The following is a 109,435-nucleotide window of genomic DNA, read 5'->3' on the forward strand; positions in this document are numbered from 1 at the left end:
AAAGATGCTACAAAAAAAGAAAACTACAGACCAATATCACTGATGAATTTAGATGCAAAAATCCTCAACAAAATACTAGCCAACAGAATCCAACTACACATTAAAAGGATCATACACCATGATCAAGTGGGGTTTATCCCTGGAATGCAAGGATTCTTCAATATATGCAAATCAATCAATGTGATACACCATATTAACAAATTAAAGGATAAAAACCACATGATCATCTCAATAGATGCAGAAAAAGCTTTTAACAAAATTCAACACCCATTTATGATAAAAACTCTCCAGAAGGTGGGCATAGAGGGAACCTACCTCAACATAATAAAGCCCATATATGACAAACCCACAGCAAACATCATTCTCAACGGTGAAAAACTGGAAGCATTCCCTCTAAGATCAGGAACAAGACAAGGATGTCCACTCTCGCCACTACTATTCAACATAGTTTTGGAAGTCCTTGCCACAGCAATCAGAGAAGAAAAAGAAATCAAAGGAATCCAAATTGGAAAAGAAGTAAAACTGTCACTGTTCACAGATGACATGATATTATACATAGAAAATCCTAAAGATGCCACCAGAAAACTACTTGAGCTAATCAATGAATTTGGTAAAGTTGCAGGATACAAGAGCTAATCAATGAATTTGGTAAAGTTGCAGGATACAAAATTAACACACAGAAATTTCTTGCATTTCTATACACTAACAATGAAAGATCAGAAAGAGAAATTAAGGAAACAATCCCATTCACCATTGCAACAAAAAGAATAAAATACCTAGGAATAAACCTAACCAAGGAGGTAAAAGACCTGTACTCAGAGAGCTATAAGACACTAATGAAAGAAATCAAAGACGACACAAACAGATGGAGGGACATACCATGTTCTTGGATTGGAAGAATCAACACTGTGAAAATGACTATATTACCAAAAGCAATTTACAAATTCAATGCAATCCCAATCAAATTACCAATGGCATTTTTCACAGAACTAGAACAAGAAATTTTACAATTTGTATGGAAATGCAAAAGACCCTGAATAGCCAAAACAATCTTGAGACGGAAAGACGGAGTTGGTGGAATCAGGCTTCCCGACTTCAGGCTATACTACAAGGCTACAGTGATCAAGACAGTATGGTACTGGCACAAAAACAGAAATATAGATCAATGGAACAGGATAGAAAGCCCAGAGATAAACTACGGTCAACTAATCTATGACAAAGGAGGCAAGGATATACAGTGGAGAAAAGGCAGCCTCTTCAATAAGTGGTGCTGGGAAAACTGGACAGCTACATGGAAAAGAAGGAAATTACAACACTTCCTAACACCATACACAAAAATAAACTCAAAATGGATTAAAGACCTAAATGTAAGGCCAGACACTATAAAACTCCTAGAGGAAAACATAGGAGGAACACTCCTCAACATAAAGCACAACAAGATCTTTTTTGATCCACCCCCTAGAGTAATGGAAAGAAAAACAAAAATAAATAAGTGGGACCTAATGAAACGTCAAAGCTTCTGCACAGCAAAGGAAACTATGAGCAAGACGAAAAGACAACCCTCAGAATGGGAGAAAATATTTGCAAATGAATAAACAGACAAAGGATTAATCTCCAAAATATATAAACAGTTTATCCAGCTCAATATCAAAAAAACAAACAACCCAATCCAAAAATGGGCAGAAGACCTAAATAGGCATTTCTCCAAAGAAGACATACAGATGGCCAAGAGGCACATGAAAAGCTGCTCAACATCACTAATTATTAGAGAAATGCAAATCAAAACTACAATGAGGTATCACCTCACACCGGTGAGAATGGGCATCAGAAAATGTACAAACAGTAAATGCTGGAGAGGGTATGGAAAAAAAGGAACACTCTTGCACTGGTGGTGGGAATGTAAATTGATACAGCCACGATGGAGAACAGTATGGAGGTTCCTTGCAAAACTAAAAATAGAACTACCATATGACCCAGCAATCCCACTACTGGGCATATTTCCAGAGAACACCATAATTCAAAAGACACGTGCACTCCCATGTTCACTGCAGCACTATTTACAATAGCCAGGACATAGAAGCAACCTAAATGTCCATCAACAGATGAATGGATAAAAAAGATGTGGTACATGTATACAATGGAATATTACTCAGCTGTAAAAAGCAATGAAACTGGGACATTTGTAGAGACATGGATGGACCTAGAGACTGTCATACAGAGTGAAGTGAGTCAGAAAGAGAAAAACAAATATCGTATATTAACACATATATGTAGACTATAGAAAAATGGTACAAATCAACCTGTTTGCAAGGCAGAAATAGAGACCCAGACGTAGAGAACAAACATATGGACACCAAGTGGGGAAAGTGGGGAGGGTTGGGGGGGGAGTGAATTGGGAGACTGGGATACCAAATTGTACACTCTAAATATATGCAGTTTATTGTAAAAAATTAAAAATTAAAAAATAAATTAAAACATAAAAAAGACTTACTATGAGCTACAGTGTTGGCAAAAGATAGATGTATAGATTAATGGAACTTAATAGAAATCCAGAAATAGATCTAAACACATGGTTAATTAATTTTTTACAAAGGCACAAAGGTAATTCAAAAAACAGAAGGATAATCTTTTCAACAAATGGCTCTGGTAAAAGTGGATTATCTATAAGGAGAAAAGTGAACCTCAATCCTTACCTGACACTGTACATAAAAATTGACTTGAAATACATCTGAGATCTAAATGTAAATGCTGAAACGATAGAATTCCTAGAAAAGAGCGTAGGAAAAAATCTTTCTGACCTGGAGTGGGCAAAGAAGATTTCTTAGACACAAAACTAAAAGCACTAAATATAAAAGAAAACATTAATAAATTGGACTTCATCAAAATTAAAAGCATCCGCTCTTCAAAAACACCAACAAATGACTTGTATCCAGGATATATAAAGAACTCAAACAAATCACTAATAAAAACACAAACAACCCACATTTCTAACAGTTTCATTGAGATGTAATTCACATGCCATGCAATTCACCCATTTAAAATGTACAATTCAGTGGCTTTCAGCGTATGCACAAAGCTGTGCATCCATCCTCACAGTCAATTCTAGAGCATGTTTATTACCCCAAAAAGAAACCCTGCTCATCTTAGCTGTCCCCCACCCAGCCCCAACTTTACCACCCCACCCCCGACACACACACACCCTCTCTAGGCCTAGGCAACCACTAATCTACTTACTTTCCCTATAGATTTACACATTCCAGATATTTCATATAAAGAGCATCATACAATACGTGGCCTTCTGTGTCTGGCTTCTTTCACTTCGCATGTTTTCAAGGATCATCCATATTGCAACATGTGTTAGTATTTCATTCCTTTTGTTACAGAATAATATTCCATTGTATGGCTGCATCATATTTTATTTATCCATTCATCAATTGATGAACATTTGGGTGGTTTCTGCAACTCACTTTTTTAAAATGTGCAGAGACTTGAACAGACACTTCATTGAAGAAAATATACAAATGGTGCATAAGCACAAGAAAATGTGTTCAATATCATTAGTCATGAGGGAAATGCAAATTAAAATCACAGTGCAATACCTCTACATGCCCACTCAAATGGCTAAAATTTAAAAACACTGACAATTTCAAATGTGAGTGAGGATATCGACCAAATGGAGCTGTCAACCTGCCAGTGGGAAAGTAGAATGGTGCAACCACTTTGGAAGACAATTTAGCAGTTTTTAGTAAGGTTAAAGATATAGCAAGTCTCAGCAATTCTATTCCTGGGTATTTAAACAAGAGAAATGAAAACATGTCCACATGAAGAGTTGTACACAAATGTTCATCACACCTTTACTTGTAATAGCCAAAAACTAGAAACAACCCAAATGTCTATCAACCAATGAATGGATAAATGAACTGGTATATCCATGCTATGGAAGACTGAGTCACACATTATGAAAACATTATGTTAAGCAAAATAATTCAGGCAAAAAGAGTTCACACAATATCATTTTGTTTGAAATTCAAGAACTAACAATATGAATCTGTACTGAATGAAATCAGATCAATGGTTGTCTAGAGCTGGGAGTGGGGGTGGCATAGACTGGAAAGGAGCATAAGCAGTGAGTGGCGTGCTGGAAAGGGATCCTACTGGCTCACAAGAGCCTATTGTTAAATTTTTAAGAGTTTTGGGAGTCAGTTAAACACAGCCATTACTTTAGATTAAACTTGCAATTAAACAAATTACATGAAAAACGAAGATAACATATACTCAAATCTTCTTTCTTCCCAGTCATTTTACTATACTTTACTGTTATGTATGCTCTTGAAGTAATTTACAGCTATCATGTCTGTATGACTGAAAAGCTGTACAATGGTGTGCATTATACATGAAGATCCAATTCCACATTCAGTGATACAACATTGGCAGCTTGGAATCACCCATGGTAGGAGTATTGGAAATTGGCAAACGCTACAGATCATGCCTTGATTTATTTATTTTTTAATTGTCGAGACCAAAGAAAGTGATGGAAAAATGCTAATAATGCCAATTAAACTTAAAAGTGAGTAGTGTCCATATGATCCAGCAATCCCACTCCTGGGCATAGATCCAGAAAAGACGAAACTCTAAGTCAAAAAGATACATGCACCCCAATGTTCATAGCAGCATTATTTAAAATAGCCAAGACAGGCACTTGCCTGGTTTCACAGTGGTTAAGAATCCACCTGCCAATGCAGGGGACATGGGTTTGATCGCTGGTCCAGGAAGATCCCACATGTCATGGAGCAACTAAGTCCATGAGCCACAACTACTGAGCCTGTGCTCTAAAGTCCATGAGACACAACTACTGTACCTACATGCAGCAACTACTGAAGCCTGCGAGCCTAGAGCCCCTGCTCCACAACAAGAGAAGTCACTGCACTGAGAAGCCCGTGCACTGCAAATGAGTAGCCCCACAACCGGAGAAAGCCCACGTGCAGGAACGAAGACCCAATGCAGCCAAAAAACAAATTAAAAAAATATATCTATATGGAATCTAGAAAAATGGTATTGATGAACCTAGTGGCAGGGTAGGAATAGAGATGCAGATGTAGAGAACAGACTTGAGGACACCAGGGGGAGGGGAAGCTGAGAGGTAGTGAGAGAGTAGCATTGACATGTACACACTACCAAATGTAAAATAGATAGCTAGTGGGAAGCTACTACAGAGCACAGGGAGATCAGCTTGATGCTTTGTGAAGACCTAAAGGGGTGGGATAGGGAAGCTGGGAGGAAGGCTCAAGAGGGAGGGGATATGGGGATATATGCATACATGTGGCTGATTCACTTTGTTGTAGAGCAGAAACTGACACAATACTGCAAAAGTAATTACACTCCAATAAAGATAAAAAATAAAATAAAATAAAATGTTGTAAAAACAAAGATTTAAAATAATTAAAAATATATATTTAGATAAATAAAGTAAGTAAAATAGCCAAGACATGGAAGCAACCTAAATGCCCATCAACAGATGAATAGATAAAGATGTGGTACATGTATACAATGGAATATTACTCAGCCATAAAAAAAACAATAAAATGTCATTTGCAGCAACATAGATGGACCTAGAGATTATTATACTAAGTGAAGTAAGTCAAATAGAGAAAGACAAATATCATATGATATCACTTATATGTGGAATCTAAAAAATGATACAAATGAACTTATTTATGAAACAGACTCATGGAGATGGAAAACAAACTTATGGTTACCAAAGGGGTAAGGGTTGGGGTGGGGGGATAAATTAGGAATTTGGGATTAATAGATACACACTACTATATATAAAGTAGATAACCAACAGGACCTACTGTATAGCACAGGGAACAATATTCAATATCTTATAATAACCTATAATGGAAAAGAATCTGAAAAAGAATATATATGTATATATTGATAAATATATATGTATGTATATGTATAACTGAATCACTTTGCTATACACCTGAAACTAACACAATACTGTAAATCAACTATTCGTCAATAAAACAAAGTGAGTAGTATGTATAGCTGTTACATTATGACTAGCACAAAAAATTAAGAAAATATTCTTCTGGCATTCAAAAGTATTATCTGACTCAGCAAAGAAGTTACTTATGTCATTAACAAACAAGTGATGTTCCAACATATGTCTTGTTTCACTTTTGTCTTATTCCTCAAAGTAAATGAAAATAGCAAGCAACAGTTAGGTCAGAACTACACTAATTAATTGCAAACGTTGGTTGGCTACAGATACAAGAGTCTGGCAAAAATCAGTGAAAACATTTTGTGATCATCAGTTGACTGTATGGAATTTACAATAAAAAATACCATATAGTTTATTATTACTTGTAAATTTGTAATAAACATTCTCTATAGCAGCAAAATTTATAATACTTTTTAAATAATGCTCTTAATATGTTAAATTATTAATATGTTAAACAAATAGAACCAGCTCTTAAATATTTACCAGTATACTACTGGGCACAAGGGAATATTTTGGATGATGGAAATTATCTATATATTGATTGGAGACATGGTTTCATGGTGTATACATTTGTCAAAACTCATTAAACCATATACTTAAAATGTGTGCATTTTATGGTATGCAAATTATACCTCAATAAATTTGATTTTTAGAAAAACAATATAAAATTGAAGATTTTGATAAGCTAATGAAGACCTCTCTGAATTTCACAGTAGCTGGGCCTTGAAGAAACATTTGAGGATCATAACACAGTTTGTTCAGTTTTTTTTAACTTTACGCCCAGAGAAGACAAGTCAAGGGTGTCCTCTGAGCCCCCGCCGGCCACACCGCCTGCACACAGCCGTAACTCCAGGTCCTTCGTCTTCAGTCAGCACACCTTTTTCTGTCATCCTCTGAAAATATCCAAGAACTCACTTGTCTATTAAAATCATGTCTGAGATGAGCAGCTTTTGCAGTAATTATCAGCTAAGAGTAAAGGAAATGTGTGCTTTGTGCTTTTGAAAGCCTCTTTTATCTAAGTCTTTGATGAATTCCCCAAGAGCAGCCCTTCAGTCCCAGCCCTTTGTACAGGAGGTGAGCAGGAAGGACCCCATTCACATGGAGGCACACCTTGGCCACTGCACAGAGGGGAAAGTCAAGTCCAGAAGTTAAAGTAATTCATAGGAGGGAAAACTCATAGGTCTGGATGCTCTGTCTCCATGAAGCTAAATGTTCACAGTGTTTGGAAAAAGCCAGTCAGCCCACTGAAACTTTCATTTTATCATCCAGATAGACATTTCAGTCCCATAACCTCTGTCATACATGTATGTGTGTATATGATCACATACATATATACATAAACACATATATGATATATATCATATATGCAAGCTTTTATACCAAGATAAATTCTTGTAAAAAAAAGATAAATTGATTTTTGCCTATTATCTTTGTGAATTAGAATCCTACCATCATGGGACTTCCCTGGGGGTGCAGTGGTTAAGAATCCACCTGCCAGTGCAAGGGACACGGGTTCAATCCCTGGTCCAGGAAGGTCCCACATGCTGTGGAGCAACGAAGCCCATGAGCCACAACTACTGAGTCTGCGCTCTGGAGCCTGTGAGCCACAACTACTGAGCCCAAGTGTCCCAACTACTGAAGCCCATGTGCCTAGAGCCTGTGCTCCGCAACAAGAGAAGCCACCACAATGAGAAGCCCACGCACCACAATGAAGAGTAGCCCCTGCTTGCCACAACTAGAGAAAGCCTGCACGCAGCAATGAAGACTCAGTGCATCCAAAAATAAAGAAAATAATTTTTTTTTAAAATCCTACCATCAGTCCTTTTTTTTTTAAGGTTGGAATTGCTTTTATTGGGGTGAGTGCCGCAGGCCCACCATGCTCAGGTTAGTGTTCTGCCCTTAGAGGCAGCCAAAGCCTGGCGCCTCCACCTGCCACCAACCTGGGTTAGTAGAACATGCCAAGCTCAGTCAGAGGGTAGAGGCAGGGGTGGAAGCCACCAACCCCTACCATCAGTCTTATATTCAGCAGCCCAAGCTGAATAATTTGCTGTTTAATATCCGTTAATCAATCAGCATGTATACATAGAGTAGTGACTACATGTTTGTGACACCTTCCTGGAAAGATGGGCATTTATTGCTTTGGGTTTCTTTAATTGACTTGGGTAATCCCAGCTCACTGTTTCCATCATATTCCTCTTCTAGACCCAGCAGAGGAAATAGGTGTGAAATCATCACTGTATTGCTATTAATACATACTAGCCAGGACTATTTTGTTTGCTATATTTTAATAACCAGTTGATTTTTGGATTTTCACTCTTAAATGATTCTATCACAAAGAGACTCTTTACATGTTTAATTAATAACTTAATAAACCCTATATTAATTGTAAGCTTTGTTGATTTTACAGTAGTAGTTAATTGTAGTTAATGCACTATTATTTAAGGAATAAGGGATCAATTTCTCATGAATCAAAACAGGTTGACACACAACTAATCTATGACAAAGGAGGCAAGGATATACAATGGAGAAAAGGCAGCCTCTTCAATAAGTGGTGCTGGGAAAACTGGACAGCTACATGGAAAAGAAGGAAATTACAACACTTCCTAACACCATACACAAAAATAAACTCAAAATGGATTAAAGACCTAAATGTAAGGCCAGACACTATAAAACTCCTAGAGGAAAACATAAGAGGAACACTCCTCAACATAAAGCACAGCAAGATCTTTTTTGATCCACCCCCTAGAGTAATGGAAAGAAAAACAAAAATAAATAAGTGGGACCTAATGAAACTTCAAAGCTTTTGCACAGCAAAGGAAACTATGAGCAAGACGAAAAGACAACCCTCAGAATAGGAGAAAATATTTGTAAACGAATCAACAGACAAAGGATTAGTCTCCAAAACATATAAACAGTTTATCCAGCTTAATATCAAAAAAACAAACAATCTAATCCAAAAATGGGCAGAAGACCTAAATAGGCATTTCTCCAAAGAAGACATATGGATGGCCAAGAGGCACATGAAAAGCTGCTCAACATCACTAATGGTTAGAGAAATGCAAATCAAAATGACAAGGCATCACCTCACACTGGTGAGAATGGGCATCATCAGAAAATGTACAAATAGTAAATGTTGGAGAGGGTGTGGAGAAAAGGGAAAGCTCTTGCACTGGTGGTGGGAATGTAAATTGTATACAGCCACTATGGAGAACAGTATGGAGGTTCCTTGCAAAACTAAAAATAGAACTATCATATGACCCAGCAATCCCACTGCTGGGCATATTTCCAGAGAACACCATAATTCAAAAGGACACATGCACTCCAATGTTCATTGCAGCACTATTTACAATAGCCAGGACATGGAAGCAACCTAAATGTCCATCAACAGATGAATGGATAAAAAAGAAGTGGCACATATATACAAATGGAATATTACTCAGCTGTAAAAAGGAATGAAACTGGGACATTTGTAGAGACATGGATGGACCTAGAGACTGTCATACAGAGTGAAGTGAGCCAGAAAGAGAAAAACAAATATCACATATTAACACATACATGCGGAATATAGAAAAATGGTACAAATCAACCTGTTTGCAAGGCAGAAACAGAGACACAGATGTAGAGAACAAACATAAAATGGACACCAACTGGGGAAAGCAGGGAGGGTTGGGGGGGGGATGAATTGGGAGATTGGGATCGTCATATATACATTACTAATAAAAAAATACCAAATTGTACACTCTAAATATATGCAGTTTATTGTCTGTTAACTGTATCTCAATAAAAGTTCTTAAAAACAAAACAAAACCAAAAACAAACAAACAAACAAAAAAACAGGTTGACACAATCCCAGGAAGAAACAGCTGTGAGCAAATCGCAGAGAAGACAGTTCAGCCACTTACTCTGCCCTGTAGCATCCCACAGGAGAGATGTGGGGCTGCTGGCACAGAGTTTTGCTGCTTCTTACTATTCAAAATCAGTCCTTGGACTTCCCTGGCAGTCCAGTGGCTAGGACTCCACGCTTCCATTGCAGAGGCATGGGTTCAATCCCTGGGTCTGGGAGCTAAGATCCCCGCATGCCATGCGGTGTGGGGGAAAAAAAATCAGTTCTGGTCACGGTGCCCCATGGGCTCCCTGTACCAGGAAAGTCACTTAGGCCTCAGAGAAAGCCTGGGCATGTCAGGATAGCCCAGGGAGAAGGGTATGGCTGTGTGGATGGAGGTACGCACCTGGAGAGACCACTTAGAGCCACCCAGGAAAACACACTATCAAGGCACAGAGGCAGGGCTTAGGGCTGTCTAGGAACAAGGCTGTGCCTCAGGGCTTGTAATTGTTTCACGGCCCTGGCACTATCTGCTCACTCATTCCCATTGAAGGCTTCCAGATGGTTGGGTATTTATTCACAGTCCACACGGTCTCGCACACGAGGGCCACTGGCTCCCCGTGCCTGCCCCGTTTGCTACATCCACTCACCACCCTATTCCACCCAGAGGACTGTCACCCTAGCTGTGTGCTGGAGCCAGCTCCTACTGGCTTGCAAGAGTCAACTGTGAAACTTTCGGAAAATCTGCAAGCTAAACATAGTCATTATAAAAAATTAAATTATATCAGCTTACAATTAAATAAACTGTATTCAAACACAAAGGTAATATATACCCCAAACATCATTCCTAGTTGTTTTATTTTCTTATGGCTTACTGCCTTCTTTGCTCTTGAGGTTATTTACATCTGCTATATCTGGATGGTGGGAACACAATATGATGGTGTGCTACTGGACACCTCTTCCCAACGCAACTCTCCATTCAGGGACCTCACATTGGTAGCCTGAAACTGGCCACGAGGGGAGCATTTACACCATGGCAAGTGGCAAATGTGACAAACCAGGGTTTCTTTTCTTTGTTTGAAGAGCCCTTGTTACAACAGTCACGTTGGATACCGGCATATCCCCCACAGGACTGGAGCGGGCCGAGCAGCAGATAGGCTGGTGCGTGGTACAGAGCCTCCCAGTGGACGGTCTGAACAGACAGTGGGAATTAGTGAGACGTAACAAAGAGCGTGAGTCAAAAAGCTCTCCCAGAGCTCTGCAGAGCCGGAGCGCTCCAGGGGTCAAGAAAAATAAGGGGGACTTCCCTGGTGGTCCAGTGGCTAAGACTCCGAGCTCTCAGTGCAGGGGGCCCGCATTCGATCCCTGGTTAGGGAACTAGATCCCACATGTCTCGACTGAAAGATCCCGCATGCTGCAACTAAGAGTATACATGCTGCAACTAAAGATCCAGCAACTAAAAGATAGTGCATGCCGCATCTAAAGTATCTCGCATGCCACAACGAAGATCTCTGCCTGTGGCAACAAAGATCCCCCATGCTGCAACTAAGATGGGGGCGGGGGCAAATAATTACATAAATATAAGAGGAAGGAAGGAAGGGAAAGAAAAAGAAAAATGACGACTGAATGTCTCCCAGAGCCTGGGTAGGTGCAGAGGCGTGAAAGCCCCTCCCCCAAAGAACACCACACAGGAAGTTCTAGAGAAAAATCCCTGTGACTGAGGAACGGGTACCCCTAATCCTGCTCCCCCACATCCTCAGCAAAATCCCCAAACCCTGCTGATGTATCTCACCTGAAGGAAGCGGACTGAGGAGAAATGAGGCTGAGGAGGTTTGGGGTAGGTGCCCAATAAGGTTGCCCTTTGGCAGAAGCTCCCACCAGGTCAGGGAGGGGCTGGCTGAGTGCCTTCTCTTTCTTCTCTTGAGAGAGATTCAAGGGCGTCTTCCGAGCCTCCTACGGAGCCGGTGTATTTGTTTGCTGGGCCTGCCACAACACAAGTACCACAGACAGGGCAGCTTCAACAACAGGAATTTATTTTCTCACAGTTCCGAAAGCTAGAAGTCCGAATTCAAGGTGTTAACAGGGTTGGTTTCTTCTGAGGCCTCTCTCCCTGATTTGTAGGCGGTCATCCTCTCCGACTGTCTTCACAAGGTCTCCCTCTGTGTGTATCTGTGTCCTAATCTCTTCTTACAAGGACATCATTCATGTTGGGTTAGGGCCCATCCCAATGGCCTCATTCGACCTTAATCACCTCATTAAAGGACCCATCTCCAAATACATTCTGAGCACTGGGGGTTAGAATTTCAATATATGAATTTCTGGAGGACACACCCGGCTCATCACAGCCAGGAATATCTGAGGGGCTCTGAGGCAAGGGTGGGTCCTGGAAGGCTGACCAAGAGCAGCCCCAGGACAGAGGGACTGCGGGACTCTGTGCTCCTGAGGGAGCATCTCATCTGCCTTTGTTTCCCAAATGCCAAGCACTGGGCTGGGCACTTACAGTAGGGTTTCAAAAAAAAGTACCTTTTGAATGAGGGAATGAATGAATGAAGGAGCATGTTGCCAGAAAAGGCATCCCCTTCTCAGCAACTTCTTTACAAGCAGGTGAGTTTTATTTAAGGACAGGTAAGGTCCTTTGAGGTTGGCTCTCTTTGGACTAGGCAGGTGAGGGCTAGGACCAAGCTTCCTCTTGGCCCCCAAGTATTCAGCACCCGTCATCTGCATCAAGCCCCATCCCCAGACCCAGCAGGGCTCAGAACTCAGAGCTCGCCAATGACCCAAGGGCATGCACACAGCCAGGGAGGAAAAACATGTATCAGCACCAAACCATAGAGAAAAATGCAACATCAGGGCTACTACGTTTGATCAGGACTACTACACTTGATGAGACATATACGTCAACTAGTTTCCATACTCATATTGTCAGTTTTTTATTTGTACATTATTACGATGTGGGATAGGGGTGCATTTCTTTTTTTTTTTTTTTTTCTGATATTTTATGTAGTAGGGACTCCAAAAGTAAAAGCCTCTGGGGCCTGGGAAGCTCTTAGACTGGCCCTGTGCCTGTTAGCTTTCCAGCCAGGAGAAGGAAGTCCTAGTCGGGGTAACACAGCGGAGCCTTTCCCCTGACGCACAGAGACCATCCTCAGAAGGAAGCCGTCAACTCAGTAGATGGCCATGAAAACTTGAGCAGAGCTGCTTCTGAAGTCAAAGACTCCACAACTGGTTTTAGGTGAAAAGATGTTTTCTGAATGCTTCATGTTGGCCCCACTTTCTCACCAGGCACAGATGACAGCCATCGTCATAAAGGATACAGGACCTGAGTTTTCTTTCCTCCTAAGCGTGGTTTCAGAACTTGGTCAGTTGCTTTGGAAGGGAAATGAGGGAAAAGGCAAACGTGTTTCTTTTTCCCAGTGTGAGGAACAATGATGGTGTGTCTTAGCCCCTTGTGGGCCCTGACATCGGACATTGTGCCTTTAACAGTCAGCTGGAAAGGACTTTGAAAAAATGCCATTCTGTGTATTGTGTGCAACTGTATGTACAATAGGCCTGCCCTGAGCAGAGAAGCATCAATATCTATTACTTAGAAATAGATGAGAAGGCGCAACGGCAGCTGCTAGACAATCAGACGAATCACACTCTGTTGTGTTTCGAGCCTAACTTTCCTTCTGGCTCTCGCATCTCCTAATTGTCAGTGAGCTCCGTGATACCCTTCCGTGATAACCGATCAACTGCAGGATCATGGCTAATACAGTGATATAAAAGAGATTATTAAGACATACCCCTTAAGTGTGAGATAATATGCCATTCAACACACAGTACAAACATCTCAGAAGCCCACGCTCGCCGCCACGCTTGCTGTGGCTTTTCTCCCAGCGAATCCGGGCATATGTTACCACAATGCAGCAGGAATTTACAGCAACAGAAATGTACGAGGGAGATTAAAGTGTCATCTGTAAGGCCATACTGCGTGGCAGAAAAAAAAACCAAGTTATTGTATTTTCTGCTTTGTATTCTAATGAGAAACAATCTCTTTCAGTAGCGTGTGGGCTCCCTCTGCTGCTGACAGGAGATACCAGGACTCCACGCACTAAGGGATCCCTGGGCATCTGAGCTCAGCAGGTGGCCTGTCCTGGGAGGAGAAAGATGGGGTTGAACATTCAGAAGGACAGACTTGTCCTGTAGTCTCTGCCTCTGTGGGATACTGGGACTATCTGCGCTGCTACTGCAAGTGATGGAAAACACAAAGATAACCTGCCCACATCACCTGTGTCCATCCTGAACTACGTCACAGAAGTGATGCTGAGAGGCAGCCCCACCCCCAGCCCCGCAAAGTGGTGACCCTCCCCTCCCTCCCTCTCCCCCGTGCCCCTCCCCTCCCTCCCTCTCCCCTTGCCCCTCCCCCCTCTCCTCCTTGCCCCTCCCCCCTCTCCTCCTTGCCCCTCCCCCAGCCCTCCTCTCTTCCCTCCTCCTCTCCTTCTTCCTTCTCCTCCTCTCCCTCCTTCTCTCCTTCTTCCTCCTCCTCCCCTTCCTTCTCCTCCTCCTCTTCCTCTCCTTCTGTCTCTCCTCATTCTCTCCTCATCCTTCTCCTTTGCCCTCTCATTCTTCTTTCCTCTCTCTCTCTCCTTCTGGCACAACCACTGCCAGAAGTTCCTCCAGTTCCGTTTCAGACCCCTGCCAACCGTTTTGCTGCTGCTCTGGGTTCTGCCTTGTCCTAGCACAGCCAGCAGCTGATGCATGTGGCGCCAAGCAGACTGCATCACCCAGAAGGCTTAACACCTGCCTATCAGTCGCAACTCAACTCATCTCAAGACCCCTGGCCACATCCCACTCTCAGCCTCCCACCACCAGCCCAACTTCAAAAGTTGCTTCTTCTCAACAACAGGATGTTTTCATGTAGCAGCCACCCCAAGAGCAGAAACATTTTAGTGCCACAACTGATGTGTCCCTTTTGGCCAAACCAAAAAAATAAACCTGTAAATTCCAGCTGTTTCTGTTACCAACATAGGTATGGGAAGTTGGGGGGGGGGGGTCTTTCAAAGGTCATACTCTTTGAAACTAGGACCACACTTGCTCCTCTCAGAACCATCAACCATCCTAATCAAAACAGCTCATTTTCTGATAATCTGGTTATTTGCAGTAGTGTGGTTATTAGAACTTTGAGAAATCAGAGAATTTGGTCAGTATCTCAAATTCTCTGATCTCTCTCTTAAAGTTCTAATGGCCATACTAATTTACTGTCAATTAGCCGACAGAGATGCACGTGTGTGTGTTTGCAGACTTTCTGGTAATACTAGTGTTCTTTCACCAGCTATATGTTAGCTACTGGGTAGAGGGGCATGGGGATATTGCTAGTTCTCCAGGTGATATACGCATAATCACTACTCTCGTCTGCAGCCGACACAGAAAAATGTTCAATTACATTTCTAATGGTGTCCTCAGGAATACACATTTCTATTTCATATCACTAATTTCAACACTCAAAGCACTTATTCATTTGTTCCTTTCACGAAGAAGGCTCCACCGTCATCCAGATGAGAGAAGCCTGCCTGGCCAAGGCAGGTAGTGGAAGAGGAGGTGTGGAGGAGTCGGACCCTGGAGAGATTCTGAAGGAGACAACAGGATATTCAGGTGAGTTGGATGTGGGGTGAAACAGAAAGAGAGGGGTCACGGTGCGTCCAAGGCCTGTGGTGTACAGTTATGAGGGTGCCTGTTTGTTTACCTGGTTGCAAGGTGGGGCCATTTACCGAGATGGCAAACAATGCAGGGAGACAGGTTCTGAAGGTGAAGTCAGAATCTGTTTGGGGCGTGATGAATTTCAGATGCCCGGTGGGCAGATTGTTGTCCTGCGGTGAATTCCAAGGGAGGGTGGGGCTGGAGACAGAACTTGAAATTCACCTGTGTATAGACGGCACTGGATGCGACTGCCAGGGAGTGAATATAAAAAGCCTGGGACAGAGTCCTGGGGTCACTCATAGGTGAGGTCAGGAGGAGGAGTAATCCAAACCCTACAAAGGAAAAGCGAGAGGAACACCAGGAGGTCATGGGGCAAGTATTTCAAGGGGAAGCAAGAGATCAAAACTGCTGCCGATGGACTGGAATCACCGCAGTAACCCTGAGCACAGCAGTTTCAGAAAATCCTGCCTGGAATGCTTGAGGAGAAAGCGAGGAGTGAAGAAGCAGAGACAGCAAATACAAACTACTTTTTTCAGGAGTTTTGCTATAAAGCAGAGGAGAAAAATAGGGCTGTAGGGAAGGGGTTTGTAGCATCAAGGGAAATGTTTCGTTCTGTTTTGTTTTGTTTATTTTTAATTGTGATAAAACATACATAATATAAAATTTACCATCTTAACTATTTTTAAATGTCCAGTTCAGCAATATTAAGCACACACTGTCGTGCAACCAATCTCAGAATTCACCTTGCAAAACGTGAACCCTAGGACTTCCCTGGTGGTCCAGTGGTAAAGAATCCGCCTTTCAATGCAGGGGACGTGGGTTCAATCCCTGGTCGGGGAACTAAGATCCCGCATGCAGCGTGACAACTAAGCCCATGCACCACAACTACTAAACTCGAGTGCCTCAACTAGAGAGAAGCCCATGTGCTGCAACTAAGACCTGATGCAGCCAAAAATACAAATAAATAAATAAGTTTTTTTTAATGAGTAAGATGGTAATTTTTTTTAAGATGGTAAATTTAAAAACAAAAAACAAAAAAAACTTGAACGCTGTACTAATTAGATAACTCTGCATTCCCTTCTCCTCCCAGACCTTGGAAACCACCATTCTACTTTCTGTCTCTATGAATTTGACTACTCTGCTAAGATATTAGCAGACATTAATCTGCTAAGATTGCCATAACAAATTACCACAGGCTGGGTGGCTGAAAAAACAGAAATTTATTTTTTCACAGTCCTTAAGCCTACAAGTCCAAGATCAAGTACTGACAGGTTTGGTTTCTCCTGAGGTCTCTCTCCTGGGCTTGTAGATGGCCATCTTCTCACTGTGTCCTCACATGGCCTTTTCTCTGTGTGCATGCATCGCTGGTATCTCTTCTTATAAAGACACTAGCCATATTGGATTAGGGCCCCATCCATAATTACCTCTTTAAAGAACCTATCTCCAAATGTAGCCACACTGGGGGTTACGGTTTCAACACATGAATCTAGGGTGGACACAATTCAGTCCATAGCATCTAAGTGCTTCATATAAGTGAAATCACACAGTACTGTCTTTTTGTAACTGGCTTATTTCACTTAGCATAATGTCTTCAAGGTTCATCCATGTTGTAGCACCTGTTTCAATTTCCTTACTTTTTAAGGCTGAAGGTATTCCATTGTATGTCTATACCACATTTTGTTTATCCATTCATTCATCAGTGGGTGAATGGGTCGCTTCCACCTTATGGCTATTGTGAATAATGATGCTATGAACATGCGTATGCAAACATCTCTTCAGGACCCTGCTTTCACTTCCTTTGAGTATATACCCAGAAGTGTATTACTAGATCATATGGTAATTCTATGTTTAATTTTTTGAGGAACCAACATAGTACTTCCTATAGCAACTGCACCATTTTACATGCCTAACGACAGTGCACAAAGGTTCCAATTTTCCCACATCCTCCTCAACACTTGCTGTTGTCTGTTTTTTTTGACAGTAGTCATCCTAATGGGTATGAGGTGGTATCTCACTGTGGTTTTGTTTTTTTTAATTGAAGTATAGTTGATTTACAATGCTGTATTAGTTTCAGGTGTACATCAAAGTGATTCATATATATATATATACACACACATATATATAATACATACACACACTTTTTTAGATTTTTTTCCATTATAGGTTATTACAAGATACTGAATATAGTTCCCTGTCACTGTGGTTTTGATTTTCATTTCCCTGGTAACTAGTGATGTTGAGCATTTTTTCATGAGCTTATTGCCATTTGTATATCTTCTTTGTAGAAATGTCTATTCAAGTCCTTTGCCCATTTTGAATTGGGTTGTTTTGTTGTTGAATTGTAGGTGTTCTCTATACTCTAGATATCAACCCCTTATCAGATATATCACTTGAGAATATTTTCTCTCATTCTGTAGGTTGCCTTTTCATTGTATTGATAGTGTCCCTTGCTACATGGAAGTTTTTAATTTTGATGAAGGCCAACAGATCTATTTTTACTTTTGTTGCCTGTGCTTTTGGTGTCATATCCAGTAAATCATCACCAAATCCAATATCATTTTTAAAAAATTAAAAATTAAAAAAAATTTAAAATTAGAAAAAGCATTTTGACGTCCTAAGAGAGTAAAGAAGACATGTGGTCAATGGAACAGGAATTTAAAAGTCTCATTAATTGAGACAAAGGTTATTTAAACAAAACAGAAAATGCATATCTACTATGAACTCTTACAAGGTAAATAAGAGTGCAAAACTCTTATAAAAACTAGGAGAAATCTATAGAAACACAATAGTATAGTAACAACTTTAAATAATTCTTTAGTTTTTGATAGATCTGGTATATAAAAAAATTAACAGGTATATAGTGTCAAAGTTGTCTAAAACCAATAAAAAGTACATCTTTCCCAATCCCATAAAAAATTTTAAAAAATCAGTCACAAATAATGCTTTGAAAAATATCTCAGGAATTTTATACAAGCTCACATTCTCTGACTCTGATGCAATTTTTTTTAATTCAAGTGTTAAAAGTTTTTGAAATTCAAACACGTGAAATTTTACAATCTTCTGTAGTTCATTGTGCTATCCAACAAACACTTCCAGCTTTCCATTTTCCAGGCACAGGGCAGGATTGTACTTCTTTACCCCCTTTGATGTTAAGAATAGTCAAATGATTTTCTTTGGACAATGAAATATGAAGAGAAATTACGGGCATCATTTCTGGGTGGAAACAAAGGGACAGTGCACAATTCCTAGGTTATCTCTGCCATGGCAACTGGTAACATTGAGAGCAGCTGCTCTGTTAGCCTGGGTCTCAGAGTGGGGAGATCTGGAGCAGAGTCCCCAGCCAACCTTGGTGAGGAAGAAATAAACTTTTGCCGTTTTAAGCTATTAATATTTTAAAAGTTTTGTTACTACAGCATAGCCTTGCCCATCCAACTGAAACAGGCCTCCTAAATAATTTCTCAGTTAGAAAGACCAAAACTGCAAGCTGGAGATGAGAAAACAAGGGCTATTTTCAAAATGATGGACTGACCGCTCAGTTTTTCTCTTCTTCCCCCAAGACCCTACAAAAGTGATAGTAAGAGACTAAAATGGGAATATATCCACAATGACAAAGAGAACAGGAACTTGTCCATCAGTGGAAGAAAGCTTTAAAAAAAAATCTGTGAGACTATGTCAAGCTGATACAGAAGTGATGAGAGATGACACACCGTAGAGGAGGTTACTGATCTTCCCTACAGGATTCCAGAGAGGCATAAGACAAAGGATGCAAGTGAGACCAGGCCAAAAACACTGGGATTACTTGAAAGGCTCTGTTTTAAACAGTCCAGTTCTTAGCCCCCCGCCTTGTTCAGAATGCAGGGCCACGAAAGATCAACTCTGCAAATGAAACATCTGAGAGTTCTTCCATTTAATAACAAAGAAGAAGAAAAGGGAGGAGGAGGAGAAGGAGGAGGAAGAAGGAAGGAGAGAAGGAAGGAAGAGAGGAAGGAAGGAGGGAGGGAGGGAAATAAAGAGAGACAGATATGTGTATTAATTTGCTAAGGGCTGCCATAAAAAGTATCACAAACAGGAAAAAAAAAACAGCCTCAAAGGAAAGAGAACTAATTCAGGAAATAGAAGAGAATTAAAATTTTTTCTAATTATTATCATAACTATAGTCAGGAAATTATTGCATTCAAAACCAAAAACAAGATGCTAAGTAAATAGCACAATCAGAGAACAAGAAAGGGCTCTTATAAAATGAAAATATGATGCTGAAATAAATTGAATAGAAGGCTAGAAGAGAAAACAGAAGAAATCTTCTAGAAAGCAGACCAAAAACACTATGAGATGGGAGGCATGAAAGAAATGAGACTCGGAAGATCTTTACAGGAGGTCGAGTTTTACAAGCATTCCAGATAGAGAAAGATAGAAATTAGAGGGGAAACATTATCAAATGAATAATACAACAAAATAAATCTCCCAAAGGTTAAAGTTACAAGTTTTCAGATTGAAATTACCTACAAAGCAAAGAGCACAAGGACTTTTAAGAGACCCACATGTTTGCAAAATTTCTGAACACTGGGGAAAAAAAAGAAAATATTCTAAAAGCTTCCAGGAGGAAAAAAATACCACTTATGAAGGAACAAAATTCAAATTTTTTTTATCACCAACACCAAATGTTAGAAAACAGATGAGATGTACCTTCAAAGAGATTGACTACTAAACACAATTGAGTCATGGATTGACAAGAAAACAAACAGTTGTGGTGAAGTTTATTTGAACAATTAGAGACAAAAGTGGGTTGTATATCAATTAGATGATGTTATTTTATCTACATTAACTTATTGAGTTCAATAATTGTAGTTATGTATAAGAACATCTTTGTTCTTAGGATATATATACTTAGGGGTGAAGTGACATGACATCTGAGAGTGACATTCAAATGGTTCAAAAAAACTGTGCATGTGTGTGTGTGGGTGTGTGTGTGGGTGTGTGTGTGTGGATGCGTGCATACCACATGCGTGTAGACAGAAAGATACACCAAGTGTGGCAAAATCTTAATGATTAGTGGCTCCATGTGAAGGACATATAGGTGTTCTTTCCAGCATTCTTTCCATTGTTTTTTTTATAGATTTGATATATTTCAAAATGAAAAGTAAGGAATTTAAGAAAAACAACCAATATAACAAAGCTGTAAGGGAAAATAGCAAATAATTTTTAAATTTTTTAACTGAAAATAATTCAGAGGGAAAATTCTTTTGTCTAGAAGTTTATGATCAACCAAACAATTAAAGTATAATATTAAATATTCAGACATGCAAGAACATAAAAATTTTACCAACCAGCTCTTTTTCTTAGAAAATTACTTGAAGATGTGCTTCAACAAGATGAGGGGTTAAACCAAGAAAGAAAACAGGGAATCCAAAAAACAGGATACAACCTCAAATAGCAACAAAGGGAAATCCAGAACAATAGGAATGCAACAGACCTAGAGAGAAACCTGTCCAGATTAAAGAGGGAGGAGGAAGGACTTCATAAGACCGGTATCTGATAATAAAAATGGAATCTGTCAAAACACATGATATACTAGAGAATTTAGAAATGTTCAGTTTTCTTTGACAAAGAAAAACAAAGGTACCCCAATGTTCATTGCATCATTATACACAATAGCCAGGACATGGAAACAACCTGAGTGTCCATCAATGGATGGATAAAGAAAATGAGGCATAGGACCTCCCTGGTGGCACAGTGGTTAAGAATCCACCTGCCAATGCAGGGACATGGGTTCGATCCCTGGTCCGGGAAGATCCCACATGCCACAAAGCAACTAAGCCCGCGTGCCACAACCACTGAGCCTGTGCTCTAGAGTCCGGGAGCCACAGCTACTGAAGCCATGCACCTAGAGCTCATGCTCCGCCATAAGAGAAGCCACCGTGATGAGAACCCCCGCATCGCAACAAAGAGGAGCCCCCACTCACCCCAACTAGAGAAATCCCGCGCGCAGCATTGAAGACCCAACGCAGCCAAACATAAATATTTTTAAAAAAAGAAAGACAATGAGGCATACATATATACAAGAGAATATCATTCAGCCATAAGAAAGAAGGGAATCCTGCCATTTGTGACAACATGGTTAGACCTAGAGGGTATTATGCTACATGAAATAAGTCAGACAGAGAAAGACAAACACCATATGATTGCACTTATACGTGGAATCTAACACAAAACAAGTGAACTGAAAAGCAGTTATAGATAAAACCCAAACAGAGTCAAACAGATACAGAAAGCAAACAAGTGGTTGCAAGAGGAGAGCGGGGGTGGAGAGAGGAGTGAAATGGGTAAGGGAGATCAAGAGGTACAAACTTCCAGTTACAAAATAAATGAGTCACAGGACAAAATGTACAGCATAGGCAATACAGTCAATAATAATGTAATATCTTTGTATGGTGACAGATGATAACTAGACTTACCATGGTGATCATTTTGTAATGTTTAGAAATATTGAATCACTATGTAATGCACCAGGCACTAACACAGTGTAGGTCAATTATACTTCAAACAAACTCATAAAAAAAGAGATCAGATCTGTGGTTACCAGAGGCGGAGGAGGGGGGCTTGAGGGGAGGAGGAGTTAGATGAAGGTGGTCAAAAGTTACAAACTGCTGGTTATAGAATAAAGAAATACTAGGGATGTAATGTACAACATAATATAATTATATTATATTTTGCCGTATGTTAGATATGGAAGTTGTTAAGAGAGTAAACCCTAAAAGTTCTCATCACAAGGAAAAAAATTATTTTCCTTTTTCTTTCTTTTTTTTTATATCTATATGAGATGATGGATATTCTCTAAACTTACTGTGGTAATCAGTTCATGATGTATGTAAGTCAAATCATTATGCTGTACACCTTACACTCATACAGGGCTGTAGGTCAATTATATCTCAATAAAAAGGAAGGAAAAAAGACTTAATTATGATTACAGTTGGAATATCAATAAGATGTAGCACAGATAATAAACTGCACAGATAACAGAAGCTGAGAATATAGAAAAAATGGATATGAACTTACCAGAAGGTCAGAGATGCTGGTATCTTCATCTTTTAAAGCTGGGAGTCAAGAGACACTGTCTATACCTGATGGAATAAGAAAGAGAAGGTGTAAGTGTGTTGCTTAAAGACAGAACAATAAACAACTTTGGAACTGAAAATAGTAATATGTGTATTAGGAAACTAAGGAAGAAAAATAGGAATTGTGGATTGTGTCAAATCCTTACCCATCATGGAATGCGAAAATGCCTAAACTATATAAATGAACACATAACAGCATAGGTATATTATTTAAATATATAGCCTCTTAACTCATTTCCTGACTCTGCATTTGCCTTCTCCTCACTCCCAAGGTTTACAGTCCAGCCTCAATGGCTCTCTTTCAGTTTCTTAAACATGTCAGGCAGGCTCCTACTTCAGGGTCCTTGCATTTGTCTTCCTTCTGCCTGGAATTCTCTTCCATATGTCTCTGTGACTCTCTGGCTCTCCTCCTTCAGGTCTTCATTCAAAAGTCACCATCAACACTTCCCTGATCCACCACTCCCTATCCCCACTACCTGATTTTTTTTTCCTCTGTAGCACTTCACTTATCACATCTAATATACGTATTCTGTATTTTATTGCCATACTTATACTATACCGCACTCCACCAGCACTATAAAAGGGGGGATGCAGCGGTGCTTACCTGTTTTTTATCCACCTCTACATACACTGTTACCTAGAAGAGTTGCTTGGCACATAGGAGGCAGGCACTCAATACATTGTTAGTAAAAGAATAAATGAAGGCATAACTGAAGAGCAAGCTAGAGGTAACGGTTTACCTTTGGGGAACTAAGACTGGGTTGGGTAGGAATGCGCCAGGAATAGCTGCCTTTCCTCATATACTGAAGAGGAAAATTAGAAACTTGCATTCAGCTAAAAATAACTCCATGCTCATTCTGCTTTTGTAAAATATGCTTGCTGTATTGAGGAAAACAAACAAACAGAATGACCTAGCAATTCAATGTAACCATAAGATGTTTTGCTAAAAATGGAATGTTCTGCACCTGCTCTTGTAAGTTTCTGTCTGGAAACTTCGGAGCTCTGTAAACCAAGTAACCAATCTACCCATGCTAACTGTAAACATGTGCACTGACCCCCATAAAAGTAAAGCTCACCCTGAGCTCGGGGCCCAGAACTTTGGAGCGTTAGCTAGTCTTGGGCTACCGACTTAATAAACCTGAGTACTCCAACCCTCCGAGTGTGGTGCTTGGTTTCTCGACAGAGACTGATTTCTGCAACAATACAACTGACTTTTTTAAACCATGTTATTTTGACCAGAGTTTAAAGAAATTATTATACCTTTACAAAATAGGAAAATGTTTTAAGACATTGTGAAAGAGAAAAAGTAAGACTATTGAAAACACTACACACACACACACAACTGTACTCACAAGTAAATTCATTCCTTAAATGTTTTCGTTATTAAATAAAAAAGAATAAAAATAAATATAACATTCATCTGAAGGAACTAGAAAGAAAACAACAGTGGAAATATGAAAAGGAGGTAGAAATAAATAGATAAAGATACAAGTAATCAATACCAATCAATTTGAGTTCTTTGGGGAAAAAAACAGTAAAATATTAAAATGGCTGGAAAATATAATCAAGAAACACAAAGAAACAATAACTCAAATAAACAGTCAAATCAATAATCCCTAAAAGGGATATGACCACAGATACAGATGTGATAGCCAGATGTTTCTAAAATGTGAAACCCAATGAAATGAATTGTTCTCTAGCAATTACAATTATCTTGAGAAGAAACAGAAAACCTGAACAGGCTGATGAAGAAAACGAAAGGGTGTTAAAAGAGAGGCCCAACCTAGATGGTTTGACAGAGTCCTTTCATTTCTGCCCTAAAATAGTCATACAACTACATAAAGAATTTATTTTTGTTTTGTGATTTATTTTTTAAACCTTTAAGTATTTAATCCACTGGGAATGTATTTTTTGATTTAAGGAATGAAGTGAGAAGCCCTGCCTCTGCTTATCTGGTTTCCTCCCTTCTTCATGGGTGTGCGCCACTCAGGCACCAGCCCAGGTAGAGCTGCATCCTCCCTGTGAGTGGAAGTCACATGACCCATCACATGGCCCATTGTACAGACAGTCCACAAAGGGTGTCAAAATGTGACACCCTGAAATAGAAGTCAAGACTGCAGACTGCCATTTTTATCATCTCTCCCCCCGCCCCTCAAATCTTGCCTGTTCACATATTAGAGAAAAGGCATCCTTAATGTTTAAGAATGTGAAATTCAAAACACATGGATTTTCTATACCCAAGAATTGAAAGAGAAACTTGTACACCAATGTTCATAGCTGCATTATTCAGGATAGCCAAAAGCGGGGAAAAAACCCAAGTGATGAATGGATAAACAAAACATGGTTTTAAAAAAAAGAAGAAAAAATATATATACAGAGAGAGATGTTATTTACCCTTAAAAGGGAAAGAAATTCTGACACATGCTACAATATGTGAGACAGGCTGGGACCTGGGACCCTTTGCAGCAATGCTTGCACCTGGACAAACCCCTCCTGAGCAACAAAGTACAACGAAAGTATTATGAGGGACTAAAAATAACTGTGCACATGTGCAGGTGGGGCAAATTCGGGACATGATACAAAGAGACCAAAAAGCCCAACTGCCACTTCTGAAGAGTTGAGCACAAAAACAGGGTGCATGGCCACTGCACACAGCACCACCAAAGGGGTGGGCAAAATGCCTAAGGCTCCTCTTTGGCCCCACCCCTGAACACACCCTACCCTCACCCCACATAAGGAACCAGCTCACAAACCCCCTCCCTCAAGGGAGTGAGCAAGGGAACATGTTTATTCTCACTCCCCCCCTGCTGCAGCAGGGGCCCCAATAAAACCTTGCCTGAATTTCTTGTTTGGCCTCTATTTCTATTGCTTGGGGAAGGCCAAGATCCCCGTCAGTATCACATGGATGAGTCTTGAAGACATTACGCTAAGTAATCGAGTCACAAAAGGACACATGTTGTATGATTCCACTTATATCAGGTACTGAGGCAAATTCAGAGAAAGTAGACTGGTTCAAGGGCTGGGGGAAGAGGGGACAGGGCATAGATTTCAGTTTTACAAGATGAAGAGTCCTAGAGATTGCACAAGGTGAATGCATTCAACACTCCTTAACTGTGAACTTAAAATGGTTAAAGCGGTACATTTTATATTTTGTCACAACTGAAAAAACAGCACATGCATGACACTGGCTCAGGGAGCTGACATTCGCGCCAAGACACACCCATGTCCCCACTCCAGGGGCGCGCTCTTACCGCCAGGGAATTCAGCCCAGGACAGCCCCCTGTGGGATGTGTGTGTTGGGAGTGTCCCGGAGTCCACACCACATCCCACAGCCCCCGCGCCAACCTCTGAGGAAAGGCCCCTCTGATTCCGACTCTCGGCCTCCAAGTTTGTTTTAACTCGGCTTCTCAACGGCAGGGTGACCAGAAAGTCTCTATTTACTCCAGTCCCACCCTCGACCCGTTTGAAGCGTACAATTTAACACTGCTGAATAAATTTAAAAATTGTGCAGCCATCACCACCACCTAGTTTTAGCACATTTCCATCACTCCACTTAGCCTTTCTAAACGCCGGGTCCTCATCTGTAAATGGACATAACAGGAACCTAGCACAGGCCACCAACAAATTTTACCTATCACTACACTGGTTGAGGATGGCCTGTCTCTAGGTAACTATCGTTTCCCACGCGCAGCCAGATCTTAGCCCGACCTGTGCCCTCGCGCGCAGAGCAGAGATTCGCAGCGCGGAGGTGGCACCGAGGTCGGGAACGCTCCGCGCAGGCGGTTCTGCCCCGGGTTCCTGCGATCGGCGAGTCGGGCCTCTCCCCGCGCCCTGGGTGGGGCGAGCGGCGCGTCTCGGGGCTGGATTGGTGATGCCTGGGCGCTGCGGGCGCCTGCGCAGTGGGGACGGCGGCGCGCGCGCCGAGGGGCTGCCCGAGTTCTCCCGGAGTGGGCCGGAGCGTGGCTGCACCATGGCGGAGGAGGAGCTCGAGGCGCTGAGGAAGCAGAGGCTGGCCGAGCTGCAGGCGAAGCACGGGGTGAGCGCGCCCGTCCTCTGCGGGGCGCCGCCCTCGCTCGAGGCGGAGGGCGCGGCCCCGGGCGGAGGTTCGAGGCGCCGCCGCCGCCCCCGCTGTCCCCGGGGCCGAGGACCCCGCCTCCGCCCCCGGCGGGCTCCCGGTCGTCTCCGAGGGGGCTCGGCCCCTCTCCTTGCCGCGCGGGGTCTCGGGCGGCCGGCGGACCACGCGCCGTCGCGGGCGGGTCGGGCGCGGGCCTCTCCCGGGCGGGCAGTCGTCCTCGTCCGGGCCGCCTTTGGCCCCCAGCGGAACGCTCAACCCCTCGGGTCCCTCGGTGCCCTAAGCGTGTGGATCTGGCCTGCTTCGCCTGCTCTTCCAGCCGAATGTTTTCTAGAACTTAGTCGTTGCGACTCAGGGGTCTGCTGTGCGCCAGGTGCTGAGGGCAGCAGCGGGGGACATCGCCCGAGGGAGTGGACAGTTGCGGGGAGGGCCAGGCAATGACCACTGACGCCGTAGATAAAACTCCCACCTTCTGATTCTGCCGCACAGAGAGGGGGGCTCCTGTGTTAGGGATGGAGCGGGGTGGTCTGCAAGGAAGCGCTGTGTGAGTCGTCAGCGTCCGCGATCCCAAAGCACAGCTTCTTCTCCAGCGATTATTCTTATCGCGTCAAATGCGGCTTCATAGGACGAGGACTCTTCTCTCTAATGGGTGTTTGTATTCGAAAACATTGTGTTCGGTTGTGATTTGAGAAGTTTATCACAACGTTGTAGTGAGTGGAAACTGTCCGTTTGACTTCTGTGAGGCCCAGCTTTTAATGGTTTGGTCAGCCGTGTCTACCACCGCAGGAGCCTCTTAGGTATCAGAAACAAAAACAGAAGTTCCTGTTTTCTTCCTCTGTGAAATCACTAAAAGATAAAATTGTTTTTTCAGGATCCGGGCGATGCAGCACAACAGGAAGCAAAGCACAGGTATGGGCTGGAATTCTGAACTGTTTTTGTTGTTTTTAATGTAGTAGCTTTTTTAAAAAAAAATTATGGAATACTTGACACACAGCATTAGTTTCAGGTGTACAACATAATGATTCCATGTTTGTTTGTGTTGTGAAGTGATCCCCCCCGAGTCTAGTTAACATCCATCACCACACGTACTTATGCATTTTTTTTCTTGTGGTGAGGACTTTTAAGATTGTCTTTTGGCAACTTTCAGATATACAATGCAGTATTATTCACTGTAGTCACCAAGCTGTACATTACATCCCCTAGACTTATTTATAACTGGAAGTGTATACCTTTTCATCATCTTCACCCATTGTGCTCAGCTCCCACCACTCTCACCTCTTGCTCTGTTCTCTGTGTCTGTGGGAACTCTGAACTTCTTGAAGATGGATTCACCAAAAATTCTCTTTTTTTTTTAAACTTTAGTTATTTTAGTAGGTGTGTGACTCAAAGATCTTCCTGGCATAGTGATTTTTCCAGAAATCATTATCACTGTTAGTTTGTTAAATAAGCATATATGGAACCCTGTAGCACTTATTACTTTGTATTGCGATTACTGATTGATATTTCTTTGTTAAACTGTTTGTTGATATTTCTCTACTAAACTGTGATTACCTTAAAATAAGTGTAATAATAGGACTACTTCGTAGGGATGTGGTGAGGATTACAGGTGTACAGTGCTTCACATTTAGTAAGTGCTCAGTAAATATTAGCTATTATTCTGTTCTCAGTGTTATCTTATCCCAGCACATCACAGAGCACCTCACACCTGCAGGTTTATTGAATGAATGTCTAGTTACCCCATCATGCTACCTTACCTATTAAACTCCCCATTCCCTCCACCCCATGCTACCTTTTAACTCATTCGTTCATCCAGCAAATACTTACTGAGCACCTGCTCTGGGTCAGGCACTGTGCTTTGTCTATAGAAATAGGCAAGGTGGAGAGGGTTCCTGCACTCATGTAGCTTACGTTAGAGGGAGAAGACAGATGGTGAGCACCTGGGATAGTGCTAAGAAGAAAATAAAACTACTGCGTGAATTTCACTGATTCTAAAGATGTGAATTTTTTTTCACATTTTAACATATCTGAAATTCAGATGTGTCGCGTAACGGATTGCTCTTCTCCTGGATTCTTCCAAAGAGGATTTACTTTTGCTTCTACCATCCCTTGGGTCATATCTAACCTGAGACCTCTTAAAATTCTCTGCTTGACATCCGCCGCTGCCTGCACCCTGGTACTGAATTCAGACAGCTGATGTACAAGGCTACAGCTTGAAGTTCAAATTCTCAGAGACACTTTTTTCTTCCTCCACTCAGGGCCAAGGTGGATGCCTCCTTGTGGTCCCCTTTCTGCATGGCGGGTTTATTTCTTGTTTACCTTGTACTGAGGATTCAGCCTTCTAATTCAGCCAAAGAATCTCTGCTTTTGTCTGTATTACATATTAAGTTCCTTGAGGGGCTTCATTTGAAAAACAGTTGCTGCTTAAAAAAAGTTTGAAATCACTGTCCTGTGAACACGAAATAATTCCTATTTGAATAGGTAGGAAGATGCAGGGATAGTTACAATTTAACTCCCCTCCCAACCCAAAAAATATGAAGTTTTACCTTTCAGCCTCACAAAATATAAAGATTTACACTCACAAAATATAAAGCTGGCCTTTGAGTGTACGAGTAGACTCGTTACATTTTTTCTATATTTGATAGGAACGCTGACAGCTTAGTCCTAATTTTGCTTGACCTGTTTTTGTTGTAGGGAAGCAGAAATGAGAAACAGTATCTTAGCCCAAGTTCTGGATCAGTCAGCCCGGGCCCGATGTAAGCATCTTCAGTTTTAAGTTATTTCCATAAAATTGTCTTGTTATTTGAATAGGGAGATATATATGAAATTATTGCTATCTCTAGATTTAACCTAAAAACATGTGACATGCAGATTATTTGTAAGAAGTATTGTTTATATACCTAAAGAAACGTACTTAAATCATTTTTAAAAGTACCAGCTCCATTCTCTCCTACCAACGAGATGATCTCCATGGAGTCAGAATCCACAGATGCAGAGGGCTGATGGTACTACGCCATTTCATATAAGGCCTGAGCACCCTCGGGTTTTGGCATCCTCAGGGGGTCCTTTCAGATACCAAGGGACAACTGTATTAGGTAAAATTTATAGGAAACAACTCTTAAATTGAGTCCGTCACAAACTGTTGCTGGTAGTTGATGTGGGTGATGGGGGCTCTGGTTTATTGTACAGGCAGACCTGGGAGATGTTGTGGCTTTGGTTCCAGACTGCCACAGTAAAGCGAGTCACACAAATAGTTTGGTTTCCCAGTGCATATAAAAGTTAAATTTACACTATACTATAGTTCTGTTAAGTGTGCAATAGCATTATGTCTAAAAAAGCAATGTACACACCTTAATTAAAAAATACCTTATTGCTAAAAGATGCTAATCATCATCTGAGCCGTCAGCAAGTCGTGATCTCTTTGCAATAATAACTCCAAAGATCACTGACCACAGATCATCATAACATATATAAGAATAATAACAGAAAGTTTGAAATACTGCAAGAATTACCAGATGTGACACAGACATGAAGTGAGGAGATGCTGTTGGGAAAGTGATGCCAATAGACTTGCTGAGAGCAGGGTTGCCACAAACCTTCATTTATGAAAAGCGCAGGATCTGTGAAGCTCAGTAAAACGAGGTATGCCTGTATTCTCCATTTTGGTGTATGTTTTTTCATAATAAAAAGCAAAAAGAAACCAATCAGAATGAACCAGTATCTCCTGTATTGTAACTGGAAACCCAGCTTAGCAGAGGCAGGCTTAGATGGATCACCACGATTATATATGCGTAGTGATATGTAAAGTGCTTCTCAGAGGGTGGTCATGCTCTTTGTTTTTAAGCATGGAGCTTAGACTCTGTGGACCCAAGTTCCATCTTGGCTCTTTCACTACCTCTGTGTGGTCTTGACTGAGATTGACATAGCTGAACTTGTTTCCTCATTTTTAAGAAGAGTAACAATAGCATCTGCCCCATCTACCTTGCTAGTCTCAAGACATAAGTCTGAAGTGCTTTGGAAATGTCAGTGCTTAGTTTCAAGGTATATAGAAGTGAATTTAATTCTAACTTCTGTGTGTGTGTGTGTGTATTTTTTTTCTTTTCAGTAAGTAACTTAGCACTTGTAAAGCCTGAGAAAACTAAAGCAGTAGAGAATTACCTTATACAGATGGCCCGATATGGACAGCTAAGTGGGAAGGTAAGCATGCACTGCATTGAGGCAGTTTTAACCTATTGTTATCTACTTTATCAAAGCATGTCTTCAGATGATCAATTTCATCTCTTTGTGGTTACAGAATTCTTGTTGAAGCAGTTTTTTAAAGGAGAGAATAGTTGTATCTATCATTGTTCCTAAAAGATAACTAATTGTCTTTTGTAAAATCCTCTGCTTCTTTCCTTTTCTGACATTGCTTTGGAACCAGTGGCTATTAGAGTCAGCTAGCCTAAATTGCTTCTACACTGGAAACAGGTTTGTCAGTAATACGGGTTAATACAGGTAAAGTTACCCTTGTTTTGCAAATGAGGAAGTGCTAAAATTCCTGGTTGTTATGTATATTGCTGTAATGCCATGATGGGTATATTCTGGCAACCTTGACCTTCCTTCAAGATCCAGGTGAGCCCCACCTGCGCTGGGAAGCCCTGTGCTGCTGCCACAGCCTGCAAGGATCAGCCTGCCCTGAACCTTTTATGCCAGTGGTCCCCAACCTTTTTAGCACCAGGGACCAGTTTCATGGAAGACAGTTTTTCCACAGACTGGGAGGGGATGGTTCAGGCGGTGCTGCGAGCGATGGGGGGCGGCAGATGAAGCTTCTCTTGCTCGCCTGCCGCTCACCTCCTGCAGGGTGGTCCACGGCCTCGGGTTGGGGGACCCCTGCCTTACGCAGAAAACGTGTGTGGAAGAGACGACGACTGCTTCATCTCTTTTGAGTGACTCATCTCCTGCTTTTAAGCTTCTCCAGGTTTCAGGAGCACAGGCAGTGTGTCTCTGTCCCTGACACTTAACACAGCGCTGTAGGTGGTTGTCGTTGTCTACTAGTGGTAATGAAGGTGCTCTTAAATACCTCTTAACTTTGGATTTTTCAAGGAAGTTAACTGATGGATACATTTCCAGATTTTATGTGGAACTTATTCCAAGAGCTCTAGCCAGTGGTTTCCGCCAGCTGTCCCACTCTCCTTCCCTCTTGGAACTCTACCCCCACACCCTAGAAGGACTGAAGTTATTCAGTCTGCTAAGGTCAATTCTTTGTTTTAAAGAAGTACTTTCTCTCTGGTTATCCTAGGTATCAGAACAAGGTTTAATAGAAATCCTTGAAAAAGTAAGCCAACAAACAGAAAAGAAAACAACAGTTAAAGTAAGTTTCCCCAAATGCATACAGCAAAAGAAGGATTGATATTTTAAATAAGCGTTGCATCTGCATGTACTGTGTCAGACATGTTTCAGCCCATACACATTTTCATTTTATAACACAGGGAAGTTTGGGGAGAAAGGCTGTATATGTTGAGGGCCTAATTTTCAAGGCTCTTCTGTTTTGAAACGCTAAGTTGTTTTAAAGACAGAAATGTCTTGCTATAGTAGGTAGAAATCTGTGTTCTCAGAAAATCTGAGTTATGCCTTGTGAAACATGTTATGATACTCATTTAATTTTCCCCCCAGTTCAACAGAAGAAAAGTGATGGACTCTGATGAAGATGACGATTACTGAGTTTAAGATGTCAGAGGCTGGGCCTTAGTGGAGCAATTCTAGGACAGATAGTACTTAGCAGAAGTTAAGATCTGTTGTAATGTTTACTTTGTTTATTGTCTATATGCCTTTTAAAAATAAACTTGTTATGCAAAATAAAGCAATTTGGACAAACTTGTTTTAATACCATAGCGGAATGAACAGAAGACCTACAGTTTTAATTTTTTCTTTTCCTGTCAAAAGCTTTTGAACATGTGAGGCAGCATGAATAATATATCCTCTGTAATTGCGACATTGTGTTAGGTGGGAAAATGGCCTTATAAGAAATAGAAGCTGCTTAAGCATCTTCAGTAAGAAGAAAATAGCAGCGTCTGGTAACATCATGGGGGTTAAGACTCATGGATTAAGCTGAGTCAACTTTAATATTTCCGAGACATAGGTTCTGAAAGCAGGTAAGCGATTTTTTTTCCTGCAGATAGTATTTACATTTAATGTAGGAAAATTCCTCGCTTCGGTTCCATTTATAATCTACTTTTTGAAGGCATTGAGACTAAGTTATCTAACAAATACTGCCCCTGTCCAAACAACCTCTTTGACTAGAGGATACATCCGTTAGGAAAAAATTACCAAAATAACTGAGACATGCTGGTAATAATACTTCAGCGCTGGTAATAATACTTCAGCACTAGTAAACGTGTGTAAGAGAAATGATTTCTAATGATTCACATCAAGCTGAGACAGTTCAGCAGTTAAACATTCGGCAGAAATGTTCTGGGTCTTCACTGATCACGTTGCAGGTAACCTAAAGCAAACGTCATCTCTTATCTTGTGCTTTATTCCCACCAGGTTATGAAAAACTGTGCTCATAGATTTCAATCATAAACTTAACTCCCAGAAGTTCCCTGGCGGTCCAGTGGCGCTTTCACTGCTGTGGCCCAAGTTCAGTCCCTGATGGGGGAACTAAGATCCTGAAAGCTGCACAGCAGAGCCAAAAATAAATAAATAAATAAGCTGAACTCTCAAGTGAGCTGTTTGGTGTAACCTTGTAGATGTCTTAGTCCTGGGAAGCCCAGCCCCAGAGGAAGTTCCTAACACTTAATGAGATGAATAGGATTAGTAGCAGCAAAGTGATGGGAAATGTGGATTATAGTCCCAATCGCTGCTTTAGCCAGCACGCTGCTAATATATATGTAAACTGTATTTGAGGTTTTACTGTATTTGAGACTTGAAATCTGTAACCATAGATAATGAAGTGTTAGAATAAGTGTCTAGTATTCCGGAATAAACGAATGAGTAGAACCATTAAGAACATCAAATATTTTTCAGAGGAACAGAATAAATCATCAAAAGTACAATCTGATCAAGGATTTGGGGGGAAAAAATCCCAGTTACAGGTAAGTTTTATGTCTCATTTACATAGAAACGCTGGAGGGAGACAATTCTCAGCAAGTTTGCTACATGCTTTCTCTTGTGGAATAACCGCTGTCCTGATGCCAGCTACTGATGTGAGTGTGTTTAAAGATTGTCACCCTCCTGTCCTTCAGAGACACTTGAGAATGGAAAGTGACTCTGTGTACAAGGATAGAGATTCTTGGTGGCATCAAGGGGGTGGAGTACGTTTCTGTCTAGGGGATGAGGGGTGGTTATTTTCAACTTCCTAATTTAGCTGACAATACTCTGAATTCAAAACATTCTTACACAAAATAGAAATTTGGGCATTACCTTTCTGAATTGTCATTTATTTTTAAGTGGGAAAGTAATTGAAGAAAAACGCAAGTGTTTTTAAAAATAATTGAGGTATGTCAAACACATGAAAAAATGCTCAACATCACTAATCATTAGAGAAATGCAAGTCAAAGCCACAATGAGGTATCACCTCACACCAGTCAGAATGGCCATCATCAAAACATCTAGAAACAATAAATGTTGGCGAGGGTGTGGAGAAAAGGGAACGCTCCCACACTGTTGGTGGGAATGTAAGTTGGTACAGCCACTATGGGAAACAGTTTGGCGGTTCCTCAAAAAACTAAAATTAGAGTTACCATATGATCCAGTAATCCCACTACTGGGCATATACCCTGAGAAAACCATAATCCAAAAAGAAACATGTACCGTAATGTTCATTGCAGCACTATTTACAATAGCCAGGACATGGAAGCAACTTAAATGCTCATCAACAGATGAATGGATAAAGAAGATGTGGCATATATACACAATGGAATATTACTGAGCCATAGAAAGGAATGAAATGGAGCTATATGTAATGAGGTGGATAGACCTAGTCTGTCATACAGAGCGAAGTAAGACAGGAAAAGAAAAATACTGTATGCTAACTCATATATACAGAATCTTAAAAAAAAAATGGTACCGATGAACCCAGTGACAGGGCAAGAATAAGGATGTAGATGCGGAGAATGGACTGGAGGACACGGGGTTGGTGGGGGCAGGGGGCTTAGGGGAAGCTGGGACGAAGTGAGAGAGTAGCACAGACATATATACACTACCAACTGTGAAGTAGCTAGTGGGAAGTTGCTGTATAACAAAAGGAGATCAACTCAGTGATGGTGATGCCTTAGAGGGCCGGAACAGGGAGGGTGCGAGGGAGTCGCGGGAGGGAGGGGATATGGGGATATATGTATAAATACAGCTGATTCACTTTGGTGTACCTCAAAAGCTGGTACAAGAGTGTAAAGCAATTATATTCCAACAAAGAGCTTTAAAAAAAAAACAAAAAAAATTTTGAGATATGTCTGAGTCCTCTGACATCCTGCCCAAGTGAAAGCCTCCTGCGATCCGTCCCAGCCTCGCTGCTTACTCACTCCTGCAGAAGGAGAAAGAACTGGAGACCTGAGGCTCAGCCCTGTCCTTAGCCCACCCCTTGGGGAGGCAACTGCCTGGGGTTCCCTCTCTTGCCCATGCTCCCAAATAAAAGTCAATTCAAGTGTCTTTTTCAGAATAAAGCTTCAACTGGCTCTGCCAATCCCCCCTCTCCCAAAAAACACACACACACAAAAATTAAAAAATAATTGAGGTAGTCACTTCAGATTGCTCAACCTGCTGATTACCAGAGTAGCTCAAGAGGAATCTTCTCCCCTAAGATTGAGTCCCATTCATGGTATTTATATCTCCAGATGAAGGGCATGCTGATGCCAGTTCAGGTGACACCACCAGCCAGGCCTTGATCCCAAGGTCTCACAGTGCAAGCAAATTAGCCCCCTTATTTCCACGGACCTGGCTTCTCACTGGACAATTTTACCAGCCAGGGCAATTATATGTGTGAAAGTTTTCAATATTAGATTGCACCACCCCCGAAATTAGGTGGCGTCAAATATATGTCTTTGCATCTTGGAAATGGCCGTGCTGACAAACTGTATAGGCTCAAGTTTCTTAGTAAGGATGGTAGAGAAGCACAGCAACTTAAGCCAGTTAAGGGTTTTGTTTAAAAGCAGGGGAAAGGAGGAAAAATAGAACAAAGAAATTTGCAAAGCAACAGTGCTTATTTCCTGTTTGGGTTAAGAAAATGTATTACATTCAGTTTTATTCTTCTGATGTTAAAAGAAATTAAAACTGTGCTTCCTGGTTTGGGTCAGCTCTGAAGCCCTCCTCGGGGTGATGGATAGTCACCTGCTCCAGGTGATTCAGTTGACGTGCTTCAGTCGCACTTACATCTATAACTGAAAACTAATATGTATATGTGTCCAATGGGGGAAGATTTTTCCATATGGAAAGCACGTTTATAGCAGAAACGCTGAGAAACACGTCTCCATAGCAAAACAAACTGAAAAAAGTACACCATGACACGCTCAAGAATCATAAAGTTTACTGTTTCTTTTCCATCATTTGGCACAAGTCCAAGGCACATTAGAAAATTAAGAATCATAAATTACTTTGTAGAAAAATACTCAGCCCCTCCCTTCTGTACATACACAAGTATCTCCAAGAACATGCACAAAACCTTTCCCCTATTACAAAGTTAATTTGAAAATGTACTCAGGACAAACCCATGTTTGCAGCTCTAGACCAATTAATAACATAAAAAAATAAGAGTATAATCTATAGAAATTTATAAAAAGGAATAAATGGTAATAAATTCTAACTGAAAGTAACTTTGACCTGGTTTGTGCTGTAAGTTTTGAAATCTGAATCAAAAGACTTAAGAAAAGGTGTGCCAAGTCTACTCTCTAGTTCAGGAACCATCCATCAGCTGTGACATTTAAGGGAGGCTCTTAACGGAAAGGGATGTTTCTAGAGACACTGCTATAGGTGCATAAGTGCAGTGATCAATTATCTGTACTTACTTTGTTGGAAGAAAAATTATACCCAACTTTCCCCACATAGTGTAGAACATGTCATATGTGTCCTTTTAACTAAAACGAGCATCAAAATGGCATTTAGGCATCTTTGGGTTCAAGTGTTGCTTGCAAAGGGACTTTTTTCAGGTCCTATTTTCTTCATTCAAATGTGACACTTCTGCCCGGCCTCCACAGTACCATGAAACCTAAATTGCTTTTCTTCAGCTTGTCCCAGAGGGAGGAATTCTTTTAGCTTGTGGTTTGCTAGTTTATACACATCCCCAGAGGTTTAGCACCTTTCAGTAGGAGGAGATCAGAATCTGGTGGTGAAACCTCTCACTGTAACCAAGGAACCCTAATACTTAAGAAGCAGCATCTTAAGGATCTGGACACCAGTGGAATTTTTGTCTATTCCTTTTCAACTGTATCCATTAGCTTTGAAGAGGAGAGAGATGGTGGTAACCTTCTGTTGTTGCATTCTTTCCATCAGCCACAGAAAAGCTTTCAGGACCTTTCTGCTTTTCTCTCAAGCCAAACAGAAAGTCCATTTAGTTCTAAGCTGTACTCGTGCTCGGCATCTTGTTGAGGACTCATTCCTGGGCAGTAGATGATTCCTTATTACTGTTATGACGGGGAAATGCTAGCCTCTTGGGGAGTGGTCAGGTTGCCAGCCGTCTCTGGGCCCTTGGGTACAACCGCATCATTGACTGTGTGTCTACGGAAGAGCGTTCGCCTGTTTCCAGGAGCGGTTTGTCTTGGTCCAGGCCTCTCCGGCTGATGGTCGTTTCCTCTGTCAGCAGTCTCAGAGCTGCCGTGGTCTGGCAGGTTATTCTGCTTCCGAGTGGCTCTTTGCTTCCCTGGCTAAAGAAAAGGTACCGTTCAAACAGTTCATGTTTGCACTGTACTTTAAATAACCACCACACAAGAACAGAAACCCTTGAGTGCTTCTACGTGCCATCGAATGTGCTCAGTACTTTCCCGTCATAATTTCCACTCTTAACATCCCTGCAGTGAAAGTGTGACATGTGTGTACTCCATGTATCAGACACAATGGAAATGCTTCACCTGTTTCCACATTAACAAGTGTGTACTGTTGTTACCCCTGTTTCACATCCAGCTGAGGAAACACAATCAGCAAAGCCAAGCAGTCTGCCTCAAGTCCCCCAGCTAGCAGGGGAAGAGCAAACACTTGACTGAACCCAGGCAGATTTCAGAGATTGCGGGTTTCCCACCCAGCAGCAGGTCTGGGAGCAAAAGCCGTGGAAGATTAATGATGAAATTAAAATTAGTCATATTAACAAAAGTCACTTTAATTCTCTAAAAGATTTAGAACTTTAGTATATTTGTTTCAACAAGCATATGCCACACATGCTATAAACTCTTTTTCTCATAAAGAAGGCATATATTATATTGGCAAACAGCAATAAAAAGAGCCATGTTTCAACAAGTTTCTACCGAATAGCACAGGGAACTATATTCAATATCTTGTAATAAACTATAATGGAAAAGAACATATATATATATACACACACATATAAAATGAATCACTTTGCTGTAAACTAGAAACACAACACTGTAAATCAACTATACTTCAATTACAAAAAAAAGAAAAAAGCAAAGCCATGTTTTCTGAGAAGAGCCACCTAATAGCACCACAGAATGTAAAGCAGGCTTCTTTTTATGAGTATTAAATAGTGCTGTAGAAAAATGGCCACATACAGCACTGTCTATATGAACAACTTTATAATATACTCAAAGCTTTTTACCCATCTGTATACAAATGTGTCTTCTTCCTTAGACTCGTGATTAACACATCAGTGCATTTGCTTACACAGTAAAATCTGAGATAGTTCACCTAGTACGCACATTATGAACTGTAGCGTCTTTTCATGCATTACTATTTTCCATTTTTTCCTCATTTTCCTTTCTTAGCTCAGAAATGCATTATTAAATATAACACTAAATGAAGTCTACACTCTTGACCATGCCACTAAAGAACTCATTTTCATTGTTAGTAACTCTTAACAGTGAAGGGAATAATGAAATGAGAAATGTGCTTACCATGGGTTACTTTTGAAAAATCCAGGATTTAAAAAGATAAGATTATAAGCCAGTGTTTAATAACTCACCTCATGCAAAGAACCTTCAGTAAAATTAGGGACACTTCTATCTCTTGCCATAATCTCCCTTGAAGTCCTTCCCCTGAAACCCAAAACAAACTAAAATAAATATTCAGGATAGTGGTGCAAAATACTCTGGTTGGCCACGAGGTGGCAGCGTGTGATGAGTGCAGATTTATTTATAACCCATTAAAGCTGCATATCACCTGCTTGAGTTGTAAGTAAAGTTAAAGTCAAAAGCACAGAAATCAACTCGAATCTTATACTCACTTAAACTGACCAACTGAGTGGACAAAGTAAAACTGTCTTGTAAAAGGTTCATCTGGTAGATCATACATTTTTGAGTTCCCTGTAGATAAAAGGATAAATATCTGAAAACTTCCAAAATAGTTTAAGAACTGTTTAAAAATTATAGCACAGATGCAAACTTTCAACTTTCTTTTTGTTAAAATTTAACAAAATTTAGGAAATTAAGCACTGCATTTGCTTATAGAAAACATATTATTAGGTACCTATTTATTACTGTGTGAACCCCCATAAAACAAAGATAAATAAAATCATTTTTAAAATTTTATTTTTTATTTATTGGCTGTGTTGGGTCTACGTTGCTGTGCACTAGCTCTCTCTAGTTGTGGAGAGTAGGGGCTACTCTTCATTGCAGTGCACAGGCTTCTTTTTGCGGTGGCTTCTCTTGTTGCAGAGCACGGGCTCTAGGGCACATGGGCTTCAGTAGTGGCGGTGCGTGGGCGCGGTCATTGTGGCTCACAGGCTCTAGAGCGCAGGCTCAGTAGCTGTGGCGCACGGGCTTTGCTGCTCCGTGGCATGTGGGATATTCCCGGGCGAGGGCTCGAACCCGTGTCCCCTGCCTTGGCAGGCGGACCACCACCAGGGAAGCCCAAAGATAAATCTCTAACACACTGATATTCACACTGATAGTCCCCAGCCGCAGCCAACGAGGGTGAGACAGCCTCAGGGTTATCCAGATATGCGAATGGGTGTATTCACATTCCTGCACTGGAAACTACAATTGTAATTTTTTAAAAAGTTGAACAAGGACCCCATCTAAACTGTAACAACTTTTTAAAAAAGAAGAAAATACTTCAGGCCCCACTCCTGGTTGGCAGCTGCTGTTCTAATTACCATCAACCTCTGTATACCTGCAAATTAAAAAAAGAAATCTTTAACGGTAGCATTTACTCCAGATGTCTCGGAAGGGCTAAGAAAAAGGCCTGGATTCAAAACATGAGACCTGAAAGAAACTACCCCAAGTGGCTCCTCCTCTCTGGTTGGTGAGTGGAGGCCTGACCTTCAGGGTAATGCTGAGAGTGTCCATCTTACCTCCTTAGGATACATCACAATCAACTAGAAAACCAGTGTCCAAAAAAGCTGATGAAATAGGATATAGGACTTCCCTGTGGTCCAGGGGTTGAGACTCTGCATTCCCAGTGCAGGGGGCCTGGGTTCAATCCCTGGTCAGGGAACTAGATCCCACACGCCGCAACTAAGAGTTCGCATCCCGCAACTAAAAAAGATCCTGTGTGCCGCAACGAAGATGTGGCACAGCCAAATAAATAAATATTAAAAAAAAAAATAAAGAAGAAAAGAAACAGGATATAGCACACATTCCTTTGATGCCAATATCCCACCTCCAGCTATGATTTTAATTACATTTAACATTTATAATTACGTGAAAACCAGCCGCCAATCACTCACGAAATTCCAAGTAAACCCAAGCTGAGAATTACAGAAAGGATGTGAGTTCTTACATTTTTTCCTGATCTTGACAGTAACGTACTCATTGTGGTCTGTTTCACCAACATCATCTAACGTGGCCACACAGCTTGGTACTACCTGAAGCAGTTCCATTATTTTTGAATTCTACAATATGAAAGGGAAAAGGTAACAGTAACGCCTTTTATGCTTTCTTAGCGGGTTATTGCCTGCTTTTGATCTGAATGTCAGTGTTGGCGTGGCTGGGCAGAACAGCAAAGAAGCAGCTACAGGCAAAACTTGCAGGCCATAAAGCCTAGTGGTGGAGAAGAGCCCTGCATTTGGAGGCCAGCTCTGCCCTCTACCAGGTGCTCTGGACCCGCATTTCGCTGCTCTGTGCAACCGGGTTGATGAGAATAGGGGCTATTACTGTAGACGTATCATGGGGTTGTCAGGCTCCCGGCACATAGTAAGTGCTCAATAAAACATGTTCATCATGACTGTCACTTGAGAAAGCACTTAACTGAAAGTTTAAAACATTTCAATTCTGTTAAGAAATACAACTGAAAATTAGAAATTAGTATTCTAAGTCTATGAGTCAGGTGGATTTATGGTGACTTTAATATGTCAGTGGTGTCATTTCACAGCCTAATAGTTGTCGACCTGACTAGGAAACTAGATGAGGATTCAACATGAACACCGGGACCGTAAAGAGGTCCCTCCTCCCCAGGAGGAGGAGACTATTTCCTCACCATTCCTCCATGGCGCACGTCCACGCACGGGGAGGGTGGTAACAGCTCACCCCAGTCCTCCTTACAGAACTCAAGGTCTGTTCACTAACTGCATGCACGTTCCCCCTCGTGCTGCTAGGACCACAGGTGTATTCCCAGTACTGGGAGGGTGAGACCAGAACGCCGTCTCAACCTGCTGCTTCCCCACGAGTATTTGACGGCTGGACGATGGGCCACACCGGGGCACCGAGGCCTGCAGTGGGTGGGGGGGCACCTCTGCCCAGACCTTTGAAAACCACCCCTGAAGGACTGGCTCCTGGCTCCCCCGGCAGGCCGCCTCTGACCAGGTGACCAAGGACCAGGGCTGTAGCCACGCTCGCAGACTCCCAGCACACCCACTCAGCCTGGCACGGCCAGTCAAAGGCCTGGCTACTGCTCTTTCATATCTGACGTAAACACAGGGGGTTCATGTGAGCTGTAAGGGGTGAGGCGCTCCCACTCACCTGCTCAGCACAGTCTATAGCTGTGCACTGCCTCTTGTTCAAGACCTGAACCGACGCTCCGTGAAGCAGAAGCAGCTCCACCACGAAGACGTGCTTCTCCATCACAGCCTCGTGCAGTGCCGTGTTGCCCTTATTGTTAGAAGCATTGATGGAGGCTCCATGCTAGAAGGAGAAACAGCACAATCAGAAGGAGTGCTAGAAACTACCAAGGCTGGATCCATGTGGTGCCTATATGGGTGTGCTCTATAACATTCTTTTAACTTTTCTGTATGTCTGAAAATTTTCTTAAAATCTTAGGGGTAAAAGTGCTACCGAGGAAAAAAGATTTATGTACACAGATATTCATGGCAGCACTTCTCACTATAGCAGGGGAAAAAATGTAAGTCATCTACTAAAGCAGAAATAGTTAAAAAAAAAAACAACAACTGTGGTACATCCATAATTACACAACCACTAAAAATTGAGGCTTTTTGGGTTTTTTTTTAATTGAGGTTTTAATGAACAGTTTTCTATGTTACGTTAAAACAAGCAACATAGAAAACAATACTGATCTAAACTATGCACGTTTTTAAAAAGTCACCAAAATTAGTTGCTTTTGAGTAACAGCGTTATGGAAAAGTTGGGGTTTTTTCCTACGGTTAAAAATTCTTCCTGCTACAGTCAACACACACAACCTTTATCAAGAGAGGAAAAGAAGTAGCAGTGGCATAAAAGGATATTCAGCTCACACTTCAGGTAACAATTCAACTGACCCGGTAAACAAGGCACGACCCAAACCTTCAGCAAAAGTGGCGTCTCCGTCCTTACCTCACATCCTTGATGCAGCACAGATGCCGAGACCCCACTACTGCAAGGCTCCTCTCCCCAGGGCCAGCTTCAAGCAAAAGCCAAGCAGCCTCCCTCTCACATCTCTCCCCGGAGTGCTGCCAGGGGCTCGCCGCGTGGTGGGATGCCCATCACCAGCCCACGTCCGCAGCTCCTTACCTGCAGCAACAGTGCCACGACTTCGTGGTGGCCTCTGGAACAGGCATAAATGAGGGCTGTGTTTCCACTTATATCCTTTTTATTGGGTTTTGCGTGAGAATCTAATAGACACTTCACCACCTAGCCCAGAGTAGAAAAATGTTCAACTTTAATTCAAAATTGCAAGGAGAGATCTTGATATTACTTGATAACTTGATATTCTTTCGACTTTTCTGTAAGTTTATCTAGGAGGCTCTTTATACACATGACTGACAGGAGAACGCAGACCCACTGAAGGGGGGAGGGGGTCACATTTGCTGAAGGGTCCACTTTGTGCTAGGCAGTGCGCTAAGGCACGCGTGCTTTCCATTTAATCACTGTGTCTCCTCTGTAGAGAGTTCTAATTATCACTCCAGTTTTACATGTTAGAAAACTAATGCTAGGCATCACCTGAAAAACCTCACAGTAGAAATAATAAGGGAAAATGAAAAAATGAATAGATGCTGAACTGTTTGGCACAGATGACCAACATCCAAGAATCAGACAGAGACAGCTCCCAGCTGGGGTCAGAATCAGAATGACAGCCTCTGTGCCGCCAGACGTGAATGCCAGTGGGAGGGGGGTTGGGCTCCACTCCCAGAAGCACCAGAGTTCTATGTTCTGTTGCTGAGTGGTCCTGCCCTGCGCATCTCAGAATCTCAGGGCTGGGAGGAAGGAAATGGGCCCGTCCTCTGGGTCAGCCGCCAAACCCTCCCCACTGCAGCGCTCCCACAAAGTGAGGTTCTAACCCTATATACACTGCCCAAGAGACAGGACCTGTACCTGGAAGTGGCCCTTCTGGCAGGCCAGGTGGAGTGGGACCGCCTGGTTTGCGTCTCTGGCCCCCACGCTGGCACCATGCTTCACGAGGAGCAGGACAAGGTCCGCCCGACCGTGCAGGGCAGCAACGTGCAGTGGGGAGGAGCCATCCTGGTTGGTCACGTTCACACCAAGCCCACTGGCAGGAATCTTTGCCAGCTTCTAGCAAGTGCGGAAGGTGGAAACGGAAATGTCGTTAGTATTTAAGAAATCTGGCTGAAGGAACTGAAGCCATCGGTCCCCCACAGCCCCTCTGTAAAATCTGGGATCACAGTGGCAACCTGAATTGGTTGCCCACAGGTGAATTAGTACTTTAGAGAGGTATGATATAGCAAAGGATTAACTTCCGTTTTCAAGAAAGCAAACCCCCTACGATGATACCATATTATGCCACAGCAATTCAACGGGGAAGGCAAAGTCTGTCTGACAGATGGTGCTGGAACAGCTGGACATTCACATATGGGAAAACTGCCCATCAACCCTTACCTCACACCAAACACAAACACTAAAATGCATCACAGACCTAAATGTAAAAGCTACAACCATTAAACTTCTTGAAGTGAACACAATGGGATAAGCAAAGATTTCTTAGATAAGATATAAAAAGCAAAAGCCATAAAAAAGTTTGATAAACTAGACTTAATATAAATGTTGAATGTTTGCTCTTTGCATGAGGCAAGTAAGAAAGTAAAAAGGCAAGTCATAAAAGGGGAGAAAATGTTTACAATATGTATATCTGACAAAGGACTTGTACTAACCAGAATTTCAAAACAAAACAAACTCTTGCAACTCAATAAGACAATCCAACTTTTTTTAAAAAATTAGGCAAAAGATTTGAAGACGTCACAAAAGAAGACAGTTGAATGGTCAGTCAATGAGCATATAAAATAACATCTTTAGTTATCAGGGAAATGCACATCAAAATCAGGAATCACAAAACCAAAGGGTCAGGAAGCAGATCAGTGATGGTCAGGGGATGGAACACGGGATGGCGCAAACTTCAAAGAGGCAGGAAAGAATATTTTGGGTGACAGAGATAGTCTATATCTTTTTTTTTTTTCAGCCACACCACACAGCTTATGGGATCTTAGTTCCCTGACCAGGGATCGAACCCATGCCCTCAGCAATGAAAGCATACAATCTTAACGACTGGACCTCCAGGGAATTCCTGAGATAGTCTGAATCTTGACTGTGCTGCTGGTTACACATTCATTTGTCAAACCTCAGAAAACTGTTTGCTACTTATCCCTGAAGTTCACCTTCATTTTTATCATGGAATTTCCTTATTATTCACAATGGTTTTAAAACCAATCATGCAGATATGAGAATAATCTATCAGTAATTAAAAGGGCAAACGAAACAAACCACTAGGGACTTCCCTGATGGTCCAGTGGTTAAGACTCCACGCTCCCAATGAAGGGGGCAAGGGTTCATTCGATCGCTGGTCAGGGTACTGAGATCCCATATGCCGCATGGTGTGGCAAAAAAAACAAAAACAAACAAAAAACAAACCCTCTAGAACTAAAAACAAACATTAAATTGTGACGTTGAATCATATATTTTACAGTGGAATTAATATGCCAGTGTTTTCTGTGATTGATCAAGGATTAAAACTTGGGTTTTCTAGTTCACTTTTCAATGATTAAAAATGTTATCTCTTTAAAAAACTATACTTATGCGGAATCTAGAAAAATGGCACAGATCAACTGGTTTGCAAGGTAGAAACAGAGACACAGATGTAGAGAACAAACATACAGACACCAAGGGGCGAAAGCGGGCAGATGAATTGGGAGATTGGGAGTGCCATATATACATTAATATGTATGAAATAGATGACTGACAAGAAAACAAAAACGATGCTATATTTAACGGGTGAATTTTACTGTATATAAATTACACTTCAAAAGTCAAAAACAAACAAAAGAGGAGAAGGGAAAAACATGATGAAATACCACTGCACAATTACCAGAATGACTAAAGTCAAAAAGTCAAAATACCAAGTGCTGACCAGGATGTGGGGCAACTAGAACTCTCACACCCTGCTGGTGGGAATGAAAAATGTTACAAGCACTCCAGGAAACTGGGCTTTTCCAGTTAACATATACCTCCTGTATAACCCAGCAATTATACTCCTAGGTAACCACCCAAGTAAAAATACACTTACACAAAGACCTGTACACAAATGTTCACAGTTGCTTTATTCCCAAAGCCCAAAACAAGCAGCCTGGAAACAGGAGAAAAAACATCCTGATTTCAGGCTGCCGCGTGTCATCAAGTTTATTCTTCACCTCTGAGCAGCAGCTCACGGCAGGCCCCTGCTGTACTGTGTGCAGCAGTTCACCTGTTGAAGGACATGTGGGTTGTTTCCGGTTTGGAGATATTGCAAACGAAGTTGCTGTGTACATTTGTTTACAGGTTTCTGTGAGAACGTAAGTTTCCATCACTCTAAGATGCCCAGGAATGCAACTGCTGAATCATATGGTAATTCTATGGCTAGTTTTATAAGGAGCTGACAACAAACACAGTTTTCCAGAGTGGCTTTTACATTCCCACCAGCAAGGGATGAGTGAACCAATTTCCCCACATCCTTACCAGCATTTGGTGTTGTTGCTTTTCACTAATTTTTATTTTAGCCATTCTAGTAAGTGCGTAGCGTTATCTCATTGAGGCTATATTTTGCATTTTCCCGATGGGTGATGACCCTGAACATCCTTTCACATGCTTATTTGCCATCTTTAAATGCTCGTCAGTGAAATATCTGTTCACTTCCTTTGCCCATTTTCTTACTGGTTTGTTTTCTTATTGACTTTTTTTGTTTTGGGGTTTTTTTTCAATATTTATTTATTTATTTGGTTGTATGGGGTCTTAGCTGCAGCAGGAGGGCTCCTGGGTTGCAGTATGTCGGCTCCTGAGCTGCGGCACGCAAACTCTTAGTTGCAGTATGCACGTGGGATCTAGTTTTCTTACCAAGGATCAAACCTGGGCCCCAGGCATTGGGAGTGCGGAGTCTGATCCACTGTGCCACCGGGGAGGTCCCTACTATTGAGTTTTGAAAGTTCTTTTCTATTCTAGACTCTGGCCCTTTGTCAGATGTGTGGCTTGCAGATATTTTCCTTCAGTCTGTCGTCCGCCTGCAGTTGATGTGCCTGGGTTTCCACAGGCAAGTCTATAACTGAGAAGCCCAATTAGCCACTTGCCCATTATGGATCACGCTTCGGGTGTCAAGTCTAAGAACTCTTCGTTTAGCCCTGATTCCAAAGATTTCCTCCCATTTTTTTCTAAAAGTTTTATAATTTTATATTTTACAGTTAGGTCTGTGATCCACTTTGAGTTCACTTTTATACAAGGTGTGAGTTTTGGCTGAGGTTCTTTTTTTTTGCCTGAAGACATTCACTTGCTCCAGCACCATTTGTTGTAAAGGCTGTCCTTCCCCCACCGACTTGCTGTCGGACCTCAGTTGACTATATATGTGTGGGTCTCCTGCTGGGCTCTCTACCCTGTCCCGCTGATCCGTGCATCTGTCCCTCTACCAGGGCCACACTGTCTTGAGTACTGTAGCTACACAGCCAGCCTTAACATTGGGAAGAGTGATCCTCATTTATTCTTCTTTGCCAGGATTATTTTAGGTATTTTAGGGCCTGTGCCTTTCCATATAAATTTTAAAATAAGTTTGTCTATGTCTATGAAAACTCTGTTAGGATTTTGATAGGAATTGCATTAAAATTGTATATCGATCTGGGAAAAAATAACATCTTTACTATGTTGAGTTTTCATGAGTCAGACATATCTAAGTATTTGATTTTTTTCATCAATATTTTGTGATTCCCAGCATACAGATCCTGTCCATGTCTTATTAAGCATATACCTAAGTAGTTAATTTTTTTGAGCAGTTGTAAATGGCATTGTATATACACAGCACACGCTCATGTGCCTGCTGTCTAACTCAATGTGTATGTCCCACGCTAAGAAAACTAATGACTTTACAAAACAGGTATAGTGGTGCTATCCCTTGTATTGCAAGAAAATACTACCTTATTAAAAAAGCTTCCCCATGGATGTCTCTCCCCTAAGAGTACTGAAATGACAGAGTACTTTATTCACATATAGCTTTTCAGCTGCGAGGTAATGTGTACATTGGGATGCATGACTTTTATTTTGTCCACACGCTGCTGGATATGTGCAGTCCAAAAACTGACTTCTCCTACGTGCACTGCTATGAAAAACAAGGGGATTAAAAAGGCAGATGCTCTCTCAAAGGATGTGATATGAAGCAGCACGGCCCTCAGGTCCGGCCGGTGGCTGGAGGCAGTTTACTGGGTCTCTGCTCTTCTTCTTGTCATTTACCCACTCTGTTCTCCCCCACCTTGCAGTTCATTAGTTGTAACAAAAAGCTGAATTACACATTACGGTATCTGTTGAATTTACTGGATAAATATATGTTCCTTGCTCTTTTAAAGCCTATTAGCTTTTTCTCTTTTAGTAATTTCTCAAAAAGACACAAAAGTAAATTGCTTCATGCTGTGATTAAATTAAATTACTTCCTCCCCCCACCCCCAATGCTCTCCTAGCCCAGTGGTGTGTTTAGAGTTCGCTCAGCGATAAAGGATAAATCGTTGATTACATGCAACAACCTGGAATCATGCTGAGTGAACAAAGCCAATCCCAAAGGTTCCGTGCTGTATGATGACATTTATATAACATTTTTGAAAAGACAAAATATTAGAACTGGAGAACAGATTAGTGGTTCCCAGAAGTCAGGGATGGTGGGGTGGGGTGACAGGGAGAGAGGTGGGTGTGCTTATAAAAGGGCAACTCGAGTGATTCCCCTTGTTATGAAACAACTGTCATGTACCTTGAATGTGGTAGTGGATACACAAACCTACACATGTGATAAAACCAGGTAGAACTAAATACACACACACACACACGCACGCAAGCACAAGTAAAACTGGGGAAATCTGAGTAAGATGGAGGGATTGTATCCATGGTGATATATATCCTGCTTGGGATATTGCACTGTGCTTTTGCAATTACCACTGGGGGAAATGGCACAGGGGTCTCTGTACTTGGAGGCAGGGTCCTCCCGTAGAGAGTGCACCAACGTGAGCAAAGGCAGTGGGCAGTGGATCTCGCCTGCAGCCGCCCCAGGGGACCATGGCCACACAGACGGAGACCCTCAGGCACGTCTGTTCATAGCTCCTACCTTGTGACTCAGGGGCCCTGAGCACCGCTGAAACGCCAAGCCCAGCCCTGACCTGCCTGTTCAGAAAGCAGGCAGCCGAAGCTGGATCCTGCATGACTGTTCACTTCCCTCTTCCTTGAGCTGTATGTCAGGGGGTACCTACAACCAGCCACTTGGCAGTTAGCTGGCTGAGGAGCAGACAACTTTCCTAAGAGGAAAAAGAATTTGCCCTCTACCCCCACCCGCAGTCCCCAACAGAAGAAAAGCCAAACCTTTTGAGCTGGAGCACATTTGGGGCACTGGCACAAGGGGTGACAAAATTCAAGGTCCACCGCCCCGACAACATCCTCTGCTTCATCCAGGTCCTCCTCCGTCCACTCCAACAGGTAACGCACCTGGCGTGGGGCAGCAAGGAGAAACAGGGACTTAAAACCCACCCTCAGCTCCTTTACAGGCTATAGTGTCTTAGACACACACACACACACACACACACACACACTTATTCCCAAATCAGGACCTATATTTCCTCAACCACCAAAGTAACTTATAAATGATGGCTTCTCCCTCTTGAGGATTCCGAGGTTCACCTGTCCTCAAGCCTTTCCAAATCCTCTCAGGGGTGACACAGAGAGATGGAGTTCCCATTTCTGCAGCTTGCTTTAGATTCTTTGCTTCTATCTTAAAAAGGGGCAGAGTGGCACTGCTTCAGGGTGACAGCTTTCGAGCCCTGGTCCTGGAGCATCTCGTGAGCACCTTCTGTTAACATTATCCAGTTGTCCACTTTCAGCAACCAGTCTGTCTCATCTTACAGGGGAGGAGACTCACTCCAAGGGGTCAACACCTTGTTCAAGGCCACACAACGAGGAGATGGTGGCCACAATCTAAATGCAGGCTCCCTGACTCCATGCCAATGTCCTCTCCACTTTAATGCTCTAGCCCACAGGTGAAAGCACTGAAAAGATCCCAAACAGGTCAAATTTAAGTTCCAGTAAAGACCAGTTTCTAGGATATTAAATGTGAGGAAAGAAAACAATAAGAATATATTCCTAGGCTTGCTTCTGAGCACTGAGGAAGTCAGCAAATGCCTGCAAGTGCATGTGTGACAAAGGGCTTCAGGAAGACCCCCATTCGACCCCAAACATGCCCCCTCCAGGTCCCTTCCACGTCTCTGACGACAGACGCTCCTCAGGGTGGATACGCCAAAGGCCTCACCTGACCCAGGGGCCTCACCTAAAAGGCTGGCCGAGATGGACTGGACAGAGGGCAGTTCCTCTTGGGGATTAGAAGGAGCAAGATGGGGGAAGGGAAGCCTTGGGCAGGGGGCAGACACACCACAACACAGGGACAGTCATAATCTCGTCTGCACACTGGCTCTTGCTATGGCTCGTAGGGAGCCTAAGGAGCTCCCCATCTGCATCCCCCAAAGAACACTGGGTTCCCTGGGGGAGCAACCAGTATCAGCTGCATCCAGACACCCCGTCCTCCCCCGAGTAACCACGTGCCAGGCTGATGGATTCACAGCGGCCTCTGGGCATAGGCTAAGACACTGACAACTACCTTCCAATTCTTAATACCCTGGAGGCTGTGATAATCAGATCCCAGGAACTTCTGCCCACCACTTCAAACTCCACCATCAGGAAGAGCACACATCACTGTAAAGCGCTCTTGTAAATCTGATCCACTCAGGGCTCCTGATCTGGTGAGCGCTAATTCACTCCTCCCTTTAAAGTGGAAGCCAAAGGTGAGCTGGGGAACTTGCCCACGGACGTCTCCAGAGAGCGCATCACAGACGTTCCCTGACACCTTAGCACCATCTCGTCCAGACACTTGCTAGAGAGTCCTTGGAGCCCTGCCTCCCGGCCAGGGCATCACACTACCCACAATTCTTGCAGGGCCACCCCAACATCCACTGGGCTCTGGCCTCCCCTTGCTCCCAGCTAGTGAGGCCCAGAGACAAGCCCACACTCTGTGCCCCTGGACACAGGGTGGTCCTCTTGGCAACACCACCACCCTCTGGAATATGAATGTGTAAAGGGCAGGAACAGGTTTATTCTACCTGCCTTGTCACTTGCGGGGGACATGTCACATCCCATCACCAAGTACTCATGAAATGCACCCCTTCTGTGTGAACGTGAACAAAGAATCCCCACAGCTCCTAACTCACCTGGAGAAAAGACACATGGGCACAGCTGCTTAAGCCGAGAGCAAGCTGTTTGAAATTCACTTTTAAAAACTCACCATTTGGGAACTTCCCTGGTAGAACAGTGGTTAAGACTCTGTGCTCCCAATGCAAGGGGCCCAGGTTCGATCCCTGGTCAGGGAACTAGATCCCACATGTATGCTGCAACTAAGAGTTCGCATGCCACAACTAAAGAGCCAATGAGCCACAACTAAGCAGCCTGCTTACCACAACTAAGGAGCACATGGGCTACAACTAAGGAGCCTGCCTGCCATAACTAAGACCCAGCTCAACCAAATAAATAAATAAAAATTAAAAACTCACCATTTCTAGGTCTCCATCAGCAACGGCTCTTAAAAGTTTTTCTACCTTAATAAAAGGAAAAAGAATGTAAGGAAAGATGGCGGTGAAGTAGAAGGACGTGGAATGCATCCCTCTCCACAGATGCATCAGGAATACACCAAAAGATGCAATAATTCCCAAAGAGAACCAGCTGAACACCAGCAAACGACCTTGGACACCAGCAAGGACTGCAAAGATCCTGACATAACTGGGTAGGACAGAGGGAAAAAAAAAAAGAAAAAAAAAGGAGAAAGAGGAGGAGAAGAAAGGAAAGGGACAGGTCCCACACCCTGGGGTGGGGGGATCTGAAACAGGGGAGATTGCCAAATTCGGGGAAACATCCCTTATCTGACAGGGAAACCCCTTCTCCAATGGGGAATTTCCCTGGGTCAGAAGGGAGGCATTTGGGTCTGTTCAGAGGGTGAAGTGGCTGAGCTGTGGCAGACGGGAAAGAGTGAGAAACACACAGAGGGTCTGCACCACGGCTCAGCGTGTCCAGACTGAGATGTCGATTCACAGCTGAACGGGGGTCTGGGAGCTGGAACGTGGGAACCTGAGAACGGTTCAAGGTGAGAAACATTGTTGGCAGTGGGGAGATGGACTGAGAGGACAGGAGGGAAGAAATCCGCAGCAGAGAGAGCCTACCACAGAGAGCTGTGCGGCCATGGCGCCAGCTCAATACTGCTGACTCACAAGCAGGGGGGAGGAGCCGCGGGTGTAGCCTCTCTCTCGGTGCCTGTGACTGACAAAGGAAGGACCCCTGTGGGCCTGGCTGATGCAGTCAGGGATAACAAAGGCCCCGGGGTGGGGCTGGTCTAGAGTGCCTGCAGCCGAGAGCCAAAAGCCTGCAGAGTGGCCCAGCTCTGGAGACATTCTGTTTACACCTGAGCCGCTGGCGTCCCTCTGCAACAGGCACTGCCACAGCCGGCTGAGCCACAGTGACCCAGGCAAGGCACCCTGGCGGAGTCGTAGCAGGGGGGAGGAGCCACGGGTGGAGTCGATCTCTCGGCCTGAGCCGCCCAAGCCGCCGTGACCCAGGCAGGGCGCCACTGGTCACTCACTCCCAGGGGAAGGAGCCACTATTGTACCCTCTCTCTCCCCACACACCAGCACTCACAGATGAACAATGAAGGAAGCTCTGCCGGTCACAGAGTAATACAAAAAGCCCAAGGTGGGCAGAGGACACTTACAGCTGAGACCCCAAGGAAACAGAAATATTAGAATTAATTCTATTAATCTGGTCCATTCTGGGGTCAGTTCTGGTTTTTAGTTGTTGTTGTTGCTGTTTTCTTTATGATCTTAGTCCTAAGGGATCTACACATTTTATAACATTTTTTATTCTATTTTTTATTCTATTTTTATTTTTAGCCTTTTTATATATTTCTATTTCTAGCTAAGTTTTTTGTACTGCTGACTGTATCTCTCCTACCTTCTTTTCATCTCTTTTATACATTTCTATTTCTTTCTTTTTCTTTTTATATTTCCAGTTACACTACACTCTTCTGTTGCCCTGTCTTCTCTCCTTTTTTAGTTTATCTTTATATACTTATAAGCAATATTATTGGTCTGCTCTGTTTCCTTGCTTTATTCTCCAGATGACACACTGCTTTGGTATTTATTATTAGGTTTTGTCTTAGTTCTAAGTATAACTGTCCGATTTCATTTTGAGAATCTTCAGTCTGTCTGGTGGTACTCTTGCTCTTTATTATATTTGATCCTAGCTTTCAAAATCTCCCTGGATTTGTGTTTGTGTGTGTGTGGTGTTTTTTGTTTGTTTGTTTTTTGTTTTTGTTTTTGTTTTTGTTTTGTTCTGTTTTGGTTTTGAATTTCTGTTGGTTTTCTCTGACTGTCTGAGAGTATACTGGGGTTCTTCTGTCAGGTCTTTCTAGTGCCTTATGTTCTATTGGATTCAGTATTTGTGTGTATTATACATGTATGTGTTTCCTTAACTTAGTATTTGTTTGACTCAACACTCTGCCATTAGTCTGGGGCTTGGACAGTCTTCTTTAAACCCTTTGTTGCCGGGACAAGGAACCTCTGAAGTTTGGACTACTATGAGAAAACAAACAAACACCATGCAGGCAAAGGAGCAGGAAAAAAACCCCACAAGACCAAATAAATGAAGAGAAAATAGGAAAATTGCCTGAAAAAGAATTCAGAGTATTGATAGTAAAGATGATACAAAATCTCAATAACAAAATACAGAAAATAGAAGAAACAGTTAATAAGGACTCAGAAGAACTAAAGAGCAAACAAAAAGTAATGGACAACAAAATAACTGAAATTAAAAATACTCTAGATGGTATAAACAGAAGAATAACTGGGGCAGAAGAATGAATAAGTGAGTTGGAAGATAGAATGGAGGAAATAACTGCCACAGAGCAGGAAAGAGAAAAAAGAATAAAAAGAAGGGAAGACAGTCTCAGAGACCTTAGTGATAACATTAAGCGCACCAAGATTTGAATCATAGGCATCCCAGAAGAAGAAGAAAAAAATAAAGGGTCTGAGAAAATATTTGAAGAAAACTTCCCCAACATGGTAAAGTAAATAATAGTGGAAAACTTCCCCAACATGGTAAAGTAAATAATCAATCAAGTCCAAGAAGCACAGAGAGTCCCATACAGAATAAACCCAAGGAGAAATACACCAAGGCACATATTAATCAAAATAACAACAATTAAACACAAAGAAAAAATATTAAAAGCGGCAAGAGAAAAGCAACAAATAACATATAAGGGAAAACCCATAAGGATAACAACTGATCTTTCTGCAGAAATTCTGCAGGCCAGAAGGGAATGGCAGAATATACTGAAAGTCCTGAAAGAGAAAAACCTACAGCCAAGAGTACTCTACCCAGCAAGGATCTCATTCAGATTCGACAGAGAAATCAAAAGCTTTACAGACAAGCAAAAGTTAAGAGAATTCAGCACCACCAAACCAGCCTTACAACAATTGCTAAAGGAACTTTTCTAAGTAGGAAACACAAGAGAAGGAAAACATCTACAAAAACAAACCCAAAATAATTAAGAAAATGGTAATAGGAACACACATGTCAATAATCACCTTAAATCTAAATGGATTAAATGCTCCAACCAAAAGACACAGACTGGCTGAATGGATACAAAAACAAGACCCTTATATATGCTGCTTACAAGAAACCCACTTCAGACCAAGGGATACATACAGACTGAAAGTAAAGGGATGGAAAAAGATATTCCATGCAAATGGAAGTCAAGAGAAAGCTGGAGTAGCAATACTCATATCAGACAAATCAGACTTTAAAGTAAAGACAAGAGACAAGGAGGGACACTACATAATGATGAAGGGATCCATTCAAGAAGAACATATAACAATTGTAAATATCTATGCCCCCAACAAAGGAGCACCTCAATACATAAGGCAAATGCTGACAGCCATAAAAGGGGAAATCGACAGTAACACAATAATAGTAAGAAACTTTAACACCCCACTTACATCAATGGACAGATTATCCAAATAGAAAATAAATAAAGACACACAAGCTTTAAATGACACATCAGACCATCTCGACTTGATTGATATTTATAGGACATTCCATCCAAAAATGACAGAATACACTTTCTTCTCGAGTGCACACAGAACATTTTCCAGGATAGATCACATCTTGGGTCACAAATCAAACCTCGGTAAATTCAAGAAAACTGAAATCATATCAAGCATCTTCTCTGAGCACAACGCCATGAGACTAGATATCAATTACAGGAAAAAAACTAAAAAAAATACAAAAACATGGAGGCTAAACAATATGCTATTAAACAACCAAGAAATCACTAAAGAAAGCAAAGAGGAAATCAAAACATATCTAGAAACAAATGACAATGAAAACACAACAACCCAAAACCTATGGGATGCAGCAAAAGCAGTTCTAAGAGGGAAGTTTATAGCAATACAGTCCTACCTGAAGAAACAAGAAAATTATCGAATAAACAACCTAACCTTACACTTAAAACAATCAGAGAAAGAAGAACAAAGAAACCCCAGAGTGAACAACAGGAAAGAAATCATAAAGATCAGATCAGAAACAAATGAAAAAGAAAGGAAGGAAACAATAGCAAAGATCAATGAAACTAAAAGCTGGTTCTTTGAGAAGATAAACAAAATTGATAAACCATTAGCCAGACTCATCAGGAAAAAAAGGGAGAAGACGCAAATCAACAGAATTAGAATTGAAAAAGGAGAAGGAACAACAACACAGCAGAAATACAAAAGATCATGAGAGACTACTACAAGCAACTATATGCCAATAAATTGGATAATCTGGAAGAAATGGATACAGTCTTAGAAAAATACAATCTTCCAAGACTGAACCAGGAAGAAATAGAAACTATGAACAGACCAATCACAAGGACGGAAATTGAGACTGTGATTAAAAATCTCCCAACACACAAAAGCCCAGGACCAGATGGATTCACAGGCGAATTCTATCAAACATTTCGAGAAGAGCTAACACCTATCCTTCTCAAACTCTTCCAAAATATATCAGAAATAGGAACACTCCCAAACTCATTCTATGAGGCCACCATCACCCTGATACCAAAACCAGGCAAAGATGTCACAAAAAAAGAAAACTACAGACCAATATCACTGATGAATATAGATGCAAAAATCCGCAACAAAATACTAGCTAACAGACTCCAACAGCACATTAAAAAAATCATACACCATGATCAAGTGGGGTTTATCCCTGGGATGCAAGGATTCTTCAAAATATGCAAATCAATCAATGTGATACATCATATCAACAAATTGAAGGATAAAAACCATATGATAATCTTAATAGATGCAGAAAAAGCTCCTGACAAAATTCAACATCCATTTATGACAAAAACCCTCCAGAAAATGAGCATAGAAGGGAATTACCTCAACATAATAAAAGTCATATATGAGAAACCAAAAGCCAACATCGTTCTAAATGGTGGGAAGAATTCCCTCTAAGAACAGGAACAAGACAAGGGTGTCCACTCTCACCATTATTATTCAACATAGTTTTGGAAGTTTTAGCCACAGCAATCAGAGAAGAAAATGAAATAAAAGGAATCCAAGTTGGAAAAGAAGTAAAATTGTCACTCTTTGCAGATGACATGATATACATTGAAAACCCAAAAGACTCTACCAGAAAACTGCTAGCACTAATCGATGAATTTAGTAAAGTAGCAGGATACAAAATTAATGCACAGAAATCTCTTGCATTCCTATACACTAACAACGGAAGAGCAGAAAGAGAAACTAAGGAAACTCTCCCATTCACCATTGCAACAAGAAGAATAAAATACCTAGGAATAAACCTGCCTAAGGAGGCAAAAGATCTGTATGCAGAAAACTTTAAGACATTGATGAAAGAAATCAAAGACGACACAAACAGATGGAGGGACATCCCATGTTCCTGGATTGGAAGAATCAACATCGTGAAAATGTCTGTACTACCCAAAGCAATTTACAGATTCAATGCAATCCCGATCAAATTACCAATGGCATTTTTCACAGAACTAGAGCAAGAAATCTTACGATTTGTATGGAAACGCAAAAGACCCCGAACAGCCAAAGCAATCTTGAGAAGGAAAAATGGAGTTGGTGGAATCAGGCTTCCTGACTTCAAACTATACTACAAGGCCATAGTGATCATGACAGTATGGTACTGGCACAAAAATAGAAAGGAAGATCAATGGAATAGAATAGAGAACTCAGAAGTAAGCCCAAACACATATGGGCACCTTATCTTTGACAAAGGAGGCACGAGTATACAATGGAAAAAAGACAGCCTCTTCAAGAAGTGGTGCTGGGAAAATTGGACAGCAACATGTAAAAGAATGAAATTGGAACACTTCCTAACACCATACACAAAGATAAACTCCAAATGGATTAAAGACCTACATGTAAGGCCAGACACTATCAAACTCCTAGAGGAAAACATAGGCAGAACACTCTATGACATCCATCAAAGCAAGATGCTTTTTGACCCATGTCCTAGAATCATGGAAATAAAATCAAGAATAAACAAATGGGACCTCATGAAACTTAAAAGCTTTTGCACAGTGAAAGAAACCATAAACAAGACTAAAAGGCAACCCTCAGAATGGGAGAAAATAATTGCCTATGAAACAACGGACAAAGGATTAACCTCCAAAATATACAAGCAGCTCATGAAGCTTCATACCAAAAAAGCAAATAACCCAATCCACAAATGGGCAGAAGACCTAAATAGACATTTCTCCAAAGAAGACATACAGATGGCCAACAAACACATGAAAAGATGCTCAACATCACTAATCATCAGAGAAATGCAAGTCAAAGCCACAATGAGGTATCACCTCACACCAGTCAGAATGGCCATCATCACAAAGTCTGGAAACCACAAATGTTGGGGAGGGTGTGGAGAAAAGGGAACTCTCCTGCACTGTTGGTGGGACTGTAAGTTGGTACAGCCACTATGGAAAACAGTTTGGAGGTTCCTTAAAAAACTACAAATAGAACTACCATATGATCCAGTCATCCCACTCCTGGGCATATACCCAAAGAAAACCATAATCCCAAAAGAAACTTGTACCATAATGTGTATTGCAGCACTATTTACAAGAGCCAGGACATGGAAGCAACCTAAATGCCCATCAACAAATGAATGGATACAGAAGATGTGGCATATATATACAATGGAATATTACTCAGCTATAAAAAGGGATGAGATGGAGCTATATGTAATGAGATGGATAGAACTACAATCTGTCATACATAGTGAAGTAAGTCAGAAAAAGAAGGACAAATATTGTATGCTAACTCACATATACGGAATCTAAAAATGGTACTGATGAACTCAGTGACAAGAACAAGGAAGCAGATACAGAGAATGGACTGGAGAACTCGAGGTATGGGAGGGGGCGGGGGGTGAAGGGGAAACTGAGAGGAAGCGAGAGAGTAACACAGACATATATATACTACCAACTGTAAAATAGTCAGTGGGAAGTTGTTGTATAACAAAGGGAGTCCAACTCGAGGATGGAAGATGCCTTAGAGGACTGGGGCAGGGAGGGTGGGGGGGACTCGGGGGGGGCGTCAAGGAAGGGAGGGAATATGGGGATATGTGTATAAAAACAGTTGATTGAACCTGGTGTACCCCCCAAAAAAAAGAAAAAAAAAACAAAAAAAAAAAAAAAAAGAAAAAAAAACCAGATAGCCAGTGGGAAGTTGCTGTATAACAAAGGGAGATCAACTCGAGTACGGGTGATGCTTCGGAGGGCCGGGACGGGGAGGGTAGGGAAGAGTCGCAGGAGGGAAGGGATATGGGAATATATATATAAATACAGCTGATTCACTTTGGTGTACCTCATAAGCTGGTACAAGAGTGTGAAGCAATTATATTCCAATAAAAAGCTCAAAAAAAAACAATGTAAGGAAAATTATAATAATACAATAAGAAGGAATAAAAACAACCTTCTGAAAACCTAGTAGCTTTCATGTGTCTCTTGATCTCATTCAGTATCTTTCAAACACATCCCCAAAGTTGTTCAGATAGGGCATCCAGGAGGGGCCAGCGTGCACCTTCCACGTAAGGTCTATAAGATGACCTGCCATTCACCTGGGAGCCCAAGTGCTTCCTGAGAGGGCAGTCACCCTTCAGAACTGTATCTATTCAGCTCTCAGGTACCATGAGGGCAGACACCCCCCTCCCCCATGAACAACTCCAGGCCTCTGTGAGACCCTGGAGCATGTCTCTCCGCCTTCCTTGCTATGGTTCTGCGTTGAGCTACACTTCCTGGGCCCTCCAAGAGCAGGGCACAGTCTGGGGGTGGCAGGGGAGGGGGGGCCTGGGGAGGAGTCAGTGAGGGCTCCCCACTCACAGGGACGGGCAAAGGAATCAGGGCACACCCACGCCATGGTCTGCTCTGTGGGCTGACGCTGGACAAGCTCTAAGGTAGGTTAGACAGAAAAAAAAACCAGGCTGTAAGTCAGCTTTTATAAAACGCAATGTGCGAGTACATGTAAATGTCTATATAAACTCTGCAGGAAGTCAGGAACGACACACATCAGGTTAACAGGGGTGCTGACGGAGCGGGAGGTAAGGGCAGAGAATTTACTTCATAAAATGACCTTAAAGCAGTGGACCTACAGGTGACACCAGCTGCACTTTTAGAGCATTCCCCCCTCCCATCACACACACACACACACACGCCCGCCCATGAACGGCAAGCAGGGTGAGGCTGGCCAGGCTCTCCTCGAGGACACTGACCTTCACCACAGCAGATGCACTGTCCCGGCGACGGCAAGCAGGCCAAGGGGGCAGCCCTCACCAGGCCGGGGCTCTACAGCTGGCCCCCAGAGCACAGGCCACCCCCCTGCCCCTCCCCGCCCTCCCATCCGGGGGCCTCACCTCCCTGTAGTCCTTCTTGGGCTCCTCTTGCCTGGAGCTCAGGGACACGGAGGAGAAGCTGGAGGTGGAGGAGCCCTGGCTGATGGAATCCATGGAGCTCTGAGGGGGCTGTGCAGACACCTGCAGCCAGAGAGCCCGGTGAGGCGGGGGTGAGGGCCAGACAGGGGCTGCTCTCAAGTCGGGCCGACACGCACAGCCCTGTTCTCTTACCTCTGAAGACTTCTGCCTCCTCTCGAAGGACAGATGGTGGGCTTCCATTATGGAAAGAATCTAGGAGGATGAAGGGGACGTGAAAAGTCCTGAGACGGGTCACCAACGTCTCATCACCCGTATGGCCCCACGGTCCCCCATCTTCTCAGAAGGCCACGCAGCCCAGCCAGCTCTCGGAGAGACAGGGACACCCAGGCCCAGAGCGGGCGGGAACCTACTCAGGATCGCACTACGTCTGACAGGAGGAGCTGGTGCTCCCCACAAATGGGCTCGGGGACAAGGGAAGCCCAGACGCAGAGGGGCCTCAAAGGCTGCCTCGTCCAGCCTGGGCTGGTCGTCCACAGGCCTCAAGTGCGACCTTCCCACTCACAGCCGCGGGCCGCAAACGGGAGCAGCTTGGAGTGAGCCAGGGAGGCTGTCTGCAATTCCCGTCTGCAGAGCTCCGCCTGGAAGGGCCTTTCGGAGAAGCTCCAGTGCAGAGGCACCCTCGGCCCCTCACGGGCATCTCAGGCCAAGGGTGGCCTCACCCAGTCCCCTGGCTCCGGCTGCTACAAAGCTGAGACTCCATGAGGGCATGGGCAGCTGAGGCCCCCCGGGGCCAGGAGCAGGGATTTAAACCTTCAAAAATCACACTTCTTATGTTGTGCTCTTATCACACATACAAAATAATAAATAAATAAATAAATAAATAAATAAATAAATAAATAAATAAACAAACAAATAAAGGGGGTGGGAGGAAACTTCTGGAGGTGACAGATGTGTTTATGGCATAGATTGTGGTGCTGGTCTCATGGGTGTGGACTTATCCCCAAGCTCATCAAGTTGTACACATTAAATATGTACAGCTTTCTGAATCTCAATCATACCTCAATAAAGTGGTTTAAAAACAAAAACTGTGCTACTCCTAGAAGAATATCTGAACAAACTAAAAGAACTCCCTAGAAAAGGGTTGGAAATTGTAAAACATCAAGAAGCAGAAAGTAGCGCCTGTGCAAAGGGAGACACCTGGAGACCTGTAGTAAAACGGAATCACCTATGTGAGCTACTAGCTGAGATGCTCTGGACATCAGGACCTCGGATGTCCACCGCACATGGCCCTATGCTTTCTGTGGCTAGTTGGCCGAACACGTTTCTCTGAGGGTACCCCTTCAACAGAGCTGCTGCCGGGAGGTGAGCACAAAGGCCTGGCCTCTGGAGGCCCCCCTCACTCCCCACCTGCCCATGAGTGAGCACTGCACGACATGTGGCCCCAAACTAGGTGTTTCCAGAAATTACTAGCAGGAAAGGCTAGTAGCTCACCCACGAATCATTTATGCAGAAAACTATACCCAATGATATTCAAAGTTGGCCAAATCAGAATAAGATTTTAGGCGCTGAGGGTGAAGGAACAGGAATCCAGAGCTGACACTTGCTGCTTTCATGCCCCATCCCCTCTCTTCCCAGCCAGAGCCACCGTCACATTTCCTCTCACTTCACCTGCCCAGAAACCAACAGCACTCAGAGGTGGGGACAAACTCTGCTGGGAGCAGCTCTGTGCACAACACTGAGAAAAAATCCTACCAAGGTGGAAAATAACATGAGTGAGTAAAACCCATGAATGACCAGGTCCCGAATGCAGAAGACGGGGCAGCAGGTTCTAGCCTCGCAGACTCAAGCAGTTTGAACAGCACGGCCAATTCATAATCTGAGGATACTGGTTTTTTTTAACATCATAGTGCTGCTCTGAGATGAAAAAGCTACCTTTGAGTTTAACGCACACTTGAGGGGCGTTTCCTTCAGCCTGTTCTGGATCTCGGTGGACGCTCCGTTCTGCAGCAAGGTCTCTATAATACCTTGGTAACCCCAGCGGGCAGCGATGTGCAGGGGCGTGTCTCCTTTCTCGTTACCGATATCTAGTCTGCAGGCCTGCACGTCGTAGTAGACCAGAGCCTTCACACACTACAAACAGAATGGGAAATGCCACCGTGAACTCACACGTCCGGTCTCGGGCAGGTCTGCGCACCCTGCAGCCTCGGCCCACGTCCCAGCTCAACCCGCCAAGCAAATGTGCAGTAACAGACAGTAACACCTTTTGGGGTTCCAGGCTACCTGATCAGGACACATCATTTTTTTCAAAAGAACCCAACTGCCAATCAGGAAGAAGTGGCTGAATGAATGGTCACCTATCGTGTGCAGAAAGGAGTCACCAGAGCATGCCTGAGACCGCCATCCCTGGAAAGCCCTGCTTGCAGGGCTGGCCCTTGACTTGCAATGTTCCTTGGGAGCTTGGATTTGGGGACTGTTCCCACCGTCCCCTGACTGATGAGAGGGACTCACTGGGCCTAAATGTTTGTACAACAACGCGGGTTATGCTGAACACCTGCTGTCCTTCTGGGAGTATGGGATTTTGTGTGTTTGTATGTTTGTATGTATGTATGTATTTCGGGGCTGCATTGGGGCTTTGTTGCTGCACACAGGCTTTCTCTAGTTGTGGCAAGCGGCGGCTACTCTTTGTTGAGGTGCACAGGCTTCTCATTGCGGTGGCTTCTCTTCTTGCAAAGAACGGCTCTAGGCACGCAGGCTTCAGCAGTTGTGGCATGCGGGCTCAGTAGTTGTGGCTCACAGGCTCCAGAGTGCAGGCTCAGTAGTTGTGCTGCACAGGTTTAGTTGCTCCACAGCATGTGGGAATCTGCCCGGACCAGGGCTTGAACCTGTGTGCCCTGCACTGGGGGGCAGATTCTTAACCACTGCACCACCAGGGAAGCCCAAGACTGGAATTCTGAAATGTGCCGGGCAGCGGGTGTTCACAGGACCAGCCTCCAACCAAAATCTTGGGCACTGAGTCCCTAATGAGCTTCCCTGGTGGCAGACACTGCACACGTGTTGTTATGACTTGCTGCTGGAGGAGTAAGTGTGTCCTGAGTGGCTCCACAGGCAGAGGCTCTTGGAAGCCTGCATGCACGTTCCTCTGGGCTTCATCCTGGCACCTTTCCCTTGGCTGATGTTGCTCTGTGTCCTTCTACTGCAATAAGTCAGAGCTGTGAATACAACTGTATGCTCACCCTGGGAGCCCTCCTAGCACATCACTGAACTGGGGGGTGGTCTTCCGGACCCTGACACGACACATGTTATAGATTATTGTGTACTGATTACAGAATGGGCTACATCTACATTGACTGACCTACAGGATGTCCATGATGTATTAAGTTAGGAAAATAAGCTGCATTTCTGCTCATCAACCAGCTAACCCAGCTCAAGCCCACAGCTATATAAATCTACCTCGGTATTACCACGAGGAGAAGCCAGAGAGAGAGTGGTTAGGGAAAAAAAATCACACACACACAGTTAATGATGTTACTATAAAAACATAAAATGTAAAACCTGAGTATGAACAAAAAGGTAAGAAGAGACGGCAGCAGGGATGAACGCACATGATTTCATTTCAGGAAAAGACAATGGACAATTATGTTTTAGATTTCTGTTATTCCAATACAGCATCTGTAATACGTTTTTTAAGTTTTTAATTAAAAAAATTACACACCAAATGTTCTACTAATTGTCAATACAAAATACGACATTCAACCAATTAGAAATTCACTTTTCTCCACGAGTGAGAAAGGGTGAAGCGGCCGCCCTCGGGACAGCCAGGACCACTTACGTCTTCGTGGCCGTAGGTGCAGGCCAGGTGCAGGGGGGTGTTGCCGTTGTTGTCCTGCACTTCGGCACTGGCTTTGTAGTGCAGCAGCAGCAGCTTCCAAAGGAGAGGAGAGAGCGATGAGCGCCAGCCAGGCCGGCGGTGCAGGCACGCGCTTCCCCAGGAGCACGGCCCTTAGCCACACAGGGACGTTGCTGGTCTCCGTTTTCAACCTGAGCTACTTACACTACAATTTAAATTATATCAGCCCTACAATGGAAAATAATCTGAAAAGGAATATATACTACAGAGAGAAATACACTATATATACACACACATATATATATCTGAATCACTTTGCTGTACACCTGAAACTAACACACTGTAAATTAACTAACTTTGATTAAATAAAAAAATTTTAAAATTAAAAAAAAGAAAAGAAAAAATATTATCATCACTCTCATCCTTCCTGATAAAAAACTTAGAGGTTACTAAAAAAAAAAAAAAAGGGATATATGTATATGTATAACTGATTCACTTTGCTATACATCTGAAATTAACACAACATTGTAAACCAACTATATCCTAATAAAACTTAAAAAAAGAAAAAGAGAAAGAAAAACAGCCCCCATCAATCACTAGCAGTAACTGAGGCACTTTATGTACCAAACAACTTAAGCTGAAACTGAACCATCACTGACTGGCAAAACAATTTTGCCTTTCTAATTTCTGACCTATCTTCTCATTAGTACGGGCATGTCCATCTTGGGGCCTTGTTTAAAATATTTCTAGTATCTTGGGGGTGGGTGAAGGAAAATCCTATCTCATTATTAAAAAGTATGATGCAAAAAAAAAAAATTTAGAGATTAAACAATCTACAGCCCCACCCTCCTTCCCGAAGATGACCATGACGTTTCAAATCCACACCTAACAGTTTCTGCCCAGCGGACCCTTGGGGAGGTGACTGAGACCCCAGCCCTCCCTGCGGCCAGGCAGAGTGCGTGTGGAGCGGAGGAGGGGTCAGCCCTGTGAAGCCACGTGCAGAGCCCAGCCTGTCTGAGCCCAGCTGCTCACCGTCACGCTCTGATAGCCCTTCTGACACGCGAGATGGAGCGGGGTGGAGCCGTGGTAGTCCGTGGCGTTCACCACCGCGCCCTTGGAAACCAGAAAGTCGATGAGTGACGCCTGCCCTACAGAACAGACGGGAAGAGAGCAGGCTTTGCAAACCCTGCAAGTGAAGCCGCAGCATTATTTCACCCTCTCATCCCCTGGCACGAGACGCGGCAGGAGGTCTTTTTCTGCTTGCGGGGAACCAGCGCTAATGTCAAGTCAGACCCTGCAGATTCTAAACACCCTGGGGGGGCCTTGGAGGGGACTCAATTCCAGTCCACCCCCTAAGCACAGAAGGTAGGAGAAAAGAGCCTTAGACATCCACAGGAGAGTCCACAGTGCATCAGTTCACAGGAGGGAATATTGAGGGAATTAAAAAAAATACTGACATGGAGAAATGTTCTTACATATCGCCACGTGAAAAACACCACACGGAAGAGTATGATCCCCACAATATCATATATTCTATAAAAACACACACCCTCACAAGCATGCTGACATTTCAGACAGTCATGAATTAAGCTGATCTCTGGGAGGTAGAAGGATGGTGGGCGTTACTACAGATGTTTGTGTTTTCTACCTTGAACGTGCACTTTTTTTTTTTTTGGAATGTGCATTTTAAAAGATAGTATAGCACAGAGAACTATATTCAATATCCTATGACAAACTATAATGGAAAAGAATATTATAAAAAAGAATAAATAAATGATAGTAAAGTTATATTTTTTAAAGCAGGAATATAAGAATCCCAATTCTGAGGCCCTTTTCACAGTCTGGACTCAAGCCTTCCCTGGCTGGACCACCAGCCCCGGAGCAGTATCAGGCATGCACACAGTGAGACCCCAGCAGCCATCCTCTCCCTGCAGGGCCACCCTCGGCCCCATCCCTTTGCCCGGAGAGCAGAGAGGCAAGCTCACATACCACAGAGGGCAGCCACATGGAGCGGTGTATGACCCCTGTCATCTCTGGAGAAAGGAGTGACAATGGAGGGATCATTCAGCCTCCTAAAAGAGAAAGAGGATACAGAGAAATACACCGGGGGCCTGGGACAAGAAGACAGATCTCCAGGTGTGACCCAGCTGGGTCTCCTCTACAGCGTCCTGGAGAGCATCAGCTCCAGCTTCCGCAGGGCCCCTCCTGCCACTCGGCCCTCTAGGCCTTGACACCCAGCAAAAGAGCCCAATAAGGATAAGGCAACACCAAAAAGGCTAAGAGGAGAATCTGGCATTCCTTCCATCCTAAAACCTGCTTTCTGAGGCTGGGACGGGCCTTCTGCCCACCTCCCCTGGTTAGCAGCCCAGAGGGGTTCCAAGTATTTTTATGACCTTTATCCATCTGATCCTCCAAAGAGGCGGGGGTTACCGTCTCCACTGCACAGCAGAGAAAGCAGAGTGCAGCGAGGATACGTTCCTTGTTCCAAATCTCACAGCAAACAAGTGGGAAACTTCCACCCAGGCCCCACATCTCCCCCTTCCTGGCACTGAGCCCACACAGGACCCTCTTACCCAGAGACGAGTTTCTCACAGTCATCACAGAAGCACAGAGGATGACACATCTTTTGGACGGCATCTTTATCTTGGTCTTCCTGGCTCAGAAGTCTTTCCACTTCTTTCTGGTTACCTGATGCGATGTGCTACAAAGGGACGTCAAAAATACTATTGAGGGACTTCCCTGGTGGTCCAGTGGTTAAGACTCCACACTTCCACTGCAGGGGGTGTGGGTTCAGTCCCTGGTTGGGGAACTTAAGATCCCGCATACTGCGTGGTGCAGCCGATAAATAAATAAATAAATAAATAAATAAATAAATAAAAGACTATATTTTTAAAAAAACTATGGATATGAAGGAACTATTTGCTCTCTAAGGTGTGAATTTTCTGAGCATCCTTACAGAAACACATATCTATGTATGGACGTAGATATGTGTTTGCTCTCTGGGAACTGTTTCAAAGTGATTTGGGTGGATGGGGAAATGATTTGCTCTCTGGGACTTGTTTTAAAATAATGTGGGTGGATGGGGAAAGTGGGGCAGGGGATACAAATGGAACAAGATTGGGAGATGGCTACACGGGGGTTCCTTCATTATACCACTCTTTTATTTTTGTAAATGTTAGGGTTTTTCCAAAACTAAAAAACAACAACATGACAAAACTTCCAGAGCAACAGGAGTAGGGGGGCAACACATCCTGATCCTCGGAGTAGATTTGGATCCCGCATTAGAGGGACAAATCGTCTTATAATCTAACAGAGCCTTGGTCTGCAAAACAACTGAATTAGCACGAGACCCCATCAACGAGCAAACCTGCAGGGCTCACCCCTGTGATGCCTGGATGTGCTCCCCGCAGGGAGTGAGATGTTCTGGGGGGTGCATAGCTCTGGGCCCTCCATGGAACCCACCCTGGCCCGGGGTCCCTCTGACGACTGCCTCGTAGGACACTGTGCCAACCTCTCAGCGGTAGATCAGGTCCTAGGAGGGAGCCGCCTGCATGTGCCTGGGAATCAAACCACCACCAGGTGCCTTGCTCCCAGCCCGGTGCGCTCACACAAACATCTGTAATGTGGGCTCCTGGAGCCAAGAAGCGGCATCAAGTCTGGCGGGGCTGCCAGTGAGGTGCTACTGAGCTGACCGTGAAGCACAAGCCACGTTTTGCCGAACAGGGAGAGGAGGACAGCCGTGCAGAGGGCTCCACACGCAGGGCCCTGGTGCCCGCGCTGTGCTGTCCAGCGGGGCTACAGCACAGCTCACACTGGGGAGATGGGCAGCCCAACTGATCCCAGTCCTAAGACCCCAGCAACCCTACCACCCCCTGGAGCACGAAAAGAACTTCCGTGCTGAACTACGCAGACCACCCTGATGGATTCTACAGAGACTCTAGAGCTGTGGCAACAGGAGAGTTCCTCATCTATTTGTGCCGCAGGACCTCTGGGTGTCTCACCTGAAACAGGCAGTCAGTGGGAGTTGAGGTCATCTGAGACAGTAAGCTCATTCTCTGCTTAAGGAACAGCCGGTCACCAAATCCCTCGGACTCCTGCGAGAAAAGTCAATAATCCGTTTTATCACACGTCGCGAGCTGTCAGTGCAGATCCTTGGAAACAGAGGACCCAGGAACAATCCTCACCATTTCCCACAGAACAGGACCACAGCCCCCTCTCCCCGCCCCCACAGAGCCGCACAGCAGACCCTCATCAGGCTAGGCGGGGGTTCCCCATCTACCTGTGCAGGAAGTGGGGCTCTGAGGACGGCTTCCCGGCAGGGATCTTGGAGGAGGGCAGTGCACTGGCTGTGTGTGGAATGTGGCATCTCTAAATGTGGAACGTGGCCTGCACATACCACCATCCTCTACATGGAAACCTGGATTGTCCTGGCCTCCCCCTCCTCTCAAAACGTCTGTCCTAATGCCTGCAGAGCCCTGTCCCTGCGTTTTATCTGGGCCCACAGACAGGGGAACCATGTGACAGGTTGGTCTGCACTTCCCAGTGTCAACCAGCAAGAGAGAGAAGGGTCCTGCTTTTTGAACAAACTTATTAAAATATCGGACAACATGGCCGCTCGCCCAAAGTCCAATAAACAACTGGGTCCACCCCAATGAATACTCAGGTCTTCACAGTGCAGGTAATTTTTACCTATATACAGAAATCTAAAAGTATCCTTTCTTTATGAAATCATTTCTAGCGAGACACTTCAATGCTCGCTCGAGCACCTGTGACCTTAAATTGTCTGATGACAAATTAACTTCCTCGAAAAGAATCTTGGTGGGAGGTGGAGAGAATTGTTTCCAGCCAGCTGCGGCCAGAAGAACTCACCAAACCCTGACAAAATGATGGGATCATTTCTCTTTGCGGCCCCCTAAGTTCTGACGCAGAGGTCCAGTTAAAGATAGAGCTGGCAGCACTTCTGGGGCCCGCTGCCAAGCAGGGCCCCTCACACCAGCTGCCCTCATGGGGTTGTCTTGGCAAACAAACACCAACCCCTAGTCTCCGAGCCACCTTTGCTCCCAGTTGGTATGTGCCGTATAAAGCTCTATCAACCTGTTTTATTCAGGGATTAATAGCTGAGCAACGTAAGGTCAGAGAAACACCAAACACCTCATTGTTCAGGTAAATTTGGGGCTCTTTCCTCCACTCAGGTGACTGTTTGAAGGGCAGTGATGAAAAAAGGCAGGTCTTTCAGGATCGAATGGTCAGGGAAGAATCAGCGACCAGAAGACATAGCGTATAAGCTAAGACCAACGTGGGAAAAGGGTAAATACTATTTATTGGAAGCCCAGTTAAGCGAGAAAGTCCAGAAGCCCGCAACACTGGAGTAGGGGAGGGTAGAGATCCTTTCAAGGTCCTCCTCCATTTTTTTCTGTCCAAAAAGGTAAATCTAGAGTCATCCCAGTAATGGTTATTTTCAAAAAGCTCAAGTTTTCATCAATGAACGTGCTTAAAGAATGTTTACAGTCATCTCAAGTACGATTATGTCCCAGGGAGAAGATTTCTGTGAAACTACATTATAGTACATAAAGAGTCGACAGTAAAACATTATTCGATTTACTAACACTGAGTCCTTAATGCTTTCAGAAACCTCACCTGCCGTGTGGAGACACACTTGGGCTCTTTCCCCAGGAAACACCACCAGCAAGCAGCCGTGGCCTTGCACATTCCCAGATGGAACTGCACTGAGGCAGAGGCAATGCCACAGACGGAATCCCAATGCTGCCATCACCAAACACAAGGAAGCCGCCACACCTGCTCTGTCCATAAAGGCAAAGGGCATCTCTCAGGCCTGATGCACTCAAGACCCAAGGGTCAGGCTCCATGGCCAGCCATGAGGATGATGCAACCTTGTCCCAAGTCTGGGGGGGACCGACCACCCTGCACGCGAGAAGGCAGGACCAGGCAAGAGAGGCCCTGGGCTGGGTCCCCCTCTTGCCCACCCAAGCTAATGGCCATCCCTGGGGCTATCCACGCAGGATGCCCCAGAGGAACGAGACACAGAGACACCCAGATGCAGGGGTGTTGCAGGAGCAAGGAAGGGCATCAGCATCACTTCCCACTTGGAAAAGGCACCTCCAAATATCCTATTCGAGCCTCACGGCCACCTGGCGAGGGTGAAATATACAACATGATCCCCAGTGGAGACAGAAAAATAGACAGAGGCTCCCAGAGATAAACAGACTTGCCCCAGGTCTGGACTCAAACCAACACCAGCACAAGAGGGGCCACCCCTCAAACACTCCCACAATCCCACTTGGAATATTTTCTCAGGGAAACATAGGTGTGACAAGCGGCCTGATAGTGTGTGGCCAACCACCTCTTCACTCTCTGGCCGAAGACCTTCAAGCCTCGGCCTCCCTGCCTACACACCGTGGAAAGGAAGAAAGCAGTACAGTCACGGTACAGGATGGAGGTAGCAAGGGGACGGGGCACCTCCCTCCAGGTGACAAGGGGCACCCCGGCCCCATCGTGGAGCACCAGGTGAGTCCTCTGCAGGGCAGTGGGTCCAGGAGGGGAGACCCTTCAGAGGAAAGACCCAGAAGGGCAGGGCCATGAAGGAAAACCTCCCCAGGCACCATGGGGACAACACGTGTTCCTAGAACCTCACAGAAGACAATTCAAACTAAGAAATCCTGCTGCCCGGCTCTGGAAGCGAGTGGCGTTTCTGATGCTGCAGACACGTGTACGCAGAACTGCCCAAGCACACACACGTGCATTCTAGAATGCTGATGACTTCCTCTAAACTGGAAACAACTTTTTGCGAGAGTCATAGCCAGCCACATCTGAGATGAGACGGACAGCCTCTAATTTCACCTGTGTATGTGTGGGGGATCAATTAGACCTCAGACAAGAGCAGAACTTAATTCCTCAGCAAGCACCATGATACTGTCGGGCTATGTGCCAACAAGTGCAGCATAAGCTCAAACTGTGGTTAAAAATATAACTGTATAAGCGCAAGAAAAAGACATACACCAAAATGTTAATAAAAGTCATCCCCAACTGGTGTATTTATGGGAGGCTTTTGTTGTCTTCACTGCTACTTTTTATATTTCATATATTCTTTATAAACAAATAGCAGTTTTCTAATCAGAAAAAAATAAAACCATTCTTTTTTTTTGGGGGGGGGGACAGTATATGAGGTTATCTACTATATAATTTCAATTATATAAAGAATACACGGCAAGGAAGAAGACTGGAAAATATATAAATGAATGAACGTACCCGAGTGCCCCTGTCTGGACAGGCCTATATTCTTTTTCAGATGTTTCAACTTATCATTACTCTTTTTTTTTCCCTCTCTTTTTTTCAACTTATCATTACTTTGAGAACTTCTAACATCAAGGGAAAATTAAGATCAACCCTCAGGGCTCTTGGTTTTTAATACAGGAATGTCTTCACTCGAATGATTTCAACTTTGCGATTTCTGTGAGTGCTGTCACGTTTTGCTGGTTGGTATGCAGTGAAATGAGCCGGCAGTGCAATCTTGGTTTACAAGTCTCACAGTTCTCATGGGAACATAATCACCTCCGCTAGGCAAAGCTCACCAACCAACCAAGAAAATAATAACAGGGCCGCTGAGTCCTGAAACCACAGACGTTAATAATCTCATCTCTTGCTCATCACGCTCGGGACACCCCAATTCACCCTTCTAGCTTCCCCTTCTTCCATGTGCTTTTGAGGATGACAAGGATTAACAAAGCAGATCAACAACAGGAGAGCCAAGGATACAATCCACCAACTTCCACAGCCTCCTGGGTGCTAGTGTTCACTCCGCTGGGCGGTTTTTAAACAGCCGAGGTTCCATTCTCCGGGGAGAGCATCTCTGACTCCGCCTCCCCTGCACCACCCTCAGAAGCCCACCACACACGCCACGACACCCACAAAGAAAGGGCAGGGCAGGAGGGAGGTCTTACCGGCGGCTTAACGGACAGGCTTCCCTGCCGAATATATTCGATTGCAGCCTCAATCGAGGTCAGGCAGTATCCCAGTTCATCTTTTGCTGAGCTGCTAAATCTGAAGTTTTTGATATAACTCAAATTTGCCATCCTAATAAAAGGAAGAAAAAAGTTTTATTGTTGCATACCCGATTAACACTTTGGCAGAAACGATGCTATTGGCTTCATCATGAAGTCAGTTAGCTCTGGGGAGCTAGGACTGCTTCCCCTTGGATCTCTATGCAGAGTGTGCGCAATTAGGAAAATAAGTAAAGCTGCTTGTTACTTTCCTAGAATGGGCTAGTTTTTAGGAAGCTGATTATTATAAAGTGAACTTGGGTTTCTGTGGGAAAAGGACAGGCTTTGGAGCCAGACAGAACTGGAGTCCGCTTTGGACTCAGCCACTGACTAGCCACAAGTCCCAGAATGAGAAAACGTAAGTTCTCTGGGCCTCAGCTTCCCCATCTGTAGTGGCATGACAGCCACCCCTTGCAGAACGAAGGCAGGACCGGTACCTGGCTCATAAGGGGCACTCAGTTTCCTAGAGTGACACGAAAACCACCCCAGCACAGGGTTGCCATTTTGAAAAAGCATTTTAACAAAAAATATTACCAATTAGGGATCTCTGTTTTCACAAGCAAATATAACAGGACTGACAGCAGATCATCAGCACACATGGTCTCCAAGTTGACTGCAAGAGGGAAACACATGTTCAAAGCCATCCCGGGACTCAAACAGACCAACAAGCATATCAACTCCCCACCACCACCCAACCCACAAAACCACAATCCAGGAAGATAACATATCGGGGAGAAATTCAATCGCACAATTTCCTTTCTAGTGTCCTGAATAGATGTCAGACGCCAGGGGAAATCGAATGCTTAGTGTCCTGGGAAGGTGTGCAGAAACAGTAACCTCCAAGCAGACCACCCCTTGCTACCTCCCGGGACAGACAAAGAGCCCAGGGAAGTCGGTGATGGTGGATACAACCCCAAGGTGTGTCAGAGCCACTGCCAAAAGCCTCTTTCCTCCTGGGATCATGTCCGCTTTATACCTCGCAGAGTCTAATGCTGATATGCAGCTTAACTCTATTTTTTCATTGAAATTTTAATGCATTCACACATTTAAATTTTCAAACAGTACAAAAGAGCAAATAGCATGTCTCTCCCATCCCTGTCACCCACACTTCTTTCCCAGAGGCCACTGCTGTTGCTTCCCACGTATCTTTCCACAGACAGTCTATGCTCTCCCCACCGTATATACGGCTATAGAGCCGCTCCCTCCTTCTGCAATGCTGCTGCAAGTGTACCTTACACACTCCTGTTCATTTTGTTTATTGATAAAACACTTTGAAGATCATCCCCACATCCCCATTTTGTTTATTGATAAAACACTTTGAAGATCATCCCTGAGATCTGCCTTCTCGTTACTTTTTTTTTAATAAATAAATAATTTTATTTATTTACTTATTTATTTTATTTTTGGCTGCATTGGGTCTTTGTTGCTTCGCACGGGCTTCTTCTAGTTGCTGCTAGCAGGGCTACTCTTTGCTGCAGTGCATGGGCTTCTCACTGTGGTGGCTTCTCCTGTTGCACAGCACAGGCTTTAGGTGCACGGGCTTCAGTAGTTGTGGCATGTGGGCTCAGTAGTTGCGGTGCACAGGCTTAGTTGTTCCGTGGCATGTGGGATCTTCCCAGACCAGGGATCAAACCCGTGTCCCCTGCACTGCCAAGTGGATTCTTAACCACTGCACCACCAGGGAAGTCCCTCATTACTTTTTTATTAGCTTACTTTGTTTTTATTTTTTATAATGGAAAATGTTAAACATATACAAAATTAGAGAGAACAACCTAACAAACAGTGGAACTCCCATGTGCCTATCACCAGCTTGGCCCATTTCTGAAGCCGCTGCTTCTCTGCCAGCATTTTCTTACCCCAAAGCTGCCTCACCAACCCCCCTCCCCCATTACAGGGCACCCGTTCCTCAGGTCGGACTCTGGGGCGCTGAAATGCTCTGCTGAACATCAGCCCATCTCTATGACCCTTTACAAGGGCACTGCTCCTCAACAGATGTTTGCATCTGGACACACACAGCCGCCCACTGCCGCCCCTTCCCCGAGCACACACCTCTCTGGCTGGGAGACTGGGTGATCAGCTGCACCACCTTCCGCAAACAAGCCAGCTTCTGCTGTGGGGACGTGCACCTGTTCAGCTGAGCCAGCTCCCTCTTTGCACGAGGTATGTTGAAGCTGCAGAACAATTCGGAAAGTGACCACGTAAGACCACGCTGTGAGAGCCCTCTTCTTGGATCTCATCACATACCTCAGATTCACATTTCTTACAGCAAATCGTAAGTAATGACAAACAAAAGTAGAAACTCAGTAGTAATCTGACTCGAGTCAGTGGCAAAACCCAGTAGCTTTCAAGGTCTCAAGCTGCCTGGTGATGTAGCTACACCAGAAAATTAGGGGGGAGGAAATCAACAATCCTTAGCCCCAGAGTGAAATATGCCATTTTGGGGGGAGGGGGGGAGTTCAGACATAAACAGTTTACACATTTTTGTATCCTGATGAAACTTCCTTCAAAAGGAGGTGCCCCTAAGGCAGGGGTCCCTCAGACTGGCAGGTGAGGAGAGATGTCTGCGTGCAGGGCCCACCTGGGTGAGCTGCATGCCCGCCCAGAGACCAGCTGTGCACGGCCCCACCCCCTTTGGCTCCCACCCACCTGCACGCTGGCAGACACGTCAGGAGGGTGCCAGCTCCGAAAGTCATCTGCCAACTTCAGCCCTTTATCTTTGGTCACAGATAACCGCTCTGCTCCGTGGTCTGAACCACGTCAAATCAGTGCTGCCACTGCTGCTTCCAAGGCAGCGGTGGAACGGTGCCCCAGCCACTACAACCCTTACCTGAACTCCGGTTTCACACCAATATCCTTCTGCTGAAGATCTTGAAGGCTCCTCGTGATTTTGTTAAAGGCAGCATCCTAACAAGAGATTTTAATGAAGCTTCAAATGTCTTAAAAGGCTCAGAACAGGGCTTTGGTCCCGGATGATGACGATGGAGAACCTACCTCACTTGCCTCCATGGTCCCCACATATTTAAAGATCAGGTCGTAAATATCGTGCTGGACATACATCTGTGAAATCAAGGGGCCCCAGTTCAAGGCGTGTGTGTGGGGGTGGGGCGGGCAACAAAGGAGCCCCCGGCACTGCCACCTCCTCTCCCCTCACTGCCCTGGCCCCTTACCTCTACCGCCTGCTTCATCAGGTTCATCTGGGCCTCCTGCTTGGCGAGCACTTTCTGGAGGACAAGAAGAGCACAGTTACAGCGCGTGGACTGGCATGTGGGCAGACTAAAGTCTCTCTTTTGTTTGTTTGGGGTTTTTTTTTTTTTTTTGGTTTCTTTAGTTGATTCACATCGTTGTGTTAATTTCTGCTGTACAGCAAAGTGACAGTTATACATGTACATACATTCTTTTTTATATATTCTTTTCTATTATGGTTTATCATACGATACCGAACGTAGTTCTCTGTGCTCTACAGTACGGCCTTGTTGTTTATCCATCCTATATATAATAGTTTATATCTGCTAACCCCAAACTCCCACTCCATCCCTCCTTGGCAACCAGCAGTCTGTCCTCTATGTCTGTGAGTCGGTTTCTGTTTCGTAGATAGATTCACTTGTGCCATATTTTAGATTCGACATGTACGTGATATCACGTGGTATTTGCCTTTCTCTTTCTGGCAAGTCTCTCTCTTGAACGTCGCGCTGCTTACCAGGTGGGAGTCCCTGAGCAGCTGCTGGAGGCATCTGGTGTAGAGAGCATTCACGGAGTCCTGTGCAACACAGAGCAGAGAGCAGTCACCCTCACACTCCGAGGCCAGGACACACAAAACCCAGGATGTGTAACGTGTCCTGGATTGAAGGGAGCATTTCACAAAATGGATTTCCTGGGTGACAAGCTCTAGGTTCTAATGCAAGCTTCCAAATCAAGCATGTGATTTTTTTTTTCAACTTTTTTAGGTGTATATGCCTTAAGAGTAGGGAAAAAATTCACCTGAGGGTTAACACAGATGATAACAATATTCATTGTTATACTTCTCTGTGATTTTCAAGTTTTCTACAGTGGTTTGTACTTTTATCGGTAAAAAGAAACATTTAAACAAAATTTCCAACCAGTGGAGGCAGCAAAGTTACAGAGTGAACTGAGGGGGATCCTGGTGCTCTGAACGGGCCTGAGACAGGGCACGCCTAGCAAAGCAAGACACGGCTACTGACTATGTGATGACGGAGGCTCTTCCTTTCACACTCTCTGAATGTTCGCTGGAAAGAGGCGATGTTCCTGTCAAACCTCTCCGCGTGTCTTCCCAAAAACTCTCTCACATCTTCAATGGTTTTCAGGGAAAAAGGGTCTGAGGATGTCAAAGGCTCTTCTGAAAAAAGAGACAGAGGGTCAGGCTGGCTGAAGCCTTCACTGTGTCCTAACAGGGTGAGTCCCACAATCCTTTGCCCTGCTCCTCCAGGTCTGAGGCTCCATCTTCCACGGGATGAGAGGGATGATTTTATTTCAAGATACCGCCCAAGAGCAGCCCAGTTGGGGGTCCAGAGAGCCTGGTCCTCTTGAAGCCCTTTCCTGGGACAAAACCTGATCTGGGACCAGAGGCATGGCCTGTGAGCCTCTGGTGAAGAAGCCCTGATTCCTGACAATAAGAGCCTCGGACAATGTTTGGCACATTAATTGTTATCTCAATTTCCTGGAGCACCGAAGGATTATTATCTGTTAAAAATAATGAGATCTCAAAGAGGCACCGCAGCGGGGCTGGGTGGGTAATAATGCTATAAGAGGTAGCCCTAAAGAGCAGGGCTGCCTCTTTGCACAACTCTAGGGGGCGACGTTCTCACTGAGGTCTATGTGCGTACCATCCAACCTGTGCAACCACACACAGCAGCCTACCCCACATCACCCTGGCTCGAGATGACTTTTTGATTAAGTTTTAGGAGGAATTATTGTAAACAGTTATGCAGGTTTCTAGCAGGCTCTTGAATATTCTATGGGATCTTTGTAACAGCTGCATCAGGAGGAAGTTCAACAGGCAAATTCTCCAAATCAGAAGAAAGGGGTTTTCTCCCAGCATACCTGAACTCTCTCTCTTTTCCAAAGGATGGGCTATGCACAGTATGCTGAAACTTTCTTCTTTTTCATTGTAGAACGTTTCTTCAAAGAGAATGGGCACTGAGAGAAGACAGGCGAAACCAGCTCCTAGTTTAATCCTGTTTCCTTGGATAAAGACATCCTGGAACAAGAGAGCCATCGCTGCACCGGCGGCCGGTGTGACCGCCGACCCCTCTCAGCCTGGCCCCCTCCGGCACTCCACCCCGCCCTCCCGCCTCTGCTGCCGTGTGCGTTTGCGGGGTGCACCTACACTCTTCCATCTTGCTTGAAGGTACTAAAGTGTCTTCTTCCCTCTTTGTTCACCCTGTCACTGTGGCTACCTAGTACCCTGCTCCTTTCCACATGTTGCAACAGAAAAGCACTAAGCTGTTCCCTGCAGTAGAAGAAAACCTGTACGCTCCGGGAAAGGAAAAAGGAAGAAGGTTCTCCTCTCCGAACAAGACATCAGAATTATCCGATGCTGCAACCCAGAGGGGCCAGAGAATGCGTGCTGAATCCTCTCCACGGCTCATCACTCTGGCTGTGGCCGGGGTGCCCGGGAAGACCAGCCACGATGAGCCTGGTGCCTCTGTTCTCTTGGTAGATTTGGGTACCAGGAAGAGAACAAGTAAACTGACGGGCAGCTGTGGTGAGCAGATTTCTGGCAGGAAAATACAGCATACTCGGGAGACACAGGGCTACAGACTATCTGTCCCCCTCCCCTACGCTGCTGTCCTGGTACCCGGCCCCCCTCCAGCCCCATCCCCCCTCAACCCCCACAGTGCCTACAAGCCCCGGCTGCATCAATGTGGCCCCCCGCTCCTGTCTGTGGGTAAGCTGGGGACCACAGCCAGTCTTGACCAGGCATGGAACCTCCCCTCCCCACAACCTGTCATATGCATCTGCTTAAAAAACTGTAAGAAAATGCCTACCCCAAAGGTAACATCAACAGTGAGACAGACTGACAGCACGTGCCTCCTGACACAATGCATTGAGAGAGATGACACACCCTTCCGAGGCGTTCCTACCGAAAATGCATAACTGCAATCTAACCGTGGGAAATATCAGAGAAGCCCACATGGAGGGAGGGGCTACAAAGCCAGATGAAAATGTCAATGTCCTGAAAGACACAGACTGAGGAACTGGTCCAAATGGAAGGAAATGGAAAAGACTAACAACTGAATACACTGCATCATCCCAGACATGATCTGGATCTAAAAACATCAATAGATCTTTTTTTTTTTTTTTTTTGCTATAAAAGGATATTACAATTAGCACAATTTGTTTAAGGACAGCATGTTGGAGAAGAGCCTTCTATCAATGTTAAATATTCTGAGTGTGGTCACTAGGCTGTATTACGCAGGAAATACACATTGTTTTAAAGCAAAAGGACATGGTGTCTGCAACTTACTCTCACTCTTTCCGAAAAAGGTTCAGAAAAAGTAATAATGTGTGTGTGTGTAGCTGGATGGATGGATGGATGGATGGATGGGTAGGTAGGTAGGTAGATAGATAGATAGATAGATAGATAGATAGATAGATAGATAGATAGATAGATAGATAGGGGTGGGGAGATAGAGCAGATTAGATAGATAGATAGATAGATAGATAGATAGATAGATAGATAGATAGACAGACAGACAGACAGACAGACAGACAGACAGACAGACAGACAGACAGGGGTGGGGAGATAGAGCAGATGTAGCCAAAACGCTAACAGTTGACCAATCTGGGGGAAAGGTATGCGAGAGTTCTCTGTTCGTTTCTGAAACTTTCCATAGGTTTGAGATGATTTCAAAACATAAAAGATTAGAAATTCATCCCTGAACCCAAGGGCACTGGGATAAAGAGCTTGCTCCGACAGGGCCTCTCTGAGGAGGTATCCCAGTGATTCCCCGACTGCCCAGTAGAAGCCCCATGGGCTGAGGGAGAGGTGCCCAGCCCTGCCTCTCCTCCCAGCCGCAGCCAGGACCCCGCTCCCCACGGCTGGCTCCTCTTCCCTCAAAGGTAGCAGGGCTGCTGTGGTGGCAAAGCCATCATGTAATGTAGCTGTGAAAGGGTGAGAAGCAAGATTCTCTCCCCTCCCCCCACCCCCAAACACTGAGTGAGTGGCCCTGATTGACCCACAAGAAACGAAAGAATACCTTTCCATTTAAGGTCTGAAAGTGTTCTTCCACTGGGATCAAAATATAGGACTCAAACTGACAAGTAGACTGAACGCTGGTTGACAGGCTTCCTTTGCAGGGTACTAACACCTAGAAAAAAAAAATCAGGGTGACTACTAAAGAGATGTGTCGTTTACAACTTCAGCGGAACAGGATGTATCCAAAGATGCTCCAGCTGGAACTGCCGTGGGGACAGGCTGGCAGAGAGAACCCCTGGTGTCACTAGCTAAAGTGGCAGCAGCTGAGCTGTTGTCGCTGTGATGGAAGCCGGGGTTCCCACCCGGCCAAGGGAGGCGGCACACTTCTCCTTCCATCCAGGGGGCTCAGAGTGGTGGCTCACTCCCACCCTGCTAGGCCCCTCCCCACAGCTTCCCCAGGTGTCCCCTCTATCCTCAGCAGGCTCAGGAACGATTCCAGATAAAGAAAGGATAGTTTGGAAAGAACAGGAAAGTGGGACTTCCCTGGTGGCGCAGTGGTTAAGAATTCACCTGCCCATGCAGGGGACACAGATTCGAGCCCTGGTCCGGGAAGGTCCCACATGTCGCGGAGCAACTAAGCCCATGAGCCACAACTACTGAGCCTGTGCTCTAGAGCCCACAAGCCACAACTACTGAGTCCGAGTGCCACAACTACTGAAGCCAGAGCACCTAAAGCCCATGCTCCACAACAAGAGAAGCCACTGCAATGAGAAGTCCGCACACCGCAACGAAGAGTAGCCCCCATCACCGCAACTAGAGAAAACCCATGAGCAGCAACGAGGACCCAACGCAGCCAAAACTAAACTAAAAAAAAAAAAAAAAGAACAGAAAAGGAAGCTACAAAATTACGCAGAATCCCACTACCTGAATGATAAATGCAGCACACTTAAGATAGTTTCCTTCCCATTTTTTTCTATGCTTTTTTAAGTCCAACTGTGATCATAGTTTGTAATACCAGCCACAGAAATACAGTTTCCTATGGCAGGCTGCCACCTCTACCAGAGATATCTTGAGTGCCAGATTCTGTCTGTGGGGCAGGTTCACCCTGAAATGTGAATTTTGGTCCCATGCTGACCAGGCGTTAGCTTCTCTGCTTGATGCAGCAGAGGGAAGGAGCTGCCCTGGCAACCACACGTGGATCTGTGCTTGCCCCAGGGACTCACATTAAACAGGAATCTCTCAGACTCACGTGCACCTAGAAGAAGGCAACCAAGGCACTGAAGTCCCTCAGGGCCCCAGCTCCTAAAGCAGCCTGGCACAAAGCAAGCGGCTTCTGCACTATCCCCATCGTACAGACAAGGAAACTGAGGTTCAAGAGAGTTCAGCAACTTATCCAGGGGCACGCAGACAGTAAGTGACAGAGCCAGAACTCAAATTGAAGCCCCTCTGACCACTCCCCACCCTGCTGTCTCCTGGAGGCCAGTGCTAGGAGCAGGCAGCACAGCTTAGCACCTGCAGGATTTTCCCCTGCGAAGACACCATGAAACTCTGGGGCCTTGAAGAGAAACTGTTATCAGGAGCTTCCTCAGACAGGTCAAAAAGAGCAGCACGGCCTCTCTCCCCGTGAGGGACACTCGGATTCCTCAGAGCAGAAAAGGGAGGCCCTCGTTGATGGAAGAGGACCACTGTTTATCAAGCAGCCTTGCCCTTCTGCAAAAAATCAAGACTGAGCCAGACCCAGAGCTAGACTTAACTCAGGAAATACAGTGACCTGAGGACCATGGTGAACACCACAGGACTGAAACCGGCAAGAGCCAGAAGGCAGGAAACTCTACAGGATGAACGACCTGGATACGTGGAATTGCAAGAAAAGAGGGAAAACGAGGAAAGTGGGGAATACAGCTAAAAAGACAGACTGTGGCGGTGGCTTCACAAGTCTGCACACATGTCAACACGGATCCAGTGTTACGTACTGAGTAGGTACAGTTTAGCTGCTCTTCTCAAAGTTTAGCTCAATAAAGTTAGGAGAAAAAGAGAGACTTAAAAGGCATATCAAGCAACAAGGATTTACTGTATAGCACAGGGAACTATATTCAGTGCCTTGTTAAAACCTATAATGCCAAAGAACCCAAAAAAATACATATATATATGTAACTCAATCACTTTGCTGTACACCTGAAACTAACACAATACTGTAAATCAACTATACTTTGATTTTTTTTTAAGGCCTATCAATCCAAAATAATGTGTGGGTCTCCTTTGGATTCTGATTTAAACAAACCAGCTGGAAAAAAAACAAAAAAAATCATGAGACGATTTAGGAAAACTGGACAGTGACTAGACATTTGACAACAGTGAAGAGTTATGGAGGAATATTTTAGCTATGATAATGGTATGTGACTATGTTTTTTATTAAGGTCCTTATCATTTAAAACTACATTCCTACATCTTTACAGATGAAGTCACACGACGATCTTATATAAATTTCTGGAATTTGCTTCAAAATGATCCCCTGGCTGAGGGGAGAGGGCAGCGGGGGTAGAAGTGAGATATGCTGGCATCCGAGCCGGGCACTGTGGAGGCTGAGTGATGGGGGCGTGGGGGGCGTTGTATGATACCTTCCACTTGTACGTGTCTTAAATTAAACACAATAATTTTTTAAAATTTTCAGATAGCCAACTTTATTCAATTAATTATTAAAATTTGAGATTGGTTTTCCTGTTTTTTTCTTCATTTGATACCCATGACACTGGGCACTGTTGGAGACACGGTGATCTGTCCTCATGGACATTACACTCCAAGTGGCGGATACAGATTTTTGAACAATAAAATACATATTCCATATACCAGTAAGTTCTATGCAAAAAATAAAGCAGAATATCAGGACAGGGCATGCCTGGAGTGGGGCGAGGGTTAGCTAACTCAGGTCAGGTGGTTTGGGAGGTCTCTGAGGAAGCCGCATTTGGGCAAGGGAAGGATGAAGAGAAGGAACCACCAAGTAAAGCACAAAGGGAAGAACGTTTTTATCAGAAAGCATGTGCAAAGGTCCTGACATGAGAATGGGCTTGGTGGTAGCAGATGTGCAGTCAGACACAGGGGGAGAAAAACATAATAATTTTAAATGTTAAAAAAAAAGAAACTTAACGAAAGAAACAGGAAGCCCCTCAGGTTGGCGCCAGAACTGAGAAACAGTTTCAAGGCTCCAAGAGAGCCTCAAGGCAGCCGTGAACAGAAGATCCTGGAGAACTTAGGGTTGTCCCCAGGCCAGGGGACAGCACGAACCAGGCCTAACGGGTGTTTCGTGCCCAGACGCAGGTCAAGTGATTGCCCCACTCCAGCTCAACGGATGAAAGAGTCACATAGTCCTAAACGAGGAAGGGCCTCCGAGGGACCAGGAACATCCGAGGTGCTTCAGAGACACCACCCCCTCCCGCCCCCCCCACAACTGTGACTGCACTCGCTGCACCTGTTTACACACACCTTCTCTGCCTCCTTAACTTGAATAAGGCATGACCGGCTTCTGCTGCAGTGAGTCCCCATGACCAAGCACACTGCTCGCCATATAGTAGGTGCCAATCGATGTTTGTTGAGTGAACAGGGACTCCCCCAAAGTTTTCAGGCAGACGATGCTGCCCGGAGCGCTTCATTGCAAGGAGAAGCCAGCGCTGGCTCTCTGTGGCCCAGTCCGTCTCCGCCAGGGTCCTACTGAGACCAGGGTGAGGAAGCCAGCCACGGAAGATTGGGGTGGAGCAGTTATGAAGCCGCCCGCAGAAGGCAGGGTCAGGTGCTTAGGGGGCTCTTGCAAGAGGGAGCTTCAGACTGCTTCTGGAACAGAGGTCATGGAGTTTTAACAGCCGGTATGGAAGACTCAAAGTTTAGGGTGATCGAGTAGACCATGAGTTAGGGACCTATTCAGTTAGGAGCTTACTGATAAAACTTTTTATTATAGCCCCTTTATACCGAAAAAAAAAAGTTTAAATAAATAATAGTCATTAAAGAGGGACTTCCCTGGTGGCGCAGTGGCTAAGAACCCGCCTGCCAATGCAGGGGACACAGGTTCGAGCCCTGCTCCAGGAAGATCCCACATGCCGTGGAGCAACGAAGCCCATGCGCCACAACTATTGGGCCTGCGCTCTAGAGCCCGTGAGCCACAACTATTGAGCCCGTGTGCCACAACTACTGAAGCCTGCGCACCTAGAACCGTGCTCCGCAACAAGAGAAGCCACCACAATGAGAAGCCTGTGCACCGCAACAAAGAGTAGTTCCTTCTTGCCACAACTAGAGAAAGCCTGTGTACAGCAACGAAGACCAAATGCAGCCAATAAATAAATAGATAAATAAATAAATAATTTATTAAAAAAAAAAGAAAGAAAGAAAAGAAAAAAGAAAAACAGCAAGAATCAGCATCAGTCACACCCATTCCAGGGTACCCTCCTGCCTCCTCCCCAGGTGGGGTCAGGCACTCCACAGGAGTCCATGACGACTTCTGTTCTAATACTCATACTTCCCTCTGCGCTACAAATGGCCTGTTTCTGGAACTCCCTGAAGGTATGCTGTGTTCCCCATTCACCCGTGTAACCCTGCAAACCCAGCACAGTGCCAAGGTGTTCAATGTTTGACGCACGGATCTGTACTAAACAAATCCTAAGAACAGGAATACGGACGTCACTGCCCCTAGCTGAGCTGTATAGGTATTAACTTGAAAGTCAGTTCTCTGGAACTTGGAAGCCATGCTGCTAGGCTCCCAGGCTAGCCCTCAGAAGCCTGCGTATCCCATTATTAGAGGGCCACAATAAAAGGACCAAACAATCTCCTTTTTGTCTGTTTTGTTTTTCCTAAGGGAAATGGACCCACCTCCAGTCGAGCAGGGAAACCTAGAGAACTTTCGCCCGATGCCCCGTGGACAAGAGCCCTAGGGGTGCAGCAGGCCTGCCCAGCCGGCTCTGAAGAAGCCACACTACATAACAGCTGGATGGTCACAAGAACAGGGTGACTATGAGAAGCAGTGTGTGCGTGTCACAGGCCCCTGGGACTGGAATTAGAGGCAACACTGGGAGAAGAGCTTCCACTGCCCAGCCAGACAGGCACACGGTGGCAGGGGGTGGCTGCCTGGATGCCCCACCAAAGGAAGGCTCGGGAAGGGAAGTCAGACTGGAGGAAGGGCTGGGGCAGGTGAGGGGAACAGCCAGCCTGCACCCTCAGCTGTCATATGAGGATGAGTGGGCCTGAGAGCTTGGCTTGCAGGGGGAAGGGCAGTTAACCCTGGGGATACACATGTTTAAAAGTGGGGGCTTCGCATTCTCAGAGCCCAGTAAAGGACTCAAATCCTCAGGGCAGATTCAGGGGTTGTCACACTTGGACCAGTGACCAAGCCCCATGGAAGGAAACTCAGCATTCACCTGCAGAGGCCTCGTGGGTCCCTCAGAGGTGGCAGAAAAGATGAGTGCTCTTCTGGAGGCCACTGGGACGTTTTTCATTCAAGCAACAGACACGGAAGGAGCACTATGATAGATCTGACAGGGGTGAGCCGGGGCTCCATCACACTGCCAACAGGTGGCCGGAGCTGGTTATCAACACCTGGCCAGGCTGAGCAGGACTGTGACAGCTAGCTCCTTCCCACAGCGGACCTGCGCTGAGGACTTGGCCTCGCTGATTCTCGAGTCCACTGAACGAGGCCAAGGAAGGCAGGAAATCCAGTGCTGCCCTATGTGGGGCCCACGCAGCCCCCCGTGGATCTCAGGGAGAGCTGGAATAAGGGGCCTAGGGCACCACTGGGAACTCGAGATGACACAGCTTAAGAAGTATCTCCCGTGCCTCGTTGTACCTGAAAGGAAGGTGACCAAGATGACAAAGTCCTTATTCCAAATTCTCCTTTTGCTAAAGTGAGCTCAAGTGAGATTTCACTACCTACTGGGCAACAGGAACTGTGCTATGTGCTGGCAACACAGTGCTGACCAAGACAGATGGGTCCCCCAGGTCTTCCTGAGAAAGAAGAGCGGTCCACAGGGTGGCATTTTAAAAAGAGAAAGTTACATATGAAAACAGACCTCTTATCTAGACAATAGTTTTTTTAACTATCATAGAACAAAGCTGGGAAGGAAGTATTTCCCAAATTCGGTCAGGCCCTCCCAGTTAACATGATGGCTTTGCATCCTGTACTTTTTCTCGGTGATACTTTCCATAATGAGCAAATATTTACCCAGAGGGTGACCGTCTCTCCTACTAGAATTTCAGCTCCATGAGGGTAAAGGTTGTGATCCCTGTTCACATTTTTGGCTGAATCCCCCGCATTAAACGTAGCACCTGGCACAGAGCAGCCTTTAATAGCTACTGTGAAATGACTGGATGGCAGCAAATGCCTCTGGTGAGCTTTATGAGTTTTTTATTTTCTTCCTTGGAAACAGCTGTATTCTCCAATTTTTTTATAATGAAGTTTATGACTTCTAAAATCCAAAGTAAAAAAATTCTGGGAAAAAGATATTAGTCACAAAACCCATCATAAAAACAGGAAGGGACTTGAGAAAAAGCAGGCTTCTGATGGCAGAGGGTTGGACTGGGTATGGGGAAAAGCCCGTTCCAAGTCTGCAGAGAAACCGGAGTGAAGTGATTTCTCCTTTGGTTCAAATCCTCAGCCGCGTGACACACCTAAGATCGTATCACTTGGCAAGCAGGAGAAGAAAAGAGGACAGGGACTTCCCTGGTGGCACAGTGGTTAAGACTCCGCCTGCCAATGCAAGGGACACGGGTTCAATCCCTGCTCCAGGAAGATCCCACAGGCTGCGGAGCAACTAAGCGTGGGCACCACAACTACTGAGCCTGCGCTCTAGAGCCTGTTCTCTAGAGCCTGTTCTCTGCAACAAGAGAAGCTACTACAATGAGAAGCCCGTACACCACAACAGAGAGTAGCCCCCATTCACCACAACTAGAGAAAGCCTGCACACAGCAAGGAAGACCCAAGGCGACCAATAAATTAATTAATTAATTAATTTTTTAAAAAAGGCTTTAAAAGAAAAGAGGACAATGCAGGAAAAGAAGAGGCCCTGGGTCAGACAGGTGGCACAAAGGCACCCGGCTTGCTGTGTCCCATAGTTTGCAAGTAAGATGCCCACCAAGTTCACAGCTTGGGAACTGGAAAGACCTGCAGTGTGGGGCCCGCCCTCCTCCAGGCAGCAGACGGCCCACCAACAGAATATGGTTTCTTCTCTTCTCTTGCTCCTGTTACCTGGCTACCCCTTTAGGCTTCGGAGGTTGTGGCCTCTATTACAAAACTTCTCTCAGCTCTTTTTCTTTAGGAAATGCTTTTGAAGGCAACATAGGCGTGTGTTCACACGTTCCCTTATTCTATGGGAGTGAGCACCCATCTCACAGACAACGAGAAATATGATTTCTGCCCTGGAGAAGCCCTCCTGGTCAACATAGAAACAAGAGAGACAGAGGTGAATACCGTAAGACCAGTGACAACAGGGGCTGAGAGTTCAGAGAAAGGATTACACCCTGGGCTGGTGCAGTCCCAGGAGGCTGCCTGGAGGAAGCTGCTCGGGGCGGTCCCTCTCTGCTCTTTCACACACCGAGCATAGTATGGGGCTTGCTGCACTGAGCAGGTCTGTGCCTGACTCCCTCTGAACTTAACTGAAGTCTACCATACTTGTGATCTTGTCAGCACGGCTCAGTCCATGCCTAGTGGAGAAGGATCACCCTCGGGATTGATGTACTTACAATGCCATGGGTTTGGGCCACCTTGTTGCACAAGTCAGGACGCCACTTTTGAAGAGCCAGATAGAAGGGGTTTTTCAGGAGGTCCTCATCATACAGAGCCATATGGATTTCAGATGGGGCAGAGTGAGTCTCCTGGGACGAGAGAGGAAAGAGCAGTAGGTGATCATTTTCAGACTGACATAACTCATAAAAGTCCTGCTCTAACAATTTCTAAAAAGCATCCCTGACACATAATACTCTACACTACAGACCTAACATGCCATCAGGAAAGATCAAAGATAACCCACCAATTCCAAGATGGCTTTTTCTACAGGTTAAAGGTATAAATTATGTTCAGAAAATCTTGTTGCATTCCAAGTTACTGCAAAAGTAAAAAATGGTTATTTTTATTTTTTTAAATTTTTTCATCTTTATTGGAATATAATTGCTTTACAGTATCATGTTAGTTTCTGCTGTACAACAAAGTGAATCAGCTATATGTATGCATATATCCCTACATCCTCTCCCTCTTGAGCCTCCCTCCCACCCTCCCTGTCCCACCCCTTTAGGTCTTCACAAAACATCAAGCTGATCTCCCTGTGCTCTGCAGCAGCTTCCCACTAGCCATCTATTTTACATTTGGTAGTGTATATATGTCAATGCCACTCTCTCACTACGTCCCAGCTTCCCCTTCCCCATTCCCGCCACCGCCCTGCCCACCGCCCCATGTCCTCAAGTCCATTCTCTATATCTGTCTCTGTTCCTGCCACTACGTGCATCAGTACCATTTTTCTAGATTCCATATATATGCATTAGCATACGGTATTTGTTTTTCTCTTTCTGATTTACTTCACTCTGTATGACAGACTCTAGGTCCATCCACCTCACTACAGATAGCTCAATTTTGTTCCTTTTCATGGCTGAGTAATATCCCATTGTATATATGTGCCACATCTTCTTTATAAAATGGTTATTTTTAGAAAATCCCGCATGACCCAGATTATGACATTTTAAAGATATGCATATGTTTAATGAAATATTTTAAGCATACAGAAAAGTAGAGTAATAATGCTACCCTACCACCCAGAATTACCAGATCTTACCACTTTGCCATATTTGCCTCAGATTTTCTCTTCAGAAATAAAGTATACCAGAGTAGACTGGAGGCCCCATATGCCCCTCCCCACCCCACTCTCTCCTCCCGTTTCCGAGGCAACCACTATCCTAAAGTTGTTTATGTATCCTTCTTGCTCACGTTTCTACTCCTTTAATACTCATGTATTAACAAATAATATCAAATCTTGTTTTATGGGCTTCAAAATCAACGTATATATACACACTACCAAACGTAAAATAGATGGCTAGTGGGAAGCTGCTGAACAGCACAGGGAGATCAACTCGGTGCTTTGTGAAGACCTAGAGGGATGGGATAGGGAGGGTGGGAGGGAGGCTCAGAGGGAGGGGATATGGGGATATATGTATACATACAGCTGATTCACCTTGTTGTACAGCAGAAATTAACACAACAGTGTAAAGCAATTATACTCCAATAAAGATGTATTTTTTTAAAAAACCCTATAGAAAACATTATACTTAATTTTGAAATACAATGGCACAAAACCAGGCTTCTTTTTTTTTCAATAATTATAAAGTTGGTCATTCTTTTTTTCAGATCGTTATTGGAGTATAATTGCTTTACACTTTTGTGCCAGTTTCTGCTGCACAACAAAGTGAATCAGCTGTATTGATACATATATCACCATATCCCCTCCCTCTTGAGCCTCCTTCCCATCCTCCCTATCCCACCCCTCTAAGTCATCACCAATCATCGAGCTGATCTCCCTGTGCTGTTCAGCAGCTTCCCACTCGCCATGTATTTTACATTTGGTAGTGTATATATGTCAGTGCTACTCTCTCATTTCATCCCAGCTTCCCCTCCCCCATTCCGCCCCGTGTCCTCAAGTCCGTTCTCTACATCTGCAACTTTATTCTTGCCCTGTCACTGGGTTCATCAGTACCGTTTTTTTAGATTCTATATACATGCATTAGCATACAGTATTTGTTTTTCTCTTTCTGGCTAACTTCACTCTGCATGACAGACTCTAGGTCCATCCACCTCACTACACATAACTCAATTTCATTCCAAGGTTTCTTGCTATCACTGTTTCATTCAAGACTGTTGATCTCAGCAAAACAAGGCAAGAAAAATACATAAAACATTGGGATTCATAAACATGCTTAGAATACTACTGGATACAAAATTGATAAAATAATCTATTGCACTTCTATATGCCATCAATAAAGAAAAAATGAAAAGAAAATCCACATAAGTGGTATCACACCATAAGTAGTTTGGAACATACCCTTTTCAATCAACATCATGTTTTCAAGTTCTATCCATGATGATGCATGAAGCTCCCGTTCATTCACTAACTTCTGCTCTACAGCACTCAGTGAACATGACACTATTTACTTATCTAATATTCTATACTTAAGCTGCTTCCACATTTTCAGAATTACAATCAACACTGAAATGAACAGTCTTCTACCCTTATGTGTTCCTGGAGCACATACCCAGGAATGCCGCTAGGAGGGGCACTGTGGCGTGCATCCACCTGCACCTTCACCAGATGCTGATGACGCTGGACCACTTCCAACCTCCATGCAAAGTCCATGAGCACTTCCCTTCCTCATATCACATCCTAGCCGACGCATCTTGGTATCATCAGACTAGCTCATTTCTGCCAGTCTGAGTATAGAACAGTATTTTGCTGTTTCTAATTTCCATTTCTCTAATGAAGTTCAACATCATTTCCTTATGTTCCATATGTCTTTTGACCACTTTTCTAACGGGGTCTTGACCTTTTCCTTATGATTGGTAGTTCTTTATATATCTGGACACTAAAAGATGTTGCAAATATTTTCTCCCGATCTGTGACTAGGCTCTTCATTTTTCCAAATGGATGTTTTCAGAAATAAAAGTGTTTGATTTTAATGTAGTTGAACTTGTCCGCCTTTGCCTTTACTGGTCAGTGCTTTTGGGAATCTAAGGAAATGCTATCACCTTCGCATGCTCCTTTGTAAACTGACTTCACCATTCACCCTATGAGAAGTTGGAGCCTATTTCCCCTCCCCTTGAATTTGAGCCCTCCCTGTGACTTGCTTTAACCAACGAACAGACAGAATTGATGCTCCGTGATTTCTGAGTGTCAGCCTCAAGAGGCCTTGCAGACTTCACCCTCATTCATTTGGCACCCTGAGACCACCATGCAATGGAGAAGCCCACGGGATGAAAGCCCATGGGGGGAGAAAGAGGCATAGGTAGTCCAGGGAGGACAGCCAACCCACCAGCTGAATGCAACCACACGAGCGAGCCCAGGTGAGACTAGCAGAAGAACCACCTTGGCAGCCCAAAGATTAATAGAAAATAATAAATCGTAGCAGTTTTCAGTCACTAATTTGGGAGCTGGTTGGTTATGCAGCAAAGGCTACCTGAAACCACATCTTTTCCAACTCCAAGGCCACAAAAATAGTCCCTGTAATTTCTAAGACTCTTAAAGTTTTTCATTTTTAGGCCTTTAATTCATCTTTATTTTTATATATGCTATAAACCGGGCACCTAATTTAATTTTTTTCTGAAGGTAAGCTGTCTTAGTCTGCTTGGGCTCTTATAACCAAATACAATAGACTGGGGGGCTTAAACATCAAATATTTACTCCTCACAGTTCTGGAGGCTGGGAAGTCCAAAATCAATGCTAGCAGATTTGGTTCTTGGTAAGAGCCCACTTCCTGGATTGTAGATCACCACCTTCTCACTATATCCTCACAGGGCAGAGAAAGAGTTCTCCTGACCCTTCCTCTTTCTGGAAGGCCTCTAATTCCATCACGAGATCCCCGCCTTCATGATTTAATCTAACCCCAATTAGATCCCAAAGCCCCATCTCCAAATACCATCACGTGAAGGATTAGGGCTTCAATGTATGAATTTGGGTTGGTAGGGGGCGGGGGAGGGGGACACAAACCTTCAGTCCATAGCATAAGCCAACTGTCCCATCATCATCTTTTATATATTTTATCCCTTTCACACTAGCTGATAATGCTTCTTTTGTCATAATCCAAGTTCCCATGTATATCCGGCCTTTTTCTGGGCTCTATTCTGTTTCAATGGTCTTGACCAGCACCATCCAACAGATTTATGCAAGAAATGTAATTACATATACATTATGCAAAATAACATATGTTATTTAAAATTTCCTAGTACCCATATTTTAAAAAGGTGAACTTAAATTTAGATTTTATTTACCTTAATATAGCCAAAATATATTTTCAACGTGATCAATACTTGAAAATTATTGACATATTTTACATTCTTTTTACCTCTACTAAGTCTTCAAAATCTGATGTGTATTTTACTCTTTAATTCATAGTAGCCTCATTTCAAGTGCTTAATAGCCACATGACTAGTAGCTACTACATTGGACACGGAAGGGCTAGACCACATTCATTTACATGACTACAGCTTCACAATAAACCTTAACATCTCATAGAGGAAGACCTCTCCCCTTGTTCTCCAAAATTATTTGGTTATTCCTAATTCTTTACAATATCACATGAAGAGCTTATCAATTCCATGAAAATTCCTATTGGGATTTTTATTGGAACTGTACTAAATGTATGGACTGGAGAGTCAACATCTTTATAATAATGAAACTTATCATCCATGATATGTCTTTCTACCTTCATACTCTTTTATGTCCTCCAATTAAATTTTCCCCATTAAAGACCATAGATCATATACAACTTTTATTAGATATTATTCACATATTCTGTATAGACTTACTCCTGTTGTGAATGGGGCCTCCAATGCCCCTAGTCTGCTCCCCTTACCATACATCAGTGTGGTTTTACTGAACTATGAGAGAGGAATATGAAAAATGGGCATAGAAAAAGGAGTCAGAGTTTTAGCCATGTGATGTCACTTCTCTGAGCCTCCATCTCAGTCTACACAATGGAGAATATGAAAACCTGTCTTGAAGGATTCCCATTTACATGCTACCTTCACTATTTTTGCCATATTGCACACCAGTGTACCACCACTTTCTGCTAGCCCACATGGTGCCTTTGTGAGAATTACAGAAAGGCACCCATCTTCCCAGTAGGTACAGCAGTAAGCAGCTCATAGGCTATACATCAGCCTAGTTTGCCAACACCTCTCCTCCCACAGGCAGGACACCTGTGCAATAAATAATCTGCACGGTTGTACACAGTTGGCCCTACTATTGATGTTTGACCTTTTCCTTTAAATATCTACTCCCATTTAAAATTTATTTTAAAAAGAAATTTTATTACTACTTTAAATGGAAAAACAGTATCACTTCCCATTAAGATCATCTTAAAATTAAAAGTGATAAAGCCAACTGACATTATTTAAAACCTGGCTAGATACCACTGCCTGCCAAAGGCTCTGAACTTGAGCCTGAGCCCTCTTCTCTTCATTAAAAGTAGAAAATTAGCAACTATTAAAGATCATCAAGTAAACATCCTTGATACAATCAGATGAATGAAATATGAGTGAAAAACTGAACTACTTTCTCATTATGTTACAGTATTCCAAAACGCCTCTTTGGGAAAACACCAGAACAGTATGCATAAGCGCATTATGAACTCTATTCCTTACACTTAACGTTAAAAACAGCCACCATTTGAAAGCATCCTTGGTCCAGACACTGTTATAACTTCTATACATCCTCATCTCATTTTAATGCTCACAATAACTGCAGATAATTAACTATAACTAATACTCACAATAACCATAGGTATCATTAGCCCCATGTCACAGATGAAGAAACTGAGGGTCAGCCGGCCAACTCTAGGTTAGACAGATGTTAGGATTTATTCTAACACCCGTCCCTTTAACCACTACATTCATCATGTAAAATAACTGTGCCTGGATTAGGGGTTATTTCATGAGCCACAGATGCACAGACTACACACTTCATTTCTCCTAAAGGAAAAGTCCTCATGACAGACAGCCACACAGGCTCAGCATCAAATTCCCTCTGTCTGGTCCAGCCTGAGCTGTCTTGGCTGCAGGCCCTCCTGGGGACTGGGGAAGAAGGCCCCTGAGCTCCCTGCAAATCCTCTTAGGGAGAAGAGCCTAGCATGAAAATGGCTACATATAATCCATTCGCAGGCCTCCGCTCTGCAGTCATTCAGGTATTTGAATTGCCGAATTCAATTATTACTGGAGCCCAGATAATCATTTTATGTGTCCCCACCAGAACAACTGGATAATATAATTTTGCTGGGACAGAGTCACAAGAAAACAAAATTCTCCCTGGTTCCTGACACAGTTGGTTCTACAGGGCAAAGCACAAAAGTAAAGATGCCTTAGATAAAAACCACATGAGAAACAGGATGCGACAAGATCAGACTAAAGCTGGGAAGGGACACTCCTCCTTGCTCCTCGGACAAGATGCTGGCAGAGCACCAACACCCCTGCCCCCAAGATGGAGGGGACAAGGGTAGGCTCTGATGGAGGAACTAACCACCTAACTGGGAAGCAAGAAGAGTTCAACAAAAACAAAAACAGAACAGTGCCAGGAGAGGTAAGGACTGACAGAGAAGGGAGCACCAGGGAAGGGGCTGGGGTGGGGAGTGCGGGAGGCATCCCTGGCAGGTACCAGAGCAGGACCAAAGGGGCAGGAGGCGGGAACAGGTTCCTGACGAGCAGAGAAAGCTCAAGAATAAATTTTTTTTGACTAGATGTGAAAATGAGCTGTGAGAAATAATAAGAATCCAAACAGAGCAGGTCAGAGATGGGCAGCAAGGGAAGGGAAGGGCCTTGAATGCCGCATCAGAACATTCAGTTCAAATGCATGAACTGTGTAAACACACAAGACTCAAAGTAAGCACTGCTGGGGAATGGGATGGATCCGGCTGTTTTTCAATCCAAGTCATCTGCTTTCTCTTGGACATCAGTCTTCTGGTTGCCAATGACTGAATCCTTTGTCCAGGAGTAGGGATTCAGAGAACTCTGTCGAGCACTGTTCTCGACCTTTCTGTCCCAGTGTTAAAAATATGTAATAATGCTTAATTGCCAGAGTTGAATTCTTATATAGGGGTGCATGCTTTAAAATAATCTGACAAGTTTACTTGTGAGAATTGGTTTTATATTTTAAAATAACATGTAAACTGACTTTTCCTTGTAAAATTAGAAAGGTATGTGAATCCTCATATAAAACTTCTTAAAAAAAAAAAAATTCCACCCCTTCCTAAGTGCAAATGATGGGATGATTTACAGAAAATCCAGTGAAGTTAGTCAGAGATACCAAATATCCCTGCACATGAGTTATCTGAGGTTACTCTGAACAAGAGTGCCAAGTGAGGCCTCAGACCAGTACTGGGCATTTTAGGAGGCAGTGTGCACACTCGCGGTTTTGTGGTCTTCAACCGTCCTGCCAGCCCGGATGAGTCTGGGTTGTCAGGGACCATCTGGTGACAGCATGCAGTCTGGTTCAGCAGAATCCAGCCCAGGAAATTCTGAGCCTCCCAGAGATGCACTCCCTGTCGAAATCTCATTGCTGTGACTGCTCCTGCCCTTCCAGGGCCCTGACCAGGCGTATTTTCTAACTAGTGACCAATATTCTCCAGCTGGCTTAATTTGTGACTCAGAAAGAAAAGGCAAAAAGGGAAAACTTTCTATGCATCTATGTTTAATACCAAATAGAAGCAATCTGATGATGTAACGTGTGGTATTAGTCACTTGTGTCCTTCTGGCCTGTAATGTCTATGTCTGGACTATCCATATGTCTCTCAAAGCTCTTCTTCAAAGCACTTTGAAGCCTTGCCGCCTGGCTCGCTGCAGGCATGCAGTAACTGCTGGTCCACGTGAACAAAATGATAGTGAGGTGTTAGAAGGTCAAGCTCCCAGGGAGGGATCATCTCTCATGGGAGCTGGAAATCCACTGCCCATATGCAGGGAAGGGTGAGGGGTTCTGCAGGCACTGGCAAAAAGCCAAAAACAAATGTGCTCAAAGCTGGCTAAACATAGTGACTGCTGGAATGTGGAGGGTCATGGTGGGAGAGAAGGCCTCAGAGCTAGAACAGGGGTCTGACCACTCACGGAGCAGGGAAGTTTGAAGGAGCACAAGTGCCCCTCATCATGCCACTCCATCACCCTGCTCCTGTAATTGCCGGGGAGCCACCAGCACCCACCTCCCTACCAGTATCTTGGGCAGGAGCTCCAAGGGGCACTTCTCAGTGTCTCTTGGATGTGGAAGCAACCTGAGGACAAAATCACATCCAGCTGCTGGGGTCTGAATCCTTTCTAGATCTGGTATCTATCATCGCATGATTACATTCCCCTGCTCCTCTAGGAAAGGATGCAGTTACTGGACACCAACTTAATCCTGGCACTTCATAAACAGAGGTAGAGCCCTGACAGAAACACTAACAGAGGGGACTTCCCTGGTGGTGCAGTGGTTAAGACTCCACGCTCCCAATGCAGGGGGCCCCAGGTTGGGGAACTAGATCCCACATGCATGCCACAACCAAGAGTTTGTATGCCACAACTAAGACCCAGCGCAACCAAATAAATAATGTTAAAAAAAAAAAAAAGAACGGAGGGAAGGAAGGAAGGAAGAAAGACAGACAGACAGACTAACAGAGGCAGACATGTGAAGAACAAAGCCCCAGCAAGTGCCCTCATGGGGGCAACACCGTCCAAGAGCCATGAGGCGGCACAGCCAAGATCCTGACCCTAGGCCCTGTGCTGACACTGCTGCTGCTCTCCCAGCAGTGCTGCCAGGCGGGATTATTTCAGGGGACAAGCCAAGGTGAGGAGAACTCACCCAAGGTGTCCACCCAGGTTCAGAGCCCCAACTGCTTTCCTGCCACTGGGGCTCGTAAGAAGTATCTGCTCTGGCTCCCATCCTGCACTTGCCCCTCCGAGGCCTACAGGCCCTGCCTCCTAATCCACTGCAAACCGGTCCACCCGAAAGACACAGTGATCTTAACACTGAGGTCTGTGCAGGACTCTTCGACGTCTCCTCCACTCCCTACCAGATGGACTCTCAACTTCTCTTCTTGGCATGGAGGGCCTCTCACTCCTGGCCTCCTGCCCACCTCTGCGGCTTTATTTCCCTCTGCTGTCCCCAAAATTCCCCAAAGAGACGGGCTCTCCCTCCTTCTACCCATTTTGTCCTAAAAACTACTCTTCCTCTGTCAACGCCCCATTTGGCCCATAGGTGGCTGAGACCCTCCACCTCAGAGAATGGCCAAGGGCCAGAGCACCACCTAACCCTGGCTACAAACCAGCGCTGAAACAACCAATTAAAGGATAGACTGCTCAGTGAGAGAGAGCCCTGAACCCAGCGCTCTGAACTGGGAGCTGCCTCAACACCAGGCCCCGCAAGTCGGCCTGGAAATATAAATATTCTGCTAATATCTGCTGCTCTTCTCTAGGGCTGGTGGGAGGGTGCATTACTTAAAATAGGGGCCTCTCTCCCAAAAAATCCACAGACCTGGAAAATTCCAGCTCGCATGGCAAACTAGCAGTCCCTACAGTCTTATCTGCCCCTCATTCCCCGAATGTCCTAAATTCTCAATGAAGACAAGCCACTTACTCCCGTGGCCCTGCACGTCGCCAGCATCTCCAGGGGCGGCCAGAGCAGCACGGCCTCGCTCGAGCGCCTGTAGGCAGTCCACGTCCAACGAAAAGAAGTGAACAGACCCAGACTCCGGAACACCTCTTGTTGCTTCAGTTTTCCTGGATTAATCTTTACCCAGCTGGAAGGAGACCCCGCCCCATCAGAGGCAGACTAGCAGGGATTCCCTCCTCTCTCCACCCCCCGCGCCTACATCACCGCGGGGACCACAACAGCCCGGCCCGAGGCTCCGCCTCCCCACCCACACCCTCCCCTCCACCCGCCCCACCAGGCCTCCCTTAAACCGCGGAGGCCACCCAGTCCGTGAGCGACGGCCCTGCCCACTGCCCCCAAGTCTGAGCTCCCGGGATCCCGGCCCTGCTGACCTGTCCTGGAGACGCGCAGGTCAGAGGGCGCATTCTTCGCCAACCCCACCCCTCGCCCCGCACACACACAGGAGGGGCAGAACCAGCCCGGCTGAGGACGGGAGCCAGAGAGCGCGGGCGGGGCAGCGCACCGGGCGACGGGCCGGGGCCTCGGGGGCCGCGCGGGGACCGCCAGCCCAGCTTGGGGCGCCGGCCAGGAGAGGAAAGAGCCCCTCCCCCTTCCCGCTCCGGGGCCCCGCCCGGCCTCCAGGCGGGGAGGCGCACCGGTCCCGAGGGAAGGGAGGCGCGGCCGGAGACAGCAGGGAGGACACTTACTTAAAAGGCTACATAGTTTCACTCCCCGCCTTTCCCCGAGCCGCGCCGACAGCTCCCGGCCCCCGGGTTCAGACTTCGGGGCCCACCACCCCAAAGCGGCGGATCTGCTCCACCGCCCGCCCTCCGTTGGGCGGAGCTACGCCTCAAGGCCTCTGGTCAGCCCAATGAGAGGCCGTCTTTATTTGGAGTGACGCGTGCTCAGAGCAATCATCAAGTCGGCCCAGCCGCGGGTGGGGCTCAGGCAGCGCACAGCACTTCCTATTCAGGCGGGGCCAGCCCAGAGCCGCCGACTGCGCATGCCCGGAAAGGGAGAGGGCGGGGCCGAGAGCAGATCTGACACAAGGGGTGGGGTCCAAGCTAACGCTGCTGGAAAGCCGGCTGGACTAGGATGGGGAGATCCGGGAGCCATCCCGCCCCTCAGACCGCCCTTTACTGCCCGTTTTGGAGGATGGAGGTGCCCAGTGCTACGAGGCATACCACTCCCACGAGGCATACCACTCCCGTCGCTGGCAGGGTCTAAGAGTCAGAGTGCCTGGGTTCTAGCCCCTTCACCTGCACGGACGTAGCGTGGGTTCTGGCCCCTTCACTTGCATGAACGCGGCGTGATCTTCGCCCCCTTTTTTATCTGAGCCTCAAGTTTCCCCTTCCATAAAATAGAGGCGGGTTGGATCTGCCGAGCGCTAATATTCTAGACCGTAATGGGGTGCGGAGGAGGGGGAGATGGGGGACCTACACGTGACCTCCCGCGTGCGGCCCCGCCTATCCCTGGTCCAAGGGATGGAAGCGCCAAGCGAGGACGGGCGGGGGTGGGCGGACCCTAAGAAACCCGACCTGGTCGCCCTTGGCAGCGGCTAAGGCGGAGCGCGCGGCTCCACGGCCGGCTAGCCCTGGCGAAGGCACCGGAGGAGGGTGGGGACCGCAACCCGGGCTTCGCAGGTGGCTACCGTGGAGGCGAGGGCCGCGCAGAGATTCGGCGTGTGACTAGGAGCGCACCTGGGGAGGATGGACGCGAGGGGACGGGAAATAGCTAACGGGGCTCTCTCTCCGCGCCGCGTGCGTGGAAGCGCACGTCGTGGATCCTGAGCGGCTCTGTAGACAGCGGCAGCGCCAAGCTCCCCTCAGGCCATGAGGAGTGCTCAGGCCTGCCGGCCGGGGGACGCCGTCGGGGCTGGCTGCGTCCTGCTGAGCTGAGGGCGTGAGGCTGAGAGGGGCGCAGGAGGCAGGGCTGCGCGGGAGAGCAGCGCCATGGCTAAGGAGGAGTGCAAGGCGCTACTGGACGCGCTCAATAAGGCGACCGCATGCTACCACTGCCTGGTGCTCACCATCGGCGGCTCCGCGGACTCGCAGAACCTGCGAGAGGAGCTGCAGAAGACGCGCCAGAAGGCGCAGGAGTTGGCGGTGGCCCTCCGCGCCCGGCTGACAGCCCCCTTGCGCGATAGAGGCCTGGGCCCCGAGGAGCGCGCCGAGTTCGAGCGCCTGTGGGTGGCCTTCTCCGGCTGCCTGGACCTGCTGGAAGCCGACATGCGGCGTGCGCTGGCCCTGGGCACCGAGTTCCCGCTGCATGCACCGCGGCGGCCCCTCGTGCGCACCGGCGTGGAAGGCGGCGCAGCGGGCGTAGTGGCCCGCGCGCTGAGCACCCGCAGCCTGCGGCACGAGGCTGAGCGCGACTTCGACGTGGAAGACCTGCACCAGCTGGAGCGGGAGATCCTTCAGGTGGGCGAGATGATCCAGGATATGGAGATGAAGGTCAACGTGCCCCGCTGGACGGTGCAGGCCCGGCAGGCGGCAGGCGCCGAGCTCCTGTCCAGCACCAGCGCCGGTGTCTCTTCCGTGGGCGGTGCATCCATAGAACAGCGCACCGGGCCCTGCGACCTGAGCAAGGCCAAGGCCGCCACCATCTTCAGTGCCGTGCTGCTGGCGGCTGTGGCCTTGGCCGTGTGCGTGGCGAAGCTGAGCTGACCCATACTCGACGGCCCCCCGCCGCCACCACTCCCTACCAGGAGACACCTCTCGGAGAACACCTGCAACCGGCAGGACTAGGGATGGGAGTGGGATCTGGCATGTTTCAGGGGAGCGATTCTAAAACCCTGTGTGTGTACGTGTATGTTTATACGCGCGTTTCGAGCACACATCTGCCTGGGCAGAACATGGCTTGCTTCCTCTTGCTGGCCCAGGAGGAGTTAACTTTGCGCCGGCCACCAGGATATTACCGCTAATGTATGCAGGAGCTTTATCCTCTATTAATAGAAATCACAGTGACCCGAGATTCCTCCGAGTTAATAGGTTACCGCCTGTGCTGCTGGGGCGTGTTTACACTGAGTCTGAGCTTGGGGCCCCCCACCCCTGCCGTTGATTCCTAGGCTCCGCATGGGACAGTTTGGAAAGAGGGTGAGGTGAAATTAAGTGTGAAGGGGGGGCTGTTTTGGTGTGTGTGTGTGTGTGTGTGTGTGTGTGTGTGTGTTTGTGTGTTGGTTTTGTTTCCTGGACAAGAAAACAAATTGCAACAAGACATAAGCAGTTTTTATTACCTTAATCCTTTGGGGCCTAAGTTTAGGAGAGTGTGCAAATAGACGTTCGTGCAAGGTGCTTTCGGCACAGGATTATACACTTCTGCACACACTTGCCTATTGAAAAGGGCTCCACCCAGTCAGCCTGGGAGGGGCAGCAAGCTTTGGGAAGGGCCGCAGGCTAGCGAAACAGGCACTTTCTCCTTGGCTGGGGCTTATTTTTGTTACAGAACTAGACCAGAGTTTTTGATCCTCCTTTGGGGAATCCTCTCTGGAGCCCTTAATCCTATCTATCCCTTGGAATTTGCTTGCTGGCCAGTAGGAGAGCTGGCTTTGGAGGGAGCTGCACAGCTCCCTGACCCTCACACTGCCCCCTGGGAGGGTCAAGTGGCATCACTGGGCACAGAGGTTTTGAGCCAGTTAGCCCTGAGACTGGGTTAGAACGTAACAGCTTTAACTTCAAATTTAAGGAGGTTTAAAAAAAAAATCGTTTGTTAGAAAAATCACATGACCACATTGTGTACTGTCAAAGCTGGTTTTTTATAAAGGACGTTTGGCCACGAATTCATACGGGTGCCAATGAGTCATATATAGTGTTTTTACTTATATACTTAGATTGCTAAACATACATTTCCATCTATTTTTAAAATCTATCTTCTTAAGGCAGGAGATCATAGCATAAACTACTGAAACCACTGGTGTCAATGACAGAAGTTAAGTGACCCTAGCCTCTTTGTGGCTATAAATAAGGAAATGTGGAAAACACCTTAGGTCCCAGGCTGGAATTTGCCTGAGCAGTGCCACCAAACTCCCACCTGTGGTCCAGACAGAGCATTGTTGCAGAAGTAAGGCTGAGAAAACAGATGCATTCGACTCTAAAGCTAATTTGAAATAAAACCCAGAGATACAATTTTTTTTTTCTTCTCTTTTTTTATCCCAGAAGTGTGAGAAAGGAGGAGGGAACTGGCAGTTTTTCACAAGGGCAGTTTGGAGGGCCAAGGGGCAGAAGCAAATAGCAGCAGTAGTGCTGCCTGGGCACCCAGTACTTCAGGCCACCCTCCCAGCCTCATTCACCCACTCCCACTCCTCAGCACACAGATTCTAGTACTATAGATAGTGAAAGCACGGGATCTGTTTGTGTATTTCTGTGATAATGGTTTTAAAAGACCCATAAAGTCTTAAGCCGATTAACAACAACAAATAAAAGGAACTCTTTCTGCTTCATCCAGTCTGGATGAATCTGAACTGGGCCATGTCAAATTCTTTGTGCACCTGCCTTCCCAGGGTACCTTCAGAAATGACATCAGATGTTTTCCAACTCCCCTCTTCCTCATCCCACAAGGAACACAACTTGCAATCTCTGTCACTTTCCCTAAAGTCTCATCTCTCTCAGGTAAGAGGTGGCAGGGGCATATTGTGACCCAATGTTGGAAAATATCCCTAAAAACCAAGCCCTAAATGTATTCTTCTGTCTCTAAAACTATGACTCTGTGTTCTTATCAAGGAGTTTTGGTTCATGATTCATCAGAATCTATTTTTTAATTAATTTTTATTGGAGCATAGTTGCTTTACAATGTTATGTTAGCTTCTACTTACAGCAGAATCTGTTAAATAACCATCAGAAGTTGTGTAATCCATCGCTTCTTGGCCTTTAGATTAAGATCAAGTGTAGAAGTTGTGTAATCCGTAGAGAGCAATTGGGACAAGCAAATTTCTTTTTTTTTCTTTCTTTCCACCCACTTGGCAGATCCTTGAGTATTAACTTATATGTGCAATCAGATGTGTACCTGATTCTGAGGCTCCTCTGCTTACTGAAATTAGTGATAAAGTACTACACACACACCAAAAAAAAAGCTGAATTACAATAAATATATTTATCCTGTGGTCCTGTTAACCTAAACAACTCTTTGACTATGTTAAGCATTTGTAATATTTGGAGTTATAACTTTGCCTGATAGAACTTTTGCTATATGATGCAAGCAAAATCACTTTCTGCTTGGGCAATAGGCTGCCCTCTAACAATATCTCCCTGCTCTCATTTCTATGTATAATTCAAGAAGTTGCTTTCTGGTAGAAGCCTGATTCACTTTAAATGTTGCATATCAAAGTCATTAATTTTCTAAAAATATTTGATATGATCCTATACCATGATACAAATGATAAAAAAATTACAAATATTTAATATAAGGTATATATGATATGGTCAGTGTTAGAGTCTACTTTTCTAAATTAAAGGCACAAGTGAAAGGATAGATCTTTACCTCAAAAGTGCTATTATAAATCTCTTGTAAAGTTAAATACCTGTAAGAGAAAACATGCCTGGCTTCCCTTTTGGGAAAATAACACAGCTTTATCTGATACTGAGAAGACAAGAACTTGGAATGTCAAAGTACTTATCATGGGAACTTTCAACTATTCCGATTAGAAAAAAAACAGAAAACACTTAATAATGTTTGTAGAAGAAAAAAAATGCCTGGCAAATTCTTTTCTATGTGCTCTAAGAATGTATGCTTTTAAATGCCGCACGGGATTTAAGTCAAATTAGAGCATAAACGTCAAGATTTACCTAAGGTTTACAGTAAGCTGTGTAAGAGATGGGTGCTGTGGAATGACTAAAAAGCAGCTTGGGCTAAAGAGAGTTCTCGCTTGCATGAGGACCCTGATTATGCTGCGTTTTCCTTTTCAATGTGCACATTGATATATTTTTAGCTACACAGTTGCTTTTCAGATCCCAGCTCTCTGTTCTGTAATAAATGTTTGTTAAGGGTGCCAGTCCCAAAGTGTGAGCCTGTAAGGCAGCCTGAGAAGTAAAAGTGCTGTAGGACTGGCCTCCGTATTCCTTTGAGGAGTGCCTCTTCCTGCAAGGCCAGACTAGCTGTGATGGGCAGGGCTCTGCCTTTCTCTCCAAGTACCTCTCTGTGCCTCACTTCCCTCATCTGTGAAATGGGGTGGGGGGGGGGAGGGGGAGGTTCTGAATGATTAACTCAAAGTTCCCTTCCGGAGTTTAAAACATTTAACAGAATACAGTTAAACAGGAAAGGGTTATTTTGCTTGTTTGGGAGTTTTGGGAAGAGGGGTTGTTATTGTTGGTTTTGGTGCATATGGAAATGGAATCTTACAGTTTGTCTAAAAGTAGTCTGTTGGTAAAATTCCATATGAATTTTAAAAATCAGAATGAAGTAAGCTTACTGTGATTTTAGTCCATGTCAGAATTAGTGTCTGGACTTAAAAGCAAATTTGTATAAACGCTACTTATTCATAGTATTTAAATTAGAGTAGACATTTAAATTCAGACTCTAACTCTGAGACCAAGAAAGCCTAGTGTTTATTAAACAGTTTGTTTTACCCAGCAATCTAAACTGATTCTGGTAAATTACAGATGTGAAATACCCTCATTTGTCATGGAGTCTGGGAGAATCCCATTCTGTAACTGACCTGGTGCCCTGAGAACTATAACTGCATTGGCTGCCTGATGCTGGGAAACTAGCATAGCATGGGTTGTTTTGTATGTAGCATCAGATCCTAGTTGGAATTAAAGGCTTTGTGTCTACTGTTTGAATGATGCTTCTAACTAAAATGGTCATTAATAATTAAAAAATTAAAAATAACACGCAGCATTTATAATTTAGTTGAAAAAGTCACCCTCAAATGACTCAGCTATCAACTATTATGATTTTTTAAAGATATTCTTAATCTTCTTCATGAACATTTAAATTGCAGTGAATATCCTGATCAACATATTTACCCTTCACAGGCTTCATTACATAAAGAGATGTTCAGAAAGACTCCAGCACTTTAAATCTCCAAGTGCTTTTCTACAATACAATTATACTCTTTTTTTTACCTTTATTTTTTATTTTTTAAAGAACTTTTATTGAGATACAGTTAACATACAATAAACTGCATGTATTTAGAGTGTACAATTGGTATCCCGATCTCTCAATTCAATACAATTATACTCGTCTTTTAATACAGGATGGAATCCAGGAAGACTAGTAGGTCTCCACATGAACGATCTTTGGCTGTGGTCAACACAGATCAAAGTCATGTCCAAATACTGTTTCTTTGGCTCCTAGGAACTGACCAAAGATGCAAGAACTGACCACATGCTGCAGCCCTGTGTCCATGAGCACAAGATGGATGTCTGGAAAAGCATTCCTCTCTTTCATTCACTTATTTTCATCTCATTCCACAGAGGATTCTGGGTGTTTTCCTTGCGGTACTGTGTGATCTTGGGCATCCTTCTTCTTTGGTGTTTCAGTTTAGAATGTTATAACCTTAAGGCTTATATGACAAATGTCAATAAGCCAAATGAGAACCCCTGTTGGCAAAATGATTTTCAAGAGTCCTTCTAACATGCTGTTGTCAGAAAGCAAAGTTGAATGTCCTTTGTCTGTAAGTATGTGTTAGGCACATAGAGAAGATCTATGAGGAAATATACAGAAATGAAAATGTTTGTTAAGATGGTGGGATTTTGAATGGTAATTTTTCAATATATTTTCATTTACTATAATTATATTGTTTTTACAATAAAAGTTTGAATGCTCTTATCAACTAGAAAATGTTACTTATTAAAATATAAATTTTAACAGTTAGGGTCTCATTTATGACAATTTCAGAACACACACACACACACACACACACACACACACACACACACACGCCCCCACCAGGCGCTGCAAACAGGCAAGGCAAAACTTTTGGAATCTTACCCGCAGAGAATCAGAAGCACAGGGAATCAGAAGCATGTTTTGAAATGTAGCATCAAGACAGAATAGCATTGAGGTTAGGAGCACTGTCTATGGAATAGGGTACCCCTGAGTTCAGATCCATGCTTATTGAAGATGTTCATTAATCTCCCTGACCTCAATTTCCTTATCCTTACAATGGGAGTAACAAGAGGGTATACTTCATAGGGATATTGAGATAAAACTTTTTTCAGGCACAGGGCTCAATAAGTGTTGGCTGCCTAAAATGGGATGGTTGGGCAAAAGAAGCAATATATATGAAAACAGTAACTTTCTATAACAGGTAAAATCTGCTAGAAATCATTTTGAAGATTAAAACTAGATAAACTCATCAAATGAAAGAAGGTATGTAATAAAAGGGTCAAGGTTACAGAGGGAAATTCAGGTTGATCTAGAAGTTGGAATCTGTACATTTTAATTTTTTTATAAATTTATAAATTTATTTTATTATTTGGGTCTTTGTTGCTGCACACGGGCTTTCTCCAGTTGCAGTGAGTGGGGGCTACTCTTTGTTGTGGTGCGCGGGCTACTCACTACAGTGGCTTCTCTTGTTGTGGAGCATGGATTCTAGGCATGCAGGCTTCAGTAGTTGCAGCACTTGGGCTCACTAGTTGTGGCACATGGGCTTACTAGTTGTGGCACATGGGCTTAGTTGCTCCATGGCATGTGGGATCTTCCTGAACCAGGGCTTGAACCCGTGTTCCCTGCATCAGCAGGCAGATTCTTAACCACTGCACCACCACGGAAGTCCCTGTACATTTTTTAAAGTCAAACTTATTGAGGTATAATTCAAATACAGTAACTTTCATCCTTCTTAGGTGGGCAGTTTTGAGTTTTGACAAATATACACAACCATGTAACAACCACTGCAATCAATATATAGAATCTTTTCACCACCCAAAAGCTCCCCTGTGTCCTTTGTAGGCAATCTTTTCCTCTCACCCCAAGATCTAGCAACCACTGATCTGATTTCTGTCCCTACAGAGTTGCCTTTTCCAGAATGTCACCTAAATAGAATCTTCATTTTTGAGAAAACATGTTATGAAACTTTTTAAAACCCTTTTCAAAAAACACTTTGAGAAATCATTTGTATGTGACGATTCTTGGTTCACTGAATGTTGCTGGTCATTCACAGGTGAATCTCACTTAACTGCAGTGACACGTCTTTGTTTCTAGGCAGGCTGAACAAACTCTCCTGCTATATTGACCTCCAAGCTGACATCATCTCTCCATGGCTAGCCCCACAATCTCTTCTTTTTTTCACTGAAAAATGTGATAAATAATGGATAACAGAAATGAATTTGGGTTCACTGAAGTAGAGATTGAAATAAAAGTCTGCTTGGAGCTATGCGTAAGAAACAACATGATATGTTTGGAAAGTTGTTTTTCTTTCAGCATCATGCATGTTCTGATAAACCAAATGACATTTCTTACAATAAAGATAGCTGGGGAGGAATCAACCAGTGGAACATCTGAACAGAGAGTCGAGTGTCCTTCTCTGAAGTAAGCAACCATTGTCATAAACCAAGTGACTCACCTCTTGTGACCAAGTGGCACATGGTAACTGCTAGCCCTAGTAGGAGATGGCTGTGTGCACTTACTGTCAGGCCTGCAGTAGCTGGCACTGTGCACCTGGCAGAACAGGACCTGGCAGGGAACTCAGAGGACATGCTGATAGGTTTGGAGACAGATTATAACACTTGCTGCATGTGCATGTGTGAACTTAAGACAATGAACTGTCTTTCCATATCTCTTGCCCATTTTCTACACAATTAGAGGTTTTTTCTTCTCCATTTTTTCTAACTCTCAATCCTTTGTGATAGGCATTAGAGATAATCGTCTCAGTTTATTACATCTTGGACTTTCTTATGGTGTCCTTTGTCATAATAAAGTTATAAATATGCATGGTGTGTCAAACTGATCAATCTTTTCCCTTATGCGTCTAGATTTTCAGTCAAAGACTATAGAGGAATTTACCTGTTTTTCTCCTAATGCTTCGATGGTTTTTTATCCACTGTGGTAGCCAGCCTCCAAGATGACCACCAGTGATCCCCTACTCCTGGTGTTTTTGTGTAGTCCCCTCCCACACAGAATAGAGCTGACCAGTATAACAATAGGATACTGCAGAAGTGATGGAGTGTGACTTCTGAGGCTAGCTCAGGAAAGGCATCATGACTTCTTCCTTCCTCTCTCTTGAATCATTAACTACCATGTCTTGAAGACATCCAAGCAGCCCCGTGGCGAGGCCAATGTGCTGAGGAACTGAGGCCTCTGGCCAATGGCCATATGAGTGAGCCATTATAGAAATGGATCCCCCAGCCCGTAATCAAGCCCCAGCTGATATGCTGACCAGTCTCATGGGAGAGACTGAGATAGAACCACCCAGCTAAGACGCTCTTGAAATCCTGACCCACAGAAACTGTGAGATAATAAATGCTTATTGTTTGAAGCCACTGAGTTTTCAATCTCCCAAGCTACAACTTTAATTCCTTCCTCTCCCTTGCTCTGAATAGTCAACCAATTACGTTACCCCAAGTCTACCTCCTAAATACTCTCTAATGAATCATTCCCTTCTTCCCACCTCACCCCCTCTTCACAGACACTCTCCTAGATTAGACCCTCATTATTTCTTCCCCAGCACGTTCCATGGGCCTCCAGAACAGCCCCATCCAACTGAGTCATCATGCTGTTGTCAGGGTGATCTCTGAAGATATGAACTTAATCATATCACCACCTTTTACAGCTTCTCATGGCTGAAAGCACTGAAATCACCTGGAGAGTTGCGGATTGTTAAAAACACAGGTTCCAGGGTGCCACACAAGACTGTACAATAGATTGTGAAATGATTATCTCAGAGTAGAGAGCCACATGCAGTGAGAAAGCATATATGGGAGGGGTTCCCAACCGTGGATTATGTAGAGACTCAAGATAGATGAAATTTGGCAGACTCCACCCCCCACCCCACCCCCACCCCCCGCCTCCAGCCTGCCAGAACATATGTATTCCCTTGGCTTCTCTGTCTCTTTCTAAACGTGTGGTCTTGTTTCCTGTTTCTGGGATGCAGTCAGTACACAGGGATTTGCATCTTTAGAAAATGATGCTAACAAAAATTAACCTAAATACTGCTGGTGCCATCTCTGGATTCTCCCCCAGGGAATATCCCACATTAAAATGATAGGTTGAAAATGAGTCTCAATGAGAGTACAGTCTATATGCTCACCCAAAAACACAACAAATGTGTGATCAACTATAATAGCAATTGGGGGAGAAATCGTTGGCAACTAGTAAGGAGTTATAAAAGAGAAGCCTCTGCTTGAACAGGCTCTTTCTAACCCTTCTCTTGGAGGTGGGAGTATTACAGCCACTAAAAAGGTGGAGCAGAGAGAAATTTCCATCTATAGGCTTGGATTAAAATTATCCCCTGAAAGAGGGAATTATCAAATGAGCTAAGATGCTTAAGGTGCTCCCAGGTGCTCTGACAATGAAAGGTGTCCAGATTACAAGACAGGAGCTTGTCTGGGGATTCAAGGAGGGCCTTTCACGCTCAGACTGTGCAGTGTAAAATTTGGAATTTGGTATCTAGTTCATCCATCAGTTTCTCACTGCTGGGGTTCATGTGAGCCTACAAAGCTCGGACACCTATCCCTTGGACCACCCCCATACACTCCCCGCAACCCCTGCCAAAGGAAACACACCCTCTTGTCGACCCCTGGTTTAATCGAGAAAGTCCTACTTCTCAGGTTTTGGTCGGGTAGGTGTCACCAGGCCTAGGTTTGCATCGTACTTTTACCTCGATAGGTCATTGTGAGACCCTAAGCATTCCTGCTCTTGGTCCAAGTGTCCTGAGTGAGGGTGATGAGGTCCTCCTAGCAGGGGACTGTGACAGCCCTTGTCCCGAGAGAGTGACCTGGCCGGGGACTCGAGGCGGAGCTTCCCCGCGCCGGCACACCCCCTTTACAGGCAGGCGCCAAAGCGGCCAAACAGCCCGGGTTCACTTACGCCCAGGGCGCGCCTCGCCGGAGTTCACCGGGAGGGACGCCGGCCTCCGTCGGCAAGCCCGGGGAGAGCTCCAGCCGCACCAGAACCCGGAGCCCGCACCGCGCGCCGCCACCCGCCATGAGCGGCCCCCTGCGGACCGGCCCGAGCAGCTGGCGGCGGGCGGCCACCGTGTTGCTGGCGGCGGGCTGGACGCGCCCGGCCCCCGCCGCCCCACTGAGGCCCCCGCCGTCCACCGAGGACTTCCGGCTGCTGCTGCTGCAGCGCTCGGCGCACCAAGGCTTCTTGCCCGGGGCGCACGTCTTCCCGGGTGGGGTGCTGGACGCGGCAGACCGCTCGGCCGAATGGCTGCGCCTCTTCGCGCCGCACCACGGGCCGCCCCGCTTCGGCCTGGGCCCGGCGCCGCCCCGGAGCGCCACCTTCCCAGCGCTGCCCGATCCGGGGCCCGGAGCCGCCGACGGGGACGAGGGGGCGCTGCCGGATGACGTCGCCTTCCGCATCTGCGCCATCCGCGAGGCCTTCGAGGAGGCGGGCGTGCTCCTGCTGCGGCCCAGGGGCCCCGGCCCAGCGGCGCCCGAGCTGGGCCGCGCCCTGGCGCCGCCGCCGGCCCTGGACGACTGGCGCGCCCGCGTGCGCCGCGACCCGCAGCACTTCCTGCGCCTGTGCGCGCACCTCGACTGCACGCCCGACATCTGGGCGCTGCACGAGTGGAGCGCCTGGCTCACGCCGTTCACGGGCTGGGGCGGCGGCCGCCGCTTCGAGACCACCTTCTTTCTGTGCTGCCTGCGCGAGCCGCCGCCGGTCTTCTCCGACTTGGTGGAGGTGGTGGGCTGCCAGGTAGGGCGTCCTGCCGGCGCGGAGTGGGGACACCCGGGGGCTTGGGAATGAGGACCCCGGCCGGACCCCAGGCCCACCAGGGACCTTCCAGATAGGCCGGGCGCAGACAGGCTCGTCGGCTTGCTCAGGGCCATACAGCCAACACGCGGCTGAGCGGGCGTGGGACCCAGGCGGTACGGCCCCCGCCCCCGCCACGGCCCAGCAAGGCCAAAGCCAAAGCCATGACCGTGGTGAACTGCTCTCTTCTCTGCCCGGCTGCACAGTCCTAGGGCCTCGAAAGTGTGTCCCCACGCAGTTTCTCCAGCGGGTGGCTCGCAGAGATCCCAGGAGCTCTGCTAGCGCTGATGAGGCGCCAGGCTCCTTCCGAAGCATTTGCCATTCGTGAACTCATTTCATCCCCGCAGCAGTTTTTTTCCTCATAGTTCAGCCTTTTAAAATTTGAGACTGTTTCATTTGAGACTTGTTTTATGGCCATGAATGTGGTCTACCTTGGTGAATGATCCCTCGCGCACCTAAAAAGAATGTGTATTCTGCTGTGTTTCATGGCATGTTTGTAAAACTGGCAGTTAGGTTAAGTTC

The 109,435-nt window shown here is 44.8% G+C and overlaps 4 protein-coding genes and 1 long non-coding RNA gene across 9 annotated transcripts in view; 3 read left to right on the top strand and 2 right to left on the bottom strand.

Annotated features, from left to right (window-relative positions):
* Nucleotides 1-11,874: 11,874 nt before the first annotated feature.
* LOC130839009 (uncharacterized) lies at nt 11,875-26,512 on the bottom strand. The gene is made up of 4 exons (XR_009049757.1): nt 26,327-26,512; nt 22,560-22,624; nt 15,553-15,838; nt 11,875-13,575 (listed from the first exon to the last, which is right to left on the bottom strand). It is a non-coding gene; the product is annotated as an uncharacterized LOC130839009 (long non-coding RNA).
* A 37-nt stretch (nt 26,513-26,549) lies between these two features.
* Nucleotides 26,550-32,530, top strand: PDCD5 (programmed cell death 5). Its single transcript, XM_057712782.1, has 6 exons — nt 26,550-26,654; nt 27,562-27,599; nt 29,382-29,443; nt 30,793-30,884; nt 31,966-32,037; nt 32,340-32,530. The coding sequence occupies exons 1-6, from the start codon at nt 26,589-26,591 to the stop codon at nt 32,385-32,387; spliced, it is 378 nt and encodes a 125-aa protein (XP_057568765.1). The 5' UTR covers nt 26,550-26,588; the 3' UTR covers nt 32,388-32,530.
* Nucleotides 32,531-36,170: 3,640 nt separating this feature from the next.
* On the bottom strand, nt 36,171-96,904 carry ANKRD27 (ankyrin repeat domain 27). Of its 5 annotated transcripts, none has more exons than XM_057710690.1 (30): nt 96,769-96,880; nt 96,047-96,209; nt 86,442-86,573; nt 78,787-78,897; nt 76,628-76,784; nt 75,769-75,923; nt 75,267-75,326; nt 74,737-74,790; nt 74,561-74,626; nt 74,397-74,473; nt 73,619-73,740; nt 72,104-72,182; nt 71,471-71,603; nt 67,514-67,606; nt 66,086-66,213; nt 65,502-65,584; nt 64,545-64,660; nt 63,495-63,587; nt 61,598-61,795; nt 59,858-59,917; nt 59,648-59,767; nt 51,229-51,273; nt 48,998-49,120; nt 43,508-43,705; nt 42,707-42,826; nt 41,723-41,884; nt 40,545-40,656; nt 39,049-39,127; nt 38,788-38,860; nt 36,171-37,519 (listed from the first exon to the last, which is right to left on the bottom strand). In XM_057710690.1, exons 2-30 carry the CDS (start codon nt 96,071-96,073, stop codon nt 37,283-37,285), a joined length of 3,213 nt encoding a protein of 1,070 aa, XP_057566673.1. In that variant the 5' UTR covers nt 96,074-96,209; nt 96,769-96,880; the 3' UTR covers nt 36,171-37,282. The 5 variants fall into 5 exon arrangements, with proteins under 5 accessions (XP_057566673.1, XP_057566674.1, XP_057566675.1 ...); XM_057710691.1 differs by lacking the exon at nt 96,769-96,880 and adding an exon at nt 96,454-96,755; XM_057710692.1 differs by lacking the exon at nt 96,047-96,209 and having other exon boundaries at nt 96,769-96,904.
* Nucleotides 96,905-97,599: 695 nt separating this feature from the next.
* RGS9BP (regulator of G protein signaling 9 binding protein) lies at nt 97,600-99,752 on the top strand. Its single transcript, XM_057710697.1, has one exon. It carries the CDS (start codon nt 98,014-98,016, stop codon nt 98,725-98,727), a length of 714 nt encoding a protein of 237 aa, XP_057566680.1. The 5' UTR covers nt 97,600-98,013; the 3' UTR covers nt 98,728-99,752.
* An 8,258-nt stretch (nt 99,753-108,010) lies between these two features.
* The window catches only part of NUDT19 (nudix hydrolase 19), a 7,923-nt gene continuing 6,498 nt past the window's right edge, over nt 108,011-109,435 (top strand). Inside the window, exon 1 of the mRNA XM_057710696.1 lies at nt 108,011-108,856. Within this exon, the coding sequence (XP_057566679.1) occupies nt 108,140-108,856 (717 nt within the window). The 5' untranslated portion in view covers nt 108,011-108,139. The remainder of the gene's footprint in view (nt 108,857-109,435) is intronic.

Source organism: Hippopotamus amphibius, chromosome 16, assembly GCF_030028045.1.
Source record: "Hippopotamus amphibius kiboko isolate mHipAmp2 chromosome 16, mHipAmp2.hap2, whole genome shotgun sequence".
Lineage (NCBI taxonomy): Eukaryota > Metazoa > Chordata > Mammalia > Artiodactyla > Hippopotamidae > Hippopotamus > Hippopotamus amphibius.

Bases quoted from the DNA above. Each gene is read 5' to 3' on its own strand.
- PDCD5 (XM_057712782.1), top strand. From the start codon at position 26,589: ATGGCGGAGGAGGAGCTCGAGGCGCTGAGGAAGCAGAGGCTGGCCGAG. The intron at 29,444-30,792 runs GTAAGCATCTTC...TTTTCTTTTCAG, and splicing joins TCAGTCAGCCCGGGCCCGAT to TAAGTAACTTAGCACTTGTA. The intron at 30,885-31,965 runs GTAAGCATGCAC...TGGTTATCCTAG, and splicing joins ATGGACAGCTAAGTGGGAAG to GTATCAGAACAAGGTTTAAT.
- ANKRD27 (XM_057710690.1), bottom strand. From the start codon at position 96,073: ATGCTGGCGACGTGCAGGGCCACGGGA. The intron at 59,768-59,857 runs GTAAGAGAACAG...CTCTGGCTGCAG, and splicing joins GGAGGCAGAAGTCTTCAGAG to GTGTCTGCACAGCCCCCTCA. The intron at 38,861-39,048 runs GTGAGTATAAGA...TTTGGGTTTCAG, and splicing joins CACTCAGTTGGTCAGTTTAA to GGGAAGGACTTCAAGGGAGA.
- RGS9BP (XM_057710697.1), top strand. From the start codon at position 98,014: ATGGCTAAGGAGGAGTGCAAGGCGCTACTGGACGCGCTCAATAAGGCG.